At 49.3% G+C, this 143,866-nt stretch overlaps 4 protein-coding genes across 6 annotated transcripts in view; 3 read left to right on the forward strand and 1 right to left on the reverse strand.

Annotated features, from left to right (window-relative positions):
• Nucleotides 1-2,114: 2,114 nt before the first annotated feature.
• LOC140427172 (SLC35A4 upstream open reading frame protein-like) lies at nt 2,115-8,171 on the forward strand. The gene is made up of 3 exons (XM_072512746.1): nt 2,115-2,195; nt 5,578-5,676; nt 7,866-8,171. The coding sequence occupies exons 1-3, from the start codon at nt 2,181-2,183 to the stop codon at nt 8,061-8,063; spliced, it is 312 nt and encodes a 103-aa protein (XP_072368847.1). The 5' UTR covers nt 2,115-2,180; the 3' UTR covers nt 8,064-8,171.
• A 154-nt stretch (nt 8,172-8,325) lies between these two features.
• LOC140427171 (probable UDP-sugar transporter protein SLC35A4) lies at nt 8,326-14,183 on the forward strand. The gene has a single exon (XM_072512745.1). The coding sequence runs from the start codon at nt 8,326-8,328 to the stop codon at nt 9,301-9,303; it is 978 nt and encodes a 325-aa protein (XP_072368846.1). The 3' UTR covers nt 9,304-14,183.
• A 477-nt stretch (nt 14,184-14,660) lies between these two features.
• On the reverse strand, nt 14,661-109,806 carry golga6l9 (golgin A6 family like 9). The gene is made up of 15 exons (XM_072512942.1): nt 109,566-109,806; nt 108,475-108,621; nt 106,491-106,568; nt 104,642-104,724; nt 91,204-91,311; nt 87,127-87,243; nt 70,818-70,939; nt 67,952-68,163; nt 54,638-54,721; nt 47,976-48,132; nt 45,829-45,974; nt 32,102-32,242; nt 22,958-23,131; nt 17,518-17,668; nt 14,661-15,953 (listed from the first exon to the last, which is right to left on the reverse strand). Exons 1-15 carry the CDS (start codon nt 109,740-109,742, stop codon nt 15,871-15,873), a joined length of 1,980 nt encoding a protein of 659 aa, XP_072369043.1. The 5' UTR covers nt 109,743-109,806; the 3' UTR covers nt 14,661-15,870.
• A 30,268-nt stretch (nt 109,807-140,074) lies between these two features.
• The window catches only part of tmco6 (transmembrane and coiled-coil domains 6), a 21,689-nt gene continuing 17,897 nt past the window's right edge, over nt 140,075-143,866 (forward strand). For all 3 annotated transcript variants that reach the window (XR_011948404.1, XM_072512748.1, XM_072512749.1), the window contains exon 1: nt 140,075-140,223. Coding sequence is in view for 2 of the 3 variants with exons in the window: in XM_072512748.1 (XP_072368849.1) it covers nt 140,133-140,223 (91 nt within the window). In the remaining variant the exon portion in view is untranslated. The remainder of the gene's footprint in view (nt 140,224-143,866) is intronic.

The raw sequence follows: 143,866 nt of genomic DNA on the forward strand, positions 1-143,866 counted from the left end.
CAGAATTCAGCGTGGAAGACGGCATCCTCTTGTGGGGGACGCGTGTGATTGTCCCGAAAAAAGGCCAGGAGCTGATACTAACAGACTTGCACAATGGGCATCCAGGTGTGACCAAAATGAAAATGTTGGCCCGGAGTTATATCTGGTGGCCAGGCCTCGACACCGACATTGAGAAGGTGGCCCAAAACTGCTCCATTTGCCAGGAGCATCAGAAGCTTCCGCCGGCCACGCCCCTACATCACTGGGAATGGCCAGGGCGGCCTTGGGCACGCTTGCATGCAGATTTCGCAGGCCCTTTTCAAGGATCCATGTTCCTTCCATTAATTGATGCCCAGTCTAAATGGCTAGAGGTGCATAAGATGCAGGGGACAACGTCCTGCGCAACAATTGAAAAGATGCATTTGTCGTTTAGTACGCATGGCCTCCCCTAGGTGCTGGTCACGGATAACGGCACTCCATTCACGAGTGAGGAGTTTGCGAGGTTCACGAAGATGAACGGCATACGCCATATCTGCACTGCCCCTTACCACCCGGCTTCAAATGGGTTGGCAGAGCGTGCAGTGCAGACATTCAAAAGAGGCCTAAAGAAGCAGTCTTCCGGATCAATGGTCACTGTAGCGCACAAAGACTCCGAGAGACGAATAGAGTGAAGTCGATGAGGCTTTATTAAGCGTGACTGTTCCCCCGCAGTTCAGTAGTAGACTGCCTGCGGGGGAGGACTCCAGGTACTTATACTCCGCCTTCAGGGCGGAGCTAGAGGTCAACGTCCAACCAGGACCCGGGATCTGTCAGCCAATGACATCATGGCTTCACAGTCCCACATGACCCCTAATGCATACTACCACAGTCACGAGACTGGCTCGCTTTTTGTTTACGTAGAGGACCACCCCCCATGCGGTGACTGGGGTAGCTCCCGCAGAACTCCTAATGGGCCGGAGACTTCGCACCCGCCTTAGTATGGTTTTCCCGGACATTGGGGCAAAGGTACGCCGCACACAAGAACGGCAGGGACAGGGATTTTCTCGGCATCGGCCGATTCGGCAGTTTGCACCCGGTGACCCAGTGTTCGTTCGGAATTTTGCTGGTGGTGCCTTGGTTCCTGGTGTAATCTTTCGCCAAACGGGCCCTCTATCTTACCAGGTGCAAGCCCAGGGTCGTCTCCAGCGCAAACATGTAGACCACGTTCTGTCCAGAAGACTATCCCCCCAAAAGATTCCCCGCCCCCGGAGCTCATTTCTACAGCCGCAAAGACCAGAGACAAGGGAAGGTAGTCCTCACAATCTTCCACTGGTGCCTCACTCGAAGCCTGCGCAGGTCGTTACAGAACCGAATGGAGATAGCGACGCTGACATGACGGAGGCAGCAGACTCTGACTCCGAGATGGAGACAGAGGATGCATCAGAGGGGGAATCCTCGGGTCCACGGGCCGTGGATGTACAACCGTTGCGCCGTTCATCACGGAAGCGCCGGTCTCCGTCTCATTACACGCCGCCTGATCCAGCGCCGCGTGCAAATGGTGTCCGGCCTGCGGCAAAACGAGTCCGACGCCCTCCTTCGCCAGGGTCTTCGGTGGATTCCGTGGACTTTGGGGGGGAGGGATGTTATAACCTGCCTACTTACCATTGGCTGGGGACTAATGACAATCCCACAATCCTGTGGGAGTATGAGCTTCCCCAATGAGGGGGGCGGAGAAACCACTAGTAAACCCCTAGTATAAATAAAGCTGGCCAGTTTGGAACCAGCAGGAAGGAGTGTGCAGCAAGGGAAGTTACTGCTGATATATATATGTTATTGTTAATAAATGTTATTACTTTGTATCCTTAAAACTCGTGCTGGATTCTTCGTGACCCTCACAAAACGAACCTGGGCCCCTGCCGCTGTGAGGCAGCAGTGCTAACCAGTGTGCCACCCTCGCTGACGCCCGAACAGCATATTCAGCCAAAGGGCTGAATGGCCTCATTCTGAGCTGTGGTGGTCCTTTGACTGGAACTCCAGGGTTCAGGGTTCAGGGTGAAAGGTTCAGTGGATAGAGGTGGCAGCTGCGCCCCCCAGCGGCAGCATCGCGGCCTGACCGGCTGCAGGACCGGTTGCCGGACCACAGCGCATGCGCGATCAACCGGCCGTGGAGTACGCAGGCGCGGCGGCCGACGGTGAGGAGGGAGCGCGCAGGCGCGGGTAAGATGGCGGACGACAAGGTCAGTAAGCGCCTGACGGGGGGGGGCGGACGGTCCCGGACGGTGGGGGGGACCCGGAGAACCGGCCGACCGCTCCCCGGAGGGTATATTGTTCCCGTTGATGTTTGTCTGTGCAGATTACAGGGGGAGTGAGGAGAGTGGTTAATGGAGTGTAGAGAATTGGAGGAGGATGTGGCATTATGGAGGGTGGGGGAGGGGTTGGGTATTATGAAGGGGGAGGGGGTGGGGCATTATGGAGGGAGGGGGCAGGGTGGGGCATTATGGAGGGAGGGGAGGGTTGGGGCATTATGGAGGGAGGGGAGTGGTGGGGCATTATGGAGGGAGGGGTGTGGCATTATGGAGGGAGGGGAGGGGTGGGGCATTATGGAGGGAGGGGGAGGGGTGTGGCATTATGGAGGGAGGGGGCAGGGTGGGGCATTATGGAGGGAGGGGGAGTGGTGGGGCATTATGGAGGGAGGGGAGGGGTGGGGCATTATGGAGGGAGGGGGAGGGGTGTGGCATTATGGAGGGAGGGGGAGGGGTGTGGCATTATGGAGGGAGGGGTGTGGCATTATGGAGGGAGGGGGCAGGGTGGGGCATTATGGAGGGAGGGGGAGGGGTGGGGCATTATGGAGGGAGGGGAGGGGTGGGGCATTATGGAGGGAGGGGAGGGTTGGGGCATTATGGAGGGAGGGGGAGTGGTGGGGCATTATGGAGGGATGGGTGGGGCAATATGGAGGGAGGGGGTGGGGTGGGGCATTATGGAGGGGAGGGGAGGTGTGGGGCATTATGGAGGGGAGGGGTGGGGCATTATGGAGGGGAGGGGTGGGGCATTATGGAGGGGAGGGGTGGGGCATTATGGAGGGAGGGGAGGGTTGGGGCATGGGAGGAGGGGGTGGGGCATAATGGGGGCAGGGTTATTGCAGAGGGAGGGGTGGTGCATTATGGGGGACGGGGAGGGTTGGGGCATGGGAGGAGGGGGTGGTGGAATGACCATGGCTGACCCCCGATAACTTTTCCCCCTCTTGTTAATCAAGAGTCTATCCAGCTCCACCTTAAAAATATTCAAAGGGTCTGCTTCCACTGCCTTTTGCGGAAGGGAGTTCCAGAGTCACAACCCTCAGAAAATATTTAGCATCTGTGTTAAATGAGCAACCCCATATTTTTAAACGGTGAACCTAGTCCTAAATTCTCCAACAAGAGGAAACATCCTCCCCACATCCACCCTGTCAATATCCTCAGGATCGTAAAGGTTTCGACCAAGTTGCCTCTTACTCTTCTAAACTTCAGAGGATACAAACCTAACCTTACCAGGTGCTTCCAGTTATATATTCATAGAATCTCTACAGTGCTGAAGGAGACCATTCAGCCTGTCAAGTCTGCACTGTCCCTCTGAAGGAGCACCCCACGTAGACCCACTCCCCCGGCACATCCCCATAACCTAACCTGCACATCCCTGGACACTAAGGGGCAATTTAGAAAAAACGATCACCTAACCTGCACGTCTTTGGATTGTGGTAGGAAACTGAAGGATACCTGTGCAGACATGGGCAGAACGTACAAACCCCACACAGACAAGGCCGGAATTTAATTCAAGTCCATGCAGCTGTGAGGCAGCAGTGCTAACCTCTCCAACCTTTCCTCAAGGTAACCTGCCCATTCCTGGAATTAGTCTAGTAAAGATCTGAAATGCTTCTAATGTGTTTACATGTTTCCTAAATAAGGAGACCAATAATGTGCTCCAGGTGCCCTGTACAACTGAAGTATAATCTCCCTACTTTTGATTTACTTGTTGAACTGTGCTCATCACGTTATTCACATTGAAATTTCAACACAAACATTTGGCTCAAGCAGCCGATGTCAGCATTTGTCCTCCATGGTCCTCCTATTTATACCTGCCCTGTTCCCTTATCCCATCATTCACCTGTATACTCGTGTCATCAATATGCTGCTCTCTGTCTAAACTACAGTCCATGAAACTGAATTCCACAGCCTCACAAACTGTTTCAAGATGTTTTTCTGGAATAAACCCCTTCCGTTTAGTCTTGTTCTGGATTGTTGGAAATGATTTGCTTCTGTCTACCCTGTCCCATCCATTCATGTGCTTCAGTCACTTTACCCCTTGACCTGCATGCTAACAGAAAAGAACCAATTGTACTAAAAGCTGCTGCTTAACTTCACACACCCAGTCACCAACTGCCTCTCAACGTGTGACAGCTGCTGTGTAACTGGCCAGTGGGACTGTATTGATCCTGTCTTCACACATTGATGTCAGTGCGCTTTTAAACCTTTATTGTGACGTGGGATGTGGGTGTCGCGGACGAGGCTCAACATTTGTTGCCCATCCCTAGTTGCCCTTGAACTGGGTGGCTTGCTGGGCCATTTCAGAGGGCAGTTAATTGCTGTGCATCTGGTATCACGGGGAGGCTAGACTGGGTAAGGACTGCAGATTTCCTTCCAGAAAGGACATTGATTCCATTCTCAAGAGTTCCAAAGCCAATCCGCAGAGTGGACAGGGCAAGCCCATAATACATCGCTTTGCTTACTCCAAAATCCAATTCAAATTGAATCTAATTCATGGTCCCGTACAAAAGAGAAATTCTAAATCCAAGCTGAAGAGAACAAGCATTATATCTAATCCTACGCTAAATCCTAGCCAAAAGCAACCAGATAGGTTTTTACGACAATAATAGTTTCAAGGTCCCCATTACTGTGACCCGCTTTTCAATTCCAGGTTTTAGTAATTGAATTTAAATTCCACCAGCAGAGGTGGTGAGCTTTGAACCTTCAGCCCACAGCAGTAGCCTGGGCCTCTGGATTACCAGTCTGGTGTTCATTTTGTCCAATCTCAATTTCTGCTGATGTAAGCCCCTGTCTTCAGCTTTATCCATGATGTGGAGATGCCGGCGTTGGACTGGGGTGGGTACACTAAGAAGTCTTACAACATCAGATTAAAGTCCCAACAGGTTTGTTTCGAATTTGATTTTGATTTAATTTATTGTCACATGTACTGAAATACGGTGAAAAGTATTTTTCTTCGGCCGAGGGAACCTACACAGAATGTACATAGACAAATGGTACATCGACAAACTGATCGGTTACAGTGCGGAATCACTCGCTTTCGGAGCGCAGCTCCTTCCTCGGGTGAGGAAGGAGCTGCGCTCCGAAAGCTAGTGATTCGAAACAAACCTGTTGGATTTCAGCTTTATCCTCTTATGTAGCATCCATGACTAGATCAGCAGGACCAGATTGTGCTGCTTAAAGTCCTAGTTCTGTACCTCCCACAAACCTATCATCCTCCACCACTGCCATGCTGGAAGCTGAAAGAACTGGTTGCTGCATTTTTGTCTTTTATGTTCTCATTGGGCTTCGTTCCGATAACATTGAGATATTCTTGCTGCAGGATACACTGGGGAAGCTGAAGGACCTTGCTCAGTTGAAGGGGCAACTGGAGAGCATCCAGCGGAGGGTGGAGGAGGAGGTGCAAATGGGATTGCCCAATGTGAGTATCAAACCGACTGCAGCAAAGTAACATAAAAGCAAAATACTAAAAACAAAACAGCAAGTGCTGGAAAGACTCAGTCAGTCTGGCAGCCTCTATGGAGAGAAAAGCAGTAACGATTTAACTCTGTCTGACTCTTCAGAGCTAAAGAGAGGGTGAAATATGATGGATTTTGTACTGTGTAAGGTGGGTGGAGTAAAGTGGAAGGTCAATGATAGGTGGGAGCCAGATGAGATTACAGAAAAGATGGTAGCCACGATGTGGAGATGCTGCGTTGGACTGGGGTGAGCACAGTAAGAAGTCTTACAACACCAGGTTAAAGTCCAACAGGTTTGTTTCAAACACTAGCTTTCGGAGCACTGCTCCTTCCTCAGGTGAATGAAGATTTCACCTGAGGAAGGAGCAGTGCTCTGAAAGCTAGTGTTTGAAACAAACCTGTTGGACTTTAACCTGGTGTTGTAAGACTTCTTACAGAAAAGATGTTCAGGACACAAAACAAAGTAGGTGTTAATGGCAGTGTGAAGGACTAGAGAAGGTGCTGATAGTGGCATAAAGTTGAGGTAGAATGCGTGCAAAGGTTGGTGCTCAGTGAAAGCAGATGGTGAAATTTGAATTCAGTATAAATCCGGAATTATAATTCTACTGATGACCATGAAATCATCTGGTTCACTAATGTCCTTCAAGGAAGGAAATCTGCTGCCCTTACCCGGTCTGGCCTACATGTGACTTCAGACCCACATCGATGTGGTGAGGCCCGGCCCCCACATACCAAGAACAAATTTTAAACCGTTAAAAATCACCGGTTCGATCTCAGCTGGAGTATTGTGTCCAGTTCTGCAGGAGAGAGTCAAGGACGGTAGGACTGGTTTGCTAGAGCAGTTCCAGAGATGAGTAACATCAGTTGTGGGGAGAGAAACAGGTTGTTGACGTCGAGCAGAGACATTCTGGAAAGATGTTCACAATCAGGGATGGCGTCGATAGAGTAAACGAGGAGGAAATGTTTCCAGGGGCAGGCGGATGGTCCAGAAGGAGGGAGGGTGAGGGCCATGCAGGCGTTTGTAAACAAGGTTGAGCATTTTTAAAGTGAGGAGTGAGTGTAGCTCTGCCAGCATGTGTGAAGTGTGATCGGGATTTGGTGCGAGCTGAGACATGGGCAGCAGGTTTCGGAAAGTGCTGTAGTTTGGAATGGGAGACCAGCGAGGAGAGAATTGGAATCGTCGATCTGGAAATGATAAACAGCATGGATGAGGGCCTCAGCAACACCTAAGCCAAGACAGGGGCAGAGGTGGGTGATTTTCACGGCTGGAAGTAAGCATTCCTGGTGGTGGAGCGGGCTTAAGAGTCGGAATCTCAGCTCAGGGTCAAGTACAAGACCAGATGTGCTCCGGAGGGTGAACGCTTCCACTTCGTATGCGAGGTTGGGGCTGGTACAGCTGAAGGTGGTGTATAGAGCGCACGTCACAAGGGCGAGGATGAGCCGGCGCTTTGAGGGGGTAGAAGATGTGTGTGAACGTTGCGGCGGGGGGGGGCCCACAAACCATGTTCATATGTTTTGGTCCTGTCCAAAGCTGGAGGATTACTGGAAGGCGGTTTTTAGGGTAATCTCTAAAGTGGTGCATGTGAAACTGGACCCGGGCCCCCGGGAGGCCATATTCGGGGTGTCGGACCAGCCGGGGTTGGAAACGGGAGCGGAGGCAGATGTTGTAGCCTTCGCCTCGTTGATCGCCCGAAGGCGGACCCTGTTAGGGTGAAGATCAACCTCTCCACCCTGTGCCCTGGCGTGGCGGGGAGACCTGCTGGAATTGTTGACGCTTGAATAGGTCACATTTGAACTGAGGGGAAGCATGGAGAGGTTCTACAATTCATGGGCGTTATTCATTTTGCACTTTCGAGAATTGGATCACATCGAAAATTGGGGGGGGGGGGGGGGGGACTGTATGTATTAATGGTGATTCCTGATTTCTTTTTGTCATTTGTTTATGTTAACATGCGGGCTAATGTTTGGGGGTAGGATGGGATCATTGTTATTGATATGGGGATTGACATTACATTCGTTACTGATTATTGTTTATTGTTGGGTGTAAATTTAGGAGAAAATGTGAAAAAGGAGAAGAAAAAATATTTTTTAAAAAGCACAAGACCCGACATTGGCAAACCACTAAACCTGACTGAATTTGCTCCTGTTCCAGGGTGGCTCCTTTTTGGCTTCTCCGTTCCTGAAGGGATTCCTGGCAGGATACGTTGTGGCAAAGTTGCGATCCTCTGCAGTTCTGGGTGTGCTTGTGGGGACGGCCACTGGGATCTACGCAGCCCAAAACTACAACGTCCCCAATGTCGAAAACACGGTCAAAGATTACCTGAGCTCACTGAAGAAAGGACCAAAATAAGGAGCGTCTCCCCATTGTCGAAGGACAATCGAACACGAGCTTGCAGCGCAAATGAACTTTGATATTATTGGTGTAAATTACTTACTAAAGCTTGAAGCTTTCAATGAATCTGACTGAAAGACGGGCGCTTGCAAATGCACAATTGCCTCCTTGCTGCTCTGTCCACCCACGCTGCCTCTTTCCCGGCCCTGCACCTAATCCGTCGACATTTACTACTTTTGCTTAAGTGCGCTTAGTTTCGGTGAGTTGCTTCAGAGAAGAAATGGATGCTGTCGAGGATTCTGGCACTTTCGGCTTGTCTTCTGCAAAGGCTCAGATGAGGGGCCGCCTGGGCTGGGGGCTCGTGCTGCTGCTCTCTGTGCTCGCCTACGGCTCCCACGCCCCCTTGATTGGCCTCTGCAAGGTGGACGGAAAGGTGCCCTTCAGCTCCTCCTCCGTGGTGGTCCTGGTCGAGTTGGCAAAACTCTTTGTGTCTGCCGTGTTACTCCTAACACGGGACCGCAGCTCATTTCCCAGCAGGGGTGCCACCTCCGCACGCTCGGTCCTCCCGTTCGCTGTGCCCGCTTCCCTTTATGCCATCAACAACAACCTGGTTGTCCACATGCAACACCACATGGACCCTGTGACCTTCCAGGTGCTGAGCAACCTCAAGATTGCTGCCACTGCCGCCTTCTACAGCCTCCTCCTGCGCCAGCGGTTGCCCATGCTCAAATGGCTGGCACTCTTCCTGCTGATGGTAGCCGGGGCGTGCCATGCGGGTGCCCTGCGCGGCCATCCCAGGGAAGTAGAGCCGGCGGTAAACACCCACCTGTACATCACGCCATGGGGAGCGGTCGCCGTCACTGTATACTGCTCGATATCTGGCCTCTCTGCTGTGTACACCGAGCGGGCTTTGAAGTCGCAGCCACTGTCCCTCAACCTGCAGAACCTGTTCCTGTACACGTTTGGGGTCGCTGTTAATTCCATCGTGCATACAGCCAGCACCCCTGGGAGCAACTTCTTTGAGGGGTACTCTGCCTGGGTGGTTCTGATAATTGCCACCCAAGCTCTGAATGGGTTACTGATGTCGATCGTGATGAAATACAATAACAACATCACCAGACTGTTTATAATCTCTTGCTCCATGTTAGTTAATGTCACCCTCTCTGTCCTCTTGTTTAACCTCCAACTCACCCCTTTATTTTTTGTAGCAGTGGGGCTGATCTGCATCTCTATTCATCTTTACTATCTTGTTAGGTAAGACTGACTGATCAGGTCGTGGTGTTTGGGTTCAGATTGTCTCCTCCCTGTCTCACCACTGTTTGCTCTGATGTTTTATTGAATACCTTCTGTGTTAGCTTCTCTGACTCCAACCAGATTCAGTCTACCTCACCTCCTGTTAATGTCAGTGCCGGGATGGTGGGAATAGCAGGACAGTTGCTTATGGGATCAGGCTGATACGTCCTCCAATGTCTTAAACTGAATACCGTAGAGGATACGTGGATTATTACCAGTTTTTAGTCAGTGTAGTGGAGACTCTGCTGCTTCAGACTGTCTTTAAGGAGACCCCTGTGGAGCCAGATCGCTGGCTGCGTTTTCTGCGATCACAAAATTGAAGCAAGGGAAAACACTTTTTCAAGTTTTGTCTTTTTAATAATTACTGGACAGCAAAACACCATCCGTCCTCCCAGAAATAGGCCTTTGAGCCGACTCAATCCCATTTACCTGTCTCTGCTCCCTATCCCAATCCCTTTATCTAATAACGGGAATCGATCTCAATCTGGAAATTTCACATTCCCGGCTTCTATGGCCTTTCAAGGTGAGGGAGCTCCAGATTTCTGTTGCCCTTTGTGTGGAGAACGTGCTTCCGGATTTCCCCCTCGAACAGCCAGGGTCTAACTTCAATCCTGTCCTTTTTCAATAATTATTTTCTTGTGTTAACCTCAAATCTCATTTCCTGGGAGAAGGGGCTTTCCAATTTCCCACTCACAAGCTCTGGGAGTTCAGGTGTTACTGGCTGTTTGTCTCAGTTCCAACACAGAGCACTGCCTTTCCCCTGGGCCTCACTCCTTGATGGGTTGGGTGCCTCCTTCGCCCATCTCATGGCAAAATAACCGCTTGGTTGGTTACTTCCTGGACACACGCTCGTGTCTCACACCAGCTTCCCCGTGACCCTTCTTGTATCAGATTATCAGAGGGCTGCTGGCAACCATGAATCCATTGTCCCTCAAGATAAAAGTCAAGAAAATTGGCTAAAACAAAGTCTCTTTTACTTTTAAGGTGCTAACTGACTGGGGCATTTTCCAGCAGTTTTTAATATTACTAAGCGATAATTCCAACTCACGGGCTCTATGTTGTTGTTAGATGCAGACACCGTGAGTTGTGAGGATAGCACTTCAAAATTTAAGTGCATCTGGAATGAATGATCTCGCCACGTTTACATATTATGGATGATCTTGCTCAAAGATTCCTTGATTCATGTACTTGTTCCGCAATGGCAATATATAAGCATGGAAATGCTGTGCACATAATGTCACATTGTATTAGCGAGCATTAGAAATATGGAGAAAAATGTATGTTCCTTTTCCAAATAGAAAATCGTTCTTTTAATGTTTCAATGTTCAGGGTTAAGTGCCTGCTTTAACCCATTAATGGCTGTGGTAGCAGCTGCTTTACCCTTTGAAATGCAGCAGCACTGGATGGCAAGGCCTTTTTAAAGGCTGCAGAAGTGGCTTCACATACCCAAAAGGCAACAATGTACATGTATCGCCAAATGCCGTACACCTCATTTTCTCGTTCGCGCGCTGGAAATTTAGAATTGTAAGTCGCTGAGATGATGCGATGTGTTCGGACACCCCCTTTCATGTCAGGGGTCAGGGTAGTTGTATTCAAATGCCACTCGTGTTACAGTGACATGGCACCTCCTCCTGTCTGACCAACTGATGGGATTCTGCACTTTCCAAACAGACCCCCTCAAGGCGGTGAGCTGATATTGGCAGCTTTGCTCTTGGAACGAGCTGCAGGACAGTTTCTGTGGGAGGAATCCACACCTTTGCTCCCCTGGAAGAAGTCGTGGGGTAGAGAAAAAGCTACTCCTTGTCTGCTCACAATACGGCAGCACAGTGGTTAGCACGGTTGCTTCACAGCGCCAGGGTCCCAGGTTCGATTCCCGGCTTGGGCCACTGTCTGTGCGGCGTCTGCACGTTCTCCCCGTGTCTGCGTGGGTTTCCTCCGGGTGCTCCGGTTTCCAACCACTAGTCCCGAAAGACGTGCTTGTTTAGGTGAATTGGACATTCTGAATTCTCCCTCCGTGTACCCGAACAGGCGCCGGAGTGTGGCGACTAGGGGCTTTTCACAGTAACGTCATTGCAGTGTTAACGTAAGCCCACTTGTGACAATAAAAGATTATTATTATTAAATACAGGATTTGAGGATGACGGATGACTAAAGCTGAAACCATTGCATTTCACAGCCCTTCAACACCCTGTGCCTTTCCTCCAGAATTCACTAAAACCAATACTCGGGCATTTATTCTTTTTTTGTACGCATTTTATATGGGTTTCCTGGACACCTGTTTCAGATTTCTCATAAACTTTGCAGGTTTTAATTTTTTGTTTGTGGTCCAGATGTTGTAGGAACTGGAGTTTACAGCCCCAATGGTGGATTATAAATTGGGGAGTGTGTGGTGATTAATTTAAAGAGATTCACTTTCCTTTTTTATACCCTTGTCTTTTCTCCAACACTGCTGTGCTTGAGAAGAGGGGCAAATATTTATTTATTGGCTGAAGACAAAGCGATAAAAGTTTTGTTTAGAATCATGTCCCTAAGAAGAGGAGGTTCCTTGAGGCTCCCAATAGGCAACCACAATGAATTAATGCAAGTATATGTATTTAATTACATGTTTTGCACATTGCTTATACTAAATCCTAGCTCGCCCCGGACATCCTAGCTCGACATGAGAACAAACGTCCTTCGTTGCAGGTGAAAGGGAAGATAGCCTAAATTGCCCCATCCCTAGATGACAGCGCGGTGGCACAATGGTTAGTTAGCACTGCTGCCTCACAGCGGCAGGAACCGGGGTTCAATTCCGGCCTTGGGTCACTGTGTGGAGTTTGCACTTTCTCCCTGTGTCCGCATGGAGTTTCCTCCGGGTGCTCCGGTTTCCTGCCACAGTCCAAAGATCTGCAAGTTAGGGGTTTTGCCCATGCCAAAGTGTCCCACAGTGTCCGGGGATGTGTAGGTTAGGTGAGGTTGCTGGGAGTGGGCCTAGGGAAGGGTGCTCTTTCAGAGGGTCGGTGCAGACATAATGGCCCGAATGGCCTCCTGCACTGTAGGAATTATATAATTCCATCCTATGGCCTGAATTGCGTACTATTATTGTAGACAAGAATGTTGGATGAATTCACGCCTTGTCATCAACCCAATTGGTTTGGGTACAGAAAGAGGCATCTCATTAGCTTCACATCTGAACCGAACGGCTTCACAAATATACCCTTGAGAACACTGGCTTTCCGTAGCTGCAAATTCAAGACCGTACTGCCCCAGAATTTCCTGATGACTTGTACCAGTGAAATGGAGCGATGCTGATCTGCAAATTTGGGTCCAATTTGGGGCTATGAAACGTGACTCGCGTGTGATAAGAGACCTCAACAGGGAACGTGCGGCCGAGGCTGCACACAGCCCCGTTTTGTACACTGAGGAGCTCCACTCGGCTGAACTCAGTGCAGCAAGAGATCGGGGTGCCATTTTTAAATGGGGTCCCAGTCTCTGAAGCCCCCCCCCCCCCAATGTACTTTAGGAGGGTACCCCTGCATCCTCCCAACTCACACGAGAGCACCCCGGCCTGATCACATTCGCACAAACAATTCCAGCTTGGCACGTGGGCAGTGCCACCTGGACACCTTGGCAGTGCCAGGGTACCACCCTGCCCAAATGGCATGCACCTTGGGGGGGGGGGGGGGTCTCTGATCCCCTGGAAGACCCCTACACATGCCGTTCCGTCTGGTCCCGTTTGTGGAGACCAGCATTGAGCGGCGCTCGCCGGAGGTAAAGGAGATTGATCCAATGCCTCGGGTAAGTCAGGAATCTGCACATTGAAATGAGACCAGCTTTCTTGCTTTTAATATGCAGATTTGCTAAAAGGTTATATCGCCCACAATGGGCGCGACTCAAATCGCAACATCCCGAGAGATTGCGTTAGATCCCGCAAGGCCTTGCGAACTGAGTAAACACCGGCGAGCTGCTTTACTGGGGCAGCATGGCCATTCGATCGAGCCCCTTGTCTTTACGCTGCAACTGAAGTTCCCCTGTTTTAAGTTACTTGCTCAAAGCCTTGCCAAAAAACAGGGGCTTAGTAAAATAGCCACATGTGAGGACACAACAAATATACTGAATTTCTGCTGATTCTCAATGGGCTGTAAATTTACACTTTAAATGTTTCGGTTCATTTTCTCCAGGTTTTTTTTAAAACACATTTTTCTCGAGACCTGCAATAACTTTTGTACACTACGACGTCAGAATGGCCTGCATGAAGACGATGCATCTTTTAAAGTTTTTAACAGTCCTCTCCAATTGTTTTACCTTTCGGCTTGATTTGTGAAAAATGGCGTGTGTGACTGGCTGACCGGACCTGGGAAATTAATGTAAATTCCAGCGCAGTTTGCCAGTTACACCGTTTCTGGAAATTCATTGCTGTTCAGCGACTGGCTGGACTGGTTTGGCACAGAAATCAGGATTATCTCTGATTTACAACCCCACTCCCCACCTCCATCGTCTTATTCACGCAACCAACCCAGTGACACAGTACAAATCGATCAGGGTAGTGTCCAGCTGTTGCGTATCTGGGGTTTTTGACCACAATTTGTTGCCCAGTTACTTTAATTTAGCAATATAAAATAAAACTGGAAAAACCGAACAGTCCGGCCTTCTCAGATGCAGATTGTCTTGCGATGTTTTTTATTTTGTATTAAAACTTCAGTGACAACAAGCAAATTTCCTTTTTCTAAGAAAAGAAAAATGCATTGGACTGTTTTTCTATTTTTTGAAAAAAACTAATTCTGCAAGAGTCCGCTATCGCCACAATGTATACATAATCATTGTAAGTTATGTTAATCTAACTATTAAAGATATTTTGTAAAACTATTTCTCAAGATTGGTTCCAATGTTGTTTCCGACACTTCCAGGCAGTGCATTCCAGATTCAAACCACTCATTGCGTGAAAAAGTTTTTTCTCACGCACATTTGCTTTTCTTTCACCAATCACTTTAAACCTGTGCCCTCTCGTTCTTGATCCTTTTACGAGGGGGAACAGCTTCTCCCCGTCTACTCTGTTCAGCTCCCTCGTGATTTCAAACATGTCTATCTAACCTCCTCTCAGCCTTTCTCTCTCCAAGGAGAACAGTCCCAATCTGTCCTCCTATCTGAAGTTTCTCATCCCTGGAACCATTCTTGTGGCTGGTTCCTTAACCAATTATAATAAAGGGGCGCACAAGGTCTGACAGGGAAATTACATTCGAGGGGGAGAAATTCAATGTCAAATCAGATGCGAAAAGAGAGATTGACTTCAAAGAATCAAAGAGAAAAGATTCAAAAATAATACATTTTACAATTAATGCCAGAAGGAATGAGACTCCACACTTGTATTAGTTCATTTTCAACGCCAGATTAAATAACAGACTTAAAAGGGATTCTTCACTGGAATGAACAAGACCTAACTTTGTCGGGTTTAGCATGTATCTATAATGGCTGCTTAAACCAGCTCAATTGTGAGACAGAGGCAGCCTGATGCCATTTTCAAAAACCCAACATCCGAACCTGTAAAACAGGCATGACATTGGGGTGTTCGAGTTTAACGTTAGGTCTACCCTGACCTGAGGTTGTGCTTCGAGAATGTGATTACCATCAGTCTCACCATCAGTTCTCTCTTATCTGGATAATCTGGGACTATATCTGCTGAATAAGATGTTTGCAATTCAGATACTGTACCCGGAGAGTTAAAAATCAAGGCCTCTCCGACTATCAATGATGGATTTCTACAAATCAAAGCCCTTAAATTATGAGGGCCATAATTTCTTCACTATTTAGAGGTCCCCAAAGCAACAAGGTTGACTCATAACCGCAGAAAACCACAACAAAGGGCACACGACTACATTCTCAGGATACAAGAGATGGACAAGTGTCCACATTAATTTTAATAATATACTCAAGATCCTAAGGATATAAATAAGGTAAACATCAGTCCCTTCAATATAGTCACAACAAGAAGGGAGAAGTTCCAAAGAAGATTCATTTTTAAAAAAAATTTAAGAGTATCCAATTCATTTTTTCCAATTAAGGGGCAATTTAGCATAGCCAATACACCTATCTTGCGGATTGTGGGGGTGAAACCCACGCAAACACTGGGAGAATGTGCAAACTCCACACGGACAGTGACCCAGAGCCGGGATCGAACCTGGGACCTCAGCGCCGTGAGGCAACCGTGCTAACCACTTGCGCCACCGTGCTGCCCTCAAAGAAGATTCATATTGAACTCAAAACATTTTGCTCTGACGCTGCCAGACCTGTTGAGAAGGTGCAAATCTCAAGCTTAGGAGAGTGAAAAGATTTAACTGTGGATTGATAATGGTGAATGTACAGAATGCTTCTCTTTTGATTCTGGTTTGAATTTTCTCGTCAGTGTCTCTCCAATGCTGTTGGAAACAAACTATTGTGATTCAACTTTTTGCAACCCTTCGCAATCTTGAAAACCCCGCCTGTGGTCATCGGTCAGCCCAGTGTCCATTCCCTGTCCATCAATTGACCTATCCTGATGAGGAAATTAATCTTGATGTCAGTCTTCCTCCCCTTCCATGCGGTGAGGAATCGCTCCTCGCTGTTTCGCCACCGAGAGCTGGTCGCGCAGCTCAGCAATTGCTGCAATGGAAGATGAAGCATAGTCACGTCACTGTAACAGGACTCAGCGTGCTTAAAGCTCAATGACAACCCATCCTCAGAGATCAAAGCTGTGAAGCCCTGTTGACGCACTTGCACAATACCTCTGTCACACTATCATAGAATAGAATCAACACAGTGCAGAAGGAGGCCATTCGGCCCCTCAAGTCTGCACCACCCCTCTGAAAGGGTACCCTACCTAGGGTCAGGCCCCCACCCTCTCCTTAACCCAGTAACCCCACCTAAACTTTTGGGCACAAAGGGGAAATTGATTATTTGATTTGATTTATTGTCGCGTGTATTGAGGTACAGTGAAAGGTAGTGTTCTGCGTACAGTCCATACAGATCATTCCATACATAGAAAAAAAACACAGGACATGCATAAATACACAATGTGAATACATAGAGATGGGCATCGGCTGAAGAATACGGAGTGTAGTACTAAGTAGAGGAGATGTGTGAAGAGATCAGTTCAGTCCATAAAGGGGTCATTCAGGAGTCTGGTAACAGCGGGGAAGAAGCTGTTTTTGAACCTGTTGGTGCATGTTCTAAGACTTTTGTATCTTGTGCCCGATGGAAGAGAGAATAACCCGGTTGGGAGGGGTCTTTGATTATGCTGCCCACTTTCCCCAGGCAGCGGGAGGTGTAGACAGAGTAAATGGATGGGGGGCGGTTTTGCGTGATGGACTGGGCTGTGTTCACGACTCTCTGTAGTTTGTTACGGTCTTGGACCGAGCAGTTGCCATACCAGGCTGTGATGCAGCCAGAAAGGTTACTTTCTATGGTACATCTGTAAAAATTGACAAGAGCCAGAATTTCCACCTAATCTGCACATCTTTGGACTGTGGGAGGAAACCCACGCAGACATGGGGCGAACGTGCATACTCCACACAAACCTCCGAGGCCAGAATTGAACCCGGGCCCCTGGTGCAGTGAGGCAGCAGTGCTAACCACTATGCCACCGTGCCACCCTATCCTGGGCAGCTGTTGACACCCACTGCACTGACTAATTTACAAGGCTGTAATGCAATCTGATATACTAGAAACAATGAAACTACATTCTGTGAGCACCTTAGGATGTCCCAAAACACCAATGACATTCCTGAAGTAGGCAGGACAATTAACATCTCCTTCGGAGATGCAGCCAGTTAAGAAAATTAATGGTGGGGTTTCACAGACCAGGGTTCAATTTTGATGCTTTCGGAGAATTACAAATTAACCTCCATGATTCTGGGTTAATTGGGACTCGCCTATTCCTGATTGCTGTCACTGCAGAAAAATGCATGTGTGAGACAGAATTAGGATTGGCAGTGGTTCGCCCTCTCATACCCCATTAAACAAGCTTCCCTGCTCAGGTGGAACTTTACAATGGCCACTTGGGTGAAGAAAATGGAGATAATAATTGTCTCTGTTTTCGGTGGTAATAGACTGTCCGAATGATGATCAGTAATGATGTTATAGACATCCAGTCACTCCAGCCTATTCACACCAGTGTTCCTCACTCAAACGCTCCTCATTCCAAACCTTATCTGCATCAATCACTTACTCTCCTTTAAATGTTCCTTGTCTAATTCCAGTTGCTGTTTCTGGGCAGCGAGATGCACTGCATCCTGTATTGCATCCTGCAGCAATTTGCGATATCGTTTCTCCAGTGCAGTCAGTTGCAGCCGAGAGGCCTCGCGAAATTCGCGGAGAACCTTTGAGACGGAGATAAAAAAGAGGATTCCTTCTTCCATAAATAATTAAAGTTGTTCTGGGTTCAAGATTCATCACTAAACATAAGGTGCTCCATTGAACCTTTGGACGGGTCATTTCAACTAGGAATAGCTCGGAGCACAGGGCGGCTGACAGCACACCAGCTAGAAACTCTGCCTACTTTACACATCAAAGTTTGACACAATCATGCCTGTAACCGGGGGAGATGAAAAAAAGAGACGCTTTTCATCTTGCACTCATCAGGGCAGCACAGTAGCATAGTGGTTAGCACTGTTGCTTCACAACTCCAGGGACCCGGTTTTGATTCCTGACTTGGGTCACTGTGCGGAGTCTGCGCGTTCTCCCCGTGTCTGTGTGGGTTTCCTCCGGGTGCTCTGGTTTTGTTGCACAAGTCCCGAAAGATGTGCTTGTTAGGTGAATTGGACATTCTAAATTCTCCCTCAGTGTATCCAAACAATGCTGGAATGTGGTGACTAGGGGATTCTCACAGTAACTTCATTGCCGTGTTAATGTAGGCCCACTTATGCCATTAATAAAGATTATTATTAGGACAGGCACAAGAATACCAAATTTCAAGGGGACAACAAATTATATTGCACGAGAAAATAGGTGATTGGCAAGTTGACTCTGATTAGTCAAGTCATTGCCATGGGGAAGGCACTGGGGAACTATTGTCCCCACTCTTTATCCAAAAAAGGCACAATCCTGGACATGTTCTTTTTGCCTGCAGGGGACTGGCCCTTGAGTATGACTAGTTGTAGCTTCCAGTAAGCCTAAGTGAGCCACGTTGCGAGCCCGAGTGATCAGCTACATATATTAATTTGCAGGACGTAAAGCTTCAGCAGCAAGTCTCTTTTTCCCAGCCATACTGAAGCTCTGTTCTTCCAAATGACTATTTAATCAGCATTCCCTTCCCTGTCTGCGTCAGCACATGAGAAATGGTTGATCTTGCCTCCGAGCAATAGTGTTAAATGGATGACATTTGGCAGCTCTTTTCCCGACCGGACTTTGATGGCATAAAAATTGGGGGCAAATCTGAAATGAGTCAAGATCCACACTCACCACTACTCACCACTAATATCCTCCTGCTTCTACTCCTTCAGTAACCAAGGGTAGTCAGAGAGCCTCAGTCTCTGAGCAGCTCCCTGCAATACTTTATACAGTACGAAGTCTTACAACACCAGGTTAAAGTCCAACAGGTTTGTTTCGATGTCACTAGCTTTCGGAGCGCTGCTCCTTCCTCAGGTGAATGAAGAGGTCTGTTCCAGAAACACATATATAGACAAATTCAAAGATGCCAAACAATGCTAGGAATGCGACCATTAGCAGGTGATTAAATCCTTACAGATCCAGAGATGGGGTAACCCCAGGTTAAAGAGCTGTGAATTGTATCAAGCCAGGACAGTTGGTAGGATTTCGCAGGCCAGATGGTGGGGGATGAATGTAATGCGACATGAATCCCAGGTCCCGGTTGAGGCCGCACTCATGTGTGCGGAACTTGGCTATAAGTTTCTGCTCGGCGATTCTGCGTTGTCGCGGGTCCTGAAGGCCGCCTTGGAGAACGCTTACCCGGAGATCAGAGGCTGAATGCCCTTGACTGCTGAAGTGTTCCCCGACTGGAAGGGAACATTATTGCCTGGTGATTGTTGCACGATGTCCGTTCATTCGTTGTCGCAGCGTCTGCATGGTCTCGCCAATGTACCACGCTTCGGGACATCCTTTCCTGCAGCGTATGAGGTAGACAACGTTGGCCGAGTCGCACGAGTATGTACCGCGTACCTGGTGGGTGGTGTTCTCACGTGTAATAGTGGTATCCATGTCGATGATCTGGCACGTCTTGCAGAGATTGCCATGACAGGGTTGTGTGGTGTCGTGGTCACTGTTCTGAAGACTGGGTAGTTTGCTGCAAACAATGGTTCGTTTGAGGTTGCGCGGTTGTTTGAAGGCAAGTAGTGGGGTTGTGGGGATGACCTTGGCAAGATGTTCATCGTCATCAATGACGTGTTGAAGGCTGTGAAGAAGATGACGTAGTTTCTCCGCTCCGGGGAAGTACTGGACGACGAAGGGTATTCTGTCGGTTGTGTCCCATGTTTGTCTTCTGAGGAGGTTGGTGCGGTTTTTCGCTGTGGTGCGTTGGAACTGTCGATCGATGAGTCGAGTGCCATATCCTGTTCGTACGAGGGCATCTTTCAACGTCTGTAGATGTCTGTTACGCTCCTCCTCGTCTGAGCAGATCCTGTGTATACAGAGCGCTTGTCCATAGGGGATGGCTTCTTTAATGTGTTTAGGGTGGAAGCTGGAGAAGTGGAACATCATGAGGTTATCTGTGGGTTTGGGTTAAGCGAAGTGCTGAGGTGACCGTCCTTGATGGAGGCGAGTGTGTCCAAGAATGCGACCGATTTGGGAGAGTAGTCCATGGTGAGTCTGATGGTTGGATGGAACTTATTAATGTCATCGTGTAGTTGTTTCAGTGATTCTTCGCCGTGGGTCCAAAGGAAAAAAATGTCATCGATGTATCTGGTGTATAACGTCGGTTTAAGGTCCTGTGCGGTGAGTAGGTCCTTATGTATTTTCTGATCAAGACCTTGGATCCAGATCTTCAGAGCACCCTACGTGCTCTCATCCCACGTACTCCCCGCATTGGAGATCTCTACTGCCTCCCGAAAATACATAAGGCCAACACACCAGGCCGCCCTATCGTTTCAGGCAATGGGACCCTGTGTGAGAACCTCTCTGGCTACATCGAGGGCATCTTGAAACCCATCGTACAAGGTACACCCAGCTTCTGTCGCAACACGACGGACTTCCTACAGAAACTCAGCATCCATGGACAAGTTGAACCAGGAACATTCCTCGTCACAATGGACGTCTCGGCACTCTACACCAGCATCCCCCATGACGACGGCATTGCTGCAACAGCCTCAGTACTCAACACCGACAACTGCCAATCTCCAGACGCAATTCTGCAACTCATCCGCTTCATTCTGGATCACAACGTCTTCACCTTCGACAACAAGTTCTTCATCCAGACGCACGGAACAGCCATGGGGACCAAATTCGCACCCCAATACGCCAACATCTGCATGCACAAGTTTGAACAGGACCTACTCACTACACAGGACCTTCAACCAACGTTATACACCAGATACATCGATTACATTTTTTTCCTTTGGACCCACGGCGAAGAATCACTGAAACAACTACACGATGACATTAATAAGTTCCATCCAACCATCAGACTCACCATGGACTACTCTCCCAAATCGGTCGCAATCTTGGACACACTCGTCTCCATCAAGGATGGTCACCTCAGCACTTCGCTTTACCGCAAACCCACAGATAACCTCATGATGCTCCACTTCTCCAGCTTCCACCCTAAACACATTAAAGAAGCCATCCCCTATGGACAAGCGCTCCGTATACACAGGATCTGCTCAGACGAGGAGGAGCGTAACAGACATCTACAGACGTTGAAAGATGCCCTCGTACGAACAGGATATGGCACTCGATTCATCGAGCGACAGTTCCAACGCGCCACAGCGAAAAACCGCACCGACCTCCTCAGAAGACAAACATGGGACACAACCGACAGAATACCCTTCGTCGTCCAGTACTTCCCCGGAGCGGAGAAACTACGTCATCTTCTTCACAGCCTTCAACACGTCATTGATGACGATGAACATCTTGCCAAGGTCATCCCCACACCCCCACTACTTGCCTTCAAACAACCGCGCAACCTCAAACGAACCATTGTTTGCAGCAAACTACCCAGTCTTCAGAACAGTGACCACGACACCACACAACCCTGTCATGGCAATCTCTGCAAGACGTGCCAGATCATCGACATGGATACCACTATTACACGTGAGAACACCACCCACCAGGTACGCGGTACATACTCGTGCGACTCGGCCAACGTTGTCTACCTCATACGCTGCAGGAAAGGATGTCCCGAAGCGTGGTACATTGGCGAGACCATGCAGACGCTGCGACAACGAATGAACGGACATCGCGCAACAATCACCAGGCAGGAATGTTCCCTTCCAGTCGGGGAACACTTCAGCAGTCAAGGGCATTCAGCCTCTGATCTCCGGGTAAGCGTTCTCCAAGGCGGCCTTCAGGACCCGCGACAACGCAGAATCGCCGAGCAGAAACTTATAGCCAAGTTCCGCACACATGAGTGCGGCCTCAACCGGGACCTGGGATTCATGTCGCATTACATTCATCCCCCACCATCTGGCCTGCGAAATCCTACCAACTGTCCTGGCTTGGTACAATTTACACCTCTTTAACCTGGGGTTACCCCATCTCTGGATCTGTAAGGATTTAATCACCTGCTAATGCTCGCATTCCAAGCATTGTTTGGCATCTTTGAATTTGTCTATATATGTGTCTCTGGAACAGACCTCTGCATTCACCTGAGGAAGGAGCAGCGCTCCGAAAGCTAGTGACATCGAAACAAACCTGTTGGACTTTAACCTGGTGTTGTAAGACTTCGTACTGTGCTCACCCCAGTCCAACGCCGGTATCTCCACATCATACTTTATACAGATTTACATAGTATTACTCATAACACATAACTAGTTCATCCAGCCCAACTGGTCTATCCAGTGTTTATGCCACACAGGAGCCTCCTCCCACACCTCTTCACCCCGAGCATCACAGCCTGGTATGGCAACTGCTCGGCCCAAGACCGCAAGAAACCTCAGAGAGCTGCGATCACAGCCCAGTCCATCACACAAACCTGCCTCCCATCCATTGACTCCATCTACACCTCCCGCTGCCTGGGGAAAGCGGGCAGCATAATCAAAGACCCCTCCCACCCGGCTTTCTCACTCTTCCAACTTCTTCCAGCGGGCAGGAGATACAGAAGTCTGAGACCACGCACGAACAGACTCAAAAACAGCTTCTTCCCCGCTGTTACCAGACTCCTAAACGATCCTCTTATGGACTGACCTCATTAACACTACACCCTGTATGCTTCACCCGATGCCGGTGCTTATGTAGTTACATTGTGTACCTTGTGTTGCCCTATTATGTATTTTCTTTTATTCCCTTTTCTTCCCATGTACTTAATGATCTGTTGAGCTGCTCGCAGAAAAATACTTTTCACTGTACCTCGGTACACGTGACAATAAACAAATCCAGTCCAATAGTGGCGTTAACTATTTATCCGGCCCTTATGTATTTGTCTAGATTTCCCTTCAAAGCCTCTATCTTTTTTTTCAAAGACAACTTCACAAATTCTAATTCCTCTTTTAAATGCTGACCTGGAGAGCCTGGAGTTTCTGATTCTCCAGCTCAGTTTTGTAGTTCTGATGCATGCTCTGCAAATCTTTCTCGGCCTCCTTCTTCTCCCTCCTGAGAGCCACCAGTTGTAAGACCACCACCTCGCGTTCCCTCCTCAGTCTCGCAGCCGCACCGGCTGTCACTGTGCTGCCAGCCTGCAAAAGAGTTCAGCGACTTATCTCAGCCCAGGTGCGTTGAAAGGGAAGCTGTGCCCACTCCAGGTCCCTCCCCCCAATGAGGCATTCGCAACCGTCACGAGTGCCCTGAGTGCCACGGGCAAGGAGTTACGATACTGGATTATAACAAAAATAGTTTGCATTCATATAGCGCCTGTGTGCCTCACAGGAGCGCAATCAGGCAAAGGTGGATACTGAGCCAAAGGAGGAGACATTAAGACAAAGATTCTATGGCTTTCCCAGACCGGGGACTATCCTGGGACTCGGTACAAGTTTGGATTCAGGCAGTAGAATATTGGGAAACAGATTGGGGGGGGGGGGGGGGGGGGGGAGCCAGGACAGTGTTGGAATATTGGACGAGCAATCCAGAGTTATTAACTCGCAGTCCCGTGCGCAATCAGTGACAATTACACTTCAGAACCTGGTCTTTTCCGAGCTGGTCATTCCGGAAAATGACCCTGAAAAGTTGGATTGCTGTAAAATTCCAACTAGTTCACTCAGATCGTTCCACCAGCGAAAGCTGCCAGCCCTGGCTGACCTGGCCTGGAGGTGACCCCAGTCCCAGTCCACATGGGTTGGCTGTTAAGTCCCCGCTTGGAAGGACTTCCGGTGGCGGCCTGTGGGAGGAGGTCGTGCACTTGGTCGCTCCCGTCAGGGTACCTGATTTATGGCCCTTTTTGCGTGGTTCCCGGGCCTTTTGCTGGACAAACTCTTCCCAAAAGAAAGTAGAGGGGTCCTAGTGTGGGAGTATGCCAAAAAAGACTAAATCTAAAAGGTCTGCGGGTGGAAACTCTTCAATCGACTCAGAGGCTTCACCCGGAGGCTCCAACAGAGAAGATGGGGACGGCGGCTCCTGTGCTTGTGGCCACCCTGATCATGGCAGATATGCTAACTGGGGTACTAGCTACTGAATTTGAAAAGCATTTCGAGAAGCAATGGAGAATGATGTTCAATACTCTCTGTAAATTGATTGGGGAGATGTTGGGTCCTGTCCATGAAAGGTTGGAGAGGACTTCGGAAGCTGTGAATGAGCATGGCGAGGTGTTGAAGGGGGTGGAGGCGGCTTTGTCGAGGTACAGTGACCGGTGGTGGCGGGGAAGAATAAGAATCATAGAATCCCTACCGTGCAGAAGGGGGCCATTCGGCCCATCAAGACTGCACCGACCCTCTGAAAGAGCACTCCACCCATGCCCACTCCCCCGCCCGATCCCAAGAACCCCTTAACCTAACCTACACATGTTTGGACACTAAGGGGCAAATTAGCATGGCCAATCCACCTAACCTGCACATCTTTGGACTGTGGGAGGGAACCAGAGCACGCGGAGGAAACCCAGGCAGACACGGAGGAATGTGCAAACTCCACACAGACCGTCACCCAAGGTCGGAATTGAACCCGGGCCCCTGGAGCTGTGAGGCATCAGTGCTAACCACTGTGTCGCCCTAAATCTGAGAGGGAAAGCGGATGACCTCATATTTAGCTCAGTTGGCTGGACAGCTGATTCGTGATGCGGAACGAGACCAGCAGCGTGGGTTCAATTCCCCTCCCGGCTGAGGTTATTCATGAAGACCCCGGCTTCTCAACCCTGCCCCTCGCCTGAGGTGTGGTGACCCTCAGGTTAAATCACCACCAGCCAGCTCTCCCCTCTCAAAGGGCAAAGCAGCCTATGGTCATCTGGGACTATGGCCACTTTACGCGATTGACTGGGGGTTTTGTCTTGTTGGGTTCGTGTACCATCTGCTGTGGGTAATGTGCGTTTTGTGAGAAATTTATTGTAAAATGGAAAATCTCAAATGAAAATATTTAAAAGTTCCCGCTATGTAGTGTTCCAAGAGTAAATGGACGCAATATAATACCGCTGATCTGATTGGTTTATGAGCACTGGGATGCCCAGTTTCAGCGGGCATATCAACTCTTCGCTCTGTTAGTTTTAAAAAATTCAATTCTGGGTCTCGCTGACAAGATCATCGTCATTTGTCCCCCTCAGAGCCAGGTTTGTGGAACCACTGACTGCTCGGCCATATAGGAGGGGAGTCAGAGAAGGAAAGAGCAGTGGAGATAGGGGATTCATTTGTTAGGGCAACAGACAGGGTTGGCCGTAGTTGTGACTCCAGCATGGTCTGTTGCCTCCCTGGTGCCAGGGTCAAGGATGTCATGGAGCGGCTGCAGGACATTCTTCTGGGAGAAGGTGATCAGCCGGAGGTTGTGGTCCAGGTTGGAATAATGACTTAGGTAGGAAAGGCGATGAGGTCCTGAAAGCGGGTTTTCAGGAGCTAGGAAGGAGATTGCAAAACAGGACCGCAAGGCGGATCTATCGAGGTGGGACAGTCTTCCCCGATGGTTGGCAGGCCGGGCGCAGGCGGTTAAGATGAACATTTTACTGCTGTGGAAGGCAGGGGAGGAAATTACAGGCGCTGTAACTCAAATTCTTCATTCCTCTCTGGCCACACTGCAGGAACCAGAGGACTGGCCAAAGCTGGTGTGGTTCCACTTTTCGAGAAGGGTGGTAGAGATAAGCTGGAGAATCACAGACCAGTGAGTCTCAATGGTAGAGAAACTGTTGGAGAAAATTCTGAAGGAGGAAATTAATCTCCACTTGGAGAGACAAGGTTTGATCAGGGATAGTCAGCATGGCTTTGTCAGAGGGCGGTCACGCCTCACAAATTTGATTGAATTTTTCGAGTAGGTGATCAGTTGTATAGATAAGGGTAGTGCAGTTAATGTAGTTTATATGGGTTTCAGCAAAGCCTTTGACAAGGTCCCACATGGGAGACTGATAAAGAAGGTAAAAGCCCATGGGATCCAGGGTAACTTGGCAAGTTGGATCCAAAACTAGCTTAGTGGTAGGAGACAGAGGGTGGTGGTCGAAGGCTGCTTGTGTTCCTGGTGTCCAGTGGCGTACCACAGGGATCAGTACTAGATCTCGTAATATATATGAATGATGTAGAGGAGACTGTGGGGGGGATGAAAAGTAAGTTTGCAGGTGGCATTAAGATTGGCTGGCTGGCTGATAGCGAGGAAAAAGGTCTGAGGTTGCAGGAAGGTGTAGACAGTTTGGTCAGGTGGGCAGATCAATGGCAGATGGAATTTAACCCTGAAAAATATGAGGTGATGAACATTGGAAGGAGTAACAAGACAAGGGAATATTCAATGAATGGCAGGACACTAGGAAGCTCAGTCCTTGACCACAGATCGCTGAAGGTGGGAGAACAGGTTAACAGGGTGGTTAAGAAGGCATACGGGACACTTGCTTTTATCAGTCATGGCATAGATTATAAGAGCAGGGAGGTTATGTCGGAGCTGTACAAAACTTTGGTTAGGCCACAGCTGGAGTACTGTGCTCAGTTCTGGTCGCCTCACTCTAGGAAGGATGTGATTGCACTGGAGAGGGTGCAGAGGAGATTCACCAGGTTGCTGCCTGGGATGGAGTATCTGAGCTACGAAGAGAGGCTGGATAGGCTGGGCTTGTTTGCTTTAGAGCAGAGATGGCTGAGGGGGGGACCTGATTGATTTGTATATGATTCTGAGAGATATGGACAGGGCGGATAGGAAGCAGCTGTCCCCCTTAGTTGAAGGGTCGATAATGAGAGGGCAGAATTTTAAGGTGAGGGGCAGGAGATTTTGAGAGGATTTGAGGAAAACCTTTTCTTCCAGAGGGTGGTGGGAGTGTGGAATGCGCTGCCTGGGAGGGTAGTAAAGGTGGGAAACCTCACAAACTTGCTGAAGTACGTGGATGAGCATTTGAAATGTCGTAACATTCACGGCTATGGGTCAGGAAGTGGGATTCGTGCAGATTTAATGTAGTTTTATCAATGCAGACTCGATGGGCCAAAGAGCCCCTTCTGTACTCTGTGTCTGTATGACTATGACATTGCCACCTGAATACTTAATCCGTAGAGTTCAAAATGTTTTGTTTTATTCATTCTAAGGATGTGAACTTCGCTGGTTCGACCAGCATTTATTGCCCATCCCTAATTGCCCTTGAAAAGGTGGTGGTGAGTTGCCGCCTTGAACCGCTGCATTCCCTGAGGTGTAGGGACACCCACTGTGCTGTTAGGGAGGGAGTTCTACGATTTTGACCCAGTGACAGTGAAGGAACGGCCGATATATTTCCAAGTCGGTGTGGTGAGCGGCTTGAAGGGAAACCTCCAGCTGGTCGTGTTTCTAGCTATCTGCTGGCCTTGCCCTTCCAGTGGTCGTGGGTTTGAAAGGTCCTGCCGTAGGAAGCTTGGTGAGTTACATAGAAAATAGAACATAGAACATAGAAAATACAGCACAGAACAGGCCCTTCGGCCCACGATGTTGTGCCGAACCTTTGTCCTAGATTAATCATAGATTATCATTGAATTTACAGTGCAGAAGGAGGCCATTCGGCCCTTTGAGTCTGCACCGGCTCTTGGAAAGAGCACCCTACCCAAACTCAACACCTTCACCCAACACCAAGGTCAATTTGGACATTAAGGGCAATTTATCATTGGCCAATTCACCTAACCTGCACATCTTTGGATTGTGGGAGGAAACCGGAGCACCCGGAGGAAACCCACGCAGACACGGGGAGGACGTGCAGACTCCGCACAGTCAGTGACCCAAGCCGGAATCGAACCTGGGACCCTGGAGCTGTGAAGCAATTGTGCTATCCACAATGCTACCGTGCTGCCCTTGAGAACAAATAAATCTACACTATATCATTTAACCGTAATCCATGTACCTATCCAATAGCTGCTTGAAGGTCCCTAATGTTTCCGACTCAACTACTTCCACAGGCAGTGCATTCCATGCCCCCACTACTCTCTGGGTAAAGAACCTACCTCTGATATCCCTCCTATATCTTCCACCTTTCACCTTAAATTTATGTCCCCTTGTAATGGTTTGTTCCACCCGGGGAAAAAGTCTCTGACTGTCTACTCTATCTATTCCCCTGATCATCTTATAAACCTCTTATCAAGTCGCCCCTCATCCTTCTCCGTTCTAATGAGAAAAGGCCTAGCACCCTCAACCTTTCCTCGTAAGACCTACTCTCCATTCCAGGCAACATCCTGGTAAATCTTCTTTGCACCTTTTCCAAAGCTTCCACATCCTTCCTAAAATGAGGCGACCAGAACTGTACACAGTACTCCAAATGTGGCCTTACCAAAGTTTTGTACAGCTGCATCATCACCTCACGGCTCTTAAATTCAATCCCTCTGTTAATGAACGCGAGCACACCATAGGCCTTCTTCACAGCTCTATCCACTTGAGTGGCAACTTTCAAAGATGTATGAACATAGACCCCAAGATCTCTCTGCTCCTCCACATTGCCAAGAACTCTACCGTTAACCCTGTATTCCGCATTCATATTTGTCCTTCCAAAATGGACAACCTCACACTTTTCAGGGTTAAACTCCATCTGCCACTTCTCAGCCCAGCTCTGCATCCTATCTATGTCTCTTTGCAGCCGACAACAGCCCTCCTTACTATCCACAACTCCACCAATCTTCGTATCATCTGCAAATTTACTGACCCACCCTTCAACTCCCTCATCCAAGTCATTAATGAAAATCACAAACAGCAGAGGACCCAGAACTGATCCCTGCGGTACGCCACTGGTAACTGGGATCCAGGCTGAATATTTGCCATCCACCACCACTCTCTGACTTCTATCGGTTAGCCAGTTCGTTATCCAACTGGCCAAATTTCCCACAGTGCATATAGTGCAGAACACCCACTGGTATTGCACACCTACTGTGACACCTCATTCAGAGGGAGTCCAGAACGAAAACAGATTTAAGTGACAGGAAAGTTGCAATTGGATGTGTCAGACATAGAGACCTCCTTGGCCAGATCTCTGATTTGTCTTCACCTGAGTAAGGCTCCCTGCGAGCATGGTCTCACTGACTTTACCCCAGATTTGTACATATGGAACCGCGTTTCTGAATCCCTGCTCCCAGCACAGAGCCTCACGCCCTTCTCACAACAGTCCTGTCAGGTGAGAGTACCTTTAAGAAATGGGTGTTTATAAATGGGTGTGTTTATAAGTATCTGTAGTGAGAATACCTTTAAGAAATGGGTGTTTATCACTGCAGTGATGTCAGAGAGTAGGTGGAGCTGGGCTGTCTGTCAGCTTTTTACTTTCATTTTAGGCTGTTTGCTGCAGGGTGTGTTTTAGTTTCGTTTTCAGTGTTGGAGCTGAAGCCAGACAGAGCAGGTGTACTGTTGATCTCTCTGCCATGAAAAGACTATCTCTTGATCATTTGGTGAATTCAGAATTATAAATGTTCTCAGCAGTGAATGTAAACCACATGTGCTTCTGGTAAAAGGTGTTTTAAGTCTTATGGATGTTAAAAAGAAAGCTTAAAGTATTACTTAGTGTTGTATTCTTTGGGGGTTGTATTTGAATTGATGGTTGCTAAGATGTTCACTGTATGTTTTAAAAAGGTTAACTTGAATTCATACAATAAACATTGTTTTGCTTTAAAAAATACTTTTCCATTTCTGTTGAACCACACCTGTAGAGTGGGCCGTGTGCTCCCCATACCACAATCTAGTAAAAGTTGTGGGTCAGGTGAACTCCATGATACACTTTGGGATTCTCTAGACCCTGGCCCTTAACAGTACCCACACCCATTTCCCCTTCTTGCCATTTGCCCTCATCCTATACCCCCAGGAGATACTAGGAAATACTCCTTTGACTTTATTAGGTTCCAGTGTTGCTTTGACCAAACCACCTCATCACCTTCTATATTCAAGGGACTCCAAGCCAGGTGTCGTGCGACCTGTTTAACCCTCTCATAGTTTAACCCTCTTAGGTCCAATCTCATTCTGGTGAATCTGCACTGTCTTCCCTCCCAGGCTAATTATCCTTCATGAGGTACAATGGCCAAAACCGGATGGGGTTCGGTCAAGGTTTTGGACAATTGAAGCATACTTTCCACCCATTTCACTCCTCGATGGGCTGAATGGTTGTATGCTGAAGATAAGCTGAACTGTATGTTTGTGCTTTGAGAGCACTGATGACACCTTTTAGTTTCAGAGTTACAGAGGAGCTCAGTGAGACCATTGTGTCCAACTTCAAACATGCATGGAACCTGGACCTATGGGGAATAGAAGGCTCAAATCTCACAGTAGCAACATAGCTAGGTGAGGGATCTAGGCACTGTCAGAGATTTCCTACAAGTGGGGGCAGCACGGTGGCGCAGTGGGTTAGCCCTGCTGCCTCACGGCGCCGAGGTCCCAGGTTCGATCCCGGCTCTGGGTCACCGTCCGCGTGGAGTTTGCACATTCTCCCCGTGTTTGCGTGGGTTTTGCCCCCACAACCCAAAGATGTGCAGGGTAGGTGGATTGGCCACGCTAAAATTGCCCCTTAATTGGACAAAATTAATTGGGTAATCTAAATTTAGAAAAAAAAAAAGAGTTTTCCTACAAGTAGGCATTTACGAGGAATGTATACAGAACAACCTCCCCCTTTCAGAATATCTTTCTATTCCTTTCCCTCTCATGTGTAAATCAAGCTTCTCCCTCTATGTATCTATGTTGTTCATCACAACGATTCCCTGTGGTCGCAAGCTTCAAATTGTAACCATTCTGGGGAAAGAAGTTTCTTCTGAGTTCCTTGTTGGATTTGTTAGTTGTTTTCTTATAATTATGGCCCTTAGTTTCCATCTCCCACAATTGGAAACATTGTCAGTATATCTAACCTATGGAGACCCTTCATAATTTTAATGACCTCTACCATGCTACGCTCCCAGTCTTGTCTTTTCTGGAGAAAGGTGTCCCCAGCTGGTTCAATCTTTTCCAAGTGTTGTAGCCTCTCACTTCTGGTAACACTCTTGTAAATCTTATCTTCACATCTTCTCCTGTGCTTCCAGAATGGGACCAGGGCTGAGGGACTTCAGTTGTGTGGGCAGATTAGAGAAGCTGGGATTGTCCGTGAAGAAGAATCATGCGAGATTTAATGGGTGTGTTCAAAACGTTGAAGTGCGTTAATAGAGGGATTGGGAAGAAATGATTGGCAGAGGCAGTAGTGCCAGTAAGCAGATTCAAGGCAGGAAAAATAAAAGAGACAAAATGGGAAGAATGTTTTAATGCAGTGAACTGCTTCTGATGTGGAATGCACTGTCTGAAAGAGCAGGGAAAGCACATTCGGCAACTTTCAAAAGATATTTGGATAAATACTTGAAAAGGAAAATATATTGCAGAGCTTTGGGAAAAGGGCAGTGGAGGGCGATAATTGAACAGTTTATTCAAGGAATTAGTACAATAGCACAATGGACTGAATGTTTTTTTGCACTGTAAGATTCACTAAATCTTTAATATGTCTGGACTATGAGGCATCAAAGATTGGGCAGAAACATAAAAGTACAGAAATTACTGTAATTAAAGAGAAAATGTAAATTCTTTCATCAAAGTTCTTTTGCAAGGTTCAGAAGTTAAATCCAAGCCCCCGGGTTCCCCGGAGGCCATATTCGGGGGTGTCGGACCAGCCGGGGTTGGAGACGGGTGCGGAGGCAGATGTTGTAGCCTTCGCTTCGTTGATCGCCCGAAGGCAGATCCTGATAGGTCGGAGAGCAACCTCCCCACCCTGTGCCCTGGCCTGGCGGGGGGGACCTGCTGGAATTCTTAACACTTGAGAAGGTTAAGTTTGAACTGAGGGGAAGGATGGAGGGGTTCTACAAGTCATGGGCGTTATTCATTATGCACTTCCAAGAACTGGATAACATCGAACATTAGGGTTGGGGGGAGGGGGACTGTGTGTGTTAATGGTGACTATGGGTGATTCCTGATTCCTTTTGGTCATTTGTGTGAACATGCGGGCTAATGTTTGGGGTTTGGTGGGAGGATGGGATCGTTGTTATTGATATGGGGATGGACATATTTGTTACTGATTATTGTTTATTGTGGGTGGGTGTAAATTTGGGAGAAAATGTGAAAAAGGAGAATAAAAATATTTTTTTAAAAGTTAAATCCAAGCCTACCTCTTGTAGTTGCAATTCTCGCTCCATCCTCATTAGTTCTCCCTGTACTAAAGCAGCATTATCTTCTGCCAACTTTGACCTCCTCTTCATTGCTGCCGCGTAGACACGATCAAGGTCAGAATGGAATGGTGCAGCACTCTGCTATGTGTCGAGAGGATTAAAGTTAGTCTCAGGCGATAAGGGAGTACAGAATTTTTAAAAAAAGATTTAGAGTGCCCAATTCATTTTTTCCAATTAAGGGGCAATTTAGCGTGGTCAATCCACCTACCCTGCACATCTCTGGGTTGTGGGGGTGAAACTCACGCAAACACGGGGAGGATGTGCAAAGTCCACACGAACAGTAACCCAGAGCCGGGATCGAACCTGGGACCTCGGCGCCCTGAGATAGCAGTGCTAACCCACTGCGCCACCGTGCTGCCCCAAGGGAGTACGGAATGAGGCAAAGGCATTCAGCTCATTTAAACCTGGCAGCCCACTAGCTGCTCGGTCGGGAATGTGCTCCCGGCATGGAACATTGGGGGACACATTAGGAAATCACAGGAGCCCTTCCTGCAGTTTTCAGGAATTATTCATGATTTTCCAATAATCCCAATCCCCAGGTGCACCGGGATGTATGGTGGGAGCTGGGATTCAGAAAACCAATTTTGTCACATACACCGCTCGGTCAATGAGGATGTGCCCTCACTGAACCCTCCTTCCCAACACCCCCCACCCTGCCTCCCTTCCCCAACCTGATCACCATGGAGACTGGTTCATTGGAGCATGGATCAAAGTATTGGGCGGTTGGTGACATAGTGGTTAGCACTGTTGCTTCACAGCGCCAGGGTCCCAGGTTCGATTTCCCACTGGGTCACTGTCTGTGTGGAGTCTGCACGTTCTCCCCGTGTCTGCGTGGGTTTCCTCCGGGTGCTCCGGTTTCCTCCCACAGTCCAAAGATGTGCAGGTTAGGTGGATTAGCCATGATAAATTGCCCTTTGCGTCCAGAAAAAGGTTATTGGGTTCAGGGGATAGGTTGGGAGTGAGGGCCTAAGTGAGTCGGTGCCGACTCGATGGGCCGAATGGCCTCCTGCTGCACTGTATGTTCTATGTTCTATCTCCTTAAGTGTCTGCCAATACTAACTTCGGGGGGGGGCGGTTTAGCTCACTTTTTTAATAAACACTTTATTGAGGTATTTTTTATATTATAACAACAACAAAATAAACAATGTACATGAAACTATAAACATAGTGCAAAAGCCGTCTCCCTCCCTTACAGGTCCCACCTTTATTAACCCCCTACTCTAAGCTAACCTAAACTCCCCCCCCCCCCCCTTCTGCTGACGATTAATTTTCCGCGAAGAAGTCGACGAATGGTTGCCACCTCTGGGTGAACCCTAACAGTGACCCTCTCAAGGCGAACTTGATTTTCTCCAAACAGAGAAAGCTAGCCATGTCCGATAGCCAGGTATCCGACTTCGGGGGCCTTGAGTCCCTCCAAACTAATAGTATCCGTCCCCGGGCTACCAGGGAAGCAAAGGCCAGAACGTCTGCCTCTTTCTCCTCCTGGATTCCCGGATCTTCCAACACCCCAAAAATCGCCACCTCTGGACTCGGTGCCACCCTTGTTTTTAACACCGTGGACATGACATCTGCAAACCCCTGCCAGAATCCCCTAAGCTTCGGACATGTCCAGGACATGTGGACATGGTTCGCCGGTCCTCCCGCACATTTTGCACACCTGTCTTCCGCCCCAAAGAATCTGCTCATCCGGGCCACTGTCATGTGAGCCCTATGAACGACCTTGAATTGTATCGCTGAGCCTGGCACATGTTGCGGACGCGTTGACTCTACTCAATGCATCCGCCCACAGACCATCCTCTATCTCTCCTCCCAGCTCCTCCTCCCACTTGTGCTTCAGCTCCTCAGTTTGCGTCTCCTCTGACCCCATAAAATGAAAAACAAGAAACTTTTTTAAAGAACAAAAAAAAATGAACGTTGCAGCAAAGTTCAAAAGTTCTCAGTCCAACGCCAGTCCTTTCCTTATCACTAAGTCCAGCGCATCCTCCGGCGACTCAAAAAATAAAAGTGCTGTTCCTTGTTCGTGACGCAGAGACGGGCCGGATACAGCAGTCCGAACTTCACCATTTTCTTAAAATGGATCGACCTGATCTGGTTGAAGCCTGTGTTGTGTTGGGTGTTCTGATGTACAACCGATCCAACACAGCTGAAGATGGTGTAACTCAATTTTATTTACCACTTAACTATTACAGCACACTGCTAACTTGGGTACGTGCATTACCAGCTAATCTGTGGACCCTGTCCTATTACTATCTGGGTGAGGCACTCAGCACATGGTGAATGTCTGAGTGGCAGGCTCTGAGCTCGGTGCTCTGAGCTGGCTGCTGCTGGAATGAGCGGGAACTGTAGTGTCCCGTTTTTATAGTGCATGTGCTCTCACTGGTGATTGGCTGCGATGTTGTGTGTGTGTTGGTTGGTCCTACTGCATGTCCATCAGTGTGTGTGTGATTGCACCATGATATGCTGATCTAAATATCATGACATCCCCCCTTTTCGCAAAGAATATGTGCCTACATGATAATAAATAAAGAACTGTGGTGAGTGCATCTAATCATGTGTGTGCAATATTTACAACAATATGTACATGTGGCTATACTTTATACACAGGCAGGTGCCAGGTGCAGAAACTAACTATGTTACACCAAGAACGAAACCAATGTCATTAACAAACAATAACAAAATCTTAAACAGTATGGCAAAAAGTCTGAAACAGTATGTCAGAACAAGTTAGTGAGTCCAATATGAAAAGGTTCATGGATTAAGTCTCTCAGGTGGGCGATGAATTCGGGTTGACCGCCTCAAGGGTGGGTCAGGATCCACCGGCTGAGGAACGGCCGGGCCACGATCGAGTGAGGAGGATGCAGGGTGTCCGGAAGGTCAACAAAGTCCATTACAGGGACAACAGGTGGGCATGGCACCTGTGCAAGATCACGTAGCGAGTGCGGAACCAGACAAAGGGCACGCCGATTGCGGCGGCGAATAGAGCCATCAGGCAGACGAACCAGGAACGAGCAGGGAGCTATTTGTCGGAGAACCTCAGTGGTTGTCGACCAGCCGCCCTCCGGAAGGTGTATGCGGACGTTATCTCCAGGCGCCAGGGCAGGAAGATCAGTCGCCCGAGCATCATGTGTCGCCTTGTGTTGCTCACGCTGTTGCCGCCGAAGTACCGGAGCATGGTCGAGGTCTGGGACGTGAATGGACGGCACAGTGGTCCTGAGGGTGCGACCCATAAGCAGCTGGGCCGGCGATAGGCCTGTGGACAGTGGGGCCGAGCGATAGGCCAGCAAGGCGAGGCAGAAGTCAGATCCTGCATCAGCAGCCTTGCAGAGGAGCCTTTTAACGATATGGACGCCCTTTTTCTGCTTTGCCATTCGACTGAGGATGTAGAGGACTGGACGTCACGTGTGTGAAGTTGTATGAGCTGGCGAAGGAAGACCATTCCTGACTCGCGAAGCAGGGGCCATTGTCTGACATCACGGTGAGCGGAATGCCGTGGCGAGCAAAGGTCTCTTTGCAGGCCCGGATGACAGCCGATGACGTGGTGTCGTGCAGGCGTATGACCTCCGGATGGCTAGAAAAGTAATCGATGATGATGATGTAGTCCCTGCCGAGCGCATGGAACAGGTCCACGCCCACCTTCGACCAGGGAGACGTGACAAACTCATGGGGCTGAAGGGTCTCACATGGTTGTGCCGGCTGAAACCGCTGACAGGTGGGGCAATTGAGCAAAGTGTTGGCAATATCCTCACTTATTCCCGGCCAGTACACAGCCTCTCGGGCCCTCCGTCGGCACTTCTCAACGCCGAGATGGCCTTCGTGCAGCTGTTCTAAGACAAGCCGGTGCATGCTGTGTGGGATCACGATGCGGTCCAGCTTCAGGAGGACACCATCAACGACTGCCAAGTCGTCCCGAACGTTGTAAAACTGTGGGCATTGTCCCATGAGCCACCCGTCCGCCATGTGGCGCATCACACGTTGCAGAAGGGGGTCGGCCGCAGTCTCGTGTCGAATGTGGGCCAAGCGTGCATCAGTGGCCGGCAGATTGGCAGAAGTGAAGGCTACATGTGCGTCAACTTGGCAAACGAACCCCTCAGGGTCGGACGGCGTGTTGACTGCCCTGGACAGAGCGTCTGCTATGATGAGGTCCTTACCCGGGGTGTAGACAAGTTGAAAGTCGTACCTCCGGAGTTTGAGCAGAATGCGCTGGAGGCGAGGGGTCATATCATTGAGGTCCTTTTGAATGATGCCAACCAGCGGGCGATGGTCAGTCTCCACGGTGAACTGGGGAAGGCCATACACATAGTCGTGGAACTTGTCAACGCCAGTCAACAGGCCTGGGCAGTCATTTTCAATCTGCGCATAGCACTGCTCTGTGGGAGTCATGGCCCGTGACGCATAGGCGACTGGGGCCCATGATGAGGCGTCACCCCGTTGCAGGAGGACCGCCCCAATGCCGGGCTGGCTGGCGTCAGTCGAGATCTTCGTCTCCCTTGCAGGATCGAAGAACACCAGTACCGGGGCGGTGGTGAGCTTGACCTTGAGCTCCTCCCATTCACGCTGGTGGGTGGGAAGCCACTGGAATTCAGTTGTCTTCCTGACAAGGTGCCGGAGAGCTGTGGTGTGGGAAGCGAGGTTAGGAATGAACTTCCCCAGGAAGTTGACCATTCCGAGAAAGCGTAGCACCGCCTTCTTGTCTGTCGGCTTCTGCATGGCCGTGATGGCTGCCACCTTGTCGGCATCCGGCCGCACCCCCAACTGGGAGATGTGGTCCCCCAGGAACTTCAGCTCGGTTTGTCCAAAAGAGCATTTGGCTCAGTTAAGATGCAGGCCCTGGTCTCGTATCTGCTTAAAGACGCGCTGGAGGCGACTGATGTGCTCCTGTGGTGTGGTGGACCAAATAATGATGTTGTCTACATAGACACGCACCCCTTCGATGCCCTCCATCATCTGTTCCATGATGCGATGGAACACTTCAGAGGCCGATATGGTGCCAAATGGCATCCTATTGTAGCAGTATCTGCCAAATGGAGTGTTGAAAGTGCACAGCATCCTGCTGGACTGATCCAATTGAATCTGCCAGAAGCCCTTTGAGGCATCAAGCTTGGTGAATATTTTTGCCCGAGCCATCTCGCACGTGATCTCCTCACGTTTGGATATGGGGTAGTGTTCCCTCATTATGTTGCGATTTAAGTCTTTCGGGTCTATACAGATCCGGAGCTCGCCGGAAGGCTTCTTGACGCACACCATGGAGCTGACCCATGGAGTCGGCTCCGTTACCCGGGAAAGCACTCCTTGGTCCTGAAGGTCCCGCAGCTGCTGCTTGAGGCGGTCCTTGAGGGGTGCTGGGACCCTGCGAGGTGCGTGAACTACCGGGGTGGCGTCCTGTTTAAGCCGGATTTTGTACGTGTAGGGCAGTGTACCCATGCCCTCGAAAACATCCTGGTTGTGCGTGAGGATTGAGTTGAGCTGCACCCTAAAGTCTGCATCTGGGAAATCGGACGTGCCTTCTGGAGAGAGAGAGTGTACACGCCGAACGAGGTGGAGGATTTTGCACGCCTGCGCGCCGAGCAGAGAGTCCTTTGAGGAGCCTACGATTTTGAACGGTAGTGTGGCTTTACGTGCGTTGTGTGTCACTTTGAGCTGGCACGACCCGTGGCGGGGATGACGTTGCCATTATAGTGAACAAGTTGACAGTTGGATGGCAGAATAGGTGGTTTAACCTTCAGGGTCTGGAATGCTGACCATGCGAGGAGATTGGCGGAGGCACCAGTGTCCAGGCGGAATCTGATCTGGGATCGGTTGACCGTCAGGGTGGCACACCTCTCGTCGTCCGGATCAATGCTGTGCACTGACAGCGGCTGGTGCATTCGACTCGGGGACAGCTTGTTCTTGTTGATGACAGCAATGCGGAAGGGCTCCCTGTCCTCAGTGTCACTGGTCTGTGTGACGTCGGGATCGGACTCGGTGAACGTGGGTTGAATTGCCCGAACGTTTCTGCGGGGCTGGTTAAACGGGTACAAGTTGGCAGGGTGAGCTGCTCGACAGCAGGCAGCATAGTGGCCCAACCTGCCACAGTGTAGGCATTGTCGCGCTTTGGCAGGACATTGCCGCTTTAAATGGGCGGAGCCACAGTTGCCGCACGTTGTGACGTCAGTGCGTTCGTTGCGCCACTGCATGCACGGTGCGGTCTTGCGTAGTGCGCGCCTGCGCATCGCGTTCCTCTGCGTCAGCGTCCCCTCTTTTGGCGCGTACAAGCGCAGGAGTCCTCGGAAAGCGCGCAAAATGACCGGCCTCCTCCAGGCCGTGGCCCGGGAGGTACTCGATCGTCTGGACCCGCTCCGCCTCGTGGGGCCCGTGCCGCGCCGTTTCGGCCTCCTGGATGTGTGAGTACCGGCTGGTGGCGTTCTCATGCAGGACGCAGGTCTCGACGGCAGTCGCCAGGGTGAGTTGTTTGACCCGAAGGAGCTGCTGGCACAGCGTGTCCGACATGACCCCGAAAACTATCTGGTCGCGTATCATGGAGTCAGAGGTGGTCCCATAGCCGCAGGACTGCGCGAGGATGCGGAGGTGTGTTAAGTAAGACTGGAAAGGTTCGTCCTTACCTTGCTGGCGCTGCTGGAACAGGTACCTCTCGAAGCTCTCGTTTGCTTCAACGCTGAAGTGTTCGTCGAACTTCAGGAGCACCGTCTTGTATTTGGTTTTGTCCTCGCCGTCCGCAAATGTAAGGGAGTTAAAGATGTGGATGGCGTGTTGCCCCGCCGTGGAGAAGGGCAATCTCCCTGGTGTCCGATGCATTCTCCCTGTCTGTGGCCTCGAGGAAGAGCTGGAAGCGCTGCTTGAACAGTTTCCAATTGACCCCGAGATTGCCAGCGATTCGGAGCGGCGGCGGCGGGTTGATGTTCTCCATGCTGCAGGACGGCGGATTGCTGATACGTTGCAGGTAGGTCTCACAGGCGCTGGCTTGAGTCCACTTGTGGTATCATGTCGTGTTGTGTGTTCTGGTGTACAAACGATCCAACACGGCTGGAGATGGTTTAACTCAATTTTATTTACTACTTAACTATTACAGCACACTGATAACTTGGGTACGTGCATTACCAGCTAATCTGTGGACCCTGTCCTATCACTATCTGGGTGAGGCACTCAGCACATGGTGAATGTCTGAGTGGCAGGCTCTGAGCTCGGTGCTCTGAGCTGGCTGCTGCTGGAATGAGCGGGAACTGTAGTGTCCCCTGTTTTTATAGTGCGTGTGCTCTCACTGGTGATTGGCTGCGATGTTGTGTGTGTTGGTTGGTTCTACTGCATGTCCATTAGTGTGTGTTTGATTGCACCATGATATGCTGATCTAAATATCATGACAGCCTGCTCTTCTCCTGGCCACCTCCGCACTCAGGTCTTGGTAGATCCGCAGGATACTGTTGTCCCACTTACAGCTCCGTGTCTACTTGGCCCACTGTAGAATGCGCTCCTTATCCAAGTACCCGTGGAATCTCACCACCATTGCCCACGGGGGGGGTCTCATATTCACGGCTTCCTTGCAAGTGCTCTGTGAGCCCTGTCCACCTCCAAGAGTCGGGAGAATGCCCCATCCCCCAGCAGCTTCTCAAAGCGTCCGCTCCTTCGGACCCCTCCGGGAGCCCAACGATTCTCAAGTTCTGCTGGGGGGACCCATTCTCCAGGTCCCCCACCTTCTCCAGGATCTTCTTCTGCTGGTCTTTCAGCATCCCCACCTCCAACTCCACCACAGTTTGATGTTCCTCCTGCTCAGCCAGCGCCTTCTTCACCTTCTGGATCGCCCGATCTTGGGCGTCCAATCTAAGCTCCAGCCGCTCAATCGACTCTTTTATCGCGTCCAAGCAGTCCCGTTTCTGCTTAGCGAAGCCTTCCTGAATAACTTGCATCAGCTGCTCCGTTGACCGCTGGGTCGCCAAGCCAGAGGTCCGGTCCTCCGCCATGCTGTCTCCTGCTGCAGCTTCAGACCAAGCCTTCTCTATCTTCCTGTTTCTGCCTTTACGAGCACTTCTAGTCCTTCTCTCCATGCACCGATGTGGGAATTCAGTACACAATTGCCTCTGTCTTCAGTTTTACAATTCAAGTCCGGTAGAAAATTGGGGGAAAAGGTCCAAATGTCCGACCCGAGCGGGAGCCGCCAAATGTGCGTCTTACTCCTTCATAGCCGCCACCGTAGGTCCGGTTTAGCTCACTTGGCTGGACAGCTGGTTTGTGATGCACAGTGAGGCCAACAACGCGGGTTCAATCCTCATACAGGCTGAGGTTCATAGAATTTACAGTGCAGAAGGAGGTCATTCGACCCATCGAGTCTGCACCGGCTCTTGTAAAGAGTACCCTACTTAAGGCCAAACCTCTATCCGTAACCCAGTAACCCCACCTAACCTTTTTGGCCACTAAGGGCAATTTATCATCACCAATCCACCTAACCTGCACATCTTTGGACTGTGGGAGGAAACCGGAGCACCCGGAGGAAACCCACGCACACACGGGGAGGACGTGCAGACTCCGCACAGACAGTGACCCAACCTGGAATCGACCCTGGAGCTGTGAAGCATCAGTGCTAACCGCTGTGCGACCGAGTTGCCCATACTAACTTCATGAAGACCTTGCCCCTCGCCTGAGGTGTGGTGATCCTCAGGTTAAATCATCACCAGCCTATGGTCACCTGGGACTATGGCGACTGTACTTTTACTGACTTATCCGTTATCTCAACTTCCGAGTTCACTTCAGCCAGCCTCGACCATCGGCTGTACCCGGCTCAGAATGGCTGGTGCCTCGCTCTCCGGTAACTCTGAAGAAGCGCTGCATTGGTGAAAGGACATATCTTTGGATGACACAACCAAACAAGGTCCTGCCTTGTCTGTTCAGTGAAAGCAATGAGGAGCAAATAGTCGGGCCGGTGTTCCAACAGAACATGAGAAAGCCATCCAAAGGGAATTCATTGAAATTGAACTTCAGTTCTGAGGATAGATAGATGGGAGAGGCTGGGACTGTTTTCCTTGGAGAGAGGAAGGCTAAGTGGAGATCTGATAGAGATGTACAAGATCATGAGCAGGCTGGACAGATTAGATCGGGAGAAATTATTTCCTCTTGTTAAAGGATCAAGAATGAGATGGTGCAGATTGAAAGTGGTTTGCAAAAGAAGCAAGTGTGATTGGACGGCTCAGTAGCACAGTGGCTAGCACTGTTGCTTCACAGCTCCAGTGTCCCAGCTTGGCTCACTGTCTGTGCGGAGTCTGCACGTTCTCCCCGTGTGTGCGTGGGTTTCCTTCGGGTGCTCCGGTTTCCTCCCACAGTCCAAAGATGTGCAGTTTAGGTGGATTGGCCGTGATAAATTGCCCCTTAGTGTCCAAAAAAGGATTAAGTGGAGTTATGGGGATAGGGTGGAGGTGTGGGCACAAGTAGGGTGCTCTTTCCAAGGGCCGGTGCAGACTCGATGGACCGAATGGCCTCCTTCTGCAATGTAAATTCTGTGATTCTATGAGAAAAAAACTCGTTCACACAGCGAGTGGTTCGGGTCTGGAATGCACATCCTGGAAGTGTGGTGGAGGCAGGTTAATTCGAGGCATTCCAGAGGGCGTTCGATGATTGCTCAAATGGAAACCGTGTGTAGGGGTGCGGGGTAAAGGCAGGGGAATGGTACAAAATCATAATGTTCGTCTGGAGAGCCGGTGCAGATGGCCTCCTCCTGCACCGTAACAATTCTGTGATCCCGTGAAACGCATCTCATGACAGTGCGATTATGCAAAAGAACTTTACTTATATCAGTCCTGACAGGGCACTGGATAACAACTCAGGAGCAGGTTTCAAAGTGGTGTTGGATAAATATTTGAAGCAGAAAAAATTGCAGAGATTTGGGGAAAGAGCAGGAAGATCTTTGAGAATGGCAAGGATGAAATTCACCTGAATGGGTCCAAAGCAGATTGAGAGGAAATCTAATAGCGACATACACGCTTATGACCATTTTGCATAAGGTGGATAGAGAAAAGCTGTTCCCATTAGTCGGTGGTACAAGGAATAGAAGACACAAAATTTAACAGAGAGTTGTGGAGGCTCAATCATTGAATATGTTCAAGACTAGGATCGATAGACTTTGACATATTAAACACATCAAGGGATATTGGTTTGAGCCGGGTAAGATGGATGCAAGGTTCCGGGGAAGGGAGGAGAGAAGGGTGAAGGAGATTAAAGATTTGTTTTTAGAGGGGCGGTCTGCAAGCTCAGAGGAGTTGGGGGGCAAGGTTGGGCTCCAGCGTGAGGAGGGCTTTCGGTACATGCAGGTGCGGAACTTCACGAGAAAGGTCTTTCCGAGCTTCCGGTGTCGTCGTCCTCTTCGCTGTTAGAGGAGGTGATGTCGGTGATGGGCTGGAGGGTGGGGGCAATTTACGGGAGGGTCATGGAGGAAGGTAAGGTGTTCATGGATGGGATTAAGACCAAGTTGGGAGGAGGAGCTGGGGATGGCATTGGAGGAGGGATTATGGTGCAAGGTGCAGTGGACGGTTCACGCCTCGACCTCGTGCGCAAGGCAGGGGATGATTCCGTTAAAAGTTGTGTACAGGGCACACTTAACAAAGGCAAGAATGAGCCGGTGGTTTGAGGGGGTGGAGGATATTTGTGAACGGTGTGGGAGGGCCCCAGCCAATCAGGTCCACATGTTCTGGTCCTACCCGAAGTTGGAGAAATTTTGGGGGTCTTTTTTCAGCACCGTGTCAGAGGTCCTACACGTGGATTTGGAGCCTGGTCCCCTGGGGGGGATTGTTCAGGGCGCCAGAGCTGCCGGGGTTGCAGACAGGTGCGGGGGCAGACGTCTTAGCCTTCGCCTCGTTGATCGCTCGCAGGCGATGGGGTGGAGGTCAGCTTCCCCCCGCCCCACCCCCCCCAGTGCCTGGGGGTGGCTGCGGGACCCGATGGAGTATTTGGAGAAGGCAAAGTACCTCTGAGAGGGGTGGATGAGGGGTTCCACCACAGATAGGGTTTGTTTATCTTACACTTTGGGGATCTGGTTGCCGTCAAGGGGTAGAGGGGGTGGTAGATCGGGGGTAGGGTGCAGCGGGTTGTGCTGGGGTTGTGCTTATTTTTTGTAAAAATGTTGAATAAAAATATATTTTTTGAAAGCATCAAAGGAAACGAGGATAGTGCAAGGAAATGGTGTTGAAATGGAAGATCAGCCTTGATCTCAATAAATGGCAGAGCGTGCTTCAGTGGCTGAGTGGCTGGCTCCTGCTCCTGTTTCTTAGTTTGGGCAAGAAATGTGAATGGAACGTGAGGAAGAGCCTTTTTACACAGCGAACGACAATGGCCTGGAACCCACCACCTGCAAGGGTGGTGTAAGCAGAATCCAGCAACAACTTCGAAAGGATGTTGGACGGGCATTTGCAAAAAGATTAACTTACAGGGGCTGGAGCGAGGGAATGGGATTGCTGTGTGGGGAGTTGGCACGGACTGAGTGCGCTGAATGGCTTCCTTCTACGTCATGGTAACTCTATGACTTAATGAGAGAGACCAGCTGCTTTTTTGAGAGAGTCGGTACAGATTCGATGGGCCGAACGTGCTATGCTCTTCAGTGATTCGTTTATTTCAGAATGTCCCAGGGTGCTTTTCAGCCAATAAAGTACTTTGATGGTGATTGTGCCAGTGTCACAACCACAGCAGCTGATTTACACACTGAGTTGCCGCAAACAGCAGTGTGATAATAACTAAGATAATCTGTTTCTGGTGACGCAAGATCAACATCCTGAGACGTTTTTCCTCGAAGGTCCGGGGTGATTCTCCGTTTGCCAGGGGGGCTAGCAGGGCCCCGGCGTGCATCCCGCAGCTCCGGCTGCCGGCAGCGCCCTGCAGTCCAGACCGCGCGGCCGCGCATGCCCGCGGCAGCCCACTTCGGCGCAGGCGCCGTCGACATGAGACCATAAGACATAGGAGCGGAAGTAAGGCCATTCGGCCCATCGAGTCCACTCCACCATTCAATCATGGCTGATTTCAACTCCATTTACCCGCTCTCTCTCCATAGCCCTTAATTCCTCGAGAAATCAAGAATTTATCAACTTCTGTCTTAAAGACACTCAACGTCCCGGCCTACACTGCCCTCTGTGGCAAAGAATTCCACAGACCCACCACTCTCTGGCTGAAGAAATTTCTCCTCATCTCTGTTCTAAAGTGACTCCCTTTTATTCTAAGGCTGTGCCCCCGGGTCCTAGTCTCCCCTGCTAATGGAAACAACTTCCCTACATCCACCCTATCTAAGCCATTCATTATCTTGTAAGTTTCTATTAGATCTCCCCTCAACCTCCTAAACTCCAATGAATATAATCCCAGGATACTCAGACGTTCATCGTATGTTAGGCCTACCATTCGTGGGATCATTCGTGTGAATCTCCGCTGGACCCGCTCCAGTGCCAGTATGTCCTTCCTGAGGTGTGGAGCCTAAAATTGCTCACAGTATTCTAAATGGGGCCTAACTAGAGCTTTATAAAGCTTCAGAAGTACATCCCTGCTTTTATATTCCGAGTACGAAGTCTTACAACACCAGGTTAAAGTCCAACAGGTTTGTTTCGATGTCACTAGCTTTCGGAGCGCTGCTCCTTCCTCAGGTGAATTCACCTGAGGAAGGAGCAGCGCTCCGAAAGCTAGTGACATCGAAACAAACCTGTTGGACTTTAACCTGGTGTTGTAAGACTTCGTACTGTGCTCACTCCAGTCCAACGCCGGCATCTCCACATCATTTATATTCCAAGCCTCTTGAGATGAATGACAACATTGCATTTGCTTTCTTAATTACGGACTCAACCTGCAAGCTTACCTTTAGAGAATCCTGGACTAGAACTCCCAAGTCCCTTTGCACTTCAGCATTATGGATTTTGTCACCGTTTAGAAAATAGTCCATGCCTCTATTCCTTTTTCCAAAGTGCAAGACCTCGCACTTGCCCACGTTGAATTTCACGTTGAATGTGTCGGAGCCACACAGCGGGCCCACGCAGAGAAAGGTAGGTCGCCCCCCAGATCGCAATGGCCCGCTGATCTATGGCCCCCATCGCGGGACTTGCCACCCCTGAGGCCTCCTCCCGCAATCAGATTGCTCCGCCCCCCCCACCAGGACCGCCACCGCGGCCACGGGTCCGAGCTCCCCCCGGGTGGTACCAGATGTACCCACGCCGGCAGGAGTTCGGCCAGTTGCCCGCGGAGAATCGCTGCGGGGGCCTATTTCAGCGGCCCCCGACCAGCGGCGCGGCGACCGCGCGGGCGCGATTGCCGCCGATTCTCCGGTCACCAGGCATTCGGCGGCCCGGCGTCGGAGTGACGTGGCGGGAATTTCCCGCGCCCCCGGCAATTCTCCGACCCGGTTCGGGCTCGGAGAATCCCGGCCATTAACTCTGTTTTTCTCTCTCTCCTGATACTGCCGGACCTGCTGAGTTTTCCCAGCATTTTCTAATTCAGATTCACCAGGATCTGCAACACTTTGCTTTTGATTTTAGTGATATCGGTTAAGGGGTAAACTATCGGCTCCAGGAGATATCCTCCCTGTCTTTCTCTGATACTGGGTTGTGGGAGTGATTACCCCCCAGATTGAAACTGAATCTAGAAATTGGGCATCTGACCAAGATGCTGGACTTTGCCGAGAGAATGAGAGGGACATTTGCAAACCGCGCTTCGGCACTCACCTCGTGGCCTCGCTCAGCCAGACTGTCCATTTGGTTCAGTTCCTGTCTCATTCGCTGTAGACTTTCCTCTTCCACCTGCAGCCTGTCCCGTAAGCCCTGGATGCAGCTGAGCAGCGTTCTGATTTCATCGGTGCTCCTGCCCCCAGCTTTACCCGCACAGGTTGAGAAACCAGTGCACAATTATTAGTTGGCAATTATATTGTCGTGGCAACAACATTCCCTCACCACCAACTTCACCACAATCTTCACCATATCACAATCTTCACTCACCACAATCTTCACTCACCACAATCTTCACCACACCACCATTTTCACCACACCACCACCTTCACCAAACCACCATTTTCACCACACCACCATCTTCACCACCTTCTCCACACCACCCCCTTCTCCACACCATCACCTTCACCACCCCACCATCTTCACCACTCCACCACCTTCACCGCACCACCACCTTCACCACCCCACCATCTTCACCACTCCACCACCTTCACCGCACCACCACCTTCACCACCCCACCATCTTCACCACCTTCACCACCCCACCATCTTCACCACCTTTATCACACCAGCATCTTCACCACACCACCATCTTCACCACCCCACCATCTTCACCACCTTCACCACCCCACCATCTTCACCACCTTCTCCACACCACCCCCTTCTCCACACCACCACCTTCACCACCCCACCATCTTCACCACCTTCACCACCCCACCACCTTCACCACACCAGCATCTTCACCACACCACCATCTTCACTCACCACCATCTTCTCAAGGTGCAACAAGGTACGGACAATAAATGCTCGCTGAGCCAGTGATGCCCAAATCAATGAATGAAAGAATTAAAACAATTAAAATAGCTGAGAAAGGAATATTGTTATGCATTCAACTGCTGACATTGCAACAAGACCAAAGTAAAATGTAACCTGGAGAGGACTCGGGAGCTTAGGAGGCTAAAACCTTGTCAAAACTAGGGACCAAAAATGTGAAATAGTTGCAGATAAAATCCGATCAGACATTCAGGAGAAACCTCTTTACTCAGAGTGTCATTGCAATGTGGAACGTGCCTCCACGTAGGGCACTAAAAAGGGCATTCAGCCCATTTTGTTCGTACCTGCCCTTTGAATGACCTCTCCAATTTATCCTAATCCCCTGCTCTTCCCCCATTGCACTGCAGATGTTTCTCTTTCAAGTATGGGATGATTAAGGCAAATGACAGAGACACATTTTAGTGGAAGTTGGATAAGTAAATGGAAAGAGAAAGGAAAAGAAGGATCGGTTGATATTTGAATTCTTTTTTTTTTTTAATATATTTTATTCTATAATTGAATTCTTTGATGGGATGGAGCATCGCTAGCTAGACCAGCATTTGTTCCCCATCTCCAGTTGCCCTTCAGAAGGTGGTGGTGAGCTGCCTTCTTGAACCGCAGCAGTCCATGCGGTGTAGGTACACCCACACTGCTGTTAGGGAGGGAGATCCAGGATTTTGACCCAGCGACAGTGAAGGAACGGCCGATATATTTCCAAGTCCGGATGGTGAGTGGCTTGGAGGAAACCTCCAGGTGGTGGGGTTCCCAGGTATCTACTGCCTCTGTCCTTCTAGGTGGTAGCGGTCACAGGTTTGGAAGGTGTTGTCGAAGGAGTCTTGGTGAGTTGGTACACACAGCTGTCACTGTGTGTCAGTGTGGAAGGAGTGGATGTATAAAGTGGTGGCTGGGGTGCCGATCAAGTGGGGCTCCTTTGTCCTGGATGGTGTTAAGCTTCTTGAGTGTTGTTGGAGCTGCACTCATCCAGGCAAGGTATTCCATCACACACCTGACTTGCAGATGGTGGACAGGCTTTGGGGAGTCAGAAGTTGAGTGCCTGTCTGGATAAGTTCCAGCCTCTGATCTGCTCTTGCAGCCACAGTATTAATATGGCTCGTGCAATTCAGTTTCTGGTCAATGGTAACCCCCAGGATGTTGACAGTGGGGGATTCAGTGATGGAATTGCCATTGAATGTCAAGGGGAGATGGGAAGAATCCCTCCTGCTAGATAGAGCAGGGTGGGAGGTGGCTGTGCGGAGCTTAAAGGCCAGCCCAAATCGGTTTTGGCTGTTCTGTGTAATTAAACTCCCTGAAGACCGGCGAGTGCTCTTCCCTCACCTTTGACATATTCCGTGACTTGCTCTTTCAGCTGCTCCTGAATCCGAATGACTTGTTGCGATTTCAGACTGTGCTGCTGAGCCAGCGCGCGTTGTGTCGGTGAGGAAGGTTGCTGACCCGGTGATGGGGCAGCTCCTGAGGCCCGCTCCAGTAAACCCTGGTTGAAAAAGATATGGGGGTAGAGTTTCCGCCTTTCGCACACATTCAGCAATCTGGGGTGAAATGCTGCTTCGACACAGTGACGTTTCCACCCAAACCCGTTCACAAACAGAACAGCTTCAGCCACCAGCCCACTCGGGCAGTGCAGTTGAACAGAACAGCTTCAATCTTGTTCCTTGCAGGAAGAAATGTGATAATATTTGAGAATATAATGTGGTGCAGTTTTACACAATGAATGGATTTATCACTCAAAGAAGCCTTTTAAACGCACCAGTTTTAAATTGCCGTCGTTTATTTATTGTACCATTTGCTTCTTCCGTTGATACCAGTTTCATACTTTTAAAATGTGCCGACCAGAACTTGTGCAACTGAAATAAACCAGCTGCAAAGAGTCTTCTCAAACAGCTGGATGGCAAAAATTTGCCATGGTGGGGGGGTGGGGGCGCAGTGTGACCCGTTTTACGGGTGAGGTTGGCTTCTAATGTGATGCTTTTTCAACCAGTGCGAAAGTTGGTGGAAGTTTGATTGACACTGGATTTAATATTCCCTCAAAATCCCTCGATCCAAATGACCGGCGGATACACAGGCCCAACAGAGACAGTAGGCCGTCGGCGGTATCTTCCATGCCCACCGAAGGCGACTCTCCGCGGGTGAGTTCCCTGGCGGTGGGACGGCCGTGCCACGCAGAACGCCGTAGACTTCAGCAGGACCTGAAGGTCCCGCCGGCAGCCAATGACAAGCCACCTCTGTTGCCGGAGAATAGGCCGTGGGGAAGCTAGAAAATCCCACCTGACGTCTTATCCTTCTGCAGCTCATTAACGTGGTGTAACAGCCCAGGGTGTGGCATTATCAAACAAAACCTGACAACAAACCACACAGACAAATGGCCAAAAGTTTGATCATAGAGAGGGGCAGGGTTCCTGAACAGGAGGAAAGACAGTGGGTGCGATTTTGAGCCCGTGTCTGTCGCCAGCGTGAAGGCGACACAGGCGCAAAGGCCCACGCGGGTCAGGAAACATGATTCCTGCCGATGAGATCCTGTTTCCTGATTTTTCCCGTCACCATGCCAGTGGCTTAACGAGGTTCCAGCTCACAAAGGACAGGAACATGGCAGCGCCCACCTGCCGGTGCCCACCTGGCAGCACCCACTTGCCGGTGCCCACCTGGCAGTGCCACACCTGATGGTGCCCACCTGGCAGCACCCACCTGGCAGCACCCACCTGGCAGTGCCCACCTGGCAGCACACAGCTGGCAGTGCCCACCTGCCAGTGTCCACCTGGCAGTGCCCACCTGGCAGTGCCCATCTGGCAGTGCCCATCTGTGTCATGGGCCAGTGCCAATGGGGCGGGCCCCCTGGGAGAGTCCCAATGATGGGGGTTCTCCTGAAGTGTGGTGGGGGGACTTGCCTATGAAGGGGGGGGCGAAGGCTGTGAGTGAGGGGGGGGGGGCGAAGGCTGTGAGTGGGGGAGGCCGAAGGCTGTGAGTGAGGGGGGGGGCGAAGGCTGTGAGTGGGGGGGGGTGAAGGCTGTGAGTGGGGGGGGGTGATGGCTGTGAGTGGGGGGGTGATGTCTGTGAGTGGGGGGGGGTGATGACTCTGAGTGGGGGGGTGATGGCTGTGAGTGGGGGGGGGTGATGACTCCGAGTGGGGGGGTGATGACTGTGAGTGGGGGGGTGATGGTTGTGAGTGGGGGGGTGATGACTCTGAGTGGGGGGGGTGATGACTGTGAGTGGGGGTGGTGATGACTGTGAGTGGGGGGGTGATGGTTGTGAGTGGGGGGGGTGATGGTTTTGAGTGGGGGGGTGATGACTCTGAGTGGGGGGGTGATGACTGTGAGTGGCGGGGTGATGGCTGTGAGTGGGGGGGGGTGATGACTCTGAGTGGGGGAGGATGACTGTGAGTGGGGGGGTGATGACAGTGAGTGGGGGGGTGATGACTGTGAGTGGGGGGGGTGATGACTCTGAGTAGGGGGGGTGATGACTCTGAGTGGGGGAGGGGGTGATGGCTGTGAGTGGGGGGGGGTGATGACTGTGAGTGGGGGAGGGGGTGATGACTCTGAGTGGGGGGGGTGATGACTCTGAGTGGGGGAAGGGGTGATGGCTGTGAGTGGGGGGGGGTGATGACTGTGAGTGGGGGAGGGGGTGATGACTCTGAGTGGGGGGGGTGATGGTTGTGAGTGGGGGGGGTGATGGCTGTGAGTGGGGGGGGTGATGGCTGTGAGTGGGGGGGGTGATGGCTGTGAGTGGGGGGGGTGATGGCTGTGAGTGGGGGGGGTGATGACTCTGAGTGGGGGGGGTGATGGCTGTGAGTGGGGGGGGTGATGGCTGTGAGTGGGGGGGGTGATGGCTGTGAGTGGGGGGGATGATGGCTGTGAGTGGGGGGGGTGATGGCTGTGAGTGGGGGGGTGATGGCTGTGAGTGGGGGGGGCGAAGGCTGTGAGTGTGGGGGAGGCAGCGATGGCTGTGAGTGGGGGGGGTGATGGCTGTGAGTGGGGGGGTGATGGCTGTGAGTGGGGGGGTGATGGCTGTGAGTGGGGGGGGTGATGGCTGTGAGTGGGGGGGTGATGGCTGTGAGTGGGGGGGGCGAAGGCTATGAGTGTGGGGGAGGCAGCGATGGCTGTGAGTGGGGGGGGTGATGGCTGTGAGTGGGGGGGTGATGGCTGTGAGTGGGGGGGTGATGGCTGTGAGTGGGGGGGAGGCAGCGATGGCGTAGGGGAGAGTGTGCCCATGATACTGCTGCTGTGGTGATTTGGGGAGGGGGCTGGAAAGACACTGATATCTGTGTGGTTGCAGGAGTGGGGAAAGAAACACCCGCTACCTCCCTGGTGGGGGGAAGGGTCGCCTCAATACCTGTGGGGGAGGGTGTCCTTCATGTCTTTGGGAGGGGATGTGGGGGGAGTTTGATTCCTGTGCTAATCGAGGCATCCTTTGAAGCTGGTGCCCCGATCTCTGTGGTGCCAGCTTTGCCATCTCGCTCAGGCTCAGAGTGATGATGTAAACCCCTGACCCCATGCCCCCTGACCTTCTCCAAGCTGAACGGCAGAAGGTTTGGTCTGAAAGCGTGACTGTACATCTGGGCAGATACACGTCAGTTTTCAGTCAGATCCTGACACGCTGACAAAATATGGCAAAGTGCCGGCCTTCACCTGCCTCATTCCAACATCAAATGGAACATTCTACCGAACAAGTGACAACCTCTTGACCTCCTACAGTCAGAGACTTATCTCTGGGCTGAAACTTCCAGTTCAGAAATGAGGGGCGATCTCCCTGGGGCCTGGACTATATTTATCCTTCAATCAACATAACTTAAAGAAAAAGAAATGGTTTGGCCCGCTATCAAATTAAGATGGGAATATTGATACAGGAGCCTATTTATCCCCTCATGCCTGTTCAGCTATTCAGTGAGCCCGTGACTGATCTGTGACCTAACTCTATGTACCCATGTGTGTAGTATAAGGGTGTTCAGCACAGCAAGGGTTAATGTGGAGCTGGAGAACAGGACCACCCACGTTATGATGCAGATAGTCACACGTTAGTCGACCGTGTGTCGAGGAAAGCTGAGAAGCCAGCATGAAAATAACACTCAGTTACTGGAGAAGGGGGTTGTGTCGGCGGTTTACCGGGCCATTTTGGAAGAGGAGAAGGCACCACTGGAAGGCATCAAAGCAAAGTGGGAGGAAGAGCTGGGAGAGGATATGGAGGAGGGGTTGTGGTGTGAGGTGCTCCGGAGAGTGAATCCCTCCAACTCGTGCGCGAGGTTGGGGCTGATACAGCTGAAGGTGGTATACAGAGCACACCTCACAAGGGCGAGGATGAGCCGATTCTTTGAAGGAGTAGAAGATGTGTGTGAACGTTGCGGGGGTGCCCCGCTAATCACGTTCATATGTTATGGTCCTGTCCAAAGCTAGAGGATTACTGGAAGGAGGTGTCTCGGGTAATTTCTAAAGTGGTGCGTGTGAAACTGGACCCGGGCCCTCGGGTGGCCATATTCGGGGTGTCGGACCAGCCGAGGTTGGAGACGGGTGCGGAGGCAGATATCATAGCCTTCGCCTCGTTGATCGCCCGAAGGCGGATCCTGCTGGGATGGAGAGCAACCTCTCCACCCAGTGCCCTGGCGTGGCGGGGGACTTGTTGGAATTCTTGACTCTTGAGAAGGTTAAGTTTGAACTGAGGGGGAGGATGGATGGGTTCTACAATTCATGGGCGTTATTCATCATGCACTTTCAAGAACTGGATAACATCGAACATTAGTTGGGGGGGGGGGGGGGTCTGTATGTGCTGATGGGGGCTACAGGTGATTCCTGATTCCTTTTTGTCATTTGTTTGTGTGAACATGCGGGCTAATGTTTGGGGTTTGGTGGGAGGGTGGGATCGTTGTTATTGATATGGGGATTGATTGTCACTGATTATTGTTTGTTGTTGTTGGGTGTAAATGTGGGAGAAAATGTTAAAAAAGGAGGAGAATAAAAAATATTTTTTTTAAAATATGGATTCTAAATAACACTCAGTTCGGGCTCTGCCTCAGAGATAGGTATACAGTTGTGTGTTTATCAATTCATGTTTAGCCACTGTCAGGAAAACAAGGAATTATAATATTTTTATTTTGGTAACAATACTGTCATATTTCACATATACTAGAAAACAGGTCAGAGTGTGATTGGTGCAAATGGATTAAGAAACAGGGAAGCTGCAAATATCCAAATATAATAATATAATAATCTTTATTGTCACAATAGACTTACATTAACACTGCAATGAAGTTACTGTGAAAATCCCCTAGTCACCACACTCCGGCACCTGTTCGGGTACACGGAGGGAGAATTCAGAATGTCCAATTCACCGAACAGCACGTCTTTCGGGACTTGTGGGAGGAAACCGGAGCACCCGGAGGAAACCCACGCAGACACTGGGAGGACGTGCAGACTCCTCACAGACAGTGACCCAAGCCGGAATCAAACCTGGGACCCTGGAGCTGTGAAGCAATTGTGCTATCCACAATGCTACCGTGCTGCCCAACTCTGAGTGTTGTTTAAGTTACGATCGTTTTGAAACTGTTTTAAAGCGGGGAGCCGCAGGGTCAGTCCTCAGATCTCAACTGTTCGCAGTCTATATAAATGATCTGCAAGCAGGGACAGAGTGTAACGTAGCAAAACGTGCTACTAAAATAGGTGGGAAAGCAGGCAGTGAAGAGGAGATACAGATTTTACTGATGGATAAAGATAGGCTAGGAGATTGGGCCAAAATATGGCAGATGGAGTTTAATTAGATAAGTGTGAGGTTATCCATCGAAAAAATAGAAAGGCAAATTATTATCTAAATGGAAAGTAGATTCAAAGTGCACCTGGGCAGAGGGATCTGGGTGCCTTTGTTCATGAATCGCAGAAAGTCGGTGTGCAGGTACAGCATGTAATGGAAAAGGCAAATGGAATGTTTGCGTTTATTGCAAAAGAACTGGAGTATAAAAGTAGAGAAGTGTTGTTGCAATTGTGTAGCGTGTTGGTGAGAGCACATCTGGAGTATTGTGCCCCGTTTTGGTCTCCTTATTTGAGGAAGGATGTGGTGGCATTGGAGGCAGTTCAGAGGAGGTTGACCAGATTGATTCCAGGGATGAAGGGGTTGACGTATGAGGAGAGATTAAACAGTTTGCGGTTATACCCGTTGGAGTTTAGAAGGATGAGAGGGTATCTGATCGAGGCGTATAAAATACTAAAAGGGATAGATGAAGTAAACGTAGACCAAATGTTTACCCTTGTGGGGCAATCTAGAACAAGCGGTCACAGATATAGGTTGAGAGGCGGTAGATGTGGAACTGAGATGAGGAGGAACTACTTCTCGCAGAGGGTGATGAATTTGTGGAACTCGCTGCCCCATAGTGCGGTGGAATCTGAATCATTAAATGGTTTCAAGAAGGAGATAGATATATTTCTGATTTTTTAAAACGGTTAAATGGATATGGGGAACAGGTAGGGAGGTGGGTTTGAGACCAGGAAGAGGTCAGCCATGCTATGATTGAATAACAGAGCAGGACCGAAGGGCTGAATTGCCGACCTCTGCTCTTATTCCTAGGTTCCTGTGTTCCGAAAGCACTGTTAACCGTGTGAAGCCATTCTTGGGTTTAATTTTGGTTTTTTTACAAATTCTTTATACTAATAAACGTTTACTTTAATATAAAATCATCACAATTGGTCGGAGCCATCATCATTTCCTGATTTCAGAAAACCCCCTCGTAATATACCAATGGCAAAATTGTTTTGGCAGCTGTTTCAAGTTTCTACTTGGGATTTGGGCACCTTGGCATTTACCGTCAGCTGTGCCGTATCACCACACAAACCTCCCGGACTGCTTAGCGAGACACCAAACAACCTTACAACAGTGTCCACAGATCGGCTGCATACTTCAAAAATGTTTCATTAGGTGTAGAACGCTTTGCGATGCCCTGAGGCCGTGAAAGGCGCTATGTAAATGCAAGTTCTTTCTATTAGCCAAAAAAAGGGGTAATAACCAACCTCTGCCACGAGGCGCTGCCGACATTCCTCCCCGCACTGCTGCGACCTTTCTTCCTTTCTCTCCCAGCGTTGCTTTTTCACCATCTGTCAAAAAAATTATTATTTTATGCCAGCAGTGGGATGTAATACATCTTTAACAAGCCGTAGCCTCCACAAGTCCATCCATTCTGATGGGAGTTCAAAATCCGTCTTCTGCCCTGACGCAAAATAGATTTGGGGGAGGGGTTAGCAGAGCCGCCAAGTCACACTTGATAGACATCAATTCAGACGAGACGCTGAGAAGCAGCGAACCGATGCTTTAATAAGCTAAATATGTGCCGACCTGTCGCTCCTCCCGCACTGCAGGGCTGACCCAGGTCAACAGGCTTTATACCTCCACCGCTGGGCGGAGTCACAGGCGGAGCCAACAGCAGCACCAATAATAACATTCCAACAGTACAACAGCAACAACCAATAACAGGACAGCAATAACAATAAGTATATACAACAGTGGAGATAACAATACTAATAGAACAGTAGAACATATATACTACAGCCTTACGTAGCCATACGTGGCTCACCACAACCCTCACATCTCTGAGTCCAACATATTGTGGATTCAGATTCTATTTCAGCACATACTCCAGGCTGACACTCCCAGTGCTGTACTCAGGGAGTACGGCACTGTCAGCACTGGCATTCCTTTGGAGAGACCTCAAACAGAGGACCCTCCTGCCCACTCTGGTGGATATTAAACGTCCCAGGGCATCCCTGTTTTGATGAAGCATTAGAGCCATTCTCTCTTGTGCCAGGCCAACGTTTATCACACAAGCACTATCTCAGTAACAGATAGCCCGTTCTTTATCGCGTTGCTGTTTGCGGGAGCGGCTGTTGTGTTTTCTACATAATTGACCATAATTCGAGAAATACTTCATTTGGCGGTAAAACGCTTTGAGATGTCCTGAGGTTGTAAAAGTTGCTACAAACCTTTTCTTTAAACAGACGACTGGACTAGTTTAATCACACAAGTAAGGAAAGGCCAGGGAGAGGGGAATGTAGAAAGTGCAAAAGACTAGGCTGGGTTGGTGATTTTAGGGGGTTAAGGGTTCAACTCGCGGTTTTTGCCTTTGCTTTTTCACGAGCAGCATAACCCCTCTCTATTTAACTGGCTGCCTCACATGTCACTGTAGGCACACACACACGCACAAGGTGGGTGCACCTGTCCACAACAAAGATCCAGAGCCCAGGATCTGATTGTCCAGGAACAAAGAAAAGCACAGGAACAGGCCCTTTGGCCCTCCAAGCCTGTGCCGACCATGCTGCCCGTCTAAACTAAAATCTTCTACACTTCCAGGGTTTGTATCCCTCTAGCCCCATCCTATTCATGTATTTGTCAAGATGCCCCTTAAACGTCACTATCGTCCCTGCTTCCACCACCTCCTCCGGTAGCGAGTTCCAGGCACCCACTACCCTCTGTGTTAAAAACTTGCCTCGTACATCTCCTCTAAACCTTGCCCCTTGCACCTTAAACCTATGCCCCCTAGTAATTGATCTCCTACCCTGGGAAAACGCCCCTGACTATCCACTCTGTCTATGCCCCTCATAATTTTGTAGACCTCTATCAGGTCGCCCCTCAACCTCCGTCGTTCCAGTGAGAACAAACTGAGTTTATTCAACCACTCCTCATAGCTAATGCCCTCCATACCAGGCAACATCCTGGTAAATCTCTTCTGCACCCTCTCTAAAGCCTCCACATTCTTCTGGTAGTGTGGCGACCTGAATTGAACACTATACTCCAAGTATGGCCTAACTAAGGTTCTATACAGCTGCAACATGACTTGCCAATTCTTATACTCAATGCCCCGGCCAATGAAGGCAAGGTATGCCTTCTTGACTACCTTCTCCCCCGTGTTGCCCGAGATCCCGAGTCAGTGCGGCTGTTACGATGGCTACAGATGACACAGGGATCATCAATAGATCTTCCCGCGGGATATGAATTCTCCTATTGAGTGGTCGGAGGCTCGCCCAATAGGAGATGCATGGCAGTAGTTTAGAACCCACAATCCTCACCTGGACCCACATCTCCGTGGGTCCCGGGCTGAGACCCCAGTGTTGTGTACCCTGGCTGTGGCCTTTTTTGTTACTTTAATAAAGGGAGTTATCATCTGAAGACTGGCCTTTGGCCTTGGCAAAGTTCTAACACTGGCGAAGAGGAGTAAAAAACGGTTTTCCTGAGCAGTCTTTAGAGTTGAATACAAGCAGCTTCTCTCGTAAGAAACAAAATGCTTCTTTTCGGTAAACTTAGACTTCATAATGTTAACGGAGAAGACTTTTCCCACAAGGGGAAACAACCTCTCAGCATCGACCCTGTCAAACCCCCTGAAATCCGATATGTCTCAATAAGGCCACCTCTCATTCTTCTAAACTCCAATGAGGACAGGCCCAATCTACTCAACCTCTCCTCATAGGAAAATCCCTCCAAACTCAGGATCAACCTTCTCTGGACTGTCTCCAATGCCAGTATGGATTTCATAGAATTTATTTTGTAGAATGTATAGTGCAGAAGGAGGCCATTCGGCCCATCAAGTCTGCACCGACCCTTGGAAAGAGCACCCTACTTAAGTCCACACCTCCACCCTATCCCTGTAACCGAGTAACCCCACTCAACCTAAGGGCAATTTAGCATGGCCAATCCACCTAACCTGCACATCTTTGGACTGTGGGAGGAAACCGGACCACCCGGGGGAAACCCACGCAGACACGGGGAGAATGTGCAGACTGCGCACAGACAGTGACCCAAGCCGGGAATCGAACCTGGGATCCTGGAGCTGTGAAGCAACTGTTCTAACCACTGTGCTACCCTGCCGCCCATTTCCTTAGCTAAAGGAACCAAACTGTTTACAGGATTCTAGGTGTGATCTAACTAGTGCCTTGTATAGTTTAGCACGACTTCCCCATTTTTATACTCCATCCTCTTTGAAATAAAGGCCAACATTCCATTTACCGTCCCTATTACCTCCTGAACTTGCATGATCGCTTTTTGTAATTTCTGCACCCCTGTACCCCAACGTTCGAAAATAGCTGCGCGATCTCATCTAAATTTTCTAGATGCTCTTGTTCTGAAGTCCTTGTGATCGGAACGTTATCCAAGTGCACCCCGTCATTCTGGGTAATCCTTATAACCCCATTGGAAAATGGTGCACACTGTCGAGATCCCGAAGGGCAGGCAGGTATACTCATATCGGCCCTTATGCGTGTTGATCGTGACGTATTTGCGGGAAGGCTCGTCTAAGTCGAGTTGAGGATGGGTGTGAACGTCTGGCCACCTGCTAGTTTGGCATGTAGGTCTTCTATTCACAGCATGTGGTAGCTCTCCAAAATCAAAACCTGATTGACCGCAATCTTATATCCCCGCAAAGGCAGACCGATTTGTCCAGCTTGAGGACAGGGATGACAGGCGCTGCCCACTCTGAAAAATGCACGTGTCTTATTTGCATGTGTCGAAAATTTAGGAATTTCGGCGGGAGCGGTGCGCAGGGGCCTTCTGGGAGGTGAGTAGAGACTTTAAAAACCCTTACCTTTGCAGGAGCAGCCCTTTGAATTTCGGCGGGAGCGGTGCGCAGGGGCCTTCTGGGAGGTGAGTAGTGACTTTAAAAACCCTTACCTGATCCCGTGTCTGTTCTTCTTTTCTGTTTTATTTTTTTTTATATAAGGCGGGAACCGGAAGTTCGACCCGCGGACTTCTGGGAAGCCCCCCCCCCCCCAACCAATAAATTCTGGTGGAGAAGAAACCCGAGACACTACACGTGTAGTGTCTCCCACCCACCCTCCTCCTCTAACCTAATAATAAAACCCATTGGTGTGAGGTAAGTACCATATTTTATTATTAACACTAAGAAGGTAAGTAAGCGATTTTTACTCATTTTTACTTTTATACCTTTTCCAAATTGTGTGTGTGTCGGGGGGAAACTGAAGTGACATCACAGAAAAGCTGTGGCCTGAGTGGCTGGTTGGGATTCTACACTAAATTAAAACAAAATTGAGCATTGGTAACTAATTAAACATAATTATTTAATTATAATTGAGAGGGATATCTAAGCCAGAGATCGGAGAGTACTATATTTAGCTTTCGCATTTCTATTAGAAATCTAGTGCTAGGAAACAGATAGTTAACAGTAACTTTGAAATTTAAAAAAAAATATTCAAAAAAAAAAAAAAATTTGTAATTTTAATTTTAATTAATTGATGCAATGTCAGTTAGAGGGGTGCTGTGCTCTGACTGTGAGATGTGGCAGGTCCGGGAAGCTTCCAGCGTCCCGGGTGGCTTCATCTGCAGAAAGTGCACCCAACTGGAGCTCCTCACAGACCGCATGGTTCGGTTGGAGCAGCAATTGGATGCACTTAGGAGCATGCAGGTGGCGGAAAGTGTCATAGATCGCAGTTATGTAAATGTGGTCACACCCAAGGTGCAGGCAGAGAAATGGGTGACCACCAGAAAGGGCAGGCAGTCAGTGCAGGAATCCCCTATGGTTGTCCCCCCTCTCGAACAGATATACCCCTTTGGATACTGTCGGGGGGGATAGCATATCAGGGGAAAACAGCAGCAGCCAGAGCAGTGGCACCACGGCTGGCTCTGATGTTCAGAAGGGAGGGTCAAAGCGCAGAAGAGTAATAGTAATAGGGGACTCTATAGTCAGGGGCACAGATAGGCGCTTCTGTGGACGTGAAAGAGACTCCAGGATGGTATGTTGCCTCCCTGGTGCCAGGGTCCAGGATGTCTCCGAACGGGTAGAGGGCATCCTGAAGGGGGAGGGCAAACAGGCAGAGGTTGTTGTACGTATTGGTACTAACGACATAGGCAGGAAGGGGCATGAGGTCCTGCAGCAGGACTTCAGGGAGCTAGGCAGAAAGTTAAAAGACAGGACCTCGAGGGTTGTAATCTCTGGATTACTCCCTGTGCCACGTGCCAGTGAGGCTAGAAATAGGAAGATAGAGCAGCTAAACACGTGGCTAAACAGCTGGTGTAGGAGGGAGGGTTTCAATTATCTGGACCACTGGGAGCTCTTCCGGGGCAGGTGTGACCTGTATAAGAAGGACGGGTTGCATCTAAACCGGAGAGGCATAAATATCCTGGCCGCGAGGTTTGCTAGTGTCACACGGGAGGGTTTAAACTAGTATGGCAGGGGGGTGGGCACGGGAGAAATAGGTCAGAAGGTGAGAGCATTGAGGGAGAACTAGGGAATAGGGACAGTGTGGCTCTGAGGCAGAGCAGACAGGGAGAAGTTGCTGAACACAGCGGGTCTGGTGGCCTGAAGTGCATATGTTTTAATGCAAGAAGTATTACGGGTGAGGCAGATGAACTTAGAGCTTGGATTAGTACTTGGAACTATGATGTTGTTGCCATTACAGAGACCTGGTTGAGGGAAGGGCAGGATTGGCAGCTAAACGTTCCAGGATTTAGATGTTTCAGGCGGGATAGAGGGGGATGTAAAAGGGGAGGCGGAGTTGCGCTACTGGTTCGGGAGAATATCACAGCTGTACAGCGAGAGGACACCTCAGAGGGCAGTGAGGCTATATGGGTAGAGATCAGGAATAAGAAGGGTGCAGTCACAATGTTTGGGGTATACTACAGGCCTCCCAACAGCCAGCGGGAGATAGAGGAGCAGATAGGTAGACAGATTTTGGAAAAGAGTAAAAACAACAGGGTTGTGGTGATGGGAGACTTCAACTTCCCCAATATTGACTGGGACTCACTTAGTGCCAGGGGCTTAGACGGGGCTGAGTTTGTAAGGAGCATCCAGGAGGGCTTCTTAAAACAATATGTAGACAGTCCAACTAGGGAAGGGGCGGTACTGGACCTGGTATTGGGGAATGAGCCCGGCCAGGTGGTAGATGTTTCAGTAGGGGAGCATTTCGGTAACAGTGACCACAATTCAGTAAGTTTTAAAGTACTGGTGGACAAGGATAAGAGTGGTCCTAGGATGAATGTGCTAAATTGGGGGAAGGCTAATTATAACAGTATTAGGCGGGAACTGAAGAACATAGATTGGGGGCGGATGTTTGAGGGCAAATCAACATCTGACATGTGGGAGGCTTTCAAGTGGCAGTTGAAAGGAATACAGGACCGGCATGTTCCTGTGAGGAAGAAGGATAAATACGGCAATTTTCGGGAACCTTGGATGACGAGTGATATTGTAGGCCTCGTCAAAAAGAAAAAGGAGGCATTTGTCAGGGCTAAAAGGCTGGGAACAGACGAAGCCTGCGTGGAATATAATGAAAGTAGGAAGGAACTTAAGCAAGGAGTCAGGAGGGCTAGAAGGGGTCACGAAAAGTTATTGGCAAATAGGGTTAAGGAAAATCCCAAGGCTTTTTACACGTACATAAAAAGCAAGAGGGTAGCCAGGGAAAGGGTTGGCCCACTGAAGGATAGGCAAGGGAATCTATGTGTGGAGCCAGAGGAAATGGGCGAGGTACTAAATGAATACTTTGCATCAGTATTCACCAAAGAGAAGGAATTGGTAGATGTTGAGTCTGGAGAAGGGGGTGTAGATAGCCTGGGTCACATTGTGATCCAAAAAGAAGAGGTGTTGGGTGTCTTAAAAAATAATAAGGTAGATAAGTCCCCAGGGCCTGATGGGATCTACCCCAGAATACTGAAGGAGGCTGGAGAGGAAATTGCTGGGGCCTTGACAGAAATCTTTGGATCCTCGCTGTCTTCAGGGGATGTCCCGGAGGACTGGAGAATAGCCAATGTTGTTCCTCTGTTTAAGAAGGGTAGCAAGGATAATCCCGGGAACTACAGGCCGGTGAGCCTTACTTCAGTGGTAGGTAAATTACTGGAGAGAATTCTTCGAGACAGGATCTACTCCCATTTGGAAGCAAATGGACGTATTAGTGAGAGGCAGCACGGTTTTGTGAAGGGGAGGTCGTGTCTCACTAACTTGATAGAGTTTTTCGAGGAGGTCACTAAGATGATTGATGCAGGTAGGGCAGTGGATGTTGTCTATATGGACTTCAGTAAGGCCTTTGACAAGGTCCCTCATGGTAGACTAGTACAAAAGGTGAAGTCACACGGGATCAGGGGTGAGCTGGCAAGGTGGATACAGAACTGGCTTGGTCATAGAAGGCAGAGAGTAGCAATGGAAGGATGCTTTTCTAATTGGAGGGCTGTGACCAGTGGTGTTCCACAGGGATCAGTGCTGGGACCTTTGCTGTTTGTAGTATATATAAATGATTTGGAGGAAAATGTAACTGGTCTGATTAGTAAGTTTGCAGACGACACAAAGGTTGGTGGAATTGCGGATAGCGATGAAGACTGTCAGTGGATACAGCAGGATTTAGATTGTTTGGAGACTTGGGTGGAGAGATGGCAGATGGAGTTTAATCCGGACAAATGTGAGGTAATGCATTTTGGAAGGTCTAATGCAGGTAGGGAATATACAGTGAATGGTAGAACCCTCAAGAGTATTGAAAGTCAAAGAGATCTAGGAGTACAGGTCCACAGGTCATTGAAAGGGGCAACACAGGTGGAGAAGGTAGTCAAGAAGGCATACGGCATGCTTGCCTTCATTGGCCGGGGCATTGAGTATAAGAATTGGCAAGTCATGTTGCAGCTGTATAGAACCTTAGTTAGGCCACACTTGGAGTATAGTGTTCAATTCTGGTCGCCACACTACCAGAAGGATGTGGAGGCTTTAGAGAGGGTGCAGAAGAGATTTACCAGAATGTTGCCTGGTATGGAGGGCATTAGCTATGAGGAGCGGCTGAATAAACTCGGTTTGTTCTCACTGGAACGAAGGAGGTTGAGGGGAGACCTGATAGAGGTCTACAAAATTATGAGGGGCATAGACAGAGTGGATAGTCAGAGGCTTTTCCCCAGGGTAGAGGGGTCAATTACTAGGTGGCATAGGTTTAAGGTGAGAGGGGCAAGGTTTAGAGTAGATGTACGAGGCAAGTTTTTTACGCAGAGGGTAGTGGGTGCCTGGAACTCGTTACCGGAGGAGGTGGTGGAAGCAGGGACGGTAGTGACATTTAAGGGGCATCTTGACAAATACATGAATAGGATGGGAATAGAGGGATACGGACCCAGGAAGTGTAGAAGATTGTAGTTTAGTCGGGCAGCATGGTCGGCACGGGCTTGGAGGGCCGAAGGGCCTGTTCCTGTGCTGTACATTTCTTTGTTCTTTGTTCTTTGTTCTTATTATACCTCGATTTTCCAGGCACCCAAGCGTGGTCTCTATCTTCTCCAACAGGGAATGCGGAACTGGTCTTGCTTTGAAACAATTAGGCATAGCATCGGGGCCGACATAGATTTTGGCTCTGGTTCCCCTTATTTTCCCTGAGGCGCTCTCAGGAGACTTCAGGATATTTGCTGATAACTTCGTAAAGTCCTCCAATCTAAAAATCTCTTGTTAGTTCAGCCTGATCCGCTGGAGATAATCTCTCCCCTTGGTCCCTGGCCTCTCACGACGATGAGTGGAAGCTGGGCTGGCTGCTACCTGTAGGACACTGAGGTCATTGTGGTATCCTTAATCCGCAAAGGCTCCCCCGTGTAGGTGGCTAATCGGGCTCTAGTGTCTTCGAAACTCAAGGGTTGGATACCAGTTTGTAGGCGATCAAATGCCCTGTTTCCCAATGATGGAGACAGCAGCCACCATGTCCACCTCCATCTAGTGGATGACCATTGACCAGCAGCTTTATCATTATTGGGGCCACCTTGGTCCTGATGATACAGTTTAATTGCATTGTCTGTTCTTCTGGGAGTGGGCATGTCTGCATGGTACGAGCCTGTGCTGGCCTTGGCCTCTTCCCTGAGTGGCATGTGTACAGTCAACTCCTCCAGCCTATCCTTGGTTGTGTCTTTTTACAGCGCTGACAATAGTCCATCAGGGGCTCTTTAGCACAGGGCTAAATCGCTGGCTTTGACAGCAGACCAAGGCAGGCCAGCAGCACGGTTCAATTCCCGTACCAGCCTCCCTGAACAGGCGCCGGAATGTGGCGACTAGGGGCTTTTCACAGTAACTTAATTTGAAGCCTACTTGTGTCAATAAGAGATTTTCATTTCATCTGGCATCTGCACTCTTTCTGAGCTGGTTCCCTAGCTTAGGGGAGGCGGTGGCGTAGTGTTATTGTCACTGGACTAGTAAATCAGAGACCCAGAGTAATGCTCTGGGGACCTGGGTTCAAATCCCGCCACTGTAGATGGTGAAATTTGAATTCAATTAAAAAAAACCTGGAATTAAAAGTCTAACGATGACCATGAAACCATTGTCGATTGTCGTAAAAACCCATCTGGTTCACTAATGTCCTTTCGGGAAGGAAATCTGCCGTCCTTACCCGGTCTGGCCTACATGTGACTCCAGACCCACAGCAATATGGTTGACTCTTAACTGCCTCCTCAAAGGCAATTAGGGATGGGCAATAAATGCTGGCACAGCCTGCGACGCCCACATGAACAAATAAAAACCCTGAGGACGGTCATATTTTGTTGACTGCCTGAGGACACCAGCTGTGGCCCAACTTGATGATGGATGACTCACACAGGCACCTTCAACCGAGGAATGGGCACCTTTACACCAGGCCCCTCCCCTAACCAGACGACATTCCTGTCAGGTGCCCCGACAGCTCCTGAACCTTTTTTTTCTGCGTTGTCCAGGGACAGGGCTATCTCAATGGCTTTTTTGTAGATCCAGATTAGGCTCTGCCAGTAACGTTTTCTGAGTCGTGACATTGTTTGTTCCGCATGCTGTGAGAAGGTGCTTTCAGAAGGAGGGCTTGGTGGCTGTGTTGGTGTGAAAAGATTTCACCAGTATGTCTATGGCAGGCATTTCGTAATAGTGACCAACCATAACCCCTTATTGGGACTTTATAAGGAGGATAAGGCAATCCCTCCTATCGCCTCCACCCAGATACAGCATTGGGCCCTGTTACTTACAGCTTATGAATATCTCTCAGAGCACATCCCTGGAAAGGGAGCAGCTAACGCTGATGCCTTGAGTCGCCTCCCGCTGCCCACAAGCCCGGCTCCCCGACTGGCACTGGAAGAAGCCACAATGACCCTGAATTTTTTAGAGACATTATCAGTGTGCAAAGGCAACTCAAGACCTGGACGAAAGGATCCAACACGGTCAAATTTGAAGCACTTAACCCTGAATGACGTAATCTGATGACAACCCTCCGACGACATGAAACCCGACTTAACCAAGAAAGATGAACTTAGTGTTGAGGGCGGTATCATTCTCTGGGGGACCCGTAGTCATCCCCCACCCTAGGTGGCGCCCAATCCTAATTCTGGCCACCCCAGGGTCTCTGAAATGAGAATCCTCACCAGGAGCTATGTCTGGTTGTCCGGTCTCGATTCACACTGCACAGACAGTGTGATTCATGCCAGCAAATTCAGAGATGGCTCCAGTTAGGTCCCCAGAGTCATAGTGGAGAAATCGGGGCCCGTATCCTACACTGTGAAGGTCCAGGATAAGATCTTGAGGAAACACCTGGGCTACCTTAGGAGTCCATCCCCGTACAAGCCTCACCAGCAGCCACCGCCAAAGCAGACCACCCGCAGAGAACCCTGACTCCCCTGATGTCGAGGACTCAGGTTCCAAGATGGAAGCAGAGGAATCAGGGAGGCGATTCTCTGAGCCCTGCGCCGGGCCGGAGAATCGGCGCAACCGCGCCACGGCGCCCCGACGCCGGCGCGCGATTCTCCGAGGTGCGGAGAATCGGCGCCATTTGCGCCGGCGGGGTTGGCGCAGTGCCTGCCGCGGGCCGCTGGAATCGCCGGGGCCGCCGATTTTCTGGCCCGAATGGGCCGAGCGGCCGTGCGAATACGACAGAGGCCCGCCAGCGCCGTTCACCCTTGGTCGCTGCCGGCGGGAACTCTGCGGGAACGGTCGGGGGGCGGCCTGTCGGGGGGGTGAGGGGGGCTCCGTCCCCAGGGGGGGGGCTGCCGATAGGGTCTGTGGGGGCCAGAATCGGTCGTACCCAGGCCCTGTTCGCTCCGTCGTGAAACGCGACGCGTTCACGACGGCGCGAACACTTGGGCTCCATTTTGGAGAATCGGCCAACAGGTGTTCCGTCGGAGCAGACACCGAAATCCGCCTCGGTAACTCTCCGGCACTCCCTCCGGCAGCTAAGATCACCAATCCGGTTCACACCTCCAGATCCTGTTCCACCCTCATTCAACCTTAGACCACGAAGGACACAGGGGATCGTCAATAGATCTCCTGTGGGCTTCGTGGAATGTGAATTGAGTGGCGGGGACTCGCCCAGTCGGAGATGCATGGCGGGAATTTCAAACCCACAGTCCCGACTCCGACCGGCATCTCCATAGGTCCCCGGGCTGATACACAAGTATTGCATACCGCGGCTATGGCCTTTTTTGTTACTTTAATAAAGGGAGACTGGCCTTGGCCAAGTTATTACAGCGGCTATTTGGCTTGGCAGCCCATGGCATTTTGGGTGATGTAGTCTGCCCTTGGTCACATTCTCACTCTCCCATACAGACACCAGCCCAGTAAAGGACTACAGAAGGCCCCGGCACATCAAGATGGCGGAGCGAGCCAGGGGGAGTGAGATTTGCAGCAACAGCGAAGCCCAGTGAAGCTGGAGCGTGAGACAGGAGCGAGAGGAAGTGCATCTTGCCACCTTCATATCTGTTCCAAACTCTTCTTCAGCGATATTAATCTTCAAACTATCACAGACAAATGCTGTTTGGTGTGGGAATACACACACACCCAACCCCCTCCTCCCATCCCTAAAACCTATCCATACACCGGGCCAGGAGAGGAGGAAAGTCCAGGCTGAAAGGCAATCTGCTACTGACCCCCACTTTTATCGGAATTCCACTGAGGTCAGCTCAGTTTATGAGCCATCAGAGGCAAACGCAAGGTCGCTGTTATATAATAATCTTTATTGTCACAAGTAGGCTTGCATTAACACCGCAATGAAGTTACTGTGAAAATCCCCTAGTCGCCACACTCCGGCGCCTGTTCAGGTACACTGAGGGAGAATTCAGAATGTCCAATTCACCTAACAGCACGTCTTTCGGGACTTGTGGGAGGAAACCGGAGCACCCGGAGGAAACCCACGCAGACACGGGGAGAACGCGCAGACTCCGCACAGACAGTGACCCAAGCCGAGAATCGAACCCGGGTCCCTGGCGCTGTGAAGCAACAGTGCTAACCACGGTGCTACCGTGCCATACCTTTGTATTTTTAAATTCATATTTAATGTTGTGCCAAACCAGATCTCGGGCAGCGGCTGTAGGATTTCTTGCTGGAATCCAGGCTCACAAACCCCTGGGTGATTTTCAAAGGGCTGGCAAGTGTTTATTTTCACACTCTAACAGAAACAGAAAGTGTTGGAAATGCTCAGCACCTTCGGCAGTGTCTGTGCAGAGAGACACTGTGACCCTTCGTCAGGACTAGTGCAGATTGTGGCCATAAAGTGTTGATTCTGTTTCTCGCTCCACAGATACTGCCCAGCCTGCTGAGTATTTCGAGCATTTTCTGTTAGGATTTCAGATTTCCAGCGTCTGTAGACCTTTGCTCTCCTATTATGTGCTTCATGCAAGGGCAGCATGGTAGCATAGTGGTTAGCACAGTTGCTTCACAGCTCCAGGGTGCCAGGTTCGAATCGCGGCTTGGGTCACTGTCCGTGCAGAGTCTGCACGTTCTCCCCATGTCTGCGTGGGTTTCCTCCGGGTGCTCCGGTTTCCTCCCACAGTCCAAAGATATGCAGGTTAGGTGGATTGGCCGTGCTAAACTGCCCCCAGTGTCCAAAAAGGTTAAGTGGGTGTTACTGGCTTACGGGAATAGGGTAGAGATGTGGGCTTGAGTAGGGTGCTCTTTGTAAGGGCCGGTGCAAACACGATGGGCAGAATGGTCTCCTTCTGCACTGTAAATTCTATGATTTGTAAATGTGCTTAAGTTTCCATTTAAAATGAGAAAATATTTATCTCTCGATGAAAAGAATAATTTTTCTGTTAACAAACTCCACTTGTATAGATAGAAATAGCATAGTATCGCAGGTGAATAGGTTACTGGACGGTTTTGCCATTTTCAAACAAGGAAGTGAAACCAGGAATCATACAATAGAATATGTAATAGTTTGTTCAAGATATTCCCATTTGTACATGGGATTGTTGTTTGCAGTGCTTGTGAAGTTCAGGTCTTATGGGTGTTGTTGCCTGGACATTGCATAGGACCAGGTTGAAAGAAGTGGAGTTGGTGGCGTAATATGAACGACCAGGTTGTGAGTATTGATGTTCAATGGAAAATATCACGGTGAAAAGATTTTACCAATTGGTGCATGAACTGTGAGGTGGCCACTTGCCTGTAATTCCTGGACGAGACTTCCTAATCTTTTAACATCCTCGTTGCAGAGGTCACCGTTTGAACTAATTTTCATCCTTAGTTCTCTGATGCTGGCCCTGAGGTTCTGCATGAGTTCCCTGTAATCCCAGCAATTCAGAGTGACATAGTTTGTGAGGTCCTTCAGCCCGTGAGTGAGCATCAGTGCGGAGACTGTCTGTCCAGGCCAGGACTCTGAGAGTTGAGACAGATCACAGAAAGATAGGAGTTGTTAGACAAGAGAAGATCAAAAGCCCAACCAGTTCACTTTCTACCATCCCGGTGGTCACACCAATAATGGAGTTATTCACTCATCGTAACTACCATTTCTATCAATTTTCATTCATATAAATACTGTGGCTACCACAGCAGGTCAGAGGCTGGGAATCCTGCGGTGAGTAACTCACCTCCTGACTCCCCAAGGCCTGTCCACCATCTCCAAGGCACAAGTCAGGAGTGTAATGGAATACTCCCCACTTGCCTGGATGAGTGCAGCTCCAACAACGCTCAAGGAGCTCAACATCATCCAGGACAAAGCAGCCCCGCTTGATTGGCACCTGCAGGAACTCACCATGGTTCCTTAAGTAGCACCTTACAAACCCACGGCCTCTATCATCTAGAAGGACAAGAGCAACAGATACCTGGGAACAGCACCATCTGCAAATTCCTCTCCAAGCCACACACCATCCTGACTTGGAACTTTATCAACATTCCTATATGCTCACTGGATCAATATCCTGGAACTCCTTGCCTAACAGCACTGTGGAAGTGACTATGCCACATGGTCACAGAGGTTCAAGAAGATGGCTTAACATTGAGATGTTAAAACGTCTGATCCAATGCCTCAGGTTGATGTTAAAAATCCAATGGCACAATTCTGACTAGAGGGTTATCTCAGTGCCTTGGTCAACATATTATAATTAACACCACTGCGAGCAACTTGATCAACTGGTCAATGATCCCACTGCTGTTCGTCACATTTTGTTATTCACTGATTGGCTGCAATTTACCAGATGTGAATTGCTGAGAGATGTGATTGAGTCATATTAAAAATAAATTGTGCGTGGGAGAGGGGAGAGTCGCCGGCATTTATAAAGAACTAATGGGAGCCGAGGAGGCACAGACCGAAGAACTGAAGCTTAAGTGGGAGGAGGAGCTCGGGGGGGGGGAGATAGAGGACGGTACCTGAGCAGACGCTTTGAGCAGAGTAAACACGTCCGCAGCATGCGCCAGGCTTAGTCTGATCCAGTTCAAGGTCGTACATCGGGCCCACGTGACGGTGGCCCGGATGAGCAAATTCTTTGGACAAATGTGCTAGATGTGCCGGTGGACCAGCGAACCATGTACACATGTTCTGGGCGTGTCCTAAACTAAGTGGGGTACTGGCAGGGATTTGCGGACGTCATGTCCCGGGTACTGAAAACTAGAGTAGCAATGAGTCCGGAGGTGGCAATTTTTGGGGTTTCGGAGAACCCGGGAGTCCAGGAGGAGAAAGAGGCCGACGTCTTGGCCTTTGCTTCCTCGGTAGCCCGGCGACGAATACTGTTGGCATGGAGGGACTCAAAGCCCCCGAAGTCTGAAGTATGGCTTTCGGACATGGCGAGCTTTCTCGGGCTGGAGAAAATTAATTCGCCTTGGGAGGATCGCTGTCAGGGTTCGACCGGAGGTGGCAGCCATTCGTTGACTTCTTCGCGGAGAATTAATCGTCGGCAGGGCGGGGTGGGTTAGGGTAGCGTAGAGTAGGGGGTTGCGTAGGCAGGTTCTTGCGAGAGGGGAGCCGATGCTTGCTTTATGTCTTATTTGCTTTTTGTACACTACGGTATAATGTTGCTGTTTTATATGCCCAAAATACCTCAATAAAATTGTTTATTGAAAATAAATAAATAAATAAATTGTGCATTCCCACAGTCCCGCTCAGGATGTCCCAAAGTGCTGTACAGCCAATGACATCATTTGGAAGTGTAGTTTGTGTTGTGGGGAACTCGGTAGTCATTTTACACACAGCCAGATCCCACAACTTACACTACAATGACCAGGTCATTTTGCAGAATCCAAAATGACAGTCCCTGTGCAGTACTGGGGAGTGCCGCCTTGCCGGAGGCCCTCTCAAATGGATGGGAAAGATCCCACTGCACGATTGAAAGAGCGTGGGGTTTCTGCCTAATATCCTGTCCAATCTTTATCCTTCCACCAACACCACAACAAAGGGGATTAATGAATGCTCTTGCAGTGAACCAGGCCCTAATTACCTCCTTCTGCTTTGTAAAGATTCCATGATTCTGTAAAGGTCTATAAAATAATGAGGGGCATAGCTAAGGTAGATAGTCAACATCTTTTCCCAAAGGTAGGGGAGTCTAAAACTAGAGGGCATAGGTTTAAGGTGAGAGGGGAGAGATTCAGAAGGGTCCAGAGGGTAGTGAGTGTCTGGAATGTGCTGCCAGAGGTAGTAGTAGAGGCGGGTACAATTGTGTCTTTTAAAAAGCATTTAGATAGTTACATGGGTAAGATGGGTACAGAGGGTTATGGGCCAAGTGCGGGCAACTGGGACTAGCTTAATGGTAAAAACTGGGCGGCATGGACTGGTTGGGCCGAAGGGCCTGTTTCCATGCTGTAAACTTCTATGATTCTATGATTCTACCCCAAAGCACTTCACACAGAACTTTGCAAAGTGCATTCAGTTGGTGTGGGTGGGATCTTGCTGTGTAAATGTTGATTGTCTTGTACGGGTGACTAACAACTAGACTTCAAAAAAAGAATTCATTGACTGCGATGTTCACTGGGAGATCCTGAGAATGTGAAAGGTGCTATAGAAATGCAAGTTCTTTCCGCGCCAGAGATGAGAAGTTTACCTGTCAGCTTCAGACAGTAAATCAGCACTGAGCAGCTGTTTCCCCCCAGAGCCTCATCCAGCAGGGTTCCTATGCATCCATGGCTGGGTTCTGCATTGAGAATGTATACTAATGGGGTGGCACTGTAGAGAGATGCAACATCACCACAATTAGCAGAGTATGCAACGTGCCTGAGGAGGAACCAATGAAGATTCAGCCTGCTCACACCATTATAACTTTGTCTGCCACTTAACAATAACCTGCATTCATGTAGCGCCTTTAATTAGCGCTTTAAGGCGGCACTTTAGCACAGTGGTTAGCACTGTTGCTTCACAGCACCAGGGACCCTGGTTCAATTCCCGCCTTGGGTCACTGTGTGGAGTCTGCACGTTCTCCCTGTGTCTGTGTGGATTTCTTCCCACAAGTCCCGAAAGACGTGCTTGTTAGGTGGATTGGACATTCTGAATTCTCCATCTGTGCATTCGAACAGGCGCCGGAATGTGGCGACGAGGGGATTTTCACAGTAACCTCTTTGCAGTGTTAATGTAAGCCTACTTGTGACACTAATAAAGATTATTATATGCAGAAAAGCACTTCACAGGAACATAATCAGGAAAAATTGGACATTGACCCAAAGAAGGAGACATTAGCAGGGACAGAGATAATATTTAAGGAGGATCGTAAAGGTAGACAGAGATAAATGGAGTGATTTAGGGGTGAATTCCAGAGTTCTGGGGCCAAGACTGCTAATTCCCGCACTCGAGTTTTGGAATAGACAGGATGGTTTAGAACATAGAACATACAGTGCAGAAGGAGGCCATTCGGCCCTTCGAGTCTGCACCGACCCACTTTAAGCCCTCACTTCCACCCTATGCCCATAACCCAGTAACCCCTCCCAACCTTTTTGGACACTAAGGGCAATTTATCATGGCCAATCCACCTGACCTGCACGTCTTTGTACTATGGGAGGAAGCCGGAGCACCCGGAGGAAACCCACGCAGACACGGGGAGAACGTGCAGACTCCGCACAGACAGTGACCCAGCGGGGAATTGAACCTGGGACCCTGGCGCTGTGAAGCCACAGTGCTATCCACTTGTGCTACCGTGCTGCCCTTTAGGAACATTAAAAATAGGACGCGAGTTTTTCTTTTACAGTTCAGCCATATCCTTGGTACCGGGCCAATGAGAAAGACAGCCTGATAATGGAGATGAGGTGAAGTCTTGTATGAGATTTTATCCTGCGGCAATGCCAACAGATAACTAGCGACTTCCGGGTGCGGCTATGCAGAGCTAGATTGCATATTCTGTAGCTCCCGCTTGGAACGGACTTTTGGGCTCTTTACAGGGCCCCCACGGCATTTGTTTGACATTTCCCGGTGTGGGAAGAAAACAGCAACATTCGGGAGTGTGTGCTCAGGTGGGCCAAGAAGGAGAGGAGCAGCAGGTGGGAGAATGCGGAGGTTCGGATATATCAGGACTGGAGTGCGGAGGTGGCGAAGAGGAGGGCTGGGTACAATCGAGTGAAGGCGGTGCTGCACAGGAAGGGGGTGAAGTTTGGCATGTTGCAGCCGGCGCGACTGTGGGTCACCTACAAGGACCGGCACCATTATTTTGAGTCTCCGGAGGAGGCGTGGGCCTTTGTTCAGGCCGAGAAGCTGGACACAGACTGAGGGTCGGGATGGGCGATTGGGGACTGCGGTGGATATGTCATGCCTATTTTTGGTTCGGAGGGGACGGGAATTTGCATTGTTTTGGGTTTCTTTTTCTCTGTCGGGTTGGGGAGGGTGGATGGGGTGGGTTGGGCACTGTTTTGGTTGGTGGCGGGGCCTGGTAGGTGAGAGGGCGGGCTTTTTTCCCGCGCCGAAGACTGGGGGGGGGCGGGAAGCGAGGATTGTTTCCCGCACTTAGAACGGAGGGGTGAGGGGGAGAGCCTGTGGATGGGGAGCGGAGGGTGTGCCACACAATGGGAGGAGTCGAAGGGGAGGCGGGAGTGGCCAGGGTCAGCAGGAGTCAACTGACTTGCGGAAGTGCAATGGGGGGAGTAAACCAGCTAGGATGGGTCCTGGGGGGGGGGGGGGGGAATCGAGTTGCTGCTGCTAAGATCAAGGAGGAGCTGGAGCGAGTGGGGCGGGGGGGGGGTCGAGACGGGGGTATGCTGCTGTGGGGAACGGGCCGGGTGTGGGGTGCGGGCGTGTGGCTGGCCGAGGAGGGGTCATGGCTAGACGGCGGGGGAGGGGGTCGGGTAGCCCCCTGATCCGGCTGATAACCTGGAATGTAAGGGGACTGAATGGGCCGGTTAAGCGGGCCCGCGTGTTCGCGCACCTGAAGGGGCTCAAGGCGGATGTGGTTATGCTCCAGGAGACACACCTGAAGGTGGCAGACCAGGTAAGACTGAGGAAAGGGTGGGTAGGTCAGGTGTTTCACTCGGGGCTAGATGCCAAGAATCGAGGGGTGGCGATCTTGGTGGGAAAGAAGGTGTTATTCGAGGCGTAGAGCATTGTGGCAGATAATGAAATGAAATGAAAATCGCTTATTGTCACAAGTAGGCTTCAAATGAAGTTACTGTGAAAAGCCCCTAGTCGCCACATTCCGGCGCCTGTTCGGGGAGGCTGTTAGGGGAATCGAACCGTGCTGCTGGCCTGCCTTGGTCTGCTTTCAAAGCCAGCGATTTAGCCCTGTGCTAAACAGCCCCTGGCGGTCGGTACATAATGGTAAGTGGTAAGTTGCAGGGAGAGAGGGTGGTACTGGTCAATGTGTATGCTCCGAACTGGGACAATGCGGGTTTTATGCGACGTATGTTGGGTCGGATCCCAGATGTGGAATTGGGGGGCCTGATAATGGGGGGAGACTTTAACACGGTGTTGGATCCTGCACTGGATCACTCCAGGTCTAGGACGGGTAGGAAGCCAGCGGCGGCTAGAGTGTTGAGGGGATTTATGGACCAAATGGGAGGGGTGGACCCTTGGAGATTTGCGGCCGGGGGCTAGGGAATTTTCATTCTTCTCACATGTCCATGAGGCTTATTCTCGAATCGACTTTTTCATTTTGAGCAGGGCGCTGATAGCGAGAGTAGAGGATACCGAGTATTCGGCAATAGCCATTTCGGACCACGCCCCGCATTGGGTGGATTTGGAGATGGGAGAGGAGAGGGACCAGCGCCCGCTGTGGCACTTGGAGGTGGGCTATTGGCGGACGAGGAGGTGAGCGAGCGGGTCCGAGGAAGTATAGAGAGATACCTGGAGACCAACGACAACGGGGAGGTTCGAGTAGGGATGGTATGGGAGGCACTGAAGGCGGTGGTGAGGGGAGAGCTGATCTCCATTTGGGCCCACAAGGAGCGGAGGGAGCGGGGGGGAGAGGGAGAGGCTGGTGGGGGAGATGGTGAGGGTAGACAGGAGGTATGCGGAAGAGCCTGAGGAATGATTGTTGAGGAAGAGGCGCAGCCTCCAGGCCGAATTCGACCTGGTGACCACCAGGAAGGCGGAGGTGCAGTGGAGGAAGGCCCAGGTGGCGGTCTACGAGTATGGGGAAAAGGCAAGCCGGATGCTGGCGCATCAGCTTCGGAAGCGGGACGCAGCTAGAGAGATCGGGGGAGTTAAGGACAGGGGAGGGAGCGTGGTGCGGAGTGGGGTTGGCATCAATGGGCTCTTCAGGGACTTCTACGAGGAATTGTACCGATCCGAGCCCCCACGGGAGGAGGGAGGGATGGGCCGCTTCCTGGACCAATTGAGGTTTCCAAAGGTGGAAGAGGGACTGGTGGCGGGACTGGGGGCTCTGATTGGGCTGGAGGAGCTGATCAAAGGGATAAGAAGCATGCAGGCGGGGAAGGCACCGGGGCCGGACGGTTTCCCGGTCGAGTTCTATAAAAAATATATGGACCTGTTGGGCCCGCTGTTAGTTAGGACCTTTAATGAGGCAAGGGAGGGGGGGGGGGGCTTTACCCCCGACGATGTCCCGGGCACTGATCTCCTTGATCCTGAAGCGGGACAAGGATCCCCTGCAATGTGGGTCTTACAGACCGATTTCCTTGCTAAATGTAGAAGGTCTTAGCCACGAGGATTGAGGATTGTGTGCCGCAGATCATCCATGAAGACCAGACGGGGTTTGTGAAGGGGAGACAGTTGAACGCAAATGTGCGGAGGCTTTTGAACGTTTTCATGATGCCGGCGAGGGAGGGGGAGGCGGAGATAGTGGTGGCGATGGACGCTGAGAAAGCCTTCGATAGGGTAGAATGGGGGTACCTGTGGGAGGTGCTGAAGAGGTTCGGGTTTGGGGAGGGGTTTGTCAGGTGGGTTAGGCTGTTGGATGAGGTCCCGATGGCGAGTGCGGCCACAAATAGGAGGAGGTCCGAGTACTTTCGGTTGCACCGAGGGACGAGACAGGAGTGTCCCCTGTCCCCCCTGCTCTTCGCACTGGCGATTGAACCCCTGGCTATGGCACTGAGAGAGGCACGGCAGGTGGTGGAATTCCCACGGCTACTGCCACACACAGTACAGGACAGGGTGCTCTCGGGGGGGAGATCTCGGAAACTTACCAGGTGATGCAGGAGGCGGAGGAGGCCTCGGTGGTGGAGTTGAAAGGTAAGTGGGAGGAGGAGTTGGGAGAGGAGATCGAAGAGGGGACGTGGGCAGATGCCCTAGGGAGGGTGAATTCTTCCTCTTCATGCGCGAGGCTCAGCCTCATACAGTTTAAGGTGCTGCACAGGGCACACATGACCGGGACAAGGATGAGCCGGTTCTTTGGGGGTGAGGACAGGTGTGTTAGGTGCTCAGGGAGCCCAGCAAATCACACCCATATGTTCTGGGCATGCCCAGCGCTGGAGGAATTTTGGAAGGGCGTAGCGAGGACGGTGTCGAGGGTGGTAGGATCCAGGGTCAGACCGGGCTGGGGGCTCGCAATATTTGGGGAGGCAGAGGAGCCGGGAGTGCAGGAGGCAAAAGAGGCCGGAATTCTGGCCTTTGTGTCCCTGGTAGCCCGGCGAAGGATTCTCCTTCAGTGGAAAGATGCAAGGCCCCCAAGTGTGGAATCCTGGATCAGCGATATGGCAGTGTTCATTAAATTGGAGAGGGTGAAATTCGCCTTGAGAGGGTCGGTACAAGGGTTCTTTAGGCGGTGGCAACCGTTCTTAGACTTTCTGGCAGAACGATAGACATTGGTCAATGGCAGCAGCAGTTCGGGGGGGTGGGGGGGGTTTACTTTATTTTTGTTTATGTTATTTACACTGGAGGGTCTGAGGGGGTGTATACACCTGTTGTGTTAAGTCGGGGTGTTAATGTTAATTTATTATTTATGTACAGGGGGAGGGGTTTGGGGGTTGGTTTTTTAGTTTATGTTTTGTACTTAACCCTGTTGGGTTCTTTTTTCTTTCTCATTTTGTTATTGATATTTTATGAAAACCTTTAATAACATTTTTTTTTTTAAACAGATAACTAGCAAGGTAGTTTATGGGCTCTATCTGGAGTCGAGCCACCTCCTCCAGGACTCTCCATCCCAGGACTGAGGGGCTCCCCCAGAACATACAGCCAGGCTTCCCTTCTGATAAAGAATCAGAAAGCCAAACCCAGCTCCAGGGTCCCAGGTTCGATTCTCGGCTTGGGTCACTGTCTGTGCGGAGTCTGCACGTTCTCCCCGTGTCTGCGTGGGTTTCCTCCGGGCGCTCCGGTTTCCTCCCACAAGTCCTGAACGACGTGCTGTTAGGTGATTTGGACATTCTGAATTCTCCCTCTGTGTACCCGAACAGGCGCCGGAGTGTGGTGACTAGGGGCTTTTCACAGTAACTTCACTGCAGTGTCAATGTAAGCCTACTTGTGACACCAATAAAAAGATTACAAAAAAAGATTATAGGAATTGCAGATTAGTCTCCAGGTCACTGTGGCAGGCAAAATACAGGAGAAAATCCATAAGAGCATGAAACAAAAATGGTGTTTTTGCCTTCATTTCCCTTCATCACCTCTGTTTAAATAGTTATAAAGATATTGGTGGTGGATTGTGCGACAGTCCGCCTCAGCCAACCGTTAGAGGGAAGGTGGTGTTAATGCCACTGGACCAGTAATCCAGGGGCCCAGGCTCATGCTCAGGGGACACAGATTCAAATACAGCAGCTGGTGACATTTAAATTCAATTCATAAATCATCATAAAAACCCACGAATGCCCCCTTTGGGGCTGATTATCTGCCGTCCTTATCCAGTCGGGCCTACACGTGACTCCACACCCAGAGCAAATGTGGTTGACCCTCAATTGCTCTCTAAATTGGCCGAGCAAGACTCTCAGTTGAAGGGTAATTATGGCTGGAAAACAAATATTGGCTTTGTCAACGGATCCCACAGCCCATGAAAGAGATTTAAAAATAGATCCATCCAATTGGCCAGCAATGAATCTTTTTCACTTGTGATTGGCTATGAGAAACCATGGGGATGGACATGTCAAATGACCAATGGCAGGAGTGTGCGGGAGGGGGAGTCATGTGATGAAACCTTTATTTCATAAACATTTTATTGAGGTATTTATGGTTTTATAACAACAACAGAATAAACAATGTATATGAAAATATAAACATAGTGCAAAAGCCGTCAACCTCCCTTACAGGTCCCACCTTTACTAACCCCCTACTCTGAACTAAACTAAACCTCAACCCCCCCCCCCCCCCTTCTGCTGACGGTTAATTTTCCCCAAAGAAGGCGACGAACGGCTGCCATCTCCGGACGACATTGACCCTCTCAAGGCAAACCTGATTTTCTCCAGACAGAGAAAGCCAGCTGCGGTGAACGTATTGTACTAACCATTCACCACTGTACTACACTGTATCACGCTGTTGCCCATGTGGGCTCAACCTATGGACCATTGTACTGTACTACAAGGAATGTATCATGTTGGTGCCTTGTGGGCTCCGCCCCTGGCTCCGCCTCCTTGAGGGGAGGTATAAAGAGCAGCTGCCCTGTAGGCGGCCCTCACTAGCAGAGCAGTCGCAGGCAGGCACTGTTCTAGTCGATTAAAGCCACTGTTCACTTCAACTCTGTCTCGCGTGAATTGATGGTCTCATCACCAGCCATGTCAATTAGCCAGGTCTCCGACTTCGGGAGCATTGAGTCCCTCCAAGCTAATAGTATCCATCTCCAGGCTACCAGGGGAGCAAAGGCTAGAACGTCTGCCTCTTTCTCCTCCTGGATTCCCGGATCTTCCGACACTCCGAAAATCGCCACCTCTGGACTCGGCGCCACCCTTGTTTTCAACACTTTGGACATGACATCCGCAAACCCCTGCCAGAATCCCCTAAGCTTTGGGCATGCCCAGACATATGGACATGGTTCGCTGGTCCTCCCACACACCTTGCGCACCTATCTTCTACCCCAAAGAACCTGCTCATCCGGGCCACTGTCATGTGAGCCCGTCGAAGGTCCTTAAATTGTATCAGACTGAGCCTGGCGCATGTTGTGGACGCGTTGACTCTACTCAACGCATCCGCCCAGAGACCGTCCTCTATCTTTCCTCCTAACTCCTCTTCCCATTTGCATTTCAGCTCCTCGGTCTGAGTCTCCTCTGACCCCATGAGTTCCTTGTAAATGTCAGAAACCCTCCCTTCTCCCACCCACACTCTGGAAACTACCCTGTCCCGTATCCCCCTTGGCGGTAGGAGCGGGAAGGTTGAGACCTGCCTACGTAGGAAGTCCCGCACCTGCAGGTACCTAAACTCATTTCCTCTCGCCAATCCGAATTTCTCCTCCAGCTCCCTCAGGCTAGAAAAGCTCCCCTCCATAAACATATCCCCCATCCTCTCAATCCCTGCTCACTGCCATCTCCGGAACCCTCCATCCAGCCTTCCCCAGGCAAGCCGGTGATTATTGCAGATTGGAGACCAGGCCTCCGCTCCCACATGCTTCCTCCATTGCCCCCAGCCTCTCAGGGCTGCCACCACCACAGGGCTGGAGTACCGTGCCGGCGGGAACAGCAGAGGCGCCGTTACCAATGCCCCAAACTAGTACCATTGCATGAAGCCGCCTCCACTCGCTCCCACACCCCCACCACCCACTTCCTGATCATGGCTATATTCGCCACCTAGTAATAATTACTAAAGTTCGGCAGCGCCTGCCCGCCCTCCCCCCCGGCTGCGCTCCAGCAACCCCTTTTTTACTCGCGGGGTCTTACCCGCCCAGACAAAGCCAGTGATCACCTTATTGACCCGTTTAAAGATGGACCGTGGAATAAAGATGGGGGACACTGAAACACAAACAGGAATCTCGGGAGGACCGTCATTTTCACTGTCTGCACCCTCCCAGCCAGTGACAACGGAAGTGCGGCCCACCTTCAGAAATCGTCCTTCATTTGGTCCACTAATCGGGCACAAAACATTTTTAAATATAAATTTAGAGTACCCAATTAATTGTTTTCCAATTAAGGGGCAATTTAGCGTGGCCAATCCACCGAGCCTGCACATCTTTGGGTTGTGGGGGCGAAACCCACGCAAACACGGGGAGAATGTGCGAACTCCACACGGACAGTGACCCAGAGCCGGGATCGAACCTGGGACCTCGGCGCAGTGAGGCAGCAGGGCTAACCCACTGCGCCACCGTGCTGCCCTAATTGGGCCAAACTTAACTTGTGTAGCCATTCCCATTCCCGCGCCACCTGGATGCCTAGGTACCGAAAGCTTCCCCCCCAGCACCCTAAACGGCAGCCTCCCCCAATTGCCTCTCCTGCCCCCTTGCCTGGATCGTAAACATCTCACTTTTCCCCGTATTCAGTTTATAACCCAAAAACTGTTCAAATTCCCCCAGAATCCTCTTAATTTCTTCCATCCCTTCTAGTGGGTCCGAAACATATAGGAGCAGGTCATCTGCGTATAGCGAGTCTCTGCGTTTGCCCCCCCCCCCCCCCCCCCCGACCAGCCCCTTGAGGCTCTCAGCGCAATTGCCAGCGGCTCTATGGCCAATGCAAACAGCAGTGGGGAGAGGGGGCATCCCTGTCTCGTCCCCCGGTGCAGCCGGAAATAGTCCGATGTCGACCTGTTGCCTGTACGGTCGCCACAGGCGCCTGATACAGCAGCTTGACCCAGTCAATGAAGCCCCGCCCAAATCCAAACCGCCCCAGTACCTCCCACGGATACTCCCATTCCACCCAATCAAATGCCTTCTCTGCGTCCATTGCGACCACTATCTCCACGTCCCTAACTTCTGGGGCCGTCAGGATCACATTTAGCAACCTTCTTACGTTGGCCGCCAACTGCCTACCCTTAACGAACCCCGTCTGGTTCTCCCCAATCACGTCCGGAACGCTGTCTTCAATTCTAGAGGACAAGATTTTGGCCAACCGTTTGGCATCTACATTTAGTAGGGATATTGGCCTAAAGGACCAGCATAGCTCCGGGTCCTTGTCCCGCTTCAGTATCAATGAGATAGGGGCCTGTGACATCGTCGGGGGAAGCACCCCTCGCTCCCTTGCCTCATTGAATGTCCTCATCAACAGCGAAACCCCAATATCCCAGAGAACTTTTTATAAAACTCCACTAGGTACCCGTCCCGGGGCTTTACCTGACTGCAGGGCCTTCAGTCCCTCTGCTATTTCCTCCAACACGTTCGGGGGCCCCAGCCCTTCTACCAACCCCCATCCACCTTCGGGAACTTCATCCCCCCTAAAACGTGCCTCATCCCCTCCGGCCCAGCTGGGGGTTCCGCCTCATACAACCTGCTGTAAAACTCCTTGAACATCTTATTAACCCCTGCTGAATCTCCGACCAGGTTCCCGTCTCCGTCCTTTACTTTCCCCATCTCCCTGGCTGCCTCCCTCTTTCTAAGCTGCTGCGCGAGCATTCTGCTGGCCTTCTCTCCATATTCATAAATTGCCCCCCTCGCCTTGCTCAGCTGCTCCACCACCTTCCCTGTAGTTAACAAGCCGAACTCCGCCTGTCGCCTCCGTCGCTCCCTTAGAAGCCCTGCCTCTGGGGTCTCCGCATACCTCCTATCGACCTGCAGTATCTCCTTTATCAGTCGGTCCAACTCTGCTCTATCTGCCTTCTCCTGTGGGCCCGTATCGAGATCAGCTCCCCTCTAACCACCGCCTCCAGCGCCTCCCAGATCACTGCAGCCGAAACTTCATCCGTGTTGTTAACTTCCAGGTTGTTCTGGATACATTTCGTCAGCTGCCCACACACCTCACCGTCAGCTAAAAGTCCCAAGTCCAGTCTCCACTGCGGGCGCTGGCTACTCTCCTTGCTCACCTGTAGGTCAACCCAGTGCGGGGCCTGATCTGAGATTGTAATCGTCGAATACCCCGCGTCCACTACCCCCGTCAGCAGAGCCCTGTTCAGAATAAAAAAGTCAATCCGGGGGTACACTTTATGCACATGTGAGAAGGAGAACTCCTTCACTCTCGGCCGCCCAAATCTCCATGGGTCCCCCCCCCGCGCCCCCCGATCTGCTCCATAAACCCCTTGAGCTCCTTTGCCATTGCTGGCACCCTATCTGTCCTTGAGCTCGACCAGCCGAGCCCTGGGTTAATGACTGTGTTAAAGTCCCCCCCCCATAACCAACCTATGCGAATCCAGGTCCGGGATCTTCCCCAACATCCTCTTTATAAACTCCACATCATCCCAATTTGGCGCGTACACATTCACGAATACCACTGGCAGCCCCTCCAGCTTCCCATTGACTCTAGTCTTAGAGTCCAGCCCCGAGTGAAAAACCTGTCCGACCCATCCCTTCCTTAATCTGACCTGGTCAGTTACTCTAAGGTGCGTCTCCTGTAACATTACCACGTCCGCCTTCAGTCCCTTCAAATGCGTGAACAGACGTGCCCTCTTAACCGGCCCATTTAGCCCTCTTACGTTCCAGGTGATCAGCCTGGTTGGGGGTCTTATCGCCCCCCCCCCTTCACCAATCAGCCATCACCTTTCTTGAGCCAGTCTCCAGCCCGCGCCCCACACATCCGCTGGCCCGCCCCCAGGCAGCCTCCGCCCCCGACCTCCTTTCTGTCCCACAGCAAAAGTCCCTCCCCCATCAGCAGAACATTTCCTCCCCCTCCCCCCCTAGTAACAGCACTATGTAAACCAACCCCTTCAACAAGCATAACATCTGCTCACCCCCCACTGCGCTTCCGTGAGCTAGCCCGCCCAGCTAGCTTGGTGACCCCCGCCCATGGTGCCAGACAGTCTCCCACCTATTGTTCCCCCCCCCCCCCCTCCCTCAACCCCGCTTGGACACACATATGCAAAAGAAAAACAATCCCAACACAATTGCCCGAAAAGAAACATGAAAAACAAAGAAAAGATAAAATGGAAGATCCATCATCTAACATTCACACCTCCATCCCCCATCAGTGCAAATGCAAACTTTAACTCACACAGCTCTGCAACAAGCCCCAGATCAATACAGAAGGCATTACAAATAACGTCCAAAAAACAAGAAACTTTTTTTTTTAAAACATGAGCGCTGCAGCAAAGTTCAGAGACCTCAGTCCGCCACCAGCCCTTTCCTTCCAGCGAAGTCCATCGCTTCCTCGGGCCACTCAAAATAAAAATGTTGCTCCTCATACGTGACCCAAAGAAGGGCCGGATTCAGCACTCCAAACTTAACCTTTTCCTTGAAACTGGTCGACTTTATCGGGTTGAACCCTGCTCTTCTCCTGGCCACCTCCGCACTCAGATCCTGATCGATCCGCAGGGGATGCTATTCTCCCATTTGCAGCTCCGTGTCTGCCTAGCCCACCGTAAAATACACTCCTTGTCCAAGTACCTGTGGAATCTCACCACCATTGCCCTCGGGGGGTCCCCCACACGTGGCTTCCTCGCGAGCGCTCTGTGAGCTCTGTCCACCTCAAAGGTAGGGGGAATGCCCCATCCCCCAGTAACTTCTCAAACATGCCCACTATTCTCGCCCCAGCGCCCGTTCCTTCTGACCCCTTTGGGAGACCAACGATTCTCACGTTCTGCCGGCGGGACCTATTTTCTAGGTCCTCCACCTTCTCCAGGAGCCTTTTCTGTTGGTCTCTCAGTATCCCCACCTCCAACTCCACCGCAGTTTGCTGTTCCTCCTGCTCAGTCAGCGCCTTCTCCACTTTCTGGATCGCCCGATCTTGAGCATCCAGTCTGAGTTCCAGCCGCGCAATCGACTCCTCAATCGGGTCCAAGCATTCCTGTTTCTGCTTGGCGAAGCCCTCCTGTATAAACTGCGTCAGCTGCTCCGTCGACCGCTGGGTCGTCGAGCCAGGACTCCGGTCGTCCGCCATGCTGTCTCCCGCTGCAGCCTCAGCCCAAGCCTTCTCCGTTCGCCTATTTCTTCCTTTGCGAGCACTCCTGGTCCGCTTCTCCATGCACTGATGTAGGAATCCACTCCACAATTGCCTCCGCCATCAACTTACCGAATCAAGTCCGACAAAAAATCGGGGGAAAATGTCCAAAGGTCCGACCCGAGCGGGAGCCACCAAATGTGCGACCTACTCCTTCATAGCCGCCACCGGAAGTCATGTGATGAAACCTTGCGGAACACATTCAACCAGAGTTGAAAACCTAAGTCTCGACTAGACCATTGGTATAAACACATAGAAACTAGGAGCAGGAGGAGGCCATTCAGCCCTCCGAGCCTGCTCTGCCAGTCAATGTTATCATGGCTGACCCTCTATCTAACTGCCATCTTCCCGCTTTCCCCCCAAATCCCTTGATGCTATTAAAATCTAAAGCATTATCTATCTCTTTCTGGAATACATTCAGTGACACAGCCTCCACAACCTTCTGTGGGAGAGAACTCCACAGGTTCACTGCCCTTTGAGTGAAGAACGGTTTCCTCATCTCGGTGCTAAATGCTCTGCCCTGTATCCTGGGAACGTGTCACCTGGTCCTAGATTCCCCAATCAGGGAAAACATCCTCTCTGCATCTAGCCTGCCCAGCCCTGTGAGAATTTTATACATTTCAATCAGATCTCCGCTCATCATTCTAAACTCCAGTGCATACAGGCCCAGTCAAACCAATCTCTCCTCATAGGACAGTCCCACCAACCCCGGTATCAGCCGAGTGAACTTCGAGCACTTTGGTAACCTGTTCATGGCGGGGATGTTTCTCAGCTTTAGAGAATTAGCGGACAAATTTCAGCCGCCCAACTCTAGTCTTTCTCACTACTTTCAACTTCGCAATTTCACCCGTATGGTTTTCCCTTCCTTTCCTCTAGCTCCACCCTCCACCTTACTAGAGAGGATTCTGGCCTCAGCTCAGTCAGGCAGGGGTCTATCTCTATAGCCATGTAGCCTTCTGGGATGGGCACGTCCCGATTACAAAATGGACACCCGCAAAGAATGCAGGGAAAATTGGACAATGCTAAGAAACAAGCAGGTGCAAGCTCTGTCTGTTGATTAGAACCATAAACGCTCAGACAGGACAGAAACTACCAAACGATTTACATACTAATGAGCCATCTCCGGGGACAAAAGGGAAACATTTAGATACACAATGTTAGGACAGACTCCCCGGTGCCAGAAGAAGCTGAGACAAAGCTGACTGACAGTCACCAGGACACGCCCAGCGATCAGGGAACCACCCCTCTATTGGAGGAAAATCGATACAGATGACTGGGGAAGACCCAATTAGTTGAGGCCAAGTTCAAGGCCCGCCCAAAAGAGCGTGAAGCCCTTTGCAATATAAGAGCTATCACCCAAGGGAGAATCTTCCTCCTTTGGCTTTGGCTCTCAGTGAAGAGCGAGACCAGCCTAGCAGCTGCACCAGACCAACTAAGTCCCAAGTCAACGCACGCTACGAGATAGACGCTCCTAGTTGCTCCCCTGTAAACAGCTCAACCCAGCAGCCTCAGAACCGAGCAACGGCCATTGTTCCTCTGACTGAGTGGGCGCCCGAAGCTAAGTATAGGCTTTAGTAATAGTGGTAGTTTAGTTCGTAGAGTTTATGCATAAGTAGATTTGACTGTGTGTAAATAAATGAGCATTGCTTTTGAACTTACTAACTGGTGTATCGAGTCATTGATCGGTATGGGGGGAGGGCGAAATGGGAGAGTGAACTGGGCCCTCCATTCACAAGCGAGGTTTGGAGAGAGGCCCTATACAGGGTCAACTCCACATCCTCATGTGCCCAGTTATCCTAATTCAGCTCAAAGTGCTGCATTGGACACACTTGACCAAAGCAAGGATGAGCGGGTTTTTCAGGAATGTTGAGAACAGATGTGACCGCTGTTCGCTTGCCCCCGCAGATCACAGCCAATATGTTTTGATTCTGCCCCGGATTCGCCAGCTTCGCGGCTTCTTTTTTTAACACAATGTCTAATATTTTCCGATTAGAATGACAGCCATGCCCCCTGGTGGCCATATTTGGGAGTTCAGGCTCTCCGGCAATTATTAATAATAATAATAACAATAACAATCTTTATTGTCACAAGTCGGCTTACATTAACACTGCAATGAGGTTACTGTGAAAATCCCCGAGTCGCCACACTCCAGCGCCTGTTCGGGTACAGAGGGAGAATTCAGAATGTCCAATTCACCTAACAAGCACGTCTTTCAGGACTTGTGGGAGGAAACCAGAGCACCCGGAGGAAACCCACGCAGACACGGGGAGAACATGCAGACTCCCAATTCGCTCTGGAGTAGAGGCGAACTTAATCACCTTTGCTTCATTCACAGCCCGGAGGTGGATTCTGCTCGGCTGGAAGCCTCCCGCTCCGCCCAGTCCTCCTGCCTGATTAGGGGTTTTAATATCTGTGGTGAACGTATTGCTGCTACAATTCACCACTGTATTGTATTGCATTATGTTGATGCCCTTGTGGGTTCCGCTTGTGGCTCCGCACCCTCGGGGGTGGTATATAGATCTGCAGCCTGTAGGCGGCACTCAATACAGAGCAGTCACAGGCAGGCACAGATCTAGCTTATTAAAACCACTGGTCACTTCTGCTAATTGTCTCGTGTGAATTGATGGTCGCATCAATTTAATAAGCTAAGATATCGCAATGGAAGGCCCTCCTTCTGGCCCTACAGTCTAGAAGTCTCCTGGTTTCCCGCTGGCAGGAGGTCCTCCCCGACGCACTCCACTCCATTCGGTCGCTCCTCTGCACAGCCACGAACGAGACCCCTCATGACCGTCTATTTGTCTTCCCCAGAAAATCCACCTCCGGGGTCTCGCTTCCATCCTGGCTGACAACACCGGGGCCTGTCCTCCTCCGGAAGCAGGTAAGGAGCCGTAAGTCCGACCCCCTGGTTGAGAGGGTCCAGCTCCCTTTGCCAACCCTCAGTATGCCTACGTGGCGCACCGCGACGGCCGACAAGATACAGTCTCCCTCTGGGATCTGGCACCCGCCGGTTCCCCAGTGACCATCACCTATGCCCCCCACCCACACCGAACACCGCCCCCGCCCCTACAAGGCCTACGCCCCCCCATCACTGACCCACCGTGATGAAGCTCCAGACGACACGCTCCCGGAGTCAACGAGCCCAACACCCGTGTCCGCAGTGAAACCAGAGCTCAGGCGATCGCAGCGAACGATCAAGGCGCCGGACAGACTCGATTTGTGAGCCCACTTCACCCTCGCTGGACTTCAATTTTTTAACAGGGAGTGAATGTGGTGAACATATTGCTGCTACAATTCACCACTGTATTGCATTGTGTTATGTTGATGCCCTTGTGGGCTCTGCCTGTGGCTCCGCCCCCTCGGGGGTGGTATATAGATCTGCAGCCAGTAGGCGGCACTCAGTACAGAGCAGTCGCAGGCAGGCACAGATCTAGCTTATTAAAACCACTGGTCACTTCTACTAATCGTCTTGTGTGAATTGATGGTCGCATCAATATCCTTTTTGCATTTGGAGACAATTAAATTTACCAAGAGAGGCTCTGTTGAGAGATTCTACCCAAGATGGCAACCATGTGTCTCCTTTTTCAAAGAGTGAGACACCGTCAGCCATTAGGGTCTTTGGGTGTAGAGTTGACGTCATTTGCTTTTTCTTTGTTTTGTTTGTTTACAGTTGTGGGAAAAAGGGAGGAAGCCTTTTGTGGCTTCGCAATAGAGGGTGTGGTGAAGAGCAAGACAAAGTGATCTGGCTGCGAGGGGACATGGGGCTGTGAGGACTGAGGGGACATGGGGCTGTGAGGACTGAGGGGACATGGGGCCGTGAGGGCTGAGGAGACATGGGGCTGTGAGGACTGAGGGGACATGGGGCTGTGAGGACTGAGGGGACATGGGGCTGTGAGGACTGAGGGGACATGGGGCTGTGAGGACTGAGGGGACATGGGGCTGTGAGGGCTGAGGGGACATGGGGCTGTGAGGACTGAGGGGACATGATTAAAGAGGCAGGCTGACAAATGTTGGACGAAGTTGTTGGCAAAGAGGGGTTAGTGTTTGTCGACTCACCCATTCACTGCACCTTCCTCAGCCTCTCCTGTAAGGTCAAATATCCGGATAGACGAATGAAGACAGCGACCACTCATCTCCTGCTGCTCCAGGGTAATTGTAAATAATGTGCTGCAGCTGGATTTACAAAGGAAATTAAACAAATCGAGTTTCTATAATTTCACAATATATGTTTCACAATTAGTACCCTATCCTTTCATTACTGTCACAGCTTCGATCTTTATTTTTGAGTCCGATTAAATCCCACTCCAGAACGTATAATTGAGGCTGGTACTCCAGTGCTGAGGGAGTGCAGCAAGGTTGCTGATACTGACGGTCAGGTGAGATATTAGGCTTCAGCCCAGCCAACCTCTTACCTGCGCCTGTGAAAGATCTAACAGCGCCGTTCAAAGATGTTAATAATTAATCATATTTATTGTCACAAGTAGGCTTACATTAACACTGCAATGAAGTTACTGTGAAAATCCCCTCGTCGCCACATTCCGGCGCCTGTTCGGGTACACTGAGGGAGAATTCAGAATGTCCAAATTACCTAACAGCACGTCTTTCGGGACTTGTGGGAGGAAACCGGAGCTGCCGGAGGAAACCCACGCAGACACGGGGAGAACGGACAGTGACCCAAGCCGGGAATTGAACCTGGGACCCTGGCGCTGTGAAGCCACAGTGCTAGCCACTTGTGCTACCGTGTTGCACTTCACAAAGCATTGTGAAATTTTGTCTGACAGGTTGTCTGGTACCTGGGTTCGAATGCAACACAGTGAGCTCAGTGCGAAGGACTGCCATTTCCTGGTGGGACAGCAGGTTTCAACCAGTGTCACAATGACCCGAACTCTGGCCCCTGAGTGAGGAAGCGGAGGCCACAAGACCCACTCCAGAGACTTGAGCACATCATCTATGTTGACACTCCCAGTGCCAGTACTGAGGAGGTGCCGCTCAGCCGGAGGAGCTGACTTTCAGCTCAGGCATTAAGCTAAGGCCCAAGTTGCCCTTCCAGGTGGATATAAACAATTCCATGGCCACCATTTTGAAGGACAAGTTCTTCTTGGTGTTCTGGAAAATATTTCTCCCTCAACGGACACCTAAAACAGAAATTGGGGGGGGGGGATTTTCAGCTGGTGTTTGGCACAGGCGAGAAAGACGAGGTTGGAGGAAAATCCCGAGAGACCACCAGAATGGGAATCTCAGCGGCGTGAACTCGTTCTGAGATTTTCCCCATCGCTCCGCTGGTGACCGCCCAGAAAGGGCTGGAACCTCATTTTAAAACATTTAAATAAATGGAAATATCTTTAAAGGGCTTCCCTGCCATATGTTCCCCCCAGGTAAGGGTCACGTTGGCGAGGTTGACAACAGCTTAAGCAAAACGGGAAGCTAGTCGAGGGGAACCCGCCGGGCGTGCAAAGGTAAACATAGCTGCCGGGGGGAATTGACACATGCCCAGGCAATGCACTGGCACTTCCACCTGATACCCTGGCACTGCCCCCTGACATTGTCTCGGGCACTGTACCCTGACAGTGCTGACTTGGCAGTACCATGCAGGCAGTGTGCACTGACAAGGCGGCACTGCCAGGAGGCTGTGCCAGGTCAGGCCCTTTGGGAAGCCCCATTGCGGGCAGGGGGTTTCCCCTTGTGTGTTCGGGGGTAGGGGGGGGGTTCCCGATGCGTGTGGGGCGGGTGAGTCTCTATTCAATGCAGATCGAGGCGCCCTTTAAAGATGGCGCCCGGGTCTCTTTCGCGCCCTGGCATGTGTGGAGCTGATGGTGCCGATCCCATCAGGCCCCACACCTCTTGAGTGGCGGGGAAGCCATGCCCCCAGATTCTCTGTGCACAGAGTGCCAGAAACCCTGGAGAGAAACCTCGGTTGTGCAGCTGGAGAGCTACACGCGCTGAAACCGACACTCTGACAAATTATCGGAAGCTTCCGCAATTATAACATTGCTGTTTGTTGGGAGCTTGCTGTGCGCAAATTGGCTGCAGCATTTCCTGAGTTCAAACTGTGACTTCATTGGCTGGAATGTGCTTCAGGTGGTGACAGGTCCTGTATCTGTATGGAAATTATTTATTTTCTTCTGGATCAATTGAACTGGTTGTAAGGATCATGGCCGGGATTCCCCAACCCGGTGCAAGGGGGAGAGGGGCGAGTCCCCCCCCCGCCGACCTGGTCTTGGCCCAATGGGCCGAGTGGCCATAAAGTTTTGGCCAATCCCGCCGGCGTGAATTACTCACCCCACGCACGACAGGACCTGGCAGGTAAGTGTATGGGACATTCCTGGAGGGGGGCGCCGGAGGATCCGGCCCCGGGGAAGGCCCCCACGGTGGCCTGGCCCGCAATCGGGGCCTACCGATCTGCGGGGGGGGCTGGTTCCGCGGGGGGGGGGGCCTTCTTTCCTCCGCGCTGGGTCCCTGTAGGACTCCGGGGACCAGCGCGGAGAAGAGAACCCCCCGCGCATGCGCGGAAATACGCCGGCCGTTCCGCACATGCGCGAACTCGCGCCAGCCCTTTGCCGCCGGCTGAAGCGGCGCCAACCACTCCGGCGTCAAACTAGCTCCCGAAAAATTGGAGAATTCCTCACTTTCAGGGGCTGTTGACGCCGGGGTCGTTGGCGCCGGGTTTTCTGCCAGCTCGGGGACATAGCCCCATTTTCGGAGAATCCCAAGTGGAATAATCGCAGCAATGCCTGTCCAATTCCTAATCCATGCCCAAACTGCCCAAAATATGGTCCTATATAGGAAGTCATGGTTCGAAAGGCTGATGTGACAGATTGGCAGAATAACATGGGGCGAGATTCTCCGACCCCACCGCCGGGTCGGAGAATCGCCGGGGGCTGGCGTGAATCCCGCCCCCGCCGGTTGCCGAATTCTCCGGCACCAGAGATTCGGCGGGGGCGGGAATCGCGCCGATCCGGTTGGCGCCCCCCCCCCCCCCCCGCGATTCTCCAGCCCGAAGAATGCCTGTCCCGCCGGCGTGGATTAAACCACCTACGTTACCGGCGGGACAAGGCAGCGCGGGCGGGCTCTGGGGTCCTGGGGGGGGCGATCTGGCCCGGGGGGGGTGCCCCCACAGTGGCCTGGCCCGCGATCGGGGCCCACCGATCCGCGGGCGGGTCTGTGCCGTGGGGGTACTCTTTTCCTTCCGCCTTCGCCACGGTCTCCACCATGGCGGAGGCGGAAGAGACTCCCTCCACAGCGCATGCGCGGGGATGCCGTGAGTGGCCGCTAACGCTCCCGCGCATGCGCCACCCGGCAATGTCATTTCCGCGCCAGCTGGCGGGGCACTTCCGCCAGCGGGCGGGGCGGAAATCAGTTTGGTGCAGGCCTAGCCCCTCAACGTTAGGCTTCGGCCCCCCAAGATGCGGAGGATTCCGCACCTGTGGGGCGGCACGATGCCCAACTGATTTGCGCCGTTTTTGGCGCCGGTCGGCAGACATCGCGCCGATACCGGAGAATTTTGCCCATGAAGTGCAATGGGGGTTCTAATTTGGGGTTGTGGGGGAATAGAGTGCCGGTGCTTGCCTTTTTCCTTGACAAGGTACGAGGGATCTGAAATAGGAAGGACTTCAATTTCCCACTGATAACGCCCATCATCTTGATAAACAGGGGGGACCCACGACAGGCTCGAATTTCCTTGCGAACTCAAATGAAAATGGAACTTCCCCTATTGCTATTGCAGCGAAATGGGAGAGGTCCTGAGGAAATGTATCCCTTGTAGTTTTAAGACATAATAACGTACACAACTGCAGAGACCATTTGGCCCGATCTTTTGTTTGAGCAATCAAACAGCAACCCCATGCTCTATCCATGGCCTTTATGTCTTGCTCCATCTCAAATATTGATCCACTGGATCAATATTCAAAGGTGCAACATTCTCTGCTTTTGCCTGCACCACGTGGCAAAGCGTGTTCTGGCTCACCGTGAGATCTGCCCATGCCAAAGGTGTCCAGTCCTTGTGGGTGCAGTGTGCAAGGCAACACCACTTTGTGTTGGCATGAAGTTTGCGCAATTATAACAGCGGACCGTTAAGTTGAACATCTGAATGTATCAGAACACTCCCGACGGCATTGACCTCTCTCACATAGCTACCTGTCCAGGTGTGCTCCTGCCAGTTTCTCAGCCTTTGCCCCCTGGACGTACAAGTTCCAAGCATCTTCGGAGCGGGACACAACAAACTCACTGAGCTCCTCTGTGATTCTGGAACCAAATGAGTTCAAAGGAATATAAGTTCTCTCAAATCAAATCTTCCGCAAACAAGAAGTGGCCCTTTGAATGGAACTGAGGTACAGATAATCCATGATGTGATTACACGTGGCACAGGCCCGAGGGGCTGAAAGGCCTGCTCCTGTTCTATTGACGCCTTCAGTTCTCAAGGCCTACCTTCTCGAAACACATTTTAATCTTTAGACGCTTTGCTGGTGTCCCCGCTTCCCCTTCTCTCTGAATGGTATAGTTTGCGGTTTCTGACCTACCCTGTGTGTTACCTGTTGCTACTTAAACTCTTCATTGCATTCTCCCCAGTACTTCCACTGTTTGTCAGCAACAGTATTTTCATCAATGTCAGAAATAATCTGGAAAACTATTTTTCGACTCTCTGAAACCTTGGTTCAATAGGTCACTCTTGCTAACCTGTATCTTGTCATGTGAGAGTACCTTTAAGAAATGGGTGTTTTTATAGAATAACTGTATTGGGTGTACCTTTAAGAAATGGGGGTCTATTGATTAGCTGTACTGGGTGTACCTTTAAGAAATGGGTGTTTATTAGAGAGCTGCAGTGATGTCAGAGAGTGGGTGGAGCTGGGCTGTCTGTCTGCTTTACTTTCGTTTTTGAGCTGGCAGCTAGAGTGAGTTTTTTTAGTTTTGTTTTCAGAGAGAAGAGCTGCAGTGAAAGCCAGCAGATATGTATGGATCTCTCTACAAGCTAAAGAGTGTTCATTTGGATGATTTCAAAGGGATAACTGCTCTCATTAGAGAATTTAAACCTGATCTCTGTGCGAAAAGGGTCTTTTGTCTTCTGGATGTTGTTTGGGAATTTATTAAGGATTACTTAGTGTTGTATTCTTTGGGAGTTTTGTTTGAATTAATAGTTGCTAAGATGTTCACCGTATGTTTTAAAAAGGTTAACTTGAGTTCATAGAATAAACATTGCTTTAACAAATACTGTTAGATGTCTGCTGCACCACACCTGCAGTGTGGGCCGTGTGCTCCCCATACCACAATCTATTAAAAGTTGTGGATCAGGTGAACCCCATGATGCATTGTGGGGTTCTCTAAACCCTGGCCCATAACAAATTGGGGGCTCGAGGGGGTTAAAAGTATATCTATTGGATTGGCTTAGTGAACTTAAAGACAGTGAGGGGTGAGCATATTGTGGTTGTTTTTCAGGTGTGGTATTTTAGTTTAAGTGGGGAGTGTGTTATGTACAATGGCTCTTTCAGAGGCTCTGAAGTTTTTGGGGGGTGGAGACGGTCAGAGACTAAAAGCAGACTGTTAGATTTGGCAAAAACATTGCAGTTAACATTACCTGACAAAATGTGAAAAGATGAGGTAATTATGGCAGTGGGTAAGCATTTAAAGTTGCCTGAGATACAGTTTGACTCATTGGAAATGGCAAAAATTCAGTTACAAATTAAACAAATGGAACATGAGAAAGAATTAAAGCAGCTTGAATACGAAAGAGAGAGAGAGGAAAAAGAAAGACAGAGAGAGGAAAAAGAAAGAGAGAGAGATAGAGAGGACAAAGAAAAGGAGAGAGAAGAAAGGAGAAAAGAAAGAATAGCCCGAGTAGAACAAAAAGAAAGAGAAAGGGAGATACAGATCAGGGAAAAAGATAAAGAGAGAGAGTTTGAACTTCAAAAAATGACCATGAAACATGACAGTCAGTTAAAATTGGCAGACATAAAGGGAAACGTACAGTTGGATGATAGTGATGAGGATAGTGAGAAAGTGCGTCATAGTCGAAGGCTTGGTGGGAATGTATTTAAATATGTCCAAGCATTGCCAAGGCTTGATGAGAAGGAGGTAGAAGCCTTTTTCATTTCATTTGAGAAGGTGGCGAAACAAATGAAATGGCCACAGAACATGTGGGTATTACTGATTCAAACAAAGCTGGTAGGTAGGGCTAGTGAAGTGTTTGCATCACTACCGGAGGAGGTATCTGGAATGTATGAGGAGGTGAAAAAATCCATCTTAGGTGCATATGAACTAGTGCCTGAAGCCTACAGAAAAAGGTTTAGAAATTTAAGGAAAGAATTTGGTCAAACATACATGGAGTTTGAAAGGATCAAATAGAGTAATTTTGATAGGTGGATAAGGGCTTTGAAAATAGACCAAATGTATGAAGCTCTCAGAGAAATTATGCTTTTGGAGGAGATTAAAAATTCAATTCCTGATTTAGTGAGAACTCACGTGGAAGAGCAGAGGGTTAAAACTGTGAGATTAGCAGCAGAAATGGCAGATGATTATAACAAAGAACAAAGAACAAAGAAATGTACAGCACAGGAACAGGCCCTTCGGCCCTCCAAGCCCGTGCCGACCATGCTGCCCGACTAAACTACAATCTTCTACACTTCCTAGGTCCGTATCCTTCTATTCCCATCCTATTCATATATTTGTCAAGATGCCCCTTAAATGTACCTATCGTCCCTGCTTCCACTACCTCCTCCGGTAGCGAGTTCCAGGCACCCACTACCCTCTGCGTAAAAAACCTGCCTCGTACATCTACTCTAAACCTTGCCCCTCTCACCTTAAACCTATGCCCCCTAGTAATTGACCCCTCTACCCTGGGGAAAAGCCTCTGACTATCCACTCTGTCTATGCCCCTCATAATTTTGTATACCTCTATCAGGTCTCCCCTCAACCTCCTTCGTTCCAGTGAGAACAAACCGAGTTTATTCAACCGCTCCTCATAGCTAATGCCCTCCATACCAGGCAACATTCTGGTAAATCTCTTCTGCACCCTCTCTAAAGCCTCCACATCCTTCTGGTAGTGTGGCGACCAGAATTGAACACTATACTCCAAGTGTGGCGTAACTAAGGTTCGATACAGCTGCAACATGACTTGCCAATTCTTATACTCAATGCCCCGGTCAATGAAGGCAAGCATGCCGTATGCCTTCTTGACTACCTTCTCCACCTGTGTTGCCCCTTTCAATGACCTGTGGACCTGTACTCCTAGATCTCTTTGACTTTCAATACTCTTGAGGGTTCTACCATTCACTGTATATTCCCTACCTGCATTAGACCTTCCAAAATGCATTACCTCACATTTGTCCGGATTAAACTCCATCTGCCATCTCTCCGCCCAAGTCTCCAGACAATCTAAATCCTGCTGTATCCTCCGACAGTCCTCATCGCTATCCGCAATTCCACCAACCTTTGTGTCGTCTGCAAACTTACTAATCAGACCAGTTACATTTTCCTCCAAATCATTTATATATACTACAAAGAGCAAAGGTCCCAGCACTGATCCCTGTGGAACACCACTGGTCACAGCCCTCCAATTAGAAAAGCATCCCTCCATTGCTACTCTCTGCCTTCTATGGCCTAGCCAGTTCTGTATCCACCTTGCCAGCTCACCCCTGATCCTGTGTGACTTCACCTTTTGTACTAGTCTACCATGAGGGACCTTGTCAAAGGCCTTACTGAAGTCCACATAGACAACATCTACTGCCCTACCTGCATCAATCATCTTAGTGACCTCCTCGAAAAACTCTATCAAGTTAGTGAGACACGACCTCCCCTTCACAAAACCGTGCTGCCTCTCACTAATACGTCCATTTGCTTCCAAATGGGAGTAGATCCTGTCTCGAAGAATTCTCTCCAGTAATTTCCCTACCACTGAAGTAAGGCTCACCGGCCTGTAGTTCCCGGGATTATCCTTGCTACCCTTCTTAAACAGAGGAACAACATTGGCTATTCTCCAGTCCTCCGGGACATCCCCTGAAGACAGCGAGGATCCAAAGATTTCTGTCAAGGCCTCAGCAATTTCCTCTCCAGCCTCCTTCAGTATTCTGGGGTAGATCCCATCAGGCCGTGGGGACTTATCTACCTTAATATTTTTTAAGATACCCAACACCTCGTCTTTTTGGATCACAATGTGACCCAGGCTATCTACACCCCCTTCTCCAGACTCAACATCTACCAATTCCTTCTCTTTGGTGAATACTGATGCAAAGTATTCATTTAGTACCTCGCCCATTTCCTCTGGCTCCACACATAGATTCCCTTGCCTATCCTTCAGTGGGCCAACCCTTTCCCTGGCTACCCTCTTGCTTTTTATGAACGTGTAAAAAGCCTTGGGATTTTCCTTAACCCTATTTGCCAATGACTTTTCGTGACCCCTTCTAGCCCTCCTGACTCCTTGCTTAAGTTCCTTCCTACTTTCCTTATATTCCACGCAGGCTTCGTCTGTTCCCAGCCTTTTAGCCCTGACAAATGCCTCCTTTTTCTTTTTGACGAGGCCTACAATATCACTCGTCATCCAAGGTTCCCGAAAATTGCCGTATTTATCTTTCTTCCTCACAGGAACATGCCGGTCCTGTATTCCTTTCAACTGCCACTTGAAAGCCTCCCACATGTCAGATGTTGATTTGCCCTCAAACATCCGCCCCCAATCTATGTTCTTCAGTTCCCGCCTAATATTGTTATAATTAGCCTTCCCCCAATTTAGCACATTCATCCTCGGACCACTCTTATCCTTGTCCACCAGTACTTTAAAACTTACTGAATTGTGGTCACTGTTACCGAAATGCTCCCCTGCTGAAACATCTACCACCTGGTTGGGCTCATTCCCCAATACCAGGTCCAGTACCGCCCCTTCCCTAGTTGGACTGTCTACATATTGTTTTAAGAAGCCCTCCTGGATGCTCCTTACAAACTCCGCCCCGTCTAAGCCCCTGGCACTAAGTGAGTCCCAGTCAATATTGGGGAAGTTGAAGTCTCCCATCACCACAACCCTGTTGTTTTTACTCTTTTCCAAAATCTGTCTACCTATCTGCTCCTCTATCTCCCGCTGGCTGTTGGGAGGCCTGTAGTATACCCCCAACATTGTGACTGCACCCTTCTTATTCCTGATCTCTACCCATATAGCCTCACTTCCCTCTGAGGTGTCCTCTCGCAGTACAGCTGTGATATTCTCCCGAACAAGTAGCGCAACTCCGCCTCCCCTTTTACATCCCCCTCTATCCCGCCTGAAACATCTAAATCCTGGAACGTTAAGCTGCCAATCCTGCCCTTCCCTCAACCAGGTCTCTGTAATGGCAACAACATCATAGTTCCAAGTACTAATCCAAGCTCTAAGTTCATCTGCCTTACCCGTAATGCTCCTTGCATTAAAACATATGCACTTCAGGCCACCAGACCCGCTGTGTTCAGCAACTTCTCCCTGTCTGCTCTGCCTCAGAGCCACACTGTCCCTATTCCCTAGTTCTCCCTCAATGCTCTCACCTTCTGACCTATTGCTCCCGTGCCCACCCCCCTGCCATACTAGTTTAAACCCTCCCGTGTGACACTAGCAAACCTCGCGGCCAGGATATTTATGCCTCTCCGGTTTAGATGCAACCCGTCCTTCTTATACAGGTCACACCTGCCCCGGAAGAGCTCCCAGTGGTCCAGATAATGGAAACCCTCCCTCCTACACCAGCTGTTTAGCCACGTGTTTAGCTGCTCTATCTTCCTATTTCTAGCCTCACTGGCACGTGGCACAGGGAGTAATCCCGAGATTACAACCCTCGAGGTCCTGTCTTTTAACTTTCTGCCTAGCTCCCTGAACTCCTGCTGCAGGACCTCATGCCCCTTCCTGCCTATGTCATTAGTACCAATATGAACAACAACCTCTGCCTGTTTGCCCTCCCCCTTCAGGATGCCCTCTACCCGTTCGGAGACATCCTGGACCCTGGCACCAGGGAGGCAACATACCATCCTGGAGTCTCTTTCACGTCCACAGAAGCGCCTATCTGTGCCCCTGACTATAGAGTCCCCTATTACTATTACTCTTCTGCGCTTTGACCCTCCCTTCTGAACATCAGAGCCAGCCGTGGTGCCACTGCTCTGGCTGCTGCTGTTTTCCCCTGATAGGCTCTCCCCCCCGACAGTATCCAAAGGGGTATATCTGTTCGAGAGGGGGACAACCACAGGGGATTCCTGCACTGACTGCCTGCCCTTTCTGGTGGTCACCCATTTACCTGCCTGCACCTTGGGTGTGACCACATTTACATAACTGCGATCTATGACGCTTTCCGCCACCTGCATGCTCCTAAGTGCATCCAATTACTGCTCCAACCGAACCATGCGGTCTGTGAGGAGCTCCAGTTGGGTGCACTTTCTGCAGATGAAGCCATCCGGGACGCTGGAAGCCTCCCGGACCTGCCACATCTCACAGTCAGAGCACAGCACCCCTCTAACTGACATTGCATCAATTAATTAAAATTAAAATTAAAATTTGTCTTTTTTTTTTAATATATTTTTTTTAAATTTCAAAGTTACTGTCAACTATCTGTTTCCTAGCACTAGATTTCTAATAGAAATGCGATAGCTAACTATAGTACTCTCCGATCTCTGGCTTAGATATCCCTCTAAATTATAATTAATTTATTATGTTTAATTTGTTACCAAATACTCAAATTTTTTAAAATTTAGTGTAGAATCCCAACCAGCCACTCTGGCCACAGCTTTTCTGTGATGTCACTTCAGTTTCCCCCCAACACACACAATTTGAAAAAAGGTATAAAAGTAAAAATGAGTAAAAATCACTTACCTTCTTACCTTCTGAGTGTCTTAGATGTTCTCAGGTTCTCTCGCTGACAGAGACTGCTCCTCCACCTCCGAACCTTGACCTGCACAATGCTAATAATATAATAATAATATAATATGGCACTTACCTCACACCAATGGGTCTTATTATTAGGTTAGAGGAGGAGGGCGGGTGGGAGACACTACACGTGTAGTGTCTCGGGTTTCCTCTCCACCAGAATTTATTGGTTGGGGGGGGGGGCGGGGGGACTTTTCAGAGGTCCGCGGGTCGAACTTCCGGTTCCCGCCTTATATAAAAACAAATAAAACAGAAAAGAACAGACACGGGACCAGGTAAGGGTTTTTAAATTCACTACTCACCTCCCAGAAGGCCCCTGCGCACCGCTGCCGCCGAAATCCAAAGGGCTGCTCCTGTAAAGGTAAGGCTTTTTAAAGTAAGTACTGACCTCCCACCTCATTATGAATTAGTTCACAAATCAAAGCTTGGTTTCCAACATCAGTTTCAGCCTGGGAGGGATAGAAACTGGGGACATGAGAAATACTCAAGCGGTAAAGGTAAAGGTGATCTGATGGGTGATAACAAGGGGAGTGTACCTCAGATTAAAAAAGAAATCCAGGAGGGTGGAAAAGAAATGAAAAGTTTCAGATGTTTTCACTGTAATAAACTAGGCCATGTAAAGTCACAATGTTGGTGGTTGAAGAAAAGCACTGGGAAGGCTGATGTGGTCAAACAGGATAAGACAGTGGGTTTTGTTAGAGTGGTAAAGGAAAGCCCAAGGGAAGCGAAGGAGGTGCAAACAAGTGTACAGCCTGTTCAAGAAGTAATTGTTAAGAAGGTGCCAGATGTCTTTAAAGAATTTACTTGTCAGAGATGAGGAGTTATGTAGTTTGGGAAGAATATTGCCAGAAAAGGTGGTAATATGTGGAATTCAGGGTGAGAGGAGAAGTGTTCCATTATATAAGGTAAGGTTGGAAAGTCAAGTGAAGAGTGGTGAAGTGGTAGTAGGAGTAATAGAGACATTTTCTTGTCCAGGAATACAGTTTATCTTGGGTAATGATATAGCTGGATCGCAAGTGGGAGTGATACCCACTGTGGTTGATAAGCCAGTGGAAAATCAGACAACTGAAGTGTTGAAGGATGAGTGTGGATTTTTCTGGATTGTGTAGTAACAAGTTCGCAAAGTCACAGGTTAAGACAAGAGGAGAAATCAAAGAGTGAAGATGAAGTTGAAGTTCAATTATCCGAAACTATTTTTGATCAGATGGTTGAAAAAGAACAAGAACAGGTGGAGGATGAGGCGGATATTTTTAGTTCAGGAAAATTGGCAGAGTTACAACAGAAAGATGTAGGAATAAAACGGATGTATCAGAAAGCATACGTGGAAGATGAATCTGAGTGTATACCAGAGTGTTATTACCGTAAAAGTGATGACTTGATGAGAAAATACCTTTACATGTGCAGGCGGGTGAAAAGTGGGCAGAAGTTCATCAAGTAGTATTGCCGGTAGGGTATAGAAAGGAGGCATTGCGAGTTGCACATGAGGTATTAGTGGGAGGTCATTTGGCAATAAGGAAAACTCAAGCTAAAATACAAAAACATTTTTATTGGCCTGGACTACATAAAGATGTAGTTACATTTTGTCAATCATGTCACACATGTCAAGTGATAGGGAAACCTCAAGCAGTGATAAAACCAGCGCCCTTAATACCCAGTCCAGCATTTGAGGAAACTTTTACAAGAGTCCTAATTGATTGCGTAGGACTGCTTCCTAAAATGAAAAGTGGGAATCAATATCTTTTGACGATAATGGATGTATCTACTAGGTTTCCAGAGGCCATTCCAGTACATAATATTACAGCTAAAAAGATTGTGGAGGAGTTACTTAAATTCTTTACTAGAAATGGACCACCCACAAAAATTCAATCGGATCAAGGTTCAAATTTTACCTCAAGGTTATTCAAAGAAGTTATGTATAGCTTAGGAATAAAACAATTTAAATCATCTGCGTACCATCCAGAATCGCAGGAAGCGTTAGAAAGGTGGCATCAGACATGAAAGGCAATGTTGAGGGCTTATTGTCATGATTATCCAGAGGATTGGGATAAAGGAATTCCATTCGTACTGTTTGCAATTAGGGATGCACCGAATGAGTCAACCAAATTCAGTCCTTTTGAACTAATTTTTGGTCATGAGGCAAGAGGACCACTTAAATTGATCAAGGAAAAATTAGTGAGTGAGAAATCGGAACTTACATTATTGGATTACGTGTCAAATTTTAGGGAACGATTAAATAGAGCAGGTGAATTGGCTAGACAACATTTAAAAGTTGCACAAAATGTGATGAAACCGGTAGCGGACAAGAAATCCAAAGTTCGTAGTTTTGCCAGTGGAGATAGAGCTTTAGTGTTGTTACCAGTGGTAGGTGAGCCTTTAAAAGCATGGTCTTGTGGACCTTATCAGATTGAAAGGAAATTAAGTGAGGTGAATTACGTGGTAAAAACACCAGATAGAAGGAAGACTCACCGAGTGTGTCATGTGAATATGCTTAAAAGGTACTTTGAAAGGGATGGAGAGAAAAAGGAGGAGGTTTTAATGATTCTAACTCAAAGTGACGAACCAAGTCCAGATGACTGTGAATTTGACATACCTCCAATTAAATTGGAAAATGAGGATGTTCTTAAAAATTGGGATAAATTGTTGAGTTACCTTCCAGAGGAAAAACGGACTGACCTGAAAGAGTTATTGATATCATGTGGGCAAGTTTGTAGAGATAAATTGGGAAGTACTAAAATGGCTATACATGATGTAGATGTGGGAAATGCTGTTCCAATCAAACAACAATCATATAGACTTAACTCTTTAAAATTGGCACAAGTTAACAAAGAGATTGAGAGTATGCTTAAAAATGGCATAATTGAAGTGGGTTGCAGCCAATGGAGCTCACCCATAGTGATGGTACCAAAACCAGACGGTACCCAACGGTTGTGTGTGGACCATAGAAAGGTTAATGCAGTTACAAGAACGGACTCTTATCCTATCCCACGTCTGGAGGATTGCATTGAGAAAGTGGGACAATCATCTTTTATTTCCAAACTGGATTTACTTAAAGGTTACTTGCAGGTACATTTATCCAAAAGGGCGAAGGAGATTTCAGCTTTTGTGACTCCAGGTGGTATATACCAATTCAAAGTTATGCCATTTGGCATGAAAAACGCCCCAGCCACATTTCAACGGTTAACTAACAAAGTCGTTTCAGGATTACCCAATTGTGCGGTATACATCGACGGTCTGGTAATTTTCAGCCAGACATGGACAGAACATTTAAAACATCTGATGGAGTTATTCAATCGACTTCAGGAGGCGGGTTTAGTGGTAAACCTAGCCAAAAGTGAATTTGGAAAAGCCCAAGTCACTTTCCTTGGCCATATAATCGGACAGGGTCGAATGGTCCCACAGGATGAGAAGACAACAGTTATTGAGGAGTTTCCAATACCCTCATCACGAAGGGAAATAATGCGATTTCTTGGCATGAGTGGATTTGATCGAACATTTGTGCAAAAGTTTTGTAGTGTGGTTGCTCCACTGATGGACCTGCTGAAGAAACGTCGAAAATTTCAGTGGACAGCGGAGTTTCAACAGGCATTTGACTGCCTGTTAGCTGTGATAACCAATGTTCCTGTGTTGGAGAATTGCAAGGGACTCTGTGATCAGATTGAACTAAAGTATCTGACATTAAAGAGACATGCCGAGGCGTAGAGAAATGGATGGATCGTGCAGAGACCTTCTTGTTCAAAGAGACTGTCAATCGAGAAGGATTCCAGTTGGAGGAAGAAGAACAAAAAAAAATAGACTACATTATTATACCTGTTTGCGTGTGTTGTTTTTTGAAACAAAGTATATTTACTGTGTGCATTTCTTAAAGGATAGTGAAAAGGTGAAAAATGAAACCATCTTGAAGTTGATGGGGTTTTTTTTCTTGGGGGGAGGTGTCATTTGAGAGTACCTTTAAGAAATGGGTGTTTTTATAGAATAACTGTATTGGGTGTACCTTTAAGAAATGGGGGTTTATTGATTAGCTGTACTGGGTGTACCTTTAAGAAATAGGTGTTTATTAGAGAGCTGAAGTGATGTCAGAGAGTGGGTGGAGCTGGGCTGTCTGTCTGCTTTACTTTCGTTTTTGAGCTGGCAGCTAGAGTGAGTTTTTTTAGTTTTGTTTTCAGAGAGACGAGCTGCAGTGAAAGCCAGCAGATGTGTATGGATCTCTCTACAAGCTAAAGAGTGTTCATTTGGATGATTTCAAAGGGATAACTGCTCTCATTAGAGAATTTAAATCTGATCTCTGTGTTAAAAGGGTCTTTTGTCTTCTGGATGTTGTTTGGGAAGTTATTAAGGATTACTTAGTGTTGTATTCTTTTGGGGTTGTGTTTGAATTGACGGTTGCTAAGATGTTCACTGTATGTTTTAAAAAGGTTAACTTGAGTTCATAGAATAAACATTGTTTTGCTTTAACAAATACTGTTAGATGTCTGCTGCACCACACCTGTAGAGTGGGCCGTGTGCTCCCCATACCACAATCTATTAAAAGTTGTGAGTCAGGTGAACTCCATGCTACACTTTGGGGTTCTCTAAACCCTGACCCATAACAATCTCAACACCAATTACTCACTTTGTTACCCTGATAATTTCATCATTTTGGACAATGTCATAATTAAACAAGTACCGCACCGGGCTACCCCTCAGAATTGGACCAGAATGGGAATGCTTCACCGAGTAATGTGAAGATATGGCGATGCCTCGCTCTGCATCGAGGACCAGCTGTCAGCCAACTGAGCTAAACCAGCCCCCACGTTAAACATCAGTCTCACTTCTGTTCCGAGGTAAATATTTTATTCTGCTTGACAACTGGACATTCGTATTGTCACCAATTTTGCCCAATTCTCGACATGGGACTGATTCCACACAAAAAACAACTGGTAGCTAACACTGGAGCCCATCGTCCTTCACAGGTTCTGGAGGAGCTGACCTCACACATGGGAGATATATCCTAGGTAGACTGCCAGTGACCCTCTCTTGCTCTGTCAGAAACCTTCATACTGTCCCCACTTCCAAATCCTCTCGGAAGTTGAATTATTTGGTTAAAACTTTATTTGTCCGGTGGCTCGTGACAGACACCAGGGGCTTCCAGTAATTAACAAAGCGGTTTATTTTTTTATTTAAATATAAATAAATTTAGAGTATCTAATTCATTTTTTTACAATTAAGGGGCAATTTAGCGTGGCCAATCCTTCTACCCTGCACATCTTTTGAGTTGTGGGGGCGAAACCCACGCAGACACGGAGAGAATGTGCAAACTCCACACGGACAGTGACCCAGAGCCGGGATCGAACCTGGGACCTTGGCGCCGTGAGGCAACCGTGCTAACCCACTGCACCACCGTGCTGCCAAACAAAGCGGTTTATTTACGAAAAGCAAAGGCAATTAGATAACAGGCAGAGAGCACGATACAACAGGTCTTTACTCTTCAGCTCCCTCGCCCACACTGCCTGGGGCCTGGTCCCAGGGCCCCGCACAAACTCCCCATTGGCCCGGCTTCGCACACTCCCACGCAATTGGTCCCCAGTTGGTCACGTGTCAGAGCTCACTCCCTTAAAGGGGCCACACACCACACCACAATTAGCAATGATGTAACAGAGCTTTGTAGATTCATCTGTCTTTAGTGACTCTGTCTAAGACACAATTTTATTGTGATGAGTCAACTGTTCAAGCAGTTGGATTTAAACCATGGCGCCTTTTTTGCCGGGGTGGAGGTAGCCCATCATTAGCCGGCAATGGGTTCCTCTGGTTCTACCGCTGTCCACGGGTTTCCCCACTGTTCGTACTCTCTGCCGCCGAAGAACCCGTGACAGGAGGGATCGCCAACGGCGGGAACAGCCGGAAAATTCCAGCCATGGTCAACTATTCCCATTGGCTGATGCTACAGGGGGCTGGGGGCACAGATTTTAAGTTTTGGACAAGAGATGCTGGGGGGGGGGGGATGTGGAAAAAAACACTTTTACTCAGCGAGTGGTATTAGCCTGGAATTCGCTGCCCACCAGGGTAGTGGAGGCAGAGACAATCAATGATTTCAAAAGGAAAGTGGATGGGCACTGGAGGGAAATGAACTTGCCAGGGCTACAGGGAGAGAGTGGAGGAATGGAACAGACTGGAATGCTCTGCAGAGAGCTGGCATAGACTCGATGGGCCGAATGGCCTCCTTTTGTGTCATAATGACTCTGTGGGCACACCGATCACACATCCACTACTCCGACATACATTATGTGGAGATGCCGGCGTTGGACTGGGGTGAGCACAGTACGAAGTCTTACAACACCAGGTTAAAGTCCAACAGGTTTGTTTCGATGTCACTAGCTTTCGGAGCGCTGCTCCTTCCTCAGGTGAATGAAGAGGTATGTTCCAGAAACACATATATAGACAAATTCAAAGCTGCCAGACAATGCTTGGAATGCGAGCATTGGCAGGTGATTAAATCTTTACCGATATACATTGTGTAAGATGAGGGAATCATTAATTTCACACTAATCATACAGAGCACACGTTGTGCTGCGATAATCCATGAAGCATGCACACCAGTTACATACCAAATATACCTTATGTAGCACATGGAACACAGGTGCCATGCACCTACAAACATGCATGCTGTAACACATGAGACATACAGGTCAGAGACTCTTCTTTCACACAGCATCATGTATTGCATATGGAGTTCCCACTTACAGTCCCAGCACTGGATGATGCAGACATTGTATTTCTCTGTCATGTGGGTTCAGTAAATCCACAGTCGAACCATCGATTTGAAACTGAGGAATTGAAAATGAGTGAGTTAGGGAACGGGTACAACAGCAACAAAAACCTGCATTCATATAGTGCCTTTAACACAGTGAAACATTCCAAGGTGCTTCACAAAAGAGACGCTGAGATACCAGAACAGGTGACCAAAGGTTTGGCCAATGAGGTAGGTCTTAAAGTGCAAAAAACAGAACATGCTGGAAAATCTCAGCAGGCATGGCAGCATCTCTGGAGAGAGAACGGAGCTAACGTTTCGAGTCTGGGTGACATGGGGCTGTGATTCCTCCACACCTTTTCTCTTTGTCTCAACTGAGAAATAAAACACCTTTAAAGTTGCAAGCCGTCTTTGATTTCCTGCTCTGCTATGATTTGATGTGGAGATGCCGGCGTTGGACTGGGGTGAGCACAGTAAGAAGTCTTACAACACCAGGTTAAAGTCCAACAGGTTTGTTTCGATGTCACTAGCTTTCGGAGTGCTGCTCCTTCCCCAGGTGGAGGAACTACTGCTATGAAACCACTACCGCTATGATTTGGCAGGCTCTTTTTCTTCAAGATTCCAAATTTTTTAAACTTCTCCCTTTCAAAAGGAAGGCCATTGCAGCAAACTCGGTCTTCAAAATCTCTGCAGAATCTCTCCTTTATTTAAACTCTAATTTTTTTTTTTTTGCAATGTGCACTGCAGATTTCTATTTAACTCTGCCTGCCTTGTTTTTGCAGGTTTAAAAAAGAAATTGTGTTTTACTTGCAGCTCTCTTTCAGCATCCTCAATGTGCTGAGCTTTGGGACCATCACCTATTCTAACATGTAAGTACAGCTTTTAGTACTTTTGCTCATCCGTCTTGTGGTCTCTCAGTCAGGGGTTTTGCAATTTTTCTTCTTGCCTCTAGACGGGCTTTAGTTTTTCACGCCTTGGGACACTGTTCTGGATTAATGCTTCTAACTGCCACCTTTCATATCGCCATGGATTGCCATGTCGGATCATGGTACTATCTCTGATGCTTGATCTTTTAAGAGCTCCCACCCCTGCCAACCATGTCATGATATGAGAGCTGTTTTTCCCATCGTATACTGTATCATGGATTTGTTAGATGTCTCAATAGTGGAGCTGAAACTTGTCAGGTTAAATATGAACTATTTATTGCTAGTGTTGACTATTCACAGATCCATGGTATGGTTATGCATGGAGATGTTCCATGCAAGCAGGTTGCTGACAGAACTCCTGCCTAGATTGTTTTTCCCCAGAGCCTTGTATCCTGTGATTCTATACATCATGTTGCGGGCGAGGCGATTCGCCAGTCGCACATTAACCCTTGATCTGCCGAGCACCCTTACATGGCAATAGCACGCAGGCAAATCATAACAGGTGCGGCTGTGGGGAAGAGGTGGCCAGTGTATCGGGAGGTTACCATCTGCACACTCACTTGACCCCCACCACCATAGGGAGACCATGACAGTGCAGGAAAGAAGGGCCGGGTGGCCTCATTCTGTGCTATACCATACTCCATCGTCATTCTATAGCAGACAGATATTCACTGCGGGAAGCTTTCCCCTGGGATTCTCCCTGTTATTTGCCATATCCTCATTAGAAAGCCGAGGAAAACAATATAAAATGGTGTTTCTCCCCAGGTTTCCAGGGCTGTTGCAATGAGATTATGAAAGATTTAATACATGCAGCACTCTGCCAATCTCCTGAAATCACTGGGATGCTGATTGAGATGAATTCTTTGTTTCTTTCTGCCAATTTTAGCAAATTATTATAGAATGCAACTGGTTTCACCTGAATGTTTGAAACTGTGATGAGTCTCTTCCGATGATCTTCACCCTCGTCCAGCTCTTCAAACAAGTCCTTTGTGAGCTGATGAAAACAATGGTTTATCTGCCCTTAGTTTTAATAAATGTTTCACAAGAGGAAGAGCTGGTAAAATAAATACCAGCATTTCTATAGTGCCTTCCACTACCTCTGGACATCCCAGAAGTTGCATAATCAATGGAGTGTAGTCATTATTGTTCAGTAGGAAACGGGGCACCCAGTTTACGCACAGGAAGCTCCCACAGGCAGAAATGCGATAACGACCTGACCAGTAATTTTTGCAGTGAAGTTGTTTGGGGATAAACATTGGGCAGAACAGTAGGGATAACTCCCCTGCCGTTCTTGAATACAGTGCTGTGGGATCTTTCCATGCATGGGACCTTGGTTTAATGTTGCATCTGAGAGAGGGCGCCTCTAACAGTGCAGCACTCCGTGCTCAGGTCCCTGGGGAGCAGGGTTTGGAAACCACAGTTTCTGATTCAGAGGTGAGAGAATTATCCACTGATATCGCTGGCACCCGGCAGTGTGGTAAATGTTAATACTTCAGTACCTTTTAAAAATTCATCCACCAAATTTGGGCATCGCTGTCAATTAAGGTCTGTATCAATTGTTCATTCTTAATTGCCCTCGGGAAGGTGGTGAGCTGCCGCCTTCTGGACAGCTGGGTGGCTTGGGAGGCCATTGCATCGACCAGTTAACAGTGAGACACATTGCTTAGGGCCTGAAGTCATGATTAGGCCCAAACTGAGCAAGGAGAGCAGGTCCTTGTGCCTGCCTCACCATTCAATAAGATGGTTCCTGAAGTGAATAGGGTAGATACATTTAAGGAGCAGTTAGATAAATATGTGCTGGAGAAAGGAATAAAACATGATACAATAGGGCTAGGTGAAGATGAATGGGACATGTAGAGCAAACACGCTTGGACATGGTGGCTTGTTTCTGTAGTTTCAATGTAATTCTATGTATAAAAGGGCCATAAGGCCTCGATATCTGGACAAGGACAATGATTTAAACCCTCAACCAAGGCCTTGAATTGTTAACTGGTCAGGTGGAAGAGGAGACACTTTGAATGTTCCTTTAGCCATATAACTGTCATCTATTTCCTAATGTTGGGCGGCATATTCTGATACTGGACTATGATATAAATTATAGGTGGCTCTGTAACTATGTTTGCGCTCCTATATTACTTTTGAATAGTTCTGATGAGACAAAAGGTACTCATTGGCTTAGATGCCTGTTTAGAAGAGGCAATTTGTAGAAATAATTAGTGCATGCACAATGCTTATTAATATCAGAAAGGACACAAAATGGCTGTTAGCTATTTTAGCAATACAAAAGACACAAAATGGCTGAACTGAAACTACCTCATGAGAACCAGGCGTGGGTATGTACGGGGAGTATCTTAACAGCCACTAATAACAGCTTCACAGAACAAGGAGTGCAATGTATCTTTGATAAAGCTCAAGGTCCCCCGCTGTAGACAGGACATATCCTTGTGTTAGTTTTGAATGACTTCTGTATGAAGTTAGGGGCGGGTAAGACAACACCCACTTTAACCATATATGTGATAACTGGGATGCTAAGAAAAATGATTGACTACATGTAATGGATTGTGACGTGAATATAGTTGATTGATTGTATGTAAATGAGAATACAACTAATTCCGCCCCTTGAATCTGTATATTAACCCAATGCAAACCTTAGCTCAAGTGAGAAAGAGGATTGTGAGACTGCGTAGTCTCCAAATCTTTCTCCAAGATCTGAAATAATAAACTGCTTCTTTACTTACTCAAACAGGCCTACGTGTGAATGTTTTCACCCCTAACACTAGCATGCAAGCAAATAGGATAGACAAACATTGGCAAGGATGACGAGACGCTAGACTCAATGACATACGCAGGCGCTCCGGTGAACTCTGTCCTTGGGCAGTGTGGGAGAGCGAATGTCTTACCTTCTGCACAATGCCATCCTGTTTCTCATATCCTCGTAGCAGCCTGTTCTTACCAGACTCATACGTGCCGGACACAACCAGAGCCACGTTGTACCCCAGCCTCGCCCTGGAAATCAGTGGTTTTACCAATTCTTCGTAGACTATCTCCTAACGTGCAACGTCATAGAAACAGTAACATTAGAGGAATGTCTCGCAATGCCAGCATTTATTGCACAACCCTAATTGCCCTTGAACTGAACACTTCAGAGGGGCAGTTAAGAGCCAACCACATTGCTGTGATTCTGGAGTCACATGTGGGCCAGACGAGGGAAGGATGGCAGATTTCATTAGTGAACCAGATGAGTTTCACCACTCCTGAGACCTGCTATCAATTCCAATCTTCAATTAATTACGATTACACCAAATGTCATTGTGGGATTTGAACCCGTGTCTCCCTGGGCAGTAACCTGGGACCACTGGATTCCTGGTCAAGTGACATTGCCACGATGTCACCATCTCCCAGATTAGACGTGAGCTGGTAGAGGTGTTACAAGGCCATAAGACGTAGGAGGAGAAGTAGGCCATTCAGCCCATTGAATCTGCTGCTCCTTTCAATGACATCACAACTGACCTGATACGATAATCCCAACTCCACTTTCCCGCCTTATCCCCATAACCCTGGATTCCCTCACAATTAAAAATCTGCCTATTGCAGCCTTACCGACCCAGCCTCTACAGTTCTCTGTGGTAAAGAATTCCACAGATTCACCACCCTCTGAGAGAAGAAATTCCTCCTCATCTCTGTCTTAAATTGGCAACCCCTTACTCTGAGATTCTGCCCTCTGGTCCCAGACTCTTACACAAGGGTAAATAACTTCTCAGCATTAAGGGGCGTCATTCTCCGACCCCCCGCCGGGTCGGAGAATGGCCGTTGGCCGCCGTGAATCCCGCCCCCGCCCCCGCCGAAGTCTCCGCTCCCGGAGATTGGGCGGGGGCGGGAATCCAGCCGCGCCGGTTGGCGGGACCCCCCGCTGGATTCTCCGGCCCGGATGGGCCGAAGTCCCGCCCAGAAACTGCCTGTCCCGCCGACGTAAATCAAACCTGGTATTTACCGGCGGGACCAGGCAGCGTGGGCGGGCTCCGGGGTCCTGGGGGGGGGCGCGGGGCGATCTGACCCCGGGGGGTGCCCCCACAGTGGCCTGGCCCGCGATCGGGGCCCACCGATCCGCGGGCGGGCCTGTGCCGTGGGGGCACTCTTTCCCTTCCGCCTCCGCTACGGCCTCCACCATGGCGGAGGCGGAAGAGACTCTCCCCACTGCGCATGCGCGGGAAACTTTCGGCGGCCGCTGACGCTCGCGCGCATGCGCGGGGAAACTGACAGCGGCCGCTGACGCTCCCGCGCATGCGCCGCATTTCCGCGCCAGCTGGCGGGGCAACAAACGCCATTTCCGCCAGCTGGCGGGGCGGAAATCCCTCCGGCGTCGGCCTAGCCCCTCAATGTTGGGGCTAGGCCGCCAAAGATGCGGAGACTTCCGCACCTTTTTGCCGGCGCGATGCCCGTCTGATTTGCGCCAGCTTTGGCGCCAGTCGGCGGGCATCCCGCCGTTGGGGGAGAATTTCGCCCAAGATCTTCAAGATCATGAATGGGTTTTAGAACTAGGGAGACCAGAATGAAGGGACATAAATACAAGATACTCACTAAAATCCAAAAGAAAATTCAGGAGAAACCTCTTTTATAGGGAGTGCTAAGAATGTAGAGCTAGCTCCACAAAGGTTGCAGTAACTAGTATGTAAGGGGAATCTAGACCAACATGAAGTAGAATGCAACAGAAGGATGTGTTGATAGAGTCAGATGAAGAAGGATGAGGCTCATTTGGAGGATAAAACCTGGCATGGATCTCCCGGGCCCATCACCTTTTTCTATAACTAAGGGTAGTGGAAGTCTCATTGTCAAAAGGCTGCGGATGCTGACTGCAGCTTTTAAGGTGAAATAACTTGTTGCTAGGTAAATGTATGGGGACATACAGAGCAAAGGGTCGGACTTCAGCCAATTCCCTATTGCCTGCTCTGGGCTCCCAGCCAGCACTCACTTTATTCTATCTTTTGAATTTAATAGTTTGTTGGAGGTTTCTGAGACCATAAACAGAGGCCATTCAACTTACAACAATTTAGTCAAAAGGAGGGACTCAAAGCCCCCGAAGTCGGAGGCCTGGCTATCGGACATGGCTAGCTTTCTCTATTTGGAGAAAATCAAGTTCGCCTTGAGAGGGTCACTGTTAGGGTTCGCCCGGAGGTGGCAGCCGTTTGTCGACTTCTTCGCGGAAAATTAATCGTCAGCAGAAGGGGCGGGGGGGGGGGGGGGGGGGGTCGTTTAGCTTAGAGTAGGGGGTTAATAAAGGTGGGACATGTAAGGGAGGGAGACGGTTTTTGCACTATGTTTATAGTTTCATGTACATTGTTTATTTTGTTGATATAATACCAAAAATACCTCAATAAAATGTTTATTAAATAAAAACAATTTAGTCAAAAAGTTGCACAGTGGTTAGCACTGCCGCCTCAAGAAAACGCGATAGTTCGAGTACTTTAGATGGGTCTGTTTTTGTCCAATGTGTGCAGGAGGGTTTCCTGACACAATATGTAGATAGGCCAACGAGAGGTGAGGCCACTTTGGATTTGGTACTGGGTAATGAACCAGGACAGGTGTTAGATTTGGAGGTAGGTGAGCACCTTGGTGATAGTGACCACAATTCGATTAAGTTTACTTTAGTGGTGGAAAGGGATAGGTATATACCGCAGGGCAAGAGTTATATCTGGGGGAAAGGCAATTATGATGCGATGAGGCAAGACGATGCGTCGGATGGAGAGGAAAACTGCAGGGAATGGGCACAATGGAAATGTGGAGCTTGTTCAAGGAACAGCTACTGGGTATGTACCTGTCAGGCAGGGAGGAAGTGGTCGAGCAAGGGAACCGTGGTTTACTAAAGCAGTCGAAACACTTGTCAAGAGGAAGAAAGAGGCTTATGTAAAGATGAGACATGAAGGTTCAGTTAGGGCGCTCGAGAGTTACAAGTTAGCTAGGAAGGACCTAAAGAGAGAGCTAAGAAGAGCCAGGAGGGGACATGAGAAGTCTTTGGCAGGTAGGATCAAGGATAACCCTATAGCTTTCTGTAGATATGTCAGGAATAAACGAATGACTAGGGTAAGAGTAGGGCCAGTCAAGGACAGTAGTGGGAAGTTGCGCTTGGAGTCCGAGGAGATAGGAGAGGTGCTGAATGAATATTTTTCATCAGTATTCACACAGGAAAAAGACAATGTTGTCGAGGAGAATACAGAGATTCAGGCTACTAGACTAGAAGGGCTTGAGGTTCATAAGGAGGAGGCGTTAGCAATTCTGGAAAGTGTGAAAATAGATAAATCCCCTGGGCCGGATGGGATTTATCCTAGGATTCTCTGGGAAACTAGGGAGGAGATTGCTGAGCCTTTGGCTTTGATCTTTAAGTCATCTTTGTCTACAGGAATAGTGCCAGAAGACTGGAGGATAGCAAATGTTGTCCCCTTGTTCAAGAAGGGGAGTATGGACAACCCTGGTAACTATAGACCAGTGAGTCTTACTTCTGTTGTGGGCAAAGTCTTGGAAAGGTTTATAAGAGATAGGATGTATAATCATCTGGAAAGGAATAATTTGATTAGAGATAGTCAACACGGTTTTGTGAAGGGTAGGTCGTGCCTCACAAACCTTATTGAGTTCTTTGAGAAGGTGACCAAACAGGTGGATGAGGGTAAAGCAGTTGATGTGGTGTAAATGGATTTCAGTAAAGCGTTTGATAAGGTTCCCCACGGTAGGCTACTGCAGAAAATACGGAGGCATGGGATTCAGGGTGATTTAGCAGTATGGATCAGAAATTGGCTAGCTGGAAGAAGACAGAGGGTGGTGGTTGATGGGAAGTGTTCAGACTGGAGTCCAGTTACTAGTGGTGTACCACAAAGATCTGTTTTGGGGCCACTGCTGTTTGTCATTTTTAAAAATGACCTGGAGGAGGGCGTAGAAGGATGGGTGAGTACATTTGCAGATGACACTAAAGTCGGTGGAGTTGTGGACAGTGCGGAAGGATGTTACAAGTTACAGAGGGACATAGATAAGCTGCAGTGCTCAGCTGAGAGGTGGCAAATGGAGTTTAATGCAGAAAAGTGTGAGGTGATCCATTTTGGAAGGAATAACAGGAAGACAGAGTACTGGGCAAATGGTAAGTTTCCTGGCAGTGTGGTGAGCAGAAAGATCTCGGTGTCCATGTACATAGATCCCTGAAAGTTGCCACCCAGGTTGAGAGGGTTGTTAAGAAGGTGTACGGTGTGTTAGCTTTTATTGGTAGAGGGATTGAGATTCGGAGCCATGAGGTCATGTTGCAGCTGTACAAAACTCTGGTGCGGCCGCATTTGGAGTATTGCGTGCAATTCTGGTCGCCGCATTATAGGAAGGATGTGGAAGCATTGGAAAGGGTGCAGAGGAGATTTACCAGAATGTTGCCTGGTATGGAGGGAAGATCTTACGAGGAAAGGCTGAGGGACTTGAGGCTGTTTTCGTTAGAGAGAAGAAGGTTAAGAGGTGACTTAATTGAGGCATACAAGATGATCAGAGGATTGGATAGGGTGGACAGTGAGAGCCTTTTTCCGCGGATGGTGATGTCTAGCATGAGGGGACATAGCTTTAAATTGAGGGGAGACAGATATAGGACAGATGTCAGAGGTAGGTTCTTTACTCAGAGAGTAGTAAGGGCGTGGAATGCCCTGCCTGCAATAGTAGTGGACTCGCCAACACTAAGGGCATTCAAATGGTCATTGGATAGACATATGGATGATAAGGGAATAGTGTAGATGGGCTTTGGAGTGGTTTCACAGATCGGCGCAACATCGAGGGCCGAAGGGCCTGTACCTCTCTGTCATGTTCTATGTTCTATGTTCTAAAGCGCCAGGGTACCAGGTTCGATTCCCGGCTGGGTCACTGTCTGTGTGGAGTCTGCACGTTCTCCCCGTGTCTGCGTGGGTTTCCTCCGGGTGCTCTGGTTTCCTCCCACAGTCCAAAGATGTGCAGATTAGGTGGTCTGACCATGCTAAGATTGCCCCTTAGTGTCCTGGGGTTAGGGGGATGGGGCGGGGGTTTGGGCCGAGGTAGGCTGCTCTTTCGGAGGGTCGGTAAGACCCAATGGGCCGAATGGCCTCCTTTTGCACTGTAGGGACTCTGTGATTCTGTTGCAATTGTTTGAAGTCCAGGAACTGGTGAGAGAAACCTGGCTGAAGGTGCAAAATTTGTTTTCTTTTTAATTATTTCGATGTGGGCGTCGCAGGCTGTGTCAGCATTTATTGCTCATCCCTAATTGCCCTTGAGGGGGCAGTTAAGAGTCAACCAAATTGATGTGGATCTGGTGCACATGTAGGCCAGACCAGGTAAGGACGGCAGATTTCCTTCCCTGAAGGACATCAGTGAACCAGATGGGATTTTGCAACAAACTACAATGGTTTCATGGTCATCATTAGACTTTTATTAAAATTAAAATTTCACCATCTGCCGTGGTGGGGATTCAAACCTGGATCTCCAGAGCATTACTCTTGGTCTCTGGATTACTAGTCGAGTGTCAATACCACTACGCCACTGCCCCGCATTGTTGTCTCACCTGGTCAGTATCCTGGTCGAATACGGCATCGTATCTGAACACTTGTTCCTGGAAAAAACAGAATTTTGAGAGTGCAGCACCGCCCCCCCCAAGCTCGCTCCTTCCACCTCTAATATACAATCTACAGAGCCAGATTAACACAGGGTCCTAGAAGGCACAGAGCCAGGGGCCTCCATCCAAATATAAGGCACTGTTACCCTTCTGAGTTCATGAGTGGAGATCAAAAGGACCCGACGCTGTCCACATGTGGCAGAGGGTCTGTGTGTCCCCTGGTTTCGGCCAGTCTCTCTGGTGCCTTGGGTTCCACCCACGACCTTATTTGGAAGGGGGCAACATGGAATATAAGAACATAAGAACTAGGAGCAGGAGTAGGCCATCTGGCCCCTCGAGCCTGCTCCGCCATTCAATGAGATCATGGCTGATCTTTTTTGGACTCCGCTCCACTTTCCCGCCCGAACACCATAACCCTTAATCCCTTTATTCTTCAAAAAACTATCTATATTTATCTTTAAAACATTTAATGAAGGAGCCTCAACTGTTTCACTGGGCAACAAACTCCATAGATTCACAATCCTTTGGGTGAAGAAGTTCCTCCTAAACTCAGTCCTAAATCTACTTCCCCTTATTTTGAGGCTATGCCCCCTAGTTCTGCTTTCACCCGCCAGTGGAAACAACCTGCCCGCATCTTTTCTATCTATTCCCTTCATAATTTTATATGTTTCGAAAGATCCCCCCCCCCCCCGCATCCTTCTAAATTCCAATGAGTACAGTCCCAGTCTACTCAACCTCGCCTCGTAATCCAACCCCTTCAGCTCTGGGATTAACCTAGCGAATCTCCTCTGCACACCTTCCAGCACCAGTACGTCCTTTCTCAAGTAAGGAGACCAAAACTGAACACAATACTCCAGGTGTGCCCTCACTAACACCTTATACAATTGCAGCATAACCTCCCTAGACTTAAACTCCATCCCTCTAACAATGAAGGACAAAACTCCATTTGCCTTCTTAATCACCTGTTGCACCTGTAATCCAACTTTTTGCGACTCATGCACTAGCACACCCAGGTCTCTCTGCACAGCGGCATGTTTTAATATTTTATCATTTAAATAATAATCCCTTTTGCTATTATTCCTACCAAAATGGATAACCTCACATTTGTCAACATTGTATTCCATCTGCCTGACCCTAGCCCATTCACTTAACCTACCCAAATCCCTCTGCAGACTTCCAGTATCCTCTGCACTTTTTGCTTTACCACTCACCTTAGTGTCGTCCGCAAACTTGGACACATTGCCCTTGGTCCCCAACTCCAAATCATCTGTGTAAATTGTGAACAATTGTGGGCCCAACACTGACCCCTGAGGGACACCACTCGCTACTGATTGCCAACCAGAGAAACATCCATTAATCCCCACTCTTTGCTTTCTATTAATAACCAATCCTCTATCCATGCTACTACTTTACCCTTAATGCCATGCATCTTTATCTTATGCAGCAACCTTTTGTGTGGCACCTTGTCAAAAGCTTTCTGGAAATCCAGATATACCACATCCATTGGCTCCCTGTTATCTACCGCACTGGTAATGTCCTCAAAACATTCCACCACATTAGTTATGCACACCTGGCAAGGGTGTTTGTGGTCCCCCTCTAAATCGGAGAGACCAAACGCAGACTGGGTTGTCGCTTTGCTGAGCATCTTCGGTCTGTGCGCATTCAGGACCCTGACCTTCCCGATGCTTGCCATTTCAACACAAGACCCTGCTCCCAGGCCCACATGTCTGTCCTTGGCCTGCTGTAATGTTCCAGTGAAGCTCAACGCAAACTGGAGGAACAGCATCTCATCTTCCGGTTAGGCAGCTGCAGCCTTCCGGTCTCAACACCAAATTCAACAACTTCAGATGATTAGCTCGACCCCACCTCAACCCCTTTATTTTCATTCCATTTAATTTTAACTGCTTTTACCTTTTATTTCTTTCTTGTCTGTCTTTATCTATATCCCCCCCCCCCCCCCCCCCCACTCTTTCCGCCTATCTTATCCCTCATTTTCTTACCTTCTCTCCCCTTTGCTTCCCCCTCTCCCCTTTTCTCTTTTCCAGCATTTTCTCTTTTGGAGCGTGACCTCGGGTGCATCTCGCATCCTCCAAAGGACTTGCAACATCATTGGGTGCTGTGACCTCCACCCAGTGACCCCATTGGCGAGAAGCCAGGGAAGCTTCCAGAAGGACACAGAGGAAAGGATAAGAGGAGACACCTGGAGGCCGCTGGGAGCGAAGACTTGGTACGACCCGCAGCGAAAAAGACTACAGACAAGTCTTGGCAGCAACCCAGAGGTGGACAGAAGAGGACGTACGAGAATCACCTTCGAAGACGAGGCCCCTGACATCGGAGAATTGGACCCGTGGCCCAATCAAGTTCATCAGCAAGGATAGTATACAGCAGGGGCTGTTTAGCACAGGGCTAAATTGCTGGCTTTGAAAGCAGACCAAGGCAGGCCAGCAGCACAGTTCAATTCCCGTAACAGCCTCCCTGAACAGGTGCTGGAATGTGGCGACTCGGGGCTTTTCACAGCAACTTCATTGAAAGCCTACTTGTGACAATAAGCGATTTTCATTTCATTTCTTATTAGAATCTTACGCAAATAGGGGATAAGATAATTTGGGGATAGTCACTGTGTGTTAACGTTTATTGAACATGTTAATACATTTTGGTCAAACTGCAAACTGTTTCAATCCTTTGCTCACCTCGTAAGTAAGGGCACCTGGGTAAACGTTTTATTAATAAACTGGTCAAAATGTGTGATAATTTCCAGACAACAAACTAAACAGTACTCCAAGTGTGGTCTCACCAATGCCCTGTACAGTTACAGTCAGACTCCCAGCTTCTATATTCCAATGTGATTCCATTTGTCCAGTGAAGGAGGAGGCAGGATGCTTTGGACAATTTATTTGGAGTTTTAGTGGAGCATGGAAGAAGAACCAAACAAATAAATTGTAATTGAAATATCAAGCGTGTCCAAATGGCCATTTTGTGACTGACCTTTTGTCCAGCATTCCGATTTATGATGGACAGACTTCTGGAATCTTTGACTCTCACTGACGTTAACTTTCTCTCATCCTCACCTGTAAATCCAAACAAATATTGAGAGAGAAAAGAGGCCAATGAAAATGTTAATGTCCCATAACCCATACTGTTAACCTTATCAATTACTTCTGATTGAAAGCTGGTGCTGCTGTTCGCGGAAGGGAAGTATCTGCATCTGTCACTGCTCACATTGTTTGACCAAATTCTCTATGTTGTTATCCATCCCGGGCCACCACACGTAACTTGGTATTGGATGTGGGTCCAATTTGGCTGCCTGATTCACAGTTAGTTTCTGTCCCCACATATTCTGATGGTTCGATCTGGCTTTACCACTGGCACAACGGGAGACGCCCACTCTGAAAACTGTACAGGTTTGATGATATCTAATTCTTCTAGCAGCTTGAGTTCAGATTCAACCATCTCGTTTAAAGCATGGGGGACGGGATGAGCTCTGAAAAACTTGGACGGGTCTGGATTCACGTATATCTTTGCTTTAATTGCCTATATCCTGCCTAACCTTTCTTGGAAAACATCCTACCTAACCTTTCTTGGAAAACCTCCTGATTTTTTTAAGACATCATGAAGACCTTCTTCATCAAGTTTGAAGATTTCTGGACAATTTAATTGAATCTGGCAGAGCCACTTCCAGCCCACCAGATTGTAGTTACCCTCTCCCCCCTCCTCCCCCCCCCCCCCCCCCCCGCCCCCACCCTCCCACCCACTACCATTAGGGACAGTTGAGCTGACTGGTTCCGGTAGCTTACCAGAATTGTGGTACAAAGAACAAAGAACAAAGAAATGTACAGCACAGGAACAGGCCCTTCAGCCCTCCAAGCCCGTGCCGACCATGCTGCCCGACTAAACTACAATCTTCTACACTTCCTGGGTCCGTATCCCTCTATTCCCATCCTATTCATGTATTTGTCAAGATGCCCCTTAAATGTCACTATCGTCCCTGCTTCCACCACCTCCTCCGGTAGCGAGTTCCAGGCACCCACTACACTCTGTGTAAAAAACTTGCCTCGTACATCTCCTCTAAACCTTGCCCCTCTCACCTTAAACCTATGCCCCCTAGCAATTGACCCCTCTGCCCCGGGGAAAAGCCTCTGACTATCCACTCTGTCTATGCCCCTCATAATTTAGTATACCTCTATCAGGTCGCCCCTCAACCTCCTTCGTTCCAGTGAGAACAAACCGAGTTTATTCAACCGCTCCTCATAGCTAATGCCCTCCATACCAGGCAACATTCTGGTAAATCTCTTCTGCACCCTCTCTAAAGCCTCCACATCCTTCTGGTAGTGTGGCGACCAGAATTGAACACTATACTCCAAGTGTGGCCTAACTAAGGTTCTATACAGCTGCAACATGACTTGCCAATTCTTATACTCAATGCCCCGGCCAATGAACGCAAGCATGCCGTATGCCTTCTTGACTACCTTCTCCACCTGTGTTAGAACATAGAACATAGAACGATACAGCGCAGTACAGGCCCTTCGGCCCACGATGTTGCACCGAAACAAAAGCCATCTAACCTACACTATGCCATTATCATCCATATGCTTATCCAATAAACTTTTAAATGCCCTCAATGTTGGCGAGTTCACTACTGTTGCAGGTAGGGCATTCCACGGCCTCACCACTCTTTGCGTAAAGAACCTACCTCTGACCTCTGTCTTATATCTATTACCCCTTAGTTTAAAGCTATGTCCCCTCATGCTAGCCATTTCCATCCGTGGGAGAAGGCTCTCACTGTCCACCCTATCTAACCCCCTGATCATTTTGTATGCCTCTATTAAGTCTCCTCTTAACCTTCTTCTCTCTAACGAAAACAACCTCAAGTCCATCAGCCTTTCCTCGTAAGATTTTCCCTCCATACCCGGCAACATCCTGGTAAATCTCCTCTGCACCCGCTCCAAAGCTTCCACGTCCTTCCTATAATGCGGTGACCAGAACTGTACGCAATACTCCAAATGCGGCCGTACCAGAGTTTTGTACAGCTGCAACATGACCTCCTGACTCCGGAACTCAATCCCTCTACCAATAAAGGCCAACACTCCATAGGCCTTCTTCACAACCCTATCAACCTGGGTGGCAACTTTCAGGGATCTATGTACATGGACACCTAGATCCCTCTGCTCATCCACACTTCCAAGAACTTTACCATTTGCCAAATATTCCGCATTCCTGTGTTGCCCCTTTCAGTGACTTGTGGACCTGTACTCCTAGATCTCTTTGACTTTCAATACTCTTGAGGGTTCTACCATTCACTGTATATTCCCTACCTGCATTAGACCTTCCAAAATGCATTGTTGCTAGGGTTTTTAAAGCTTCCCCAAGTATAGGTAGTTAGCCTGGCCAACATGCTTCTTAACTTCTGGAGCCAGACCCCCACCTTGCAGATAACGATACGTTGGTTCACCTACAACTGTAGCAGAGGCCCCCACATCCACCTCCATTCTAAGTGGCTGACCATTTACTATCGACACAATCGAAATTGCCCACTCTAATATTGTCTAAACTGTATACTTCAGATTTGTTTTCAGGGTTATTCTCAACACTGTGTCCTGGACCTGGACTTTCTTTCTTGATGTCCCCCTGTGGGCTCTGCATTTCTTCCTAATGTGCCCCTGCCTTTAATGCCTTCGTTAATGCAATCTCTGCCTCTGCTAACAATTGTTTTTGTATGGGCATGTCGTTAACATCACAAACCAAACTGTCTCTCAACACGTCATTGAGTGGCTGACCCAAACTGGCATTGTACAGCTGTTTGTTTTAGGCGCGCCATAAATGCCGCGATTATGTCCCCTGGGGCCCTTGTTGTGTTGAACTGAATTTGTAACAGCGCATTATTATTGAGGGGTTCGGGTGATAATGCCCCTTGACTAACTCCACCAGTTCCTCGAATGGTTTGGATTCAGGGGCATCTGGAGATGTCAGGCTCCTAATCGGCATGCACGTGGGAGCCCCGCAGGCTGGTAGTCGGATTACCCACTGCTTTTCCTCTTTCCCCATCCCGATTTCATTGACCTTGAAAATAATAATGGAGACGTTCGACATATAAGCCCCCATTGCTCCATGTTAGGGTCAAATGGTTCTAGTTTGTCAAAAAGGGACATTCCGTCACTCACAGACTGTTGAATGAGTTTGCTTCAAAGGAAAGGTTTTCACACGAGCTCTGCTCTCCCAATTTCTGTAACAGCAGGCAGGCACTCCGGTTAATCCTCATAGCCAATCTAATACCTTGACATACTGGCGACCGCCAGGTGGATTAACGAATGAATGGTTTATTAACGTAAGAAACTAGATACAGAGAGTGAGATAAAATCTATCAAGACTCCAAACTTCTAACTTAGAATCATAGAATTTGCAGTGCAGAAGGAGGCCATTCGGCCCATCGAGTCTGCACCGGCTCTTAGAAAGAGCACCCCACCCAAGGTCCACACCTCCACCCTATCCCCATAACCCAGTAACCCCACCCGACACTAAGGGCAATTTTGGACACTAAGGGCAATTTAGCATGGCCAATCCACTGAACCCGCACATCTTTGGACTGTGGGAGGAAACCGGAGCACCCGGAGGAAACCCACGCACACACGGGGAGAATGTGCAGACTCCGCACAGACAGTGACCCAAGCCGGGAATCGAACCTGGGACCCTGGAGCTGTGAAGCAATTGTGCTATCCACAATGCTACCGTGCTGCCTGGGAACTGACTGGGAAACACATGTTTCGCCCCCCCAGGGTTCATGTGCTCCAGTCCCTTTGGTCAGTTGGGTCACATAACCCTATGGGAACCTACCCCCTTAAAGGGCAGGCTATCACACCATTACACTGCTATCCACCCCCAACATCAACAATTCACAGGCTACTACATCAGGGAGCCAACTTCAGTCCCCCAAAACCCCCTCCCCACAAGGAGCACAGCTGCTGATCCTCAGATATGGACACAACATGGGACAAAATCCCAAAACATCAGACTCAGAAGATAGAAACTCCTCACCTGGAACATTCTGGAATCCAACAGCAACCCGTACGGGAGCTTGTTCCATTGCCTGAAAGAAAAAACAAGCAAGCAAGGAATCCATTTTTAAGTGAAGAATCCATATTTTTCAGGCCACCCATGTTTAAAGACTGTCGAACATTTATGGCAATGACAATCGACACAGAGGTCATAAATGGCCTGACCTCCCAACTACACAACTTAGGAAGAGGCCATTCAGGCCCTCAAGCCTGTTTCACCACTCAATTAGATCCTAGCTGATCTATATCGAAATTGCATCGTCCACATTAACCCTTACCGTCCACATTAACCCTTACCAACTTTTACAGATGCACCATAGAAAGCATCCTATCGGGCTGCATCATAGCCTGGTATGGCAACTGCTCGGCCCAGGACCGCAAGAAACTTCAGAGAGTCGTGAACACCGCCCAGTCCATCACACGAACCTGCCTCCCTTCCGTTGACTCCATTTACACCTCCCGCTGCCTGGGGAAAGCGGGCAGCAGAATCAAAGACCCCTCCCACTCGGCTTACTCACTCTTCCAACTTCTTCCATCGGGCAGGAGATACAGAAGTCTGAGAACACGCATGAACAGACTCAAAAACAGCTTCTTCCCCGCTGTTACCAGAGTCCTAAATGACCCTCTTATAGACTGACCTCATTAACACTACACTCTGTATGCTTCATCCGATGCCGGTGCTTATGTAGGTACATTGTATACCTTGTGTTGCCCTATTATGTGTTTTCTTTTATTCCGTTTTCTTCCCATGTACTTAATGATTTGTTGAGCTGCTCGCAGAAAAATACTTTTCACTGTACTTCGGTACACATGACAATAAACAAATCCAATCCAATCCACTCCAATCCACATTGGCTCCATAACCTTGGATATCCTTGTTCTCTCAATCTCAGTTTTGAACTTTTCAATTGATTCTTGCCCTCTACAAGTTTGTACATCCACACTTCTCAATATATCACCATTCAAATAACACTCTTTATGTTTTTCACATCAAAGTGTACAACTTCACATTTAGCCACTTTGTATTGCATCTGCCATGTGTTTGCCCACTCACTCAACTTGCCTACATCACCTTGAAGCCTGCTTACATCCTCCTCACAACTCACAATACCACCCAGTTTTGTGCTGTCAGCAAACTTGGAAATGTTCCATTTGGTTCCCTCACCCAGGTCATTTATATATATCGTGAACAGCTGGGACCCAAGGACTGATCCCTGTCGTACCCCACTAGTCACTGCCTGCCAATCAGAAAAAGACACATTTATTTCCGCTGTCTGTTTCCTGTCTGTCAACCAATTCTCGATCCATGCCAGTTTATTACCCCCTATCCCATGTGCTTTCATTTTGGCCATTAACCTCTTGTCAGGGATTGATCAAAAGCCTTCTGTAAGTCCAATACACCACATTCACTGGTTCTCCCTTATCTACTCTACTAGTTACATCTTCAAATGCTCCAGTAGATTTGTGAAGTATGATTTGCCTTCCATAAACACATGCTGGCTTGGTACAATCCTGTTAATGCTTTTCAAATGTCCTGTGAACACTTATTTTATAATAAACTGCAGCATCTTCCCCACTACTGCTGATGTCAAACTAACTGGGCTGTAATTCTCCCCTTTTTCTCTCCTTCCCTTTCTAATCAGTGGGGTTACATTAGCTACCCTCCAATCCGTAGAACTGCTCTAGAATCTATAGAATTTTGAAAGCATTACATCACAATGCATCCAAAATTTCCAGGGTCACTTCCTTTTTTAAAAATACATTTAGAGTACCCAATTCTTTTTTTTTTCCAAATAAGGGGCAATTTAGCAGAGGTTATTTTGAGGGTGGCACGGTGGCACAGTGGTTAGCACTGCTGCCTACAGCGCAGAGGTCCCAGGTTCGATCCCGGCTCTGGGTCACTGTCCGTGTGGAGTTTGCACATTCTCCCTGTGTCTGCGTGGGTTTCGCCCCCACAACCCAAAGGTGTGCCGGGTAGGTGGATTGGCCAAACGCTAAATTGCCCCTTAATTGGAAAAAAAATAATTGGGTACTCTAAATTTGTAATAATTTTTTGTTTTAATTAGTGCCTCTTTTGTGATGACAGAATCAGAGTATGTGTTCAATTCAATTCTTCTGCCTTTTCTTTGTTCCCCATTATAATTTCCCCGGCTTCTGCCATTTATCTTTACCAGTCTTTTTCTCCTCACATAATTATAGAAGCTTTTACAGTCAGTTTCTATGTTTCCTGTAATTTTACTCACATACTCTATTTTCCCCCTCTTGATCAAATTTGTTGTCCTCATTTGCTGAATTCAAAATGCTCCCAATCTTCAGCCTTGCTGCTTTTTCTGCCAACGTTACATAACTCCTCTTTTGAATTTAATATTATCCCTAATTTCTTTTGTAAGACACCTTTCCTCTTTTATTTTTGCGCCAGACAGGAATGAATAATTGTTGCAATTCATGCCCACGTTGTTTAAATATGTGCCCATGGCTGCCCACTGTCAACCCCTTCAGTAAGGTTCCCCAATCTATCCTTGCCAATTCACGCCTCATATCCTCATAGTTCCCTTTATGTAGATTCAGGGCTCCAGTTTCGGATTCAGCTGCGTTACTCTCCACCTTAATGAAACATTCCACCACATTATGGTCGCTCTTCCCCAAGAGACCCCGCAGAACAATATTGTTAAATAATCCCATCTCATTGCACAGTGCCAGGTCTAGAATAGCCTGTTCTCTGGTTGGTTCCTCAACACATTGGTCTGAAAAACCATCACGAACACACTCCAGAAACTCCTCCACTGCACCGTTGCTCGTTTGTTTTCCCCAATCTGTATGTAAATTAAAGTGCATTAAAGATGAGACATTGTCCATGAGAGGAGGGCACTAATGCTGCAGAGGTAGACTGCCTCAACCTTTGGAGAAGTATTTTATCAGCTACAATTTTTGAATGATTATAATGATATGGGAGGAAAGGAGGGGTGGGGTGCGGAGGAGGAGTGGGTTGCCTTCCAAAGTGGATTGTATACTCACCAGGTTGGACGGCTGAAATGATTCAGAATGAATCAGCAGTGGCTCAGTGGGCAACACTGTTGCCTCTGAGTTAGAAAGCTGTGGGTTCAAGTCTCACTCCAGGGACTTGGGCACAAAATCTAGGCTGGCATTCCCTGAATGGAGGTCGCACAGTCGGAGGTGGCCATGAAAGATCCCACGGAACTATACAGCTCCAGGGTCCCAGGTTTGATTCCCGGCTTGGGTCACTGCCTGTGCAGAGTCTGCAGGTTCTCCCCGTGTCTGCGTGGATTTCTTCCGGGTGCTCCAGTTTCCTCCCACAAGTCCCGAAAGATGCACTGTTAGGTAATTTGGACATTCTGAATTCTCCCTCTGTGTACCCGAACAGGAGCCGGAATGTGGCAACTAGGGGCTTTTCACAGTAACTTCGTTGCAGTGTTAATGTAAGCCTACTTGGGACAATAATAAAGATTAGTATTATTATATCCTTTAAAGAACATCGAACATAGAACACACAGTGTAGAAGGAGGCCATTCGGCCCATCGAGTCTGCACCGACCCACTTAAGCCCTCACTTCCACCCTGTCCCCGTAACCCAATAACCCCTCCTAACCTTTTTTTTTGACACTAAGGGCAATTTAGCATGGCCAATCCACCTAACCTGCATGTCTTTGGACTATGGGAGGAAACTGGAGCACCCGGAGGAAACCCACGCAGACATGGGGAGAACATGCAGACTCCGCACAAGCAGTGACCCAGCGGGGAATCGAACCTGGGACCCTGGCGCTGTGAAGCCACAGTGCTAACCACTTGTGCTACCATGCTGCCCAAAGAGCAGGATAGTTCTCCCAAATGTTTTGTGCAAATATTTGTCCATCAAAAAGAAAAATATGTCTCTCACCCAAGTTGCTCAGAACGTTCCTCACTGCACGTTCTTTTCTTAAGGTTAGAATTTTACCCTCCTCCTGGCAGAGAGGGGGACAAGCCAAAGTAAAATAGGTTATTCTTATCGTCCTTAAAACTTACCTCTTTGACCAAGATTTGGGTCATCCGTCCTGATCGCTCCTTCCGGCTCAAAGTCAGTTTCTGTTGATAATGCTCCTGTGACGAGCCTGGAGATGCTTTACAGTGTCAAAGGTGCTATATAAATGCAGGTTGCTGCTGATCATCTTTCCGATGCTGACCGGTCTACTCTGCATTGTAGCATGCTTTGTTTTCAATCCAATATTTATCAAGCCGTAAAGTTCTTTTTGAAAGCAGACGTTAAGTAATAAATGGATAAAGAATCTTATTCAGTCCGGTGGCTGCCCACTCATTGGAGATGTTGGCTTGTTCCACTTTCTATTCTTAAGCATCATTCAGTGCCTTCAGCACTTTGAACTGGGACTATGCAGACTCAAGGCAATGCTCAACAGGTTAATAATTAAAAGATGGCGTTCGTCTGTTGCAAATTTACAATCAATTTTTTAGCAGGCAGGGAATTAGCTTACAATTGAAAAGCCAGTTGGTTAAATTATAAATAACTAGTTTCATTTTGTGCTGCTCCGCCGTCTATCATCGTCTCACTTCAAACTACTCAGACCTTTCCTCACCCTTTGTAACTGGACTTTCTTTTCTTCCATTTGCAATTTTCCCGCTCCCTCAGGATGCTTTCACCAATTCCTTCAATTTTCTTTCTTGAAAGGCAGTGAATTCTTTCCTCCTCCCTGCTGTTTTTAAAATGAGGCCCTTAATTTAAGGCACATATATATATATATGTGCTTCGAGTACGTGAGCCTAGAGGTCATCGTTGATTCAGTGGGGATAACTCGGAAAGAAGGAACATCCTTCAACTGAGCTGGAGCGAGACTGAGCCAAGGCAACCTAAGATGGAAAGAGAGAGAGACTGAAATACTCACCACAACTTTGTGCACCCTGGAGTGTTATGCGCCAGGGTTACGGAGTTCACCTGACCCACAACTTTTAATAGATTGTGGTACGGGGAGCCCACGGCCCACTCTACAGGTGTGGTGCAGCAGACATCTAACAGTATTTGTTAAAGCAAAACAATGTTTATTCTATGAACTCAAGTCAACCTTTTTAAAACATACAGTGAACATCTTAGCAACCATCAATTCAAATACAACCCCCAAAGAATACAACACTAAGTAATCCTTAATAACTTCCCAAACAACATCCAGAAGACAAAAGAAACACCTTTTAACAGAAGCACATCAGGTTTACATTCACTACGGAGAACATTTATAATTCTGAATTCACCAAATGATCAAGAGATAGTCTTTTCATGGCAGAGAGATCGACAGTCCGCCTGCTTTGTCTGGCTTCAGCTCCAACACTGAAAACGAAACTAAAACACACTCTGCAGCAAACAACCTAAAATGAAAGTAAAAATCTGACAGACAGCCCAGCTCCACCCACTCTCTGACATCACTGCAGTAATAAACACCCATTTCAAAAATGTACTCTCACTACAGATATTTATATACACACCCATTTATAAACACCCATTTCTTAAAGGTACTCCCACATGACAGGAGTGAATCTTGAATCACAGAATCTACAGTGCAGAAGGAGGTCATTCGGCCCATCAAGTCTGCACCGGCCCTCGGAAAGAGCACCCTAATTAAGCCCACACCTCCACCCTGTCCTGTAGCCCAGTAACTCCACCAAATGTTACCAACCCGCCAGGATTGTCCTCGAAACTCGAAGAATGAATGAAAAAAGAGGATGGAACGCCGCATTAAAATAAAAATCTTTTTCATTTACTTTGAACACTTTTGCTGCTCAGTATTGGATGCGGCAATAAAACAGCTTCTGACTTGACAGACAAAGATTGGTTTGGTTTCCAGTTCCTGCGGAATTGTGAAGTTGGACATGCCGGTAGACCAATGGAATGGTAGGAGGCAAAAGATACTTTGATCAAACCTTGAGCAATCTGCCCAATCAGAGATCAAGACCCTAACAAAATCAATGCATTTCATGGGCAGCACGGTGGCGCAGTGGGTTAGCACTGCGGTCTCACGGCGCTGAGGTCCCAGGTTCGATCCCGGTTCTGGGTCACTGTCCGTGTGGAGTTTGCACATTCGCTCCGTGTTTGCGTGGGTTTCGCCCCCGCAACCCAAAGATGTGCAGAGTAGGTGGATTGAACACGCTAAATTGCCCCTTAATTGGAAAAAAATTAATTGGGTACTCTATATTTTTTTAAACCAATCCATTTCTGACAGTTCCTGCCAAGTAGGCTGTTTTAAGTTTGTTAAAGAACACTTTTGTGCTCTTCCGTGTGACATTATCAAGTCTTTATTAACTACTTGTTACTGTATACATATATACAGTAAAGGGTACAGGCATGGAGCTACCTCCATCTCTGGGTCTAAACATGTCTGTGGCCAACACCACACCAACCTTAGGTCATGTTTCTTCTTACATCAGTGTGTGGCTGATGCTGTGCTCGGGCCCTGTATACACCAGACCTTTATACTATACCGCCCCAAAATCTTTATCCCATGGCTATAGAGTAACATTAGTTTACTTCAAGTCTTACATTGTTCTCTGTCTCATGAATTTGCCTAGTTGTTACAACTTTAATGCCATCCAACATTATTGCTATTATTATGGACAGTGTTGCTCTCTTTGGTTGGCTCTGAAAATGGCGGTCAATATGGTCGCCTTCCTTAATTCTAATTACGTTTGCTCTAGAGTCGCCAGGTATCTTTCGATACCGCCACAAGGTTCAAACCCGAATACTGATCAAAGACACGGTACACCAGTTAGTTAGTTCAAAGTCAATGCTTATTTATTTACACACAGTAATATCTACTCATGCACAAAATGCTACAGACTAAACTATCACTGCTGCTAAAGCCTATACTTAGCTTCGGGCGCCCACTCAGTCAGAGGAACAATGTTGTTCAGTTCTGAGGCTGCTGGGGTCGAAGTGGTAGAGGGGAACAGCTAAGATCATCCGTCTGGTAGCGAGCATTGACCTTGGACTTACTTGCGTCTGGTGCAGCTGGTGGATTGGTCTCTCCGCTGTGAGAGCCGAGTCCAAGAGAGCGATTCTCTCTTGGAGGCTCCTTATTATACCCAAAGGGGCTTCGCGCTCTTTTGGGCGGGCCTTGAACTTGGCCCCAATCAATTGGGCTGTTTCTCGATCGTTCCTATTGATTTCATCCAATAAAGGGGTGGGTGCCCTGATGGCTGGGCGTGTCCTAGGTGGCCGTTGGCCTGCTTTGTTCTGGACTCCTCTCTTCTGGCGCCGGGGTGTCTGCCTTAGTATCGGTTACTCAATGTTACTCTTTTGTTCCCGGAGATGGGCCATTAGTCTGCTAATGGGCCTACAGTGTTGGTCTTGTCTGGGAGCTGAGGCTCCAATATACAGACAAGCTCTGAACCTGCTTGTTTTCTCAGCATTGTCCATTTTCCCTGCAATCTTTGCAAAGTGTCCATTTTGTAATCGGGAAGTGGCCATCCCAGATGGCTACCTTAAACAGCGCTGATTTTAATCAGACCAGCTACATTTTCTTCCAAATCATTCATGTACACTACGAACAACAAAGGTCCTAGAACAGATCCCTGTGGTACGCCGCTAGTCACAGCCTTCCATTCAGAAAAGCAGCCTTCCATTGCTACTCTCTGTCTTCTGTGCCCAAGCCAGTTCTGTATCCACCTTGCCAGCTCTCCTCTGATCCCTTGTGACTTCACCTTTTGTACCAGTCTACCATGAGGGACCTTGTCAAAGGCTTTACTGAAGTCCAACTTTACAACATCTACTGTCTTTCCCTCATCTATCATCTTTGTCACTGCCTCGAAAAATTCAATCAAATTAGTGAGGCACGACCTCCCCTTCACAAAACCATGCTGCCCATCACTAATAAGTCCATTTGTGTCCAAATGTGAGTAAATCCTGTCTCTAAGAATCTTTTCCAATAATTTCCCTACCACTGACGTAAAGCTCACCGGCCTATAATTTCCTGGATTATCCCTGCTGCCCTTCTTAAACAATGGAACAACATTGGCTACTCTCCAGTCCTCTGGGACCTCACCTGTAGCCAATGAGGATACAAAGGTTACTGTCAAGGCCCCAGTAATTTCCTCCCTTGCCATCCCCAGTATTCTGGGGTAGATCCCATCAGGCCCTGGGGACTTATCTACTTTAATGCTGTTTAAGATGCCCAACACTGTTTGAGGGTGGGTGGGATAAGGGGATTGTTGGCTGGGAGATTGTCATTGTATTTATTGTTGTTGTTGATTATCTGTTTTGTGAATTTTGATGAAAATGTGAAATATTAAAAAAAGACGTCCAACACATCCTCTTTATTAATATCAACACGACTCAGAATATCTACACGCTCCACCCTATACTCCTTATCCACCAAGCCCTCCTCTTTGGTGAATACTGAGGCAAAGTATTCATTTAGTATCTCACCCATTTCCTCTGGTTCCATACACAGATTCCCTCCAATATCCTTGAGTGGGCCAACCCTTTCTCTGGCTACCCTCTTGCTCCTTACACATGTATAAAACGTTTTAGGATTTTCCTTAATCCTGTTTGCCAATGACATTTCATGACCCCTTTTAGCCTTCCTAACTCCTACTTTAAGTTCCTTCCTACTTTCTTTATATTATTCAAGGGCTTGATCACTGTTCCTGAAATAATCTCCCACTGAAACTTCGATCACCTGGCCGGGCTCATTCCCAGCACCAGGTCTAATATGGCCCCTTCCCGAGTTAGGCTATTTACATATTGTTTCAAGAAACTCCCCTGGATGCTCCTTACAAATTCTGCTCCATCCAAGCCTCTCGCAGTCAGTGTGTCCCAGTCAATATGGGGAAAGTTAAAATCACCCACCACAACAACCCTATTGTTTATGCATCTTTCCAAGATCTGTCTGCATATCTGCTCCTCTATCTCCCGCTGGCTGTAAGGAGGTCTGGAGTAAACCCCCAACATTGTGACAGCACCCTTCCTACTCCTGTTCTCTACCCATATTGCCTCGCTGCCTGAACCCTCCAAGGTGTCCTCCCTCAGCACAGCTGTGATATTCTCCTTAACCATTAATGCAACTCCCCCACCCCTTTTGCAACCCCCTCTATCCTGCCTGTATCATCTAAATCCTGGAATGTTTAGTTGCCAATCCTGTCCCTCTTCCAACCAAGTTTCTGCAATACCAACAACATCATAACTCCACGTACTAATCCAAGGTCTAAGTTCATCTGTTTTAACTGAAATACTCCTCGCATTGAAACTATGCACTTCAGCCCACCAGCCCACTGTGTTGAACAACCACTCCCTGCCTGCTCTTCCTCTTAATATTACTGGCCTGAGTTTGTAGCTCTCTCTCAGTTTATTTCTTCCGCTGACTTACTGCTCTGGTTCCCACCCCCCCTGCCATACTAGGCAGTTCAATCTATATCTCTGCCTTCCATTTTTCTCCTTACTAGCTTTTGTTTCTATCCACTCTTTACTACCCTCTGCCAAATTAGTTTAAACCCTCCCCAACAACACTAGCAAACAACCCCCCTAGGACATTGGTTCCAGTCCTGCCCAGGTGTAGACCATCCGGTTTATACTGGTCCCACCTCTCCCAGAACCGGTTCCAATGTCCCAAAGATCTGAATCCCTTCCTCTTGCACCATCTCTCAAGCCACGCATTCATCCTGTCTATCCTGCCATTCCTACTCTGACTAGCAAGTGGCATTGGTAGCAATCCCGAGATTACTACCTTTGAGAACCTACTTTTTAATTTATCTCCTAACTCCCTAAATTCAGCATGTAGGACCACGACAGCTGGCTGTTCACCCTCCCCCTTTAGAATGTCCTGCAGCTGCTCTGAGACATCCAGGACGATTGCACCCTCCCAAGGCAACATACCTTCTTGGAGTTTTGTTTGCGTCCGCAGACACGCCTGTCTACTCCCCTTACAATCGAATCCCCTATCACTATAGCTCTACCACTTGTTTCTCTGTCCTCCTGAGCAGCAGAGCCAGCCATGGTGTCAAGAACCTGGCTGCAGCTGCCTTCCCCTTGTGAGCCATCTCCCCCAACAGTATCCAAAACGGTATAACTCATTTGGAGGGAGATGACCGCAGGGGACCCCTGCACTGCCTTCCTACTCTTCCTCTGTCTGGTGGTCACCCATTTCCTATCTACCTCAGTACTCTTTATCTGCAGTGTGACCAACTCGCTAAACTTGTCCAAATCACACCAAAGGACCTTTGCATCCTCCTCACAGCTCACCCTCCCACTCAACTTTGTGTCATCTGCAAATTTGGAGATAATATATTTTGTTTCCTTAACTAAATCATTAATACATATTGTGAATAGCTGGGGTCCCAGCACTGATCCCTGTGGTACCCCACTAGTCACTGCCTGCCATTTGGGAAAAAGACCCATTAATTCCTACTCTTTGTTTCCTGTCTGCCAACCAGTTTTCTATCCATCTCAATATACTGCCCCTAATCCCTTGTGCTTTAATTTTACATTACTCTTATTTGGGACTTTGTCGAAAATCTTCTGAAAATCCAAATAAACCACGTCCACTGGCTCCCCCTCATCAACTTTACGAGTTACATCCTTGAAGAATTCCAGTAGATTTGTCAAGCATGGATTCTCCTTCATAAACCCACGATGACTCTGTCCGATAGTCCTCTGCTATAAAATCTTTGATATATTCTAGAATATTCCCCACTACCGGCGTCAGACTTACTGGCCTATAATTACTTCCCTTTTTAAAGGTTACGATTGGATAATGGTTAGGATTGGATAATGCGCAGTGGTTAGCACTGGGACTGCGGCACTGAGGACCCGGGTTCGAATCCCGGCCCTGGGTCACTGTCCGTGTGGAGTTTGCACATTCTCCCTATGGCTGTGTGGGTTTCACCCCCACAACTCAAAGATGTGCAGTTTAGGTGGATTGGCCACGCTAAATTGCCCCTTAATTGGGGAAAAAAAAAATTGGGTACTCTAAGTTAATAAAAAATATATTGGATAACCTATCGGAACTTGGTTCAAGATCGAAAAATTGTATCAAGAGCAGCATAGTTGCCAAGACAATATGAATTCCTCAATAAAGGATCAAAGCCATAATATTTTGTTTCCAATATTATCAATACAATTTCATTTTTTAATGACAAAGACATTCATAGATTATTTTGAGAAAAAGTATCTTCTCAGGGCGGCAGGTGGCACACTCCTGCCTACGACGCTGAGGACCTGGGTTTGAATCCCTGGGTCACTGTCCATGTGGGTTTGCACATTCTCCCCATGATTGCGTGGGTTTCACCGCCATAATGTCTCGGATCGTGTTTTCGGGATCCTTAAGGGGGAGGGGGAGCAGCGCCAAGTCGTGGTCCACATAGGTACCAACGACATAGGTAGGTACAGGGATGTAAGGCAGGAATTCAGGGAGCTAGGGGGGAAACTTAGATCTAGGACAAACAGAGTTATTATCTCTGGGTTGTTACCCGTGCAACGTGCTAGCGAGATGAGGAATATCTGGGGGAAAGGCAATTATGATGCGATGAGGCAAGACTTAGGATGCATCGGATGGAGCGGAAAACTGCAGGGGATGGACACAATGGAAATGTGGAGCTTGCTCAAGGAACAGCTACTGCATGTCCTTGATAAGTATGTACCTGTCAGGCAGGGAGGAAGTGGTCGAGCAAGGGAACTGTGGTTTACTAAAGCAGTCGAAACACTTGTCAAGAGGAAGAAGGAGGCTTATGTAAAGATGAGACTTGAAGGTTCAGTTAGGGCGCTCAAGAGTTACAAGTTAGCTAGGAAGAACCTAAAGAGAGAGCTAAGAAGAGCCAGGAAGGGACATGAGAAGTCTTTGGCAGGTAGGATCAAGGATAACCCTAAAGCTTTCTATAGATATGATAGGAATAAACGAATGACTAGGGTAAGAGTAGGGCCAGTCAAGGACAGTAGTGGGAAGTTGTGCTTGGAGTCCGAGGAGATAGGAGAGTTGCAAAATGAATATTTTTTGTCAGTATTCACACAGGAAAAAGACAATGTTGTCGAGGAGAATACTGAGATTCAGGCTACTAGGCTAGAAGGGCTTGAGGTGCATAAGGAGGAGGTGTTAGCAATTCTGGAAAGTGTGAAAATAGATAAGTCCCCTGGGCCGGATGGGATTCATCCTAGGATTCTCTGGGAAACTAGGGAGGAGATTGCTGAGCCTTTGGCTTTGATCTTTAAGTCATCTTTGTCTACAGGAATAGTGCCAGAAGACTGGAGGATAGCAAATGTTGTCCCCTTGTTCAAGAAGGGGAGTAGAGACAACCCCAGTAACTATAGACCAGTGAGCCTTACTTCTGTTGTGGGCAAAATCTTGGAAAGGTTTATAAGAGATAGGATGTATAATCATCTGGAAAGGAATAATTTGATTAGAGATAGTCAAGACAGTTTTGTGAAGGGTAGGTCGTGCCTCACAAACCTTATTGAGATCTTTGAGAAGGTGACCAAACAGGTGAATGAGGGTAAAGCAGTTGATGTGGTGTATATGGATTTCAGTAAAGCGTTTGATAAGGTTCCCCACGGTAGGCTATTGCAGAAAATACAGAGGCATGGGATTCAGGGTGATTTAGCAGTTTGGATCAGAAATTGGCTAGCTGGAAGACAAAGGGTGGTGGTTGATGGGAAATGTTCAGACTGGAGTCCAGTTACTAGTGGTGTATCACAAGGATCTGTTTTGGGGCCACTGATGTTTGTCATTTTTATAAATGACCTGGAGGAGAGCATAGAAGGATGGGTGAGTAAATTTGCAGATGACACTAAAGTCGGTGGAGTTGTGGACAGTGCAGAAGGATGTTACAAGTTACAGAGGGACATAGATAAGCTGCAGCGCTGGGCTGAGAGGTGGCAAATGGAGCTTAATGCAGAAAAGTGTGAGGTGATTCATTTTGGAAGGAATAACAGGAAGACAGAGTACTGGGCTAATGGTAAGATTCTTGGTAGTGTGGATGAGCAGAGAGATCTCGTTGTCCATGCACATAGATCCCTGAAAGTTGCCACCCAGGTTGAGAGGGTTGTTAAGAAGGCGTACGGTGTGTTAGCTTTTATTGGTAGAGGGATTGAGTTTCGGAGCCATGAGGTCATGTTGCAGCTGTACAAAACTCTGGTGCGGCCGCATTTGGAGTATTGCGTGCAATTCTGGTCGCCGCATTATAGGAAGGATGTGGAAGCATTGGAAAGGGTGCAGAGGAGATTTACCAGAATGTTGCCTGGTATGGAGGGAAGATCTTATGAGGAAAGGCTGAGGGACTTGAGGCTGTTTTCGGTAGAGAGAAGAAGGTTAAGAGGTGACTTAATTGAGGCATACAAGATGATTAGATAGGGTGGACAGTGAGAGCCTTTTTCCTCGGATGGTGATGTCTAGCACGAGGGGACATAGCTTTAAATTGATGGGAGATAGATATAGGACAGATGTCAGAGGTAGGTTCTTTACTCAAAGAGTAGTAAGGGTGCCCTGCCTGCAACGGTAGTGGACTCGCCAACACTAAGGGTATTCAAATGGTCATTGGATAGACATATGGATGATAAGGGAATAGTGTAGATGGGCTTTAGAGTGGTTTCACAGGTTGGCGCAACATCGAGGGCTGAAGGGCCTGTACTGCGCTGTAATGTTCTATGTTCTAATAACCCAAAGATGTGCAGGTTAGTTGGATTGGCCACACTAAATTGCCCCTTAATTGGTGTAAACACCACTAGTAACACATTGCATGTATTACGGTACTGCCCCTGTATTACAGATACCACAGTAAATCCCAGCCTGCTGGCTCCTCCCAGCAGGCGGTGTATAAAAGTGTATGCTCTCCTGCGCTGCTCCCATTCTGGTTCCAGCTGCATGAGGCAGAACATTTTGTGCAAAAAAATCCTCGATTGTTTCACCATTCTCGTCTCGTGGTAATTGACGGTATGTCAATTTATTGCACAAGATTTTAAAAGATGGACTTCCTAATCAAGCCTGATCGCCTGGAGCTGAGCCCTCGCGCAGCCAACGCCACGTCCGATTTCGAGCACTGGCTTGTCTGCTTCGAAGGCTACCTCAGAGCAGCCACTGAAGAACTCTCGGACCCACAGAAGCTCCAAGTCCTCTACTCACGGGTGAGCCATCAAATTTTTTCCATCATCCGGGATGCGCCCACCTACACAGAAGCGATGACGCTACTAAAGGGACAATACATTAACTCGGTGAATCAAGTGTACGCCAGGCACCTCCTGGCCACGAGACGGCAACTCCCGGGGGAAACTTTGGACGATTTCATGTGGGCTCTACAGATGGTCGGTAGGAACTGTGACTGCCAGATAGTTTCGGCAGTCCAACACACCAAACTATTAATCAGAGGCGCTTATGTCACGGGCGTTAAGTCTACGTACGTTCGACAGCGGCTATTGGAAGGGGTTACGCTCGATCTCGGAGAGACTGTGCAGCTTGCCAATTCGCTGGAAGTGGCCTCCCATAATCTGGAGGCCTACACCTCCGACCGCGCGGCACCCTCGTGGGCATCGTGGGCCCCACCAACTGCCGACTCGAGTACACCGCAAGCCTGCGCCGCGCGGCAGCCAGCCAACTCCGGGGGGCCCAAGTGTTATTTTTGTGGCCAGAGCAAATATCCCAGGCAGCGCTGCCCGGCGCGGAGCGCGACCTGCAACTGGTGTGGGAAGAAGGGCCACTTTGCTTCCGTTTGCCAGGCCCGGTGGTCGCCGCTGTTTCCAGGCCCGGCATTGCTACACCCCCCCACGTGTGATCCAGGGGCACCACCATCTTCTCCACCACAAGCCACGTGCGGCCCGTAGGCGCCGTCATCTTTGCCGCCGCCCGCCATGTGCGTCCCGTGGGCGCCGCCATCTTCGCCGCCATTTTGGACCGCGCCTCAGGACCCCTGCTCGTCGGGCCGTTCGCTGCCCGCTGGTACCTCCGCCACCGCTGATCAGCCCGGGACCTCCCAACATCTCCTGCAGCTCGCCTCCATCACCCTGGATCAGTCTCGGCCCCGCAACCTCGCGACCGCTACGACGACGGTGAAGATCAACGGGCACGAGACGACCTGCCTCTTTGACTCCGGGAGCACAGAGAGTTTCATCCACCCTGTTACGGCAAGGCGCTGCTCCCTCCTGGTACTCCCCGTCACCCAGAAAATCTCCCTGGCCTCCGGATCCCATTCTGTGGAAATCCGGGGGTACTGTGTCGCGATCCTCACCGTCCAGGGCGTAGAGTACAGCAACTTCAGGCTCTACGTCCTCCCCCATCTCTGCGCTGCCCTGTTGCTAGGCCTTGATTTTCAATGCCACCTCCAAAGCCTTACTTTGAAATTCAGCGGACCCCTGCCCCCCCCTCACCGTCTGCGGCCTCACGACCGTTAAGGTCGATCCACCTTCACTGTTTGCAAACCTCACCCCGGACTGCAAAGCCGTTGCCACTGGGAGCAGACGGTACAGTGCCCAGGACAGAACCTTTAGCAGGTCAGAGGTCCAACGGCTTCTGTGGAAGGGATCATTGAGGCCAGCAACAGCCCCTGGAGAGCTCAAGTGGTGGTAGTGAAGACTGGGGAGAAGCACAGGATGGTCATTGACTACAGTCAGACCATCAACCGGTACACGCAGCTCGACGCGTACCCCCTCCCACGCATATCTGACATGGTCAATCAGATTGCGCAGTATCGAGTCTTCTCCACAGCGGACTTGAAGTCCGCCTACCACCAGCTGCCCATCCACCCGGAGGACCGGCAATACACTGCACTCGAAGCAGATGGCCGCCTCTATCAATTCCTTAGAGTTCCCTTCGGCGTCACCAATGGGGTCTCGGTCTTCCAGCGAGAGGTGGACCGAATGGTTGACCAGTACGGACTGCGAGCCACCTTCCCGTACCTAGATAATGTCACCATCTGCGGCCACGATCAGCAGGACCACAACGCAAACCTCCAAAAATTCCTCCATACCGCCAAACTACTTAACCTCACCTACAATAAGGAGAAATGCGTGTTCCGCACCAACCGCTTAGCCATCCTTGGCTACGTAGTGGAAAATGGAGCCCTAGGGCCCGACCACGACCGTATGCGCCCCCTCCTGGAACTCCCTCTCCCCCACTGTCCCAAGGCCCTGAAACGATGCCTGGGGTTTTTCTCGTATGACGCCCAGTGGGCCCCGAATTATGCGGACAAGGCCCGCCCACTCATCAAGTCCACAGATTTCCCCCTGACATCTGATTCCCGCCAGGCCTTCAACCACATCAAGGCGGACATCGCCAAGGCCACGATGCACGCAGTCGACGAGACCCTCACCTTTCAGGTGGAGCGCGATGCATCAGACGTCGCTCTGGCCGCCACCCTCAACCAGGCGGGCAGACCCGTGGCTTTCTTTTCCCGCACCCTCCATGCCTCCGGAATTCGGCACTCCTCTGAGGAAAAGGAGGCCCAAGCCATTGTGGAAGCTGTGCGACATTGGAGGCATTACCTTGCCGGCAGGAGATTCACTCTCCTCACTGACCAACGGTCGGTTGCCTTCATGTTTAACAATACACAGCGGGGCAAGATCAAAAATGACAAGATCTTGAGGTGGAGGATCGAGCTCTCCACCTATAACTATGAGATCTTGTATCGCCCGGGGAAGCTCAATGAGCCCCCAGATGCCCTGTCCCGCGCACAAGTGGACTGACTCCGGGCTCTCCACAATTACCTCTGCCACCCAGGGGTCACCCGGTTCTTCCATTTCATCAAGGCCCGCAACCTGCCCTACTCCATTGAGGAGGTCAGGACCATCACCAGAGACTGCCAAGTCTGTGCAGAGTGCAAGCCGCACTTCTACCGGCCAGATCGAGCGCACCAGGTGAAGGCCTCCCGCCCCTTTGAGCGCCTAAGCATGGACTTCAAACAGCCCCTCCCCTCCACCGACCGCAACGTGTACTTCCCCAACGTAATTGATGAGTACTCCCGGTTCCCTTTCGCCATCCCATGCCCTGACATGACTTCTACCACGGTCATCAAGGCCCTGCACAGCATCTTCATTCTTTTCGGTTTCCCGACCTACATCCACAGCAATCGGGGATCCTCCTTCATGAGTGATGAGCTGCGTCAGTTTCTGTTCAGCAAGGGCATCGCCTCGAGCAGGACGACCAGCTACAACCCTCTGGGGAAACAGGCAGGTGGAGAGGGAGAACAGGACGGTCTGGAAGGGCGTCCTGCTGGCCCTGCAGTCTAGAAGTCTCCTGGTCTCCCGCCGGCAGGAGGTCCTCCCCGACGTGCTCCACTCCATCCGGTCGCTTCTGTGCACCGCTACAAATGAGATGCCTCACGAGTGTGTGTTTGCCTTCCCCAGGAAGTCCACCTCTGGTGTCTCGCTCCCATCATGGCTGACAGTACCTGGACCCTCCTCTTTCGGAAGCATGTGCGGACCCATAAGTCGGACCCCTTGGTCAAAAAGGTCCACCTCTTACATGCTAACCCGCAGTACGCCTCCGTGACAAACCCCAACGGGCGCCAGGACACAGTCTCCCTCCGGGACCTGGCACCCGCTGGATCCCCACCCACAACCCCCGGCCTGACACCACCGGTTGTCTCTTTCACCCTTGCGCCACTCATCCTCCCTCCTGCGAACCTCACCGCAGCCCCCACCCCAGTAGGATCCGTCCTCCCGCTGCTTCCACTGAGGGGTGACGAAGACGAGGACAACACGCTCCCGGAGTCACAGGTCACAGGTGACCAAGTCGGCGCCCACATCACCACCAGGACTGAGGCGATCGCAGAGGAGGGTCAAGGCCCCCGACGGACTTAACTTGTAATGTTTTTCCACCACTCCCATCGGACTCTTTTTTATTAACAGGGGGTAGTCACCACTAGTAGTATATTACATGTATTACGGTAAGGCCCGTATAGTAGAGGTACATGGGTAAATCCCTGCCTGCTGGCTCCGCCCAGTAAGCGGTGTATAAATGTGTGTGCTCTACGGTGCTGCAGCCATTTTGGTTCCAGCTACAGGGGGCACAACATCTCTGCTCAATAAAGCCTCGATTATTCCACTACTCTCATCTTTGTGGTAATTGATAGTGTATCACTCTCATTGAAACTTTCAGGATACTGCAAGGCATGGACAGAGTGGACATGGAGAGGATGTTTCCACTTGTAGGAAAAACTAGAACCAGAGGACACAATCTCAGACTAAAGGGGCGATCCTTTAAAACAGAGATGAGGAGGAATTTCTGCAGCCAGAGGGTGGTGAATCTGTGGAACTCTTTGCTGCGGAAGGCTGTGGAGGCCAAGTCACTGAGTGTCTTTAAAACAGAGATAGATAGGTTCTTGATTAATAAGGGGATCAGGGGTTATGGGGAGAAGGCAGGAGAATGGGGATGAGAAAATATCAGCCATGATTGAATGGTGGAGCAGACTCGATGGGCTGAATGGCATAATTCTGCTCCTATATCTTATGGTCTTATATCGCATTACAATTGGGACATGCTGAGTGCAAATTGGCTGCCATGTTTCCAAAATTACAACAGTGACTGCAGTTCAAAATGCAATTCAGTGAAGTGCATTGTGGTGCTCCAAGGTTTTGAAAGGCAAAACAAAACGGTAATTATTTATTTTTCAAAGTTATTGCTCAAAACCTAAGTCTTTGCCCAAGCTTTTGGTCACCTGTGTTGAAGGCGCTGTATAAATGCAGTTGGGTGGGGTTGTGAGAGGGGCGGCACTGAGCTGTAATGGAGCCTTCCGGGCTGCTGGTGGCGCTGCGGCGGGAGGTCAGCGGGCGGCGCTGCGGCGCTGCGGCGGGAGGTCAGCGGGCGGCGCTGCGGCGGGAGGTCAGCGGGCGGGCGCTGCGGCGGGAGGTCAGCGGGCGGGCGCGTCATCACTGCGCGACCTTGGGAGCGACGGCAGCGGGAGGGAGACGGTGGCCGGGCCCGGCGGACCTGGAGACCGCGGACATGATCCGGGGCAGAGGGGCCCAGATGCGGAGCCGGAACCGCGCCTGTGGCGTGGAGGAGATAAAAGCCAGGAGACGGCAGCAGGAGCGGGGTGAGGGAGGGTGAATACACTGAGCAGCTCTGACAGGCTGTGTCTGTCTGTCCTGGGGGGTGGACTCTGTGTCTGTCTGTCCTGGGGGGTGGACTCTGTGTCTGTCTGTCCTGGGGGGTGGACACTGTGTCTGTCTGTCCCGGGGGTGGACTCTGTGTCTGTCTGTCCCGGGGGTGGACTCTGTGTCTGTCTGTCCTGGGGGGTGGACTCTGTGTCTGTCTGTCCTGGGGGGTGGACACTGTGTCTGTCTGTCCCGGGGGTGGACTCTGTGTCTGTCTGTCCCGGGGGTGGACTCTGTGTCTGTCTGTCCTGGGGGGTGGACTCTGTGTCTGTCTGTCCTGGGGGGTGGACTCTGTGTCTGTCTGTCCCGGGGGTGGACTCTGTGTCTGTCTGTCCTGGGGGGTGGACTCTGTGTCTGTCTGTCCTGGGGGGTGGACACTGTGTCTGTCTGTCCTGGGGGGTGGACTCTGTGTCTGTCTGTCCCGGGGGTGGACTCTGTGTCTGTCTGTCCTGGGGGGTGGACTCTGTGTCTGTCTGTCCTGGGGGGTGGACACTGTGTCTGTCTGTCCTGGGGGGTGGACTCTGTGTCTGTCTGTCCTGGGGGGTGGACACTGTGTCTGTCTGTCCCGGGGTGGACTCTGTGTCTGTCTGTCCTGGGGGGTGGACACTGTGTCTGTCTGTCCTGGGGGGTGGACTCTGTGTCTGTCTGTCCTGGGGGGTGGACACTGTGTCTGTCTGTCCCGGGGGTGGACACTGTGTCTGTCTGTCCTAGGGGGTGGGGCGGTTGGACACTATGTCTGTCCTGTGGGGGGTTGTATGAGGCGTCAAGTACCAAATGCTGTTCATACCATTCCGTTCAAAGGTATGAGCAGCCGGGAACAACCGTGGGAGGTCCAGGACCTCGTGTAGGTGCAGCGGTTGTTTGGTTTGATTGAGCTTGAGTGGTTGCATGGTGCACACCTGGATACTTCCCTCCCCTTGTTCAAATACATTGAGGGCAAGTATAGGGTTTCTTTTCACCTGTATTTGGTTGCTTTGTTGGAGTTGCTAGGTGTAGTACCTCTGCAGAGGGGTGGGGATAATGAATAACTGACCATGTAGTGTCAGTCTGTGTTGTACGGTTAGCTCCTCTCTCAAGGAGATGAATGTGCGGAGCTTGTGGGGAAGCTTCTTTGAGGACTCAGGCCAGCCTTTCATGATGACATTGTTGAGCTGCCCACATGTGAGATCCACCTGTAAGACAGCTTGTTTTCCTCAGTTCGACAAGATAAAAGTATCTCTATAGTTATGATGTTGATATCTTCCTCATGATCTGCCTGGTCAGTGGTGGGTAAAGTGGCTCTGGGTAGGGCATCAGAAAGAAACAGCTTCACGTTTGTACATGATACTGAGGCTGTAACATTGCGGCTTAAGCATCATGCATTGCAACCTTGCAGACGCAGTGTGAACAGGCTTTTTTTTTACATTAGTTATGAATGGCTGATGATCAGTTTCAACACCTACAGGACAACCATATATGAAGTCATGAAACTTGTGACAAGCGAAGTCTACGGCGGGGAATTCTGTCTTAATCTGTGCGAAGCGAATCTCAGTGAGGGCACTTGGTGCAAAGACTACTGGTCTGCCATTCTCGGTGCAGACTGTGCCAAATCCGTGCTGGGAGTCATCTGCTGATAGGACCACAGGTGCTCGAATGCCGAAATATTGTAGCACCGGAGGGGCTGGGAGTGCCTGATTAAATTTGTTGAATGTAACAGTATGGTGCTCCTGCCAATACTAGTCGATATTTTGGTGGAGGAGCTGACACAAAGGCCTGGTGACTTCATAATCTTTAGTGTCACAAGTAGGCTTACATTACATTAAGGCAGCACGGTAGCATTGTGGATAGCACAATTGCTTCACAGCTCCAGGGTCCCGGGTTCCATTCCGGCTTGGGTCACTGTCTGTGCAGAGTCTGCACATCCTCCCCCTGTGTGCGTGGGTTTTCTCCGGGTGCTCCGGTTTCCTCCCACAGTCCAAAGATGTGCGGGTTAGGTGGATTGGCCATGATACATTGCCCTTAGTGTCCAAAATTGCCCTTAGTGTTGGGTGGGGTTGCTGGGTTATGGGGATAGGGTGGAGGTGTGGACCTTGGGGTAGGGTGCTCTTTCCAAGAGCCGGTGCAGACTCGATGGGCCGAATGGCCTCCTGCACTGTAAATTCTATGATCTATGAAACACTGCAATGAAGTTACTGTAAAAAGCACCTCGTCGCCACATTCCGGCACCTGTTTGGGTACACTGAGGGGGAATTCAGAATGTCCAAATTACCTAACAGCAAGTGTTTTGGGACTCCTGGGAGGAAACCGGAGCACCCGGAGAAAACCCACACAGACAGGGGGAGAACGTGCAGACACCACACAGACTGACCCAAGCTGGGAATCAAACCGGGCCCTTGGCGCTGTGAAGGAACAGTGCTAACCACAGTGCTGCCGTGCCGTCTCTAAACCCCCTAATCGCCACACTACGGTGTCTGTTTTGGGTAACCTGAGGGAGAATTCAGAATGTCCAATTCACCTAACAAGCATGTCTTTCGAGACTTGTGGGCGGAAACCAGAGCACTCGGAGGAAATCCACGCAGACACGGGGAGATCGGCAGCGTTTTGCAAAACAATAATCGCTTATTGTCTCAAGTAGGCTTCAATGAAGTTACTATGAAAAGCCCCCAGTCACCACATTCCGGCGCCTGTTCGGGGAGGCTGGTACTGGAATTGAACCTGTGCTGCTGGCCTTGTTCTGCATTACAAGCCAGCTGTTTAGCCCACTGTTCCAAACCAGCCCCTAATGGTTCCATTTGCCTCCTATGTTGCCGTGTTTACCAAACGGCAGACATGTAGTTCTGTCCTGAGTGATGGCCACTGCAGTTGGGGCAGGGCATGCCCTGTGCCGTGAAAACTTCTGTTTCCCGTCTTAACTCTTTGCTCTTCTTTCTGCTTATCGAGCATGCAGATGCTGATGGCAGACTGCAGGGTTAACTCTTTGTCGTGAAGAAGCTGTTTGCAGACATCACTATGGACCCCACACAATGCAATCTCTCACAGGTTTGTCGGTGAGAGTGTCAAACGTGCATTTATGTGCTAGAGTCACAGTGTAGGACTGAATAGATTCATCAATTTTTGATTGGTAGTTTTGAATGCGTGTCTATCCAATATAATCTTTAGAATCCCTACAGTGCATTCGAGGTCATTGTAACCCCATAACCATCCCTGGTCACTAAGGGGCAACTTATGGCCAGGTTTACAAGCTGGACGCAAGGAAGACATTTTAACTTTTAGGTGAGACCAAAACCAGGGGCCACAAATAGTTGCTAATGAATTTAAAAGGGAGTTGAGGAGAATCATCTTTACCCAGAACTCGGCTGGAATATGAATGTTGCTACCCCAGTAGTTGAGGTGAATCATACAGATGGATTTATGGGAAAGCTCGATAAGTAGATGAACGAGAAATGAATGGAACAATTTTTTAGGATAGGATTAACTGGAATAGACCACGGACATCTGCATTGGGCCAAATGGTCTGTTTCTGCACTGTAAATTCTTTGAAAATTGATCTTTTGCTTGTTTCTCTTTGCATTGTTTGCTCCTGAATTTCATCTGCTTTTACCA

Source organism: Scyliorhinus torazame, chromosome 7, assembly GCF_047496885.1.
Source record: "Scyliorhinus torazame isolate Kashiwa2021f chromosome 7, sScyTor2.1, whole genome shotgun sequence".
In the NCBI taxonomy this organism is placed as follows: domain Eukaryota; kingdom Metazoa; phylum Chordata; class Chondrichthyes; order Carcharhiniformes; family Scyliorhinidae; genus Scyliorhinus; species Scyliorhinus torazame.

What these genes read in the sequence shown, in the direction of transcription:
- LOC140427171 (XM_072512745.1), top strand. Translation starts at nt 8,326, where the DNA reads ATGGATGCTGTCGAGGATTCTGGCACTTTCGGCTTGTCTTCTGCAAAG.
- LOC140427172 (XM_072512746.1), top strand. An exon ending in TGCAAATGGGATTGCCCAAT is followed by an intron (nt 5,677 to 7,865) that starts GTGAGTATCAAA and finishes CTCCTGTTCCAG; the next exon opens with GGTGGCTCCTTTTTGGCTTC.
- golga6l9 (XM_072512942.1), bottom strand. Translation starts at nt 109,742, where the DNA reads ATGGTGGAGGCCGTAGCGGAGGCGGAAGGGAAAGAGTGCCCCCACGGC. An exon ending in TCACAGTTTCAAACATTCAG is followed by an intron (nt 104,725 to 106,490) that starts GTGAAACCAGTT and finishes TCAATTCCTCAG; the next exon opens with TTTCAAATCGATGGTTCGAC. An exon ending in GAGAATTGCAACTACAAGAG is followed by an intron (nt 23,132 to 32,101) that starts GTAGGCTTGGAT and finishes ACTCTTTTGCAG; the next exon opens with GCTGGCAGCACAGTGACAGC.